Below are 140,870 nucleotides of genomic sequence, written 5' to 3' on the forward strand. Positions count from 1 at the left end.
TCATCTCAAGTGATTGGGCAACAAAATAAAAGAAGCCAGTGAATTCAATGCAGGTGGGGCCAAGAGTTGGGGCACCTTGCCTGCATTCGTACAGCTGCAAAAACTAAAGCGCCTATTAAAAACGGACAGAGGGAGTACCAAAAGTTACAAAGTGATGTCAAATGCCACATAGCCAATTTGACACTCCAATTTGGCACACACTGTGAAGGCCCTAAGTTTTTTTGTTCACCGAACTCCTGGTTTTGATTTATTTTTTTCTAGACTCGAATACACCCAAGAACCTGGTTTTGAATGGTTACATGCACGACCAAGAAGCTACGCTATATACAAGTTTGACTGTTTAATTACCAGGCCTGTACAGTGGCAGTGGCAAAGTGAACGATGGAACAGGGCCCCCAATTTTTTTAGGGCCCCCCAAAGTTTACTTAGTTAATACTAATCGCCTGTTTTTTTTAACGCATGAACCTCTGTATTAGATAGCAACAAATACTAATCGCCTGTTAATAGAAGGAAAGGCCCGTGACAGCAACGAACACGAAAAAAAAAGAAAAGGCCCACGCCGTGGTCAGCCCACCTAGCGTGGAGAAAAAAGAAGCCCGTACGTATGTCCGTCTGATTCTTCGATCGATTGCACGGCTGACAACAATTGAGCACACTTTTCGCTCACGCTCAAGCCTCAAGCTCAAAAGGGTGCCTTTCATAGATATCTTGTGAAAAGAGTTTAATTTTCTTCCAAAACTCAAATTTTAGGGTCTTATTTTGGATTTTGCATAAGGGCCTCAAAATTCCAGGTGCGGCCCTGTTAATTACGCTGTGCTTGCTTAAGCCCCGTACGTAGAAGAGATGGAGGATTTATGTTGACGCGGGGTGCCATCACGGACTGCCCTTCAACGCGGGACATCGCTGCAATGCAAAGTGGATGCATGGGTAGCGTCGTGTCGGGACGCCGCCGTGGAATGGAAAGCATGTCGTGTCGTTGGCTGGGGAAACTGGAAAGGCCGGAGCGCAAGTTCGTACGTCGAGCCAGTCGGGGGAAAGGTTAACCGGCGAGGATCGGAGCGGGTGACCGATATTGATGTTCCAGAGCGCGCTCGGTTTTCAGGTTTTCCTACGCGCGCGAACCGTGGCTGCAGCGCACATGCAGGTACCGATCGATGTTTTCCGAGTTTAGTCCCACACGGAGAGATTACATTGATACCGTCCTGCATTAATAGTTTGTGCCGTCAGTCCTGTTGTCCCTTCGGGGACACCTTCCTTCTTTCATAGGCACAGGCACCGCTGGAGCGCTTTGGCAGTCTTGTGTACGGCGAGTACACGTATAGCAATTCAACATTGATTGATAATATGCTTATATATATAAAGTGTGCGACATGCACGCATGTGCCTTTTGGTACTCACTCATGATGACGTAAATCGCCATGTTTTTTTTATTAACAGATGTATGTATTTGGACGCTATATATGCTTTTTGTATTCTTGGATATATAGTGTTCCCACAATTGGAGGCTATGACAAGCGTCGAGATTTGGTCACATAATTCGCTGATGTATATATTTGGCCGCTATGTTTTTTAACCTCGGAATTTACTTGCTCCGTTCGGCAATAAGTGACTTAGAGTTATATAGATATTCTTATACAAATTTACGTCACTTATTTTCCAACGGTAACAATTTGGTTAGAAAGACCAGCTGCCACGTGACAAGCGCCTCGCGACGGAGCGTCAGCACCGCCTCCTCACCCAGGGCATCTTCACACTCCAGCGCCATCGCCAACGGCGGGTTCGAATTTAATGGATGGAAAATACCTCCAACAAAATCTAATGCTAAAAGTGATACCCTTGCAGAACAACCGCTAAACGACACGCAACAGGTTGCTCCGACTGAAGTGGCCACACACACACATTCTCTCTGCTCACGTGGCAGAAAACACCTTCTCCCGGCCCAGGAAGAGAATGCATGCTAAGGTGGCGGAACGGACAGATCCTCCGGGTATGAATTTCTAGCCCAAAGTCAAAAGAATTTCTTTGCGATGACGATTTTTCTTCTTTCAAAAAGGAAGGCATCCTCCGGCCTCTAGATCGATCTTTGAACACATCCATTCATTATTAAAAGCATTCAAAGTGTAAGTCAGAACGGTACAACTAGATACGCGAAAAGGATGAAAGAAAAAAAAATCAACATCCTTTAGCCTAAGACCGGCGCACACCATCCCGGTTAAAGAACTCCGATAACGGAAGTTTGTCTCCTCAAAACAGAAAACACATGGAAAGCCACTTCAGTCGGAGCAACGAAAACTGACTACATGAATGACTAAGTCTTAGGCCACGTCCATGACGTGAAATGCTCATAAACTTTTCGGTGAAAAGCTAAAGGGGCACTAGAAAAAACTGATTGCATGCATCGATTTGTTTTGAACATGCTGAAAAACAACGGCTTCTCCATTCGCACATGAACATATGATCCACCAAAGTTTTTTTTTTCTTGAACACGTCCGGAATTAGCGTGTCATTTTCGTTAAGAAAAAGAGCGCTAACATAGCGGGGAGGCCCATTGGCACCAGGCCGCCGCCATGATAGGACACCCGGCCATTAGAGAGGTGGAAGGGCCCAAGCCAAAGGGAGGGTGAGATAAGCAAGAATGAGCCGAACCTGAGCAGCCGGTGATGGATAGACCCCCTACTAGGTGCTAGCTCGATTGAGGACGCGCGGGCAAGCGAGCAGGAGGGGATTAAAGGTGGGTCCGAGGCTAGGGTTTGGATATGGCCATCATCCACAAAAGTGATTAGCAGTCTGCAGGTCATTGTTTTCGAACCATGCAAGAGAATTAGCAGTCCGGTCATCAGTAGAATAGTGTGGACTGACGATGCCTATTATGGTTTACCCCATCTTAAAACTCAACCTCGATCGGTATTGTACGGGAATAGTTTAGGATCAATGGCTCTGTGCATTCAATATTGATCCTAATTAATCACCCGACCGTACATCCCCCGTTGACCGCCGGTTGACATGTACGTTGATAGCCATCGCCACGACCTGGACGATCGATCGGCATATGTAATGTACCCATGTTGAACTCAAGGATCGGGCAAGAGCGCTCCGTTGCATTCTCTAAACTCTCTGAGGAAGGAAGGACACGGAAACCAGCTATCCTACCTTTGCACTTAATTTCATGGACTTGGGCGTCAAGCAGGCAGCAAGAACATAAGCAGGATTACCTGGGGCCCTACCCCGGCCGTATTGCTGGTAAAACACCCATCATGCAGACATGTATCATCTTCTTCTCATCAAACACAAAACAAACGAGCAACGAAAGAAGAGTCTCGTGCCATCATCATATACACCCAACCAACGTGAACCATCTCATCCAAAGATCACCCTGTACAGTTTCAACGCAAACAGAGTACCGGGTGGCATGGAACCTTCCCTAACAGAAATGTGGGATTGCCCTTGAGTAGTCGATCCCACACTATTGTTCATTGTTGGAGCTAAAAAGGTGGGGAGGATGTCTTTATGGAGAAAGAGGGGATGCGTCCTGTAAAAGAAAGAAGAGGAAACATGATATGAGATAAATAGAAGCTAAGCCCAGGAGAGGAAAAATTACACAATCCTTTCCGAATCCTGCTTCATTTACTGACCATTTAAAAGAAAGAAAAAAGGTTTCTGGGCTACAAGGGTCCATTTGCTGAAACTAATATTTCCTGTAACTCCGAGACTGCACTCCTAAGGAATAAAGGTGTTTGCGCAGATGCTGAAAATGACCTTGAAGCATGCATCCCAGAGTTAGGTAAGGTAAACATACCTATCTACTTGACGACCTTCAGAAACAAGACTCCAGGGTGGACATCAAGACAACTAGAATTTTGCAAATCCGTCCGGGACGAAAAATCCTGCATGACAGTTTGAAAATTGGGAAATATTCAGATCATCATCCAACTACTCCATCTGCCCAAAAATCTCAGCCTGTTTGGAACACAGGAATTACACAAGAAATAAATTCTGGCAGGAATCAAGTAGAGTGCCGCATTCCAAACACGGCCTCAGATCACCAAATGGTCTAGGATCAAAACTCAAAAGGCTACATGATACACTGATTAAGAGTGCAATTACCTGCAAACCCTCATTATTTTCATAGACAAGCCATTTGTCCCCAGCTCGAGCAAAGGTGACAAGCTGCCCTTCCTGATAGCAGATCAGTAAAAGGATTTATACATAAGCTGGATCATATGCATTTACGGTATCCTATAAGTGTGCAAGGAGATGATGAATGAAGATTGGAACATGTCAACGAACAGGTATGCTTACACAAATCCTGCAGCGAATACATGTCATTATATGAGACCATTTCACGAAAAAAAAAACAGAAACAAGGAAGTAAAACTATGGAGGTTACAAGTTCCGACAAAGATTACCTAGCCATGCGGCACTTCTCCAATGAACACTCGGTGAAACTTTGAAATCAAAAGCTCAGCAATATACCAACATCACTGAAGTTTCAGTTTCTGTTTTAGCCGGTACCACCCATACATATGACCATTTACACCGCAAATTCTTGTCTTGAAAATCATCCAGATATAATTAGATAATGAATTACGAGCGCATCCAAAGTGCCACACATAGACCATCTAACAATTTCCAGGAAACCAAGACTAAAAAATTGCTTCAACACAAGTTGCAGTGAGAAAACTTCCCAAAATATTATGATATGCGACCAACTCAGACGACACTATCTCGGAAAAACTGGTATCCATGTCCTGTAACCTTGCCATAAGAAAAATCAACAAGTATGCTGGGATTCAGACTTCAGAGCAACTGCAATTTTTGGGCAGTGAGATGCTTCTATGAGCTCTCTCAGATTATTAGTACTCAATACCATCCAACAAGTATGCTGGGATTTAACATATTGTGGGTGCATCTTAAACAGCATATCATCCAACACCAGTCAGGAAATAACATCATTGCAAACTGGTACATGTTCTATCTGTAACTCTCAGGGCAATTTATGTTGACCAATAATGCATAATACCTCATTGTTCACCTTCCTCTGAAAACCTTAACACCATCATTTAAGGAGGATAAACATTAACCTTTCGGTTTCATCAACAATCAATTAAGTAAAAAGGAAGGCTTTATGTGCACATACCATTGAGACTATAGTACATTTCATTGTGTCCTCAGTTGGACAATAAAATTCGAAGCTGCCAGGGTTATCAATAATGGAGTCAAACAATTTGCGCAGCATGTCCTGGGTTTCCCTCTCACTAGAGCAGTAACAGACTGCAACATGATGACAGCAAAAAGAAAAAAATTGGATCAATATGATGTAAGCTAGTGGCAAATGAAAAAAGGAAATACATCATCAGCCTCTTGAATAAGCACGGAGGAAAATCTCTTTTTAGCCCAGAATTGTAAAGTGAACAGACAGTTTAAATTGCAATGTATTAATCCTGGTGAACAAATTTACCTAGTGTAGAGAACACTGTCCCGTCCAAAAAAAACAGATCAACATCTTTCAAACCAGATTGCTCGCATTTGTCTTCTGCAAATGACTTGACCTGCACAGGACAAAGAGAACCTTGATATTTGCTATTTGCTGGAAAGGTACATTCAACTTCTTTGACTAGGCAGTAAAGCTACACACCTTTGCTGTTTGAAGTGAATCGGCATCAAGTTTATTGCCACGTGGAGTAGATTCTTTTACGCCCAGACACGTGTGACACCCACGGCTTATTTGCTCAGTGCATATCACCTTTGCTGGGTTCACCGGCTGGCTCCCGGGTTCGCCCGTGTTTCCATCAATAACAATGAACTTGCTAAAATTATGCATAAAAACATTTGGCATATGCAATCGACTAAGGGTGCGTTTGTTTGGGCTCCTAGGAGCCGCTCCAACTGCTTTTAGGCTGTAGAATCTGGAGCCCAAACAAACACCTAATTTTAGACCAGCTCCACGCAGCGGCTCCAAAGAAGCGCTTCCGAATAATACACTGCGCGTGAGAATCTACCAAATCGGTGCTTCTTGCAGCAGCTGCAGCTCCAAACTTCTCTTTTTACCGAATTACCCTCCCACCAAACTACATACAACGGCAGAAATGCCACGTACCGGTTCGTTCTATTCCAATCCCTTGCCCGACCGAACTAGCCCTCGAACGCAGAGAACATCCCCGCTGCCGCCACCTCTGCCCGGGCGCTGCCGCCACCTCCTTCTCCGACCGCTGGCGCTGCTGACCCTATCCCCTGGGCGTCGGCGCCTCTATCTATCTCCTTTCTCCCTTGCTGCCGCCAACCTTCTTCCCTGGACGCCGCCTCCGTTGCCCGATCTGCGGCTGCCGGCGCCGCCATCCTCCTCCGGCCGAGGAATGGAGCCGCCATGGTCCCTGACTCCTAATCCTTCTCCGGCGGCATCCATCTTCGACTCTACACCCCACCTCGAATCCCTGTAAAGACTGTAAAAAGCCCCGACGACCAGCCACTGCTGCAGACCAAGGGCGTCGCCACCTGGTTGATCTCCGGCGGCCGGACCTCCTCTTCTCCCCTTCCCAATTGCCCATCCCGCTCCTCTCCCTCCCTTTCCTCTTCCCTCCACCCCTAACTGACTCCACCACCAGCGGCCTCCCCCACGAACCGCCTCGAGAAGATGGCCGATCTGTTTGTTGTTCTTGGATCCGTCTGAGTTCTGGCAATTGAGTTGAGAAGGTCCTGTCTGAGTTCTTGGATCCGTCGAGAAGATGACCAATGGGTAGCATATACTACGGTATGCTCAAAGACTGAACGTATTGAAGTAACTGAACACTCGCACTAGTTTTAGGTTCAGAAGTTCTATTACTTTATTATTCTAAGAGATCAGCATATTATTCTATGGTCTGTTCAATTTTAACGTACTCTATGTTATGACGTGTTCAAATTTAATGTCGTATGTATAAATTGTCTAATGGACTGAAACATTGATCATCTACAACAAAAACAACACTAAATTTATATTTAAAACGGTAGTAAGCACTTTTACCTGATCTACAAAACTATGTGGTCATTTAGGTCATTTCAGCACATTTCAGTTGCAGTTACAACATACAAGCCGCGGAAACAAACAGACATCAGACAGCTCCGACCATCCAGCCGCAGCTAGCAGCCACAGCTGATTCTGGGAGCTGCAGCTGTAGAATCTGCCGCTAGGAAGTTGCAGCCCAAACAAACACAACCTAAGAATGGTGGCTACGATGTAAGGAGATGTATTTTCTGCAACCTGCAAATGGAATTAATTCACCACTTTTACATTTATCAAGACATATGATGTACATTCAGACTCAAATTAGATAGGAGGATTCGGATGTTAATAGCTTCAGAGGGATCAATCCCACATTCGACACAAGTGAAAAGGAATATGCAATATCATTTAGAAAGGAAAAAACACTGACAGAGCTTACAAAGAAAAGAGCATATCTATGTGTGTTCATTGTAGTGCATATGTCACGCATTACTAATATCTGAGAAAGAAGCATGATTGATTCTAGTACAAAAAAAATAAAACCAAAGGCTTGCATTTTAATGATAGGAAACCTTTTATTCTTGCTTCTTCACAAGTGTAAACATATGACATATATTTTACTAGAAACGGTTGCACACCTCCATAATTAGTTAATTACCAAACAGTAAGGAATGGACAAAGGAAAATAAAACCAAGGAAAGAATGGCCATGCAAAGATATAGGATGGTATTAGAAACATACATTTTGAAACGAATTTCTACAACTTAAAACTTGGCATATTGCGTTCCTCAGGGATATCAGTGGATAAGAAATTTTCTGATAATAATTTTTCTCCCAAGTAGAGAAGATTTTGTATAATATCTGAGCAATGCAAGGGGCATCATGTCATGACGGGGAGCAGACAGGTTGTCTCTTAAGAAAATCATCCCTGAAATGCCTCAAATTCCATAATATCTGCACAGATTCGTAAAAAGTTAGAAACAACCTCACGTCAGAGCACATAGCCATGTGCAACTTTCAGCTACCTGAATGATGGAATGCAAGCTAAAGATGTCCTTTTTCTCTTGGCAGAGAACAAGGGAACTCTCACGATAGTTGAACATGCTTGGTGTTTCCTCAGAGGAACTGCTACAAGATCCTGGTTTATATCCTGTTCATTAAAGAAAATCATCCTGGTTTATGAGATTGTCAGATCAGAATTAGTAACATTTTGCTGCATTACTGAAAAGATTCAAAAGATGATAGAACTAGAGCAGTTTAGTTTGTTCAGTACTGACCACTTGACTTGACTAGACAAATTTGATTAAGTTAACCGATTGGAATATACTCCTCCTATTACTGTAGAACGTGCTTTGCACCGTAGTCCTCTCATAATTGGAGAACATGATTCCTAGTATTTTTCATTTGCTAGTTGTTATACACAGTTATTATAAAGTCAGTACAATATTATAAAATAAGTGACCCCTAGGATATGGGAACTTTCTATTACTAATTCTAGATAATGCCTTAGAACATTATCCTCTCGGTAATGCAGAACTCTCGAGAACCAAGCATAGCTTGGGTGGTCAGGCAGCTAGGTGTGCTGGCAGCCCACCAGAGTTTGATCCTTGAAAAATATTTTGTCGCAAGAATAGTTTTCGTTTTGAAATTTAGGTTTTGGCCTGGTCCAAGCTCAGGCCTAGGCTTTCAAAAGGTTTTCGAGGTCTTGAAATCCAGCCCCAGTAAACAGCAGGTTTACTCCGAGACTCCAACTGAATTTATGCAAAAAGATGTGTGCTCATCAAAATCTGGGAAACCAGACATAGGAACCAAGCATCTGACTTCCTATGGATAGTCGAGTACTCAGCGTCATATATCATCCGTTATGACCAAAACAGAACTTGTGCATAAGAAAGTCATTTTCACATGAGTTCAATGATTCATTGCAGTATCCGCAAAGATTGATGGAATATGAAGTACATAGAGCTACTACAAGAAACCGTTAGACTCAGAAAGGGAGCTCGATCCGTGAGCAATGCATTTATATAACTTATGAAAATATAATTAAGATCCTACTTATGATCGTTCTACAGAGAACCGATTTCCTTTGGCTATTGAATCACAAGGCAGTACCTAGTTCGTTCGAGGCAGTATTTTCATTTGCTTTGGTAGACTGATATTTTCGGCCTGTTGTGACACTTGTGCGGATGGAATATATATCTTTCTCAAATCTTCCGACCTTCTGAGCAAATTTATTTCGATTTTCTGCCAAGTTGATGAATGATCAAAGCTGGCATTTTTTTATTGGGGAAGTATCAGGTGAAAACACCATTTCAGACGCAAATCTGAAAACTTCTGTTTACAGCCGTCAGATCCTAAATAGAGGGCCCAGATGTTATATGGGATGCCCTCCATCCACTTAAAGCACATTTTGCGAAACCTCCCCTGTGTTAGTCTTCTAGTGACTCAAAAGCACCCCTCCTCCTACCTCCCGTTCACCTAGAAGGAAAAGGAAATAAACCCTAGGCGGCTGGGAGCCGCCGCCGCCGTCCGCGGACCTGGCCCTTCACCTTGCACGGTTGCACCATGGCGTTTCCCCTCCTGAACAAGATTGACTCGGTGCATGTCCTACATCCCCTAACCGCCCCCCCCCCCCCTTTTGAATAAACTAGCTGTTTTAATAGTTAGGTAGTTAACATCTTTGCTTTTGCCGTCAGTAGCTTTCTGTTAGCTATTTTCCCGTTTCTGTTGCCTGACGTGGATGCGATCTGTGCGCCCGCCAGCTTGTAGTTCGTTGTGGGCGACGCGCCTCGATCGTGGGATGGCACGATCCAGTCAGAGGTGTGGCGATAGCCACGGCATGCCTTTTGCTTTCGATGAATAAAAGGAGAAGCAGAAAATGCAGCAAGGTTACGCTGCGCCAAAACAAACACTCCACCTCTCTCGTTTTCGTCTGACACTCGAGCTGGTGCTTACACCCCCCCCCCCCCCCCCCCTAAGTTCGCTTCGTCAGGATCACACAACAGCAGATTTGAACTTTTCCCCTTCAGTTCAGACCACCCCTACGTGTTACTTGTGAGAATTTCGATTTGCAGAATTGTTTTCATGGAGACTCCCGTTTAATTGGCTGATGTATTTCTCGTTTCTTTTTCTTGATGGTCTGCAAGTTTGCTTGATGCCTGATGTTAATTTTGGATGTGTGCTTCTGAAATACAACCACTGGACGTGAGGTTGATTCAGTATTTTTTATTTTTGGTTGTTTCTTGTGAGAATTTGTCAAGTTTGGATACTCCTAACTCATGAATCAAGACTTGTAGAAATTTGTTGGAGGGACTTGTAGGTGTGAATAAGAAATACCAGGGTCCTATTTGTAAACCGTAATATTGTAAAAATAAACAGAGAGCAGAACTGTGAGGTGTGTGTGTGTGTGTGTGTGTTCGACAAGCCTCTAGAAACCCCTGTTTCTTCTCCAGCCTCCTCACTTCGATTTCTGATTGTTCTTGTTGGATTGATGAATCTCTGATGGTGGTCTTCATCATGGTATCAGAGCCTGCATGGCCATCCACGTCGGAAGCTGGCCGGTGGTGAATCGAGGGTGATTTGGTGCAGGCGGCGACATTGGAGGCGATTTGGTGGACTTGAAGCTGTGGAGGCGATTCGTTGTCTGAGGGTGGAGACAGTGACTCCGATTTCTGCAGTGGATTCGAGCTTCATCCCGACAACGGCGGTTAGTGCCGGGTTGACTGGTGGCGACGAGGTGTGAGTGGAGACGTCGGGAACTGGTATCTAGGTGTGTTTGGGGAGATTTATTTTTGGTGTTTGTGGTGGTCTGGTAGTGGTGGAGATAGATCAAAAAGATGTAATATCATAGAACAAAGGTCTCAATATTACAACGAATCATCCAGAATTTAAAAGGTACTTACAACTCGCATAACCCCACGGGTTAGCTGGAAATAAAACAACAGTTTAGCAGCAGAAAGCGAAAGGTACAAGGGCACATCAACACCACGGTGAGAGCATGTTGGAATGTAAGCCCGTAACCCAAACAAGCAGAACGTACATTTTACTCGTCGTCGGAGCTTCCTGCATCATTAAACGATGCAGCCACTAGGGTCAATACATTGAATGTATTGGCAAGATTCACTAGGAGTTATAATAGAACCTACCAAGTATATGCAGTATTTGGCAAAGTGGAGTTCAGGCTGTTTGCGTGGAAGCAGAACATAAATTACCCTACTACAAAGGAATGTTATAGTAATGTTAACTAATGGACACGGGGTAGACACACCTATGCTCCTATTAACCTAGAGTACATTGAAGTGGATTCTTCAAGTGCTCCTACCCTGTTCAAACCATTCATTTTATTTAAGAAATCGGAATGAGTGAGACTTTCCTTACAGCTCCACATCTAGTTGCTCAAATTGTCCGTTGCTGGGGACACGGCTAAGTACTTAGTTTTGACGCTCTTGAGAGTTTGTACACATTCCCCACAAGAAACCGACATGTTAATCCCTTGCTGTCCTCAGGGTAGAGTAGCAACGGCATCGATTACGAGATTTTCAGAGGTAATTCCCTAAACCACGAGAGAATCACGCTCCCCCTACATGGCTACCTCAGTACAATTCCTCGGGTCTAGGTTCATACAACTTACTCTTGTCTCGCCAGAGCCCATATAGCATTGTGGTTGTACTAGAAGTTTCTAAATAGGAAACTAGTCCAGTCTCAGTTACCCCAGGTGGCATTCCACATTTGCAACGTAGGCGCTCCCCGAATCTACGGGAGAGGCGTCCATGGACGATCCATTCCCGAATCCACAGGAACTCGACTCAGAGGGACCCATAGAAATGGACCTGACGCCGCTAATCCTCAAAATCTTCAAAGCAGCCCACCCAGGACGGTTCATTGAATTATTTGTTTTACCTTCATTTCATATCGCCAAAGGCATAACAATATCATAATGTAGTTATTTCCCCCACGATACTACCATAGCCTAGCATTCAACTACAACCGATGGCAATTTGATAGCAAGGTAATGGCGAGGGTAAACTATACTACCTGGGATTTATAGCTAGCATAAAAGTACGAGTAATATTCCTGATGCATCTAATAAAACATCTAGTGCATAGTAAAAATATTTAGGAGAATGATCAAAGTGAACTTGCCTTGTCCAAGGTTGTGATAGTTCTCGCACTCTTCGCAACAACAAGGAATCACACTCCACACAATCTAAAATAAAAGAAATATACACACAATAAACACAACATTATATACAAAAGCCATGCCATGATGCATATGCCATGATGACGCACACAAAGGTTACTTCCAAAGTACAAGTTTTGTTTCTCTTTTGAAAAGTTTTTCAAAAGATTTGGACCGATTATACAACATCAAGTGGTAATTAATATGCATGATACATGGATAGGGTTTAAAACAAAAGATTGTGCAGCTTTTGCAACATAGAGCAATATTTAACTTACATGCCATGATTATACACAAAATAATTTTTTTTCTGGTCCTAATGGACAGAGAACAAGTTTAAATAATTTTACAGCAAGATAACATGTTCAAAACTATTTTGAAACAATTCATTTGAAATTTAAACCATATTCAGTCATTCTGTAAATAGCTTTTTTCTAAGTTGTTCAAAACTGAAATTGAACAGTGCCAAAATATTCTACACGTTGTGACGGTTCCAGAAAGGTGTGGATCACAATTTTTGGACAAACGGTTTGAAAGATATGATGCTTTGAAGTTGTAGGGTCTTTTCTGCAAAAGTGCATTTTCTAATTCGGCCGAATTAAAATAAAACAAAATGCTTTGCCACGTGGCAGCGCGGGATTGGCCGGGGCTAGGGTTCCAGCCGGTGGGGCTGGCGCGCCGGCGGCGGCGCGGGCGGGCGGGCGGGCGAGCGGGGCAGCTGCGGGCGGCGCGGGCGGGGGCGCGGTCGGGCGCGCAGGCAGACGGCGGGCGGCGGCGGCGCATGGGCGCGGGCTCGCGGGACGCGGCTCGGGGCGGCGCGGGGCAGCGCGGGCGCAGGCAGGCGGCCGGAGGCGGGGAAGACGGGCGGCGAACAGCGGCGCGTGGACGGCACAAGGGCGCGGGTGCGGTGCGGGGCGCGGGCGACGAGAACGCGGGCGCGGGCGGATCGGCGCGGGCGGCGCGGCGGACAGGCGAAGCACGGGCGGCGGCCGGTGCCGGAGAAGATGGCCGGCGTGGGCGGCCGGAGGCGGGGGCGGCGGCCAATCGCAAAGGCGAGCGCGTCACAGCGTTCGGGACGGGGAGAGGAGACAGGCTAGGGGGTTGGCGCGGGGAGAACCTCGTCGGAACGGCGGAGAAACGCGAAGAACGGAGGTGGCAGCAACGAACCCCGGCGAGCAATTACTTTCTAACCGGTGCGAAATTGGACGTGGAGTTTGGGGGAAGTGGAAGAGGAGTTTGAGGGCTTCGATATGGCGCGCGGGGTTTCGGATTTGGTGGTTCGTGCGCAAAGAAATCGGAGGTGGAGTCGTGGGCAGTTCACGAGCGTGCGTGGCCGGAATTCTCGGACGGAGGTTGAAGATGACGGCGGGGTCCACTGGTCAGTGAGAGCGGGCGGCTCGGCTAGGCTGAGCCGGCCGGTCCGGTCCGGTTCGGCCGGTTTTCCTCGGTTTTTCCTTTTCTTTTATCTATTTTCTGTTTTTGAATCTCAAAATTGATTCGGAGCTCCAAATCACTCTAAATAAAATGCAACAAAATTTGTAAAATCATATTTTCATATGATCTAACTTTTGGAACAAGAATTTTTTCAAAATAAAATATTTAAAAATACATTTGCCTATAAAATGGCTTTTAGGGCCCTTAGGCTATCGAAACAAATTATTTTTCAAAATACTTTCAAAAGCCAATCTATGGGATATCTTTATATATGCATTAAATCCCTTTTTATCACAATACCCTCATGGGTTAAAATGCAAATACTCAAAAGCAAGATCAACAACCAAAATCAAATAAAGGTGTTGAGCGTGTATTAGTTGTTCCGATTGCCATTCGGTAGACTAGCTTGGGAAGTGCCATTCAGATCCTATCCCAGAAAACTGTCCCCGGGGGCAAATGGCCAGTCTACAGAAGGGTTTTCTGGGCAAATTTTAGGGTTTTGAAAGTGATCAAATGCAAGGGCGACATGATGCTTATGATATGCAATGCAGATGAAGAGTTTTGAAAATTGGGATGTTACAATATGCGGGCATATTGTCCTACGCTGATGGGAGCAGGTCGTGGACGTGGCCAGGACTGGGTTGCAAGGGGCCGAGGACGTGGCAGTGGGATTCGTGGTGTAGGCCGTAGGCGTGGAGGCCGGTTTGTGGGCAGGGAAAACAGTTCAACTACTAGTGAAGAGGTGCCTCAAACTGTGAGTATTCAAATGAGCAAGGAGGATCTAGAAAAATGGCGTCAATTCAAGGAAGCTGCCGCAGGCGACAAGTCACACCCTGCTGAAACTTGTGCTGCATCCGCTAATACTAGTGGTAATAATTTTAATTTAAATGCATATGATTGTCCTACTACCCCTTCGTTACTTGATTCTGGAGCCTCCAGGCACATGGCTGGATCACATAAAGATTTTATTAGCTATGCCCCTGGTCTTAGTGAACAATATGTGAAACTTGCTGATGGTTCTGCTCAGCGCATTAAGGGACCAGGAACAGTTTCATGCAGCCCAAATATGATTTTATCATCTGTCCTGCATGTCCCTTCCTTCCCAATTAATCTCTTATCTGTCAGCTGCATCACGAATGAACTTAATTGTGTGGCTCTTTTCTTCCCAACTTGGTGTATGTTTCAGGAGCTTGGGACTGGAAGAAGGCTTGGGAAGGGGACGATGTGTGATGGGTTATACTACTTGGATAAAGATGAGTCACCTGTAGTAGCTGCTACAATGTTCTCTTCTCCTCTAAGTGAGCTTTTGTTGCAGCACCGTCGACTAGGGCATATTCCTTTTGTAGTGTTGAGTAAAATTTATCCTGAACTTTATGGCAGGGTTAGTAAGGAAAAGTTAGTTTGTGATGCTTGTGAGTATGGAAAACATACCAGGAGCTCATTCATGCTATTGGATGTTAGGAGTGCAAAACCCTTCGAAACTATACACTCTGATGTGTGGGGCCCTAGTGGAGTATGTTCGATTAATGGATATCGTTATTTTGTGACGTTTATTGATTGCTGCACTAGAACTACTTGGCTGTACGTGTTGAGAAGTAAAAGTGATGTTTATGAATGCTTCCAAGATTTCCATAATTTGGTCACAACTCAATATGATGCTTGTGTGAAAATATTTCGTACCGACAATGGTACAGAATGTGAATAAGGAATTTGATGAGTATTTGTCAAGTTTTGGTATTATTCATCAAACTACTTGTCCAGGTACTTCAGAGCAAAATGGGCTAGCTGAGAGGAAGAATAGGTATCTACTAGAGGTAACTCGTTGCTTAATGATGGCCATGAATGTCCCAAAATTTTTGTGGAGTGAAGTGGTAATGACGACAGCATATTTGATAAATAGGATGCCGTCAAGAGTCCTCAATTACAAAACACCGGTAGAGTGCTTAACTGGTAAGACATCATATATTGTTCCTCCAAAGGTGTTTGGATGTGTATGTTTTGTAAGAGATCACAGACCTTCAGCTGGAAAACTAGATGCGAGGGCTTTGAAATGTATATTTGTTGGTTATTCTGGAAAACAAAAAGATTATAAGTGCTGGTGTCCCTCCGAAAGGAGAATGTTTGTGAGCATGGATGTAACATTTAGAGAGCATGAATCATTTTACGGGGAAGCACCTGATTTGACTGATGTGTTTCCTGACTTGTACAGTGTGACAGGAAAGGAAGAGGAGGAAAATCAAGACATCAACAAAAGAATGGTGACTGGAGTGATTTCAATGAACAATTCAAATGATACAAAAGATGCGATTGCTGTGGAACTAGAGCAGCATCCTAGACAGGGGGAGGAAGTCATCACGCAGAACAATGACTTAGGTGGCCTAGAGCAATCTCTACAAGAAGAAGTGGAACAACAACATGACTTGATTCCGAACTCTCCAGCACAAGTCTCAGAACTAGCTCCATCAATTTCATCATCTTCGAGCAGTGATAATCCTCCTCCTTATGATGATCTAGATGTACCCATAGCTCTTAGAAAAGCATCTCGGTCCAATGCTGGTAAACTGCGCTCTAAATTGGATCAATATAAAGTTTTTGGCCGTACTTCTTATTCATCTATTGGGCCATTATATAAATCATTTATAGCTGCATTGGATTCCTTTGTTCCTATGCCACGTGTTGGCAAGAAGCATAGAAATATCCAGCATGGAGGGCAGCAATGATAGAGGAGATGACTGCCCTTGATAAAAATGATACATGGAAGTTAAGTACACTTCCTCCAAATAAGAAAATAGTGGGGTGCAAATGGGTGTTCACCATAAAACACACACCTGATGGAAAGGTAGAGAGATACAAGGCTAGATTGGTAGCCAAAGGGTATAGCCAGACATACGGAATAGACTACGATGAGACGTTTGCACCTGTTGCAAAGATGAACACTATCAGGACTTTAATTTTAGTAGCTACAAATCTGAAGTGGAAATTGTTCCAATTGGATGTGAAAAATGCGTTTCTGCATGGGGAACTGGAAGAGGAAGTTTATATGGAGATTCCTCCTGGGTTTAATACTAATGAAACTAAGGATAAAGTATGTAGATTGAAGAAATCATTGTATGGGTTAAAACAGTCGCCGAGGGCCTGGTTTGGTAAACTTCGAAAGGAAATCTGCTGTTGGGATTATCAACAAAGCAATGCAAATCATACTTTATTCTTTAAATATGTTCAAGGGAAAATTGTTATACTTTGTGTATGTTAACAATATTGTGATAACAGGCAATGCTGATGAGGAGATAGCGCGGTTGAAGAAGGCTCTAGCAAGCTCATTTCAAGTCAAGGACTTGGGATATCTCCATTATTTCCTCGGTATTGAGGTAGCCTATGGTGCACAAGGTATCTACCTCTCACAAAGAAAGTATGTACTTGATTTGCTTACAGAAACTGGAATGTTAGATTGCAAAGCTGCCAGCACACCTATTGAGCAGAATCATCACCTAAAGGCTGACTCAGGCGAACCGGTTGATAAACATAGGTATCAAAGATTGGTTGGGTGCCTAATTTATCTATCGCATACTAGGCCTGATATTGCATATGCCGTGAGCGTGGTTAGTAGGTATATGCATGATCCCCGAGCTAGTCATATGGACGCAGTAAGTAGGATACTGCGGTATCTCAAAGGCTGCCCGAGAAAGGAGATTTTATTTTCTAATCATGGAAACTTGGAGATAGAAGGTTTTACTGATGCCGACTGGGTTGGTAATCTAGATGATAGAAAGTCTACATCTGGGTATTGTGTATTTGTTGGGGGCAATCTTGTTAGCTGGAGAAGTAGAAAACAAAATGTGGTTGCAAGATCAACAGCAGAGGCTGAATTTAGATCAATGTCATCAGGCTTGTGTGAATTAATGTGGTTAAGGATACTACTCTCAGAGCTTCAACTATTTAATGGTGCACCTATTCAACTATATTGTGACAATCAAGCTACCATCAACATAGTGAATAATCCCGTTCATCATGATCGGATTAAACATATTGAAATAGACAGACATTTTATTAAAGAGAAATTAGATGAAGGGATGCTCCAAATATCTTATGTCAGGTCATCTGATCAACTTGCTGATATTTTAACTAAGGGTGTCAGCGTTGTGTCCTTTGTAAATGCTTGTGACAAGATGAGGCTTATTGATATCTTTGCCTCATCTTGAGGGAGAGTGTTGGAGGGACTTGTAGGTGTGAGTAAGAAATACCAGGGTTCTATTTGTAAACTATAATATTGTAAAAATAAACAGAGATCAGAACTGTGAGGTGTGTGTGTTCCACAAGCCTCTAGAAACCCCTGTTTCTTCTCCAGCCTCCTCACTTCGATTTTCGATTTCTGATTGTTTTTGTTGGATTGATAAATCTCTGACGGTGGTCTTCATCAAAATTAGACTGAACAGTACATAATATCTTCCTCAATATAAACTGAACAGTAAACACACACTTCGTTGAAATTTTACTGCTAAAAGGGAGTAGCGAGCTCACTCTGTAAATCAATAGCAAAAGTAAAATTCAAACCATGGGCATCCAGAAATATATACACATCCATTGTGCAGAGCCAAAGGAAGGTGGATTCTTTGTGCTTCATTGGCCATCGCTGGATCCATGCTCAGATGATAACGAGGGGCCGCTGTCGCCGAGAAGGACGACTGCAAGGAATCGCGCGGGCAGAGGGGAGCGAGCGGGGAGGACGGGGGAAGCCGGAGGAGAAGGCGCTGTCCTCTCGGCGGAGTCTTCTAGGGATTAGGGATTGCTAGGCAGTAATGGAGGAACTCGGGTCAAAGAGACAGAGTCGGATGGGGTTGGCTGGACTGGAGGTAGGAGGAGGGGTGTGTTTGAGTCACTAGAAGACTAACACAGGGGGGTTTCCGCAAAATGTGCTTTAAGTGGATGGAGGGCATCCTGCCTAACATCTTGGCCCTCTATTTAGGATCCGACGGCTGTGAACGGAAGTTTTCAGATTTGCACTAAAATGGTGTTTTCACCTGATACTTCCCCTTTTTTATTTACCATGGCGCCAGAACTCTTAACTTCAACACGTATCCCACTACAAGAATAATGTAACTTGTGAGCTGTGCATATGATAATCTGAAAGACAAAATATGTTTAAGAAAAAAGGTGTAATTCTACAAACAAAATAGGTTTCGAATTATCCAATGAAAGAAATGCAGTTGTCCAGAGTAAAGAAATCTTCCAAAAAGGAGGACCAGATATTCAGCTGATAGAACTTTGCTCCGTATGCATGGTAGAAATTCAAATTCCATTTGATTCATTGTAACCAGAGTTCGATATGATCAAACATAAAATAACTAAAGGTTTTCTATAATCACAAAATATGGAGATACTTATTGCATAGGTTTGACAAAATTTCACCAAAAGTTTACATTTGAAATGTGAAAAATAAGGAACTTTGCTCAAAGTTTTGAGTACCAAAAGCACAAGTTAACCATGAAGAATTGGTAGTGTAGGCATCATGCTGAATCTATTTGATTATGATACTCTTATGCATTTACTTCTATCAATTTACAAGATACAGGCACGATTTTAGCAACAAAGTCTTCAAAGAGACATTTACAATCATTTGTAACAACTATATTAGCAAACAAAACTGAAATCAGAAATGTCAGCATGCAGTTTTAGAGTTATTATCAGTTTCTTTGTACAGAGTTGAAATTACAGTAAGGAGAAAGGAGCATATGGAAAATAACTAACTAGAACAAAAGTTCAGGTAACCACCAAATGACAGACACCATTCTCCCATACAAAGGAGATGCAATTATAGCAGCCTTTTTTGTTTCAAAAGGAAAAAAAAAGGGATTAGCCTTGAACCAAAATCAGATCCTGACTTTATTCACACTTGAATATGCATTATGGTTTAATGCATGTTCAGCCATAGGGTGACTGGATCACCATATTCTGAAAATTCCAAAATTTACCCTCAGTTTTAAATTAGCTTTGGCATATTTTTATGGAATAGACATCATACATAAATATACATGAATTTCAAACTTTTCATAACAATTATAGTTGATAAATGCAGTCTGCCTTATCATATCACTATTGCAGAAAGAGTTCTATGTAACAGTATAAAACGCACCACTAAATTATGCAGTAGGTTGCAGTCCAAAATCAGAAACAGTGGGGATGAAATACCTGGTTTCTCGACACCTAATTTAGTAAAAGGACCACACTGAGTAAATCCGAAATACAAAGAGAAACTGTTTGTGGACATACCGGACAACAGCAACCTCAGGAAATATCGCATCAATATCAGCATTGTCAATACTCTTACTGGTGGCATTATCTTCACCCAAGGATATAATCAATTTACTCTGCAAAGAAGGTTATAGGCTTATAGGTCAGTGCACAGTAGAAGCAAACAAAATATATAACTAGCACAAGTTTATAAATAAGCAACTGCAGATGTAAACGAACCCATAGGAATGGTTTCATGAGAAACCCATAGATGATTATGCGATAATCCAGTGCAGAAGTCGTGAAGAAATCATGCAACAAGCATTGGATATCTGGACGGGCCTTATCATACTGCAATGTATGTACATACAAACAAGTTGATGATTAGTATGATAAAAGACAGTTGTCAGCTCATTGCACAAGAATGAACCTAAGGATGAAATAGTAACTTGAAACAAGAACATGCAAACTGGAAAATTGTCAGACCTCAGCGCTCAGTTTGTTTGTGGGTAAATTCTTCAATATCTACTTCAGTTTCTGTAGGATCTCCTTTCCTTCTTTGCACTTCTCCTCTTGTATTTCAGCAAATGACTTTGCTTCAGTTATGCTAGGTGTTGAAGAAAATAAACAGTCAAATATATTGTCCGTCTTGTTGAATTGGAACAAGTAATGGTCCTCTGAATCTTTGCAGACAGATATCTCATCCAAAGAATTATCATCCACGGATGTATCAACACTCAGTTTTGGATCTAAGACTGACCGCAGGACTTTCTGTGCCGGGTGCTTGCTGTACATGTGTTCCAAGAGGGAACATGCATCCGGTAACTTTTTGCCAACACAATAGGGGCAAATCCAGAACCTCCATGACCGGTTTTTGTCACAGATTTCAATGCATCGGATATGGTCCTCGTAGCCCAGTGGCCATCTTCATAAGTTTCATCATAGTACTTATGCAGCTCATCGAGTCGCACTGATAGGAATCTATCCTGCTTCTCACTTGTCATTAAGCACCAGTGAACCTTGGCCACCAACAAGAGCCTGTTCTCTAAGCGCGAGAGATCTTGGTAGATAGAAGATAACCTATCATCATACACCCCTCCATTGATTGATCCAGTAGGGACGTCCTCCAACTTGGGGTCAGCAGGTTGCCCCAAGCTAAACGCCCTGAAACACTCACAGAAAGCAGCCTCATAGAAACCCAGGACGAAACAGAGCTTTGCGTGGAACATGGCGAGCACGAGAGCGATCGAAGCGCTTTGCCGCTTCGTATGGGCCTCCTGTCCATGGTCGCGTCAAGGCCGCGCGCAAACTGGAGCTTCATGTATGCGCACAACAACTGCGCGCGGCCGAGTAGGGGCAACGGTTGGCGAGCTCCGTCGCTTTCTCCACCGCCAGGGTCATCCCCTCGCTCTGGTCGGTGTCGAGGTCGAGCACCTCGCGGATGGAGCTGGCAACAATGGATCGGAGCACGTCGCAAGCCGATTCCCAGCATCTCTCCACCCTCTGGTTCTTCCCGCGGGCGTTCAGAGTGTACACGACGTTGTTGTCCGCCGGGTCGGTAGGGTTGCGGATATGGATGGCTCGGATGGCCTCTTTATCCGCCTCGCCCAACTCCCCGCGCTCAAGCAGCACCCTGGCCAGGAGAGCGGAGATGCCGACGCAGTTGGGGACGAGCCGCTTGGCCTCCGCGAGGTAACGCTCCGCGGCGGCGGCGTGGTGCGTTGCGGCCACCTTGTCGCTCGCGGCGGATGCGCGGCTGGCGGCGGCGTGGTGGGTGCGACCGGCGAGGTGGAGCACGAGCGCCGAACCCGCGTGCCTGGCCGCGAGCTCGTCGACGCGCTCGAGCGCGAGCTCGTAGTGGCCCTCCTTCTCGAGAAACCGCACCTCCTCCGCCTCCTTGCGCAGTGCGGCTTCGGCTTTCACCATTGCGGAGGGCGGTGGGGTTGGCGCGGGCGAGGTGTTCGGGGAAATACCTCAACGGCAACGGTAGGGTGAAGCGCGGATGGGTTTGGTTGGCGAGGAGGGGATATATACGAGCTTCTGGAAGCTGCCAGGCTGGTGGTGCGGCGAAGATTTTAATTCCGGGAGATCGATGAGGCGGTTGCAATTGCGGACGTCCTGCAATTGCAGCAGGCTAAGCATGAGAGCACTGTCGTACTACGACGTGCACCAGTGGCTCAAACGCGGGGCAACTTGGTCAGCTGATGTGGTGGTAGAATTTGAGGGCAAACTGCACTAGAAAATTGTTAATTTTGAAGGAACTGTTGAGGAGTACAAAAGGAACTTTGACATGTTAGTCTATATATCAAGTGAAGCTATATGACCCTCGTGTAGGAAGCATGATGTTGGTGTAGAGGTTTATTCTGTTGTTCAAAGAAGAATTAAGAGCTTCTGTTGAGGTATAATTGCCTGGTACTGTAGCCGAGGCAGATCCGTTTGCTCGAGTCCAGGAAAGTGTGCTAGAAAGAAATAAACATTGGACTGACAAGACTTATTAATTAAGGTTGCATTCTTTTCGGCTTTTAGGACTGGCTACTCCAAGAAGCTATCCTCACCACTTCTCCAAATTTGAAGGATTCCAAATTAGTTTAGCCTAATCTATTTTGGAAGCCCAACTAAATTTTCGGGGCGGCCTCTAGTGGAAACTGGGGAGAGGGCAGAAGCCCCCCAAAAGAACTGGCCCTAAAAATACACACACAACGGTGGATACACGGGAATATTCAGTTAATCGGTTCATATTTTAAAAAGCAGAATCGTGGAAGGGCACACATTTAAAGGATTTTAGGAGAGCCAATGGTTTATGTTTTAATTGTGGAGAGAAGTTTGCCCCGAGAAATAGTGTGTGACGGTAGGAGCACATGTCAAGGCCCTAACTTCTGACATCTTGTCAGATGCTTTGGTGAGTAGACAGTATGATGAGGAAAATGATTGCCATGTGTCTCTACATGCTCTGTCTGTAGCTACATATTCAGGCACTATACAATTGAGAGCTTTAATAGTCAATCAAGTCCTGTTGTTACCGGTGGATTCAATAAGTTCTCACAGTTTCTGGATAGCATTTTTGTTTCCAAGATCCAATGCAAGTTATACCTATGAGTAATACTAGAGTCAAAGTGCCTAATGGAGACACTCTTATGCACAAAACAAGAAGTTGGTTTTGAATGGTGGCTCCATGGCCATTACCTTTTCTCATGATATGAGGGTGCTGCAACTAGGAGGATATGATGGTATTCTGGCATGAACTGGATGGGGTACTATGTCTTGTAATTGGGAACAAAAGTGGATTGAGTTCATCTACAACAAGAAATTTATCGGATTTCAAGGAATTAATCTAGTCCCGCAAACCGAGCTGTAGTCCTTAACTTCAGATCAACAAACAATTCAAAGGGAATGATTTGTAGGTAGTTGCAGAGTTATGTGCCATTGACTCCTCTGAGTTCCAGTTCAGTGAAGATTTACCACCGGCTATATCTGCTCTTTTGCAACAATTCAATGAGCTTTTTTAGTAGCCACACCACCTTCCTCCACACAGGGAATTGCCGAATTGGACCATGCCATTAACCTGCTACCCAATTCTCGGCCTATGAATAATAGACCATACATGTGTTTTGGGTCATGTCCGCATATTAGCGAACCCGTAAGGTCGCACTCTTAACGTCCGAAGGTTTGTAGTTGAACTAGAACATGTTTGTGGAATTGAGAAAAGCACGTCAAAAAATGTTCCGATAATTATTGGAAGTACTCCGAATATTACTTAACGTACTTATGTAAGCTTAAAGTCAAAAACCACATTTAAGCCTAACCAAACAGGGCCTAAAGCTATTCTAATAGTCTAATATGCAAGTGTTGCAAGGGGTTTTCGCATGGAAAAAAGTGTTTTTGTGTTGTTGCGAGTACGATATCTCTAGATGCTACACACATCCGTTTTTTATGCCGCATACGTCACATCTCATTTTATATCACTTTCTTTTTGCAATTAATGGGGATTTGTTGCATACAAATAATGTATTGTTGCATTGGTATGAATAAAAGGGTGTGGGCTTTTCTGGTGTATTTTTGCATGGGTGTTGCATATGTACACAGATTCGACTTTTTTAAAAACTATATTGGACGGTGAGGAAGGAGGAGTCCGACCGGGTGAAAATATTAAGGGCTATTTTGTTTGAGCCCACGATTGCCTTGCCAAATATTTGGTTGCCAAAATTTTGGTTGAGGTTTTGCTTGCCCATGATTTGGCCAACTTTGACCAAAAAAATGAACTAGAGTTGGTAGTGAAGAATTGGCTTGCCAAAAAATTGGTTTTGATCCAAACAAGAACCAAATCTTGGTCAATGACCAAACATTTGGTAGGGCATGGTTTGGCCACCACCCAGACATACCCTTATTCTCCGCTTCTTTTTACCAACTTCCAATTGACTTACCATATCGTTCATCCAATTTTTCCACATTGATACCTTGTATTTTCTCCGTTCCATAATTCTTGTCAAAATATTACATGTATCTAACGCATTTTAGGAATAGATACATACATTTTTAGACAAATTTGAAACAAGAATTATGAAACAGATGGAGTATTTTGGAAAGCTAGTTGCATGGCCACAGCAGCCCAAACGACTCATCATCTGAACAAAGTTTGTAACTCGCAAGTGATAATGGTATCTTGCAAAATCGTATTTCCAAGACCGAGGGTAATACACTAATACTCCGTATGCAGTACCTATGTAGCAGTGGCATATTTGTTGGGCAATAGACAAAATGTGCCAATAGACAATTTGTGTCACGGTAGACTAGTTAAGTTAAGTTGTGTCACTGTAGACTAGTTAAGTTAAGTAAATTCACGTTAAACAAGTCCAAGCGGAGTATGTGAAACAACAGCGGAGGCGGCCGATCCTAGCCAAACCTCGTGGTGACGATAACACGATCTAGCCGTACCGTTGTAACCGTCCATCCTTGTGCTGCGGGTGATCGAACGGCCAGGGAAATCCGGGGTTTGGACTAGGCGGTAGCTTTGATGTGACTATTTTTCTATCCCTGTCATGATGTGTCAGTGGACCCCAATTGTGTATTGTCTTGTCAACCGGCCGACCCGTCCGGTCAAGTTTACTGTGCGTTCAGGACAAGGATATTTGTCTCTCTCTCTCTCCTCTCGTCATCCCCACTCTTGCCCAGTCCTCACTGTGCTTCTTCTTCTCCGGCCTCGTTCTGTTCCTCCGCATCCGCTCCAAATCCTATACCTCCAACCTTCGTTCTGTCCTGCCGTCTAGTTCCACGCACAAATGTGTGCCTCTCAGTGATCTTAGTACACGGCAAGTCCACAAGATGAGTGAATCGAAGGTACCAACTATTATTAATTTTTTTTCTGTTCTTCCTTCTACTCAAGTTCTAGTTTAAGTTCACTCATCTTCTTTTTTTTTTCTGTTCTTCCTTCTGCTCAAGTTCAAGTTTAAGTTCACTCATCTTCTGCCTTTATTACTTTTTATTGGTTTTTTCTTGTCTTCAAGTTTATCGCTATCCTTTTAACTTCACTATGAACTTCATAACGTTCACTATGTACCTCCTGTCTTGAATAAGTTTCGGTTCCCATACTTAAGGTACATTGCAATGCAATCTTATATTCATGTCTTTCCCCTTCTATCCTGTACTACCATATCTCCTGTACCTCATGTACCTAAGCTTCCTTGCTTTCATTATGTAGTACCATACTATGTTCACTTATTGATGTACTCAATTAATAGTTCACTGAGTGTACGATTTCAACCTCATTGAATTTGTGCGTACTTACGTCCATATATTTACAGTTCAGAAAGTTGTCTTCCAACAATCGTTCCGAAATTCTTTCACCTTTTACCTGGTACATCATGTACATTGAATTTGTCCGTACTCTTACCTTCATACATAGCATGTAATCAATAACTCTGTTCTACTCCTTCATGTACAGTCCAATGTACATCATGTACTGAATGTTCTTACATTCATGCCTTACCTCCTTGATCTCGTACATCATGTACATTTCTTTTTAAATACTTATGGTCATGCACTGCAACGTCAAAAACACCAATGTACCTGCTTTAACCTTCATACAGAACTAGGCCATCTCATTCTGACAACCTCCCCGTGGTTCCCAGGGCACCGATGATGCCACCAAGTATGATAGCAATGAAGATACTCAAGCCTCTTCCAGCTCTAAGTCAGCAACCTCGAGGACATCAGCCAAGACTTTGTATTGGATTATCAAGAAATTTAATGAAGTAAAGGAGTGTGTACGAGAGATAGGGTTTGGTGGAACACTGGATGTGCCGCTGTGGAACTCGATTAGCAGAATCTTCAGCACTTGGTTACTGAAGAATGTTGATTGTACAAATTGCGCAATAGTTGTTGATGCGATACGTGCTCTTCCATTTGGACCAATCGATGTGAACCGGGCATTTGGTATACCATGCGGAACTCGTGATGTCCTAGGCCCAGAGACCAAGATATCCGAAACAACGTTGGCATACATCCGTGAGCAAGCTGGGATGCTTGCAAACAAGATTAGCCTAAAAGAAGCTGAGAAGATCGTTCTCATGGACCTTACGCCAGAGAGTACCAGATTGCAAAAAGGATTCTTTCAAGATGGCTTATGTCATAATTCTTATAGGTCACATGCTGTCACCATCCACTAAGTACGATCACGTTAACCCTGATTTCCTTGGTGCATTGCGTTGTACAGACGAGATCGGAGAGTACAACTGGTGTGCATATGTCATCAAAGGTATAATTGATGCTGCTAAGAGAGTACAGGATGACATTTCTATGAACAAAGTTGTTTCGAACATTGCTGGTTGTCACATATTTTTGCAGGTATGACCTTGTTATGTCACCACAGAAATCATTCATTCATGATGATTGCCATCGCCTTCTTATTCCTCCAACTCTCACATTCTTACATTTCTTCACTAACCAGATACACTATCTGGATAATCTATTGCTTGGGTCACTTCAACCATCGAAGAATGTATTTCCTCGTTGCAAGGCATTCCCAACTGATGTGTTGAACAAGCTGATACTGGCGGATACTAAGCCTGGAGGCAGCTACGGTTTGAAGCAGGTACAATGGCCTAACCTTTGCTTCTCCTCAACTTTAAAGTAACTTCCTATGTCCTTACATACCAGTTTTCTTGTACAATTCAATGCACGAGGTACATTCCGTGCCTCTTCCGCACCAATTCCTTGTCCTGCAAAGAGTCCTCCCATCACGACAACTGCGACCACACCTCCTGCGAGGCCTCATGCACCAGCAAATTCTTTCGCAAGTCTCCCAATGAGTGCAGCAACACTGCCACGCTTCCTTCGAGAAAAGTACCCAGCTATGGTACTATTAAATTTCATATATATTGCAATGCACCTGTAAATATGCTTTATCCTCTATCACATGTATTTTCTATGTACTACTGCAGAGCAATTCAGTGCTTGCAGCTGCTTTCAAAAAGTATAATGCAAACATGACGAGAGCAATGCATGAGAGGCACATAGCTGAGAAAAACAGCACACTTGAACAGAATTTGTGGCTTGATGATCAGGTCTTTGGTTTCATTCATTCTGGCAACCTTGAAAATTAGTCGTCTGTATCCGGTCCTCCTAGCGAAGGTATGTGTTCTCTAATGCAATGTTCATACCTTGAGCTCAAGCTAACTGCAAGGACCTTGTCTTAGCTTGTGCGCATGGTTCCATCAACAGCCTCAACAATCAACAACATTTGACCTCTCAAAATGAAGGTACTAAACATGTCTCAACATCTAGCAGCTGATTATATGTCTAACCTTTGAGTTTTAACAATCAGGAGACAGCAAAGATTGTGGAGCTCAACCAACAACCAAGAGGTGTTCCACTGGAACCAACGATCCTACCATGAAGAAAGCTAAGCCATGCACGTCAGGTACATGAAGTACCTCCATGATGTACTTACTACTTGCGATTGAATATTTAACAATCATAGCTTCGACTTTAGATACTACAAGATGTACCTTCAACCACATGGATTTTGATCCACCTTCATTTGATCTTGGGATCGACACACCACACAATATCACTGAACGAATGTGACATCAATCGCAGCTTCAAATGATGATGCAACCAGAACTCCACCACCCACTACTCTCACCCCATGTTCTCCGGCTGCTACAAAAATGGTCAATGAAACTGTCATGGCAGATTTGATTTTTAGGACAAACTATTTAGACTGCCCTGAGAGTAGAGTCATGTTTGGCCACTGCTCTGCATCTCCACCAGACAGGCGCCGGACCAAAGTTGGACGGTTTGCCCCATCCCCTTGGTCAGATGGGTACATCCATCCCAAACCAGACATTGATTTAATGGTTGCTCTCATGGACTGGTGTGCCGACGCAGGTCCACAGTACTTGAACATGTAAGGAGTGCATACATTACTTTCCTTTTACTTGTTTCGGTCATGTTATGTACTCTCTAATGAGTATATCTTTGTTCTCAGCACATGGTTGACAGTTGAATTACCTTGTTTCATCACTATCTTGGGTACTCATGTGAGGGATCAACTTGTCCATTCCGAGATGCTCGACTTTGAGATGCGTGACCTGCTTGTAAGACGATTAACTCAGCTAGACACAAACATGATGTACAGCTGCAAGATGCGTTGGCGTCATATGCTAGAAAGTGATTTCTCGGTACATTTTTTAATCCTCTCTTTTCTTACCTGTCCTAACAAAATAACAAATCGAAAATGCATTGATTGTGTCTTACGTACTTGCACCGGTTAGATCTCTGTTCTTGCAGTAGCTGAAGTCACGTCTGCGGTGTCTATCCGACAACAATTCATTGGTGACAGTATTCAGTACAACATGTCATGCACCCGAATGGTACGGATCGCATCCAGTACAAAGGCTCCCCACACGTGTTCCTTCCTCACACTCTTTCTTGTCTTAAATTTGTTTCCAGTTTGCAGTCCCTTCATTTGTTAACAAATATTGGTCAGCCTATATGTTCGACATGAAGGAGGAATTTATCCACGTGCTAGATCCATTCTTGCAGCAGGATTCTACTGGAAAAATGAAAGATCTGCATGTACACACATCAGGTCTCATCCATGAGAAGTTGTTTGATTGTTTGAACACCTGTTTTGAGAACTGGGATCCTACGAAGAAAGACCGGCCCCTAGTTTTCCCTGTGTTGACAGCTGACACATTCGACAAGTAACCTATCCTTTTTCACCCACCGTCATATCAAGTACAAAACAAATTTTCTGTGTACTTATTACATAATAAATCTTACCTGCAGGAAGCAGAGTGGCCTCTGTATGGTGCACTGCATTAGGAATTACAACGGTGATGAGCTAGAACAACCACTGGCATTGGTAAGATGTCCAAAAATTAATCTCATGCAACAACTTCTGTACTCAGGTACAACAATAATAACAGTGTTGCAGTATTGCAGAAAGGTTACACGAGGATGAAGCACACATTCCTGTCTGAACTCCTCAGTATTGAGAAGAACAAGACCCGACTTCCGGTTCCTGTGTTGAAGATCATCGGTGAACCAAAAGAGTTTTGATGCCAATGTCCCTAGGAACCCTGTTTTATCCTGCCCTTCAAGTAGTACCTTGACAATTCCAATATGTTCCTATCATAGTTGTGATGAATGACAGTACTATGTATGCACTTCGTACCACTGTCTCATGGATTTATTTCAACGTATGGTACCATGTATGTCGTATACTCTTCTGGTCCAACCGTTGTGCTCGTATGGTTTCATCCATGAGTCCATCTTCCATATATCTTCATATCTTCCATATATCCATCTGTTGTTCCAAACAACAACCATCGAGCTGCTTCTTCAAATAAGGTACTGCAATATGTACCATCTAACTGATCGAATAGTCAGTACATACAAATCCCCCCTCTAATGTACCTCCATTACATGTACTTGTAAATAAATGGAAGTACAACCATGAGTGCCTGAGGTACTTATTGATCGTTAGATGTTTTCCATGTTGCCTCATATTGAACACAGATGCATCGTATTCATGGTCAAAAAGACTACTCGTCGCAGTCTCTCATAATCATGAGTACGTGCTGTACATTGACATCTCATATACTACATAGCCACGACATAATGACTCATCAAGTTCTTCTCCTCCGTACATTGTGAACGAAGACAAAATATAGTGCATAGCCACAATAACGTGCATAGTACCATCATTCATACAGTTCTTCCAAACCCCCACAAACGGTAATAAAGTCTAAATATTATGTTGCTTCAACGGATCACAAAGTACATGCTCCCTCACTCTTCACTGGTGCTACCATTTCTGCTTGTTTCTTCAGTGCCTTGCTCATGTACATCTTCTTTGAGAACCTCCGCCTTTCATAAACCCTGACACCAAGAATTTCAACTGAAGAATCTACAGGTACAATAACAATAAGCGTTCTCAACATATAACGATAAGCGATCTCGTATTACAGTATGTCAAAATCAGAACCTGATAACTCTATGTTTGGTGCCTCCTCATTATTTTTATCCGCACTGCTGTTCTCAGCAAAATTCTTCCCTTTTTCACGTGGTCCCGCATCATTCCAAAACTTATGTACACGAGTACTGAAATATTGTGCTATTTTTTATGCAAGTACATGGAAACAACTCACATTGTGGCGTCCTGTCAAATATATGTGCTTCTCTTTCGAGTTCCTTCTCTCTACCACCTACATCATCTGTAAATTGAACACATGTTATATTTTTATCTAATTGAAACAATGACCTACAGCTAGCACCAATGTTTCTCCTATCTAAATCACCTGCCACTATTTCATCCGCAGGAGGTGTCATGAAAAAGCTATTGATCAAATCATTGACATTATCAGAGTTGTTACTTCCAGATCCTGCATTCCCACTTGGTGCCTCATATGATCTCCTCTCATTCGCAGCCTTTGTTTGCACACAAATCATCAACGCCTCATGAAATACAATTTTCCCATAATCAAGTCCAAAAAAATATAAGATACCTTCGAATTCTGGTACTTCGTTCCCACGAAACGATGATCCAGCATCAACGGCTTCCATACGACAAGAGCGAATTGTTCCTGCACAGTGACATAAAATCCGATTACATATTGTGTTTCATGCAACTACCATGAATTCATAAGTTAATTGAGTTATGCCAAATCAATACCATCTTCTACTGCAACTACATTTCCAGACACCTCTTCCTCTTCTCCGAACGCACCATGCACACCAGCTTTGATGTCTGCCATGTGCTTCCCAAATTATACTCAAAAAATATAATATCCTCCAAGGTATACTCCATAAATGTATTGTCCTATAAGGTACGGATGAACGTACCTGCCCGACACTCTTTTTCCTTGGCTTCCTCCATGTTACATTCAGTGCGTACATCATCTGCGCGGAACAACCTTTTAGGTACACATAAAAAATGTTTCATCCTAACTACGAAAGTAGTAACCAAACACAATCACGTACTGCCTGTTGCGATGCCATGCATAACATCTTCTCCAGTATTTCCCACTGGGTGGCTACCTTCGTCACCTGACACATCACATACATACTATGTGTTTCAACTACAAGTACGGAAGATTAAGAAGATTGTTCTACTATCATTTACCTTCAATATGAATCCCCACTTCATCAGATGGATTTTCCGAGGCATTCCTACTCGTCTGTGCCCTACATATTTCAATAATTTGTACGGTACGTTCACATAACCATATTTATTAGCATGGAAATTTATTCACCTTCTATGCACTTTACCTTTTAGACGTTTTGCTTCCTTCCGGTCCAATGTATATGCTACCTGAGTTTTATGTATATGTTACATTCAAAAACCATAGCAACAAACACATTCATATCTTACCTTCTCTAGATTGCTTCTCTCCCGCTTGACTCAGGTTGCTGCTCTCTCTGATGTTATCACTCTTGTGCATTCGTCCAACTGTCAACTCATGTTAGTCATATTTCTCAAAAAAAATCCAATGTAAAACCCAAATGCATAATTTCTTAAAACGGTACCTTCACCTGTCTCTCCGCCCACTGCTGCCGGCCTTTCAGTTTCTTCGTCGGTGCATAGTCTATTCACACTCTTCAACGATGGATTAGCTGTATGAATTAGTTTCACCTCCATTACATACATATCTTTTTATCCAGTGTATAAAAAGCTGTGCTAAAAATTGAACCTGATGTCGCCTCATCGTGTATTGATTGCTGCTGTTCTTGAACATCTACTAACAGATAACTTTATTATACTGAAAGATGATACCATTACACCATGTTAGAAGTGCAGATAAATTTCATGTACCTCCCATTCCATGCACATCAGAGGTTGTGCGCTCTTCTGATTCGTCAGATGAAGTCTCGTTCTCCAGAAATCAGTTACCCTTTGCACCAGAGCATTTTTCCTGCTCTCTAGCTTCTTTTTCAAATCTTCAATCAGAAAGACATCTCAGTCATGATGATCTTTTATCACCTTCATCAATTTTGTGTAATGCTAGAGCTTCTTTGCTTGCCTTCCAGTCTTCTCCTTCTTCTTATCGGTACTCTCATTTCTGTAACATCCCAAAATTTCAAATTCTTTCATATGCATTGCATCCATGAGCATCATGCCACAATTGCATATTTGAATTCAAATTTGAATCTCAAAAGGCTTTGAAAAGACTTTATTTCAATTTAAACCCTAGGGTTTACACCCATTTGAGCTTTGGATCTTCAAACCAATAAGGTTTACTTATAAAAGGGGTTTATTGCATAAATAAGCTATCCCATAATTTTTGGATAATTATTTGGAGTTGAAAACCTATTTTATTTAAATAGTTTTATAGCCCTAAAGGCATTTATAGGGCCAATGTATTTTTATATATTTTATTTTGAGGCGAAATTGCTCCCAAAAGTTGAAACATGATAGAACATGATTTTACAAATTTTCTGGAATTTATTTGGACCAATTTGGAGTTCAAAATCAAAATTTATCAAAGAAATGAGAAAAAGGGAAAAAAAAGAAAAAAAAGGGTAAACCGGACCGGTGCGACCACTTGGGCCGAACCGGCCCAGAACCGACAGCGCCCGAACCAAACCAGCCTGCGCGCGCGCCCGCAGACGCTGACAGGTGGGGCCCACCTGTCAAGCTTCGTCTTCGTTAGGAAACGGGCGCCGAGTCCGCGCCGGACTCGCCGCGCACCTTCGCCACCCCGCCGATTTAGGCCTTCCCGAAGCTGCGCGCCCGCGTCCCTATAAAGCCTAGAGCTCCCTCTTCTTTTCCCCTCTGTTTGCCCGCACTCGCACGCACCCACGCTGCCAGATTTCGCCGCCGAAGAGCTCTGCCGCCGCCGCCGTTCTCGCACCGCGCCGACCTCGCGGTGAGCCACTCCGCCCGCACCTTCAAATTTCTGGAGCGTTTTCTCCGTGTGCTTCTTTTGACACCCGCCGTCTTCGCTTTCGTGCACTGCAGCGCCCGACGACCTGAGCCCGAAGCTCACCGGAGCTCCGCCACCCGCCGCCGTCTTCGCGCCGTCCTAGGCAAGGCGTCCGACCGCCCCGAGGAGCGCCGACCCCGTCATCGTCTTCGCCGTGCCACACCGCCTCGTCTCCGCGCTTCCCCGGCCCGAATCCCCACCGGAACTGCCCGCCGCCGCGTCCCCGCGCTCGCCGGAGCTCCGCCGGAACCCTCGCGCCGCCGGTAATCTCCCATGTTCCATCTCAGCCGTCCATCCATCTCCAACGGCTGAGATTAGATCCATTTTTATTCACTTAAACGAACCAGTACCGACGAATGAGAACGTGACACGTGGCACCTATTTTATAAGACGAAAAATCTAATTTTAATTCTTGGAATAATTAGAAATGGCACTTTTGCAAAAAAGCTCCTGTAACTTCAAATGCTCATAACATTTAAACCCTTTGGCCAAATTTGACAAAATTGACCTTTTTGGAAAGTTCTCAACTTGTAGAACCTTTTGGCACTGTCCAATTTTAAATTTGAATTTTTGAATCACATTCAAATTATAGAATAGTGTTTTATGCCATTTAATTCATAACTAATTATTTAGAAGTCATTTTTAATTGAAACCAGTTCCCAAAAATTTGTTTTATTGTCCTCTATCCTATGGAACAGAGAAATAAATATTTTGAGTTAATTTATTTGGCTGATGCCAATAAAACCTCATTTTAGGGTTTAAACCCTAACCTTTGCTATTTGTTTAAAACCATAATTACATGTGCTTAATTATTAATGCCTTGGACCAGTAGATCACCCGAATAAAATGAACCCACTCATGTCACATGTTTTGCATCACATCATGGCATACATATATTCTTTTGTTTGTGTGGTGTGTTTATGTATGCAATGTTTGTATTGTTTAGTTTTCTCGGAGAGCGAACTGTATGATTGTGAAGAGTGCTTGAATACTAACTGCTATCAAGGCAACTTCACTTTGATCATCATCCCATTATTTTATTATGCACTAGATTTCATTAGTTGCATTGTTAGGGTTATCATTGTATCTATGCTAGCTATGATCTCTCCTAGTAGTATAGGATACCCTTACCATGTCCTTACCACCAATTGCCATCGTGGTAGTAAAATGCTATGCTATGATAATATACGAGGGTGGTATTACTACAATGTGATACTATTGAATTACAATATGGTTTTCCTAGTGTATGGCAAAACAAGTAATTCAATGAACCGTCCTGGGTGGGCTGCTTTGAGGAAGTGGAGATGTATGTGACGTCAGGTCCATTTCTATGGGTCCATTTCTATGAGTCGTCTCGCAATTTCTATGGGAGCGCCTGCGTTGCAACTAAGGAATGCCACCCGGGGTAACCAGAGACTAGATTAGTTTCCTGTTTAGTAGCTTCCAGTACAACCACATGGTATTATGGGCTCTGCCAGGATGGATGTAAGAAATATGAACCCGGATCCGAGGTGACATTGGTATGTAGCAGTGTAGGTGGGGGCACGTCCCTCAGGTGGTCTGGGAGATTATGTTCTGAAAATTCCTGTAGTCGATGCCGTTGCTACTCTACCCTGAGGACAGCAAGGGATTAACACGTCGATTTCTTGCGGGTAAAGTGTACCACCTCTCGAGAGTCAAACTAAGTACTTAGCCGTGTCCCCGGTTACGGACAATTATGAGCAACTAGATATTGGGGCTGTAAGGAAGGTCTCATTCCAATTTTCTAATAAAATGAATGGTTTGAACTGGGTAGGAGCATTGATGTTTCTACTCAATGTGCCTAGGTTAATAGGAGCATGGTGTTTCTATCCGCGTCCAATAGATTTTAAAACTATTTGTTTAAAAATGATAGGATTGAACTATGATGCTTTTATGCAAGCAGCCAAACTCCACATAGCCAAATTATACATGTACTTGGTAGGTCCTTTATAACTCTGGTGAACTTGCCAATACATTCAAATGTATTGACCACGTAGTGGCTGCAATTAACAATGCAGGTGGATCCGACGATGAGTGAGGTTCGTCGTTATGTTGTGGGTCATGTGCTTACATTCTAACATGCTCTCACCGTGGAGTAGTTGAGGCCCTTTTATTCTACCCTTTTCCGCGGCAGTTTTGAAACATTGTTTTATGATGATGAAACAATATTTGTTTTATGCTGGCCCAAGAGGTCATGCGGGGTTGTAAGTACTATTTAAATTCTGGATGATGCGATGTAATAAAGTACTTTTGACCTTTGTTTCTGTATATTTCATCGTGAAACTGTGTGTGCTGGTGAGTCGATCTAGGGACTAGCACAGTAAGCACAGAGATCGAACCCTTGTAAGGGGGAGGATCGCTTCAATTTCTTGGTCCGGGTACACCAGAACGTTGTACCTCTGTCTGATCATTCCGGTGCAAAAAATACATGACTATAGTTACATCGAGACATAATAATATAATCTATGACTGTACCTAAACGACACAACTATGTTCATGTACTGACCTTGTAGTACCCATACCAATTCCTAACATCAACACTGTGTGTGTTCTTATCCATGTTGATCAGAAAATCGAGTTTAGCCTTCGTATAATATTTCACTCTTGGGAATGCCAAAGATTGCACTTTGTGTTGTGCAAAATCTATGGTATCCATGTAAAAGATCTGCAAAACGCATGCACGAATCACCGTAAGCTACCATAATTCATTGCAAATACTTAATACCAGAAGTTACATATATCAGTTCTTCACCTCATAAACCTTCCTCGCGGCTACACCAAGGCAGTCAAGTACACACCTTGCATAGTTCAGTTCACAAAGTTCCGAAACGTCTGTAATATAAGGAAATAAGTATTTTGGCATCCTCGGATCATGATCTCTGCAGTCCAGCATAAGAGCAAATGACAGAATGATAACTGAAATCTGGAAAGCATGCTGCTGCTCTTTTGGGCTATTTTCGTCAATGCTTCTTTCAACAATGCTACGCACACTGGCAAGAGTTAGATCTTCCACACCCAGCAACATTCTCACTTCATCAGCAGTTCCTTCTGTCACGCTATCTTTCGTCAGACATATATGTGTACCCTCCGCTCGTAGACCTAAAATGTTTTTCACGTGCTCGGGGTACATTGGAACCCTTGTGCCATTTGAGTACTCAAACTGAATTGGCTCACCATCTGCCTTAGTATGGATCAAAATCCACAGAGAGAATTGCCGGTTCAATAATATTTTCGGCATTTCTGAAAGTCCATGAAAAGATATATCAGCCATCAACTCTAACTTGAACTTGTTGAATTAGAAAAGATGTCATACAAGGTACTGATTTTCTGACACCCAAAAAGCTTGGGAGACCATATTTCTTCCGCACGTACGTGATTTGTACGTCCTCTGCGCCCACGGCCTTGCCTGTTCTAACACTTGAAGATGATTCCATGTCTGTGCATTTATTTAACAGAAACGAAAGATTAATATTACAATTAAAGCAACGATAATGTTCTCAATTAGGTAATGATTTCTTGATTTCGAAAACACAATATCAAACAACTAAAGCAACCATCCCTTGCATTTATTTCACAAGTACATATCTATTGCTTTATTACGCGAAATTAAGTACTATCAAACAATTAGTACACCAGGAGATGGTACGAAAGCAATATGAAACACATGAATTGTGCAAAATGGTTCTACAATTCTTACACTTACCGGCTTCTACATTCCTGAAAGCAGATGTTCTCCACAGCCTTCGGGTAGCAGACGTAACCATCTCTAAGAAACAACAGCCTTCGGGTAGCAGACGTAACCATCTCTAAGAAACAGAAGGCAAAATAACAGGTGTGAACATGCATGTACATGAAGGTACGGAAAGTACTTTTCCGAATTGGTACTTCAAGGTACTGTTAAAAGGGAACAACTTAACAAGTACTTATGAAATAACATTCTGCATTACTAATTCAACAAAACGAAACCTCTATTAACATGAGAAGTAAATTATTACAAGCATACAGATCTGTAATAGACCATACGAAACTGCTAGACCCTAAATGTACTACGTCAGTTCAAAAATACAACAAAACCTTGTAATACGCCTGCAACAAAAAATAACATCTAACAGAAGGGGAAAGCGAGTTACAGTTGAGAACACAAGCAAAGGTCCAGGGGAAAGCGACCGGCCGTGAGGTCCAAAACAAAACATAATAGAAGAGTGAAAGATGAGGTACAGTACCCGACTAGTCGATAGGGTACAGTCCAACGCATAAGATGGACAGATCCGCTCAATACGAAGGGATTAGGGTTCTTGTCGCTAACGGCCGCCGATTTTTCTTCCCCGGTCTCCAGAAAGGACGTATCGGAGAAGGAGAGGAAGATGGAAGATGGCAATGTACCGGCAGTATAGGTCTGTGGAAGTAGATATTATGTTACTACCGGTGGTGGTCCCCACAAATATAATAATACATTCCTGCAAAAGATTCTGTAATGTAATTATTACCGATGAAATTAAGGGTCAAAGAGTTACGTTATTTTCAGAAGCGACTTGATGGCAATAAAAGATAGTTAACACCAACATTCAAATAACCAAATAACCATGAACGTTTTGTTCATTTCACATTGGACACGGCTGTCTAAATGCAAAAATCTGTAAAATTAATCCGTCCAAATAATTGTACCACAACCTAATTGTACTAATATGTACCGCCTCCGTACCATAACTGTACATTTCTCGTATCCACTAGTACAATGCATGTACATACATTTTATCTCTGAGGAAAGACTATGCAATAGGTACACTTGTGCTGTCTGTGTCCACAACCAAGTACATTTAGGTACATATGGACTCGCAGTTACATAGGTTCACTTCTATGAACAAAGTTGTCTGCAATGCTGTTCCTTCCCATTGTTTACGACTTGCATACGTATGTATAGTACCCTCATTCAAGCATAATTTTGCAATGTAAAATACAGTTTCTGCACAGAGTACTCTTTCAGTACCATACATATATGGAAGCTTCACATGACAATCCAGTAGTTCCATCTAGTACTAACAAACAGAAAGTATCACCTCGCAATCACTTACATCTTACAGCAACGTTCAAACTAATACAACCATAACAAGTACCATGCTTCTAATGAGTGCTTGCGCCTTTAGTCATTATGTTGCACCTTTGGTACACCTTCAAATCTTCCGACTTCATAACACCAACTGCACGTGTGATGGGAAAACAAACTAATTAGCATGGTCCGGAACAAATAATTTCTAGCTACACAAAATTTGTATTCTGACCTGGATGATCTTTATCTACCACTGAACCTTCAGGTCCGACGACCGGACTGTCAGCAAGAAATGCGTCTACGGTTGACATCTCTCCATCCTTTTCTTGGGCTAAACAATTGAAAACAAGATTAAGTACGAGAACATACATCCTGCTATCTCATTAAATAAAGGAGAGCTCATATAGTTTTCAACTAATTATTTCGTACTCCAACTACCAGTAAGCGATGAGTCTGCTCCACCCACATTGACACATCGTACAGTCATCGGGTCCTCACATTGTTCTGCGAAAACGGAGACATATCAGGTATCAAATATGCATCGTTCCTTATTCATCAGCAAAATATCATCACCTGCTATGTTCTCGATTAGTTCTGCTCCTTCATGCCTGCTGACTTCAGCACCAGCTTGGATGTCTTGCAGCACGTCATTAATTATGACATCTTCATTCCATTCCGTACCTATCATCCAAAAGGTCAGAGCAAATATCTAGTACATCGAAAGTACTACAACATATGAATCAGAAAATTCCACAGAAAACACACCTGCTTCACATATCTGGTTGTTGCAGCACTCGGCGTTTCGTACTGAAAATACAAAAGTCTATGTTCTTTCAGAACTATGTTTGACGGACATAATAGTATAGTACTCAGCTGTAATGTACTCACTTGATTCAGGTTGAACAACAGTGTGAGAAATTGACCCAACAACGTGATGAGAGACATGTTGTCCATTATGCTCCCTCAATTGTTCTCGACGTCCTGCATGATACTGTGTTCTCACTTACAAGAACTACACAACTTACATTAAACACGTGCAAATGTCACTAACCTCCTCACAATTTTTTTGAACTTCATGGGTCCAGGAACCCGTGGAATTCCTGGAGGTCGAGCACATGAGTCTTTCAGCAGCCCTAGTGCTTGCGCAACCATAATAGTTATTGACGAATGGACATCTAAATTGTTACCTTCATCACCGACTGTACCTGCATCTGTGAACAACACAGTACCGACATTTCATATTTTATTTACGGATGTACCTCAACAACTTTTTTTACCCGTAAATTTAATTCAAATAAGAAATAAGTACCATCCGTTTCAATATTTGCCATGTCATCATTTCCAGCCTCTTGAATAGGTTCTGGACTTGCTGGTACTGAAAATGTACGTACCTCTTGGTAAATTGAAGCTACAGTTATGTATAGTAATTTAACGAATGAAACCGACCTTCCACAATATTTGTTTCAACGGGTGTCGGCGCTTTTCCTTCTACTCCAGTGCTCTTGCGTCTACAGATTAAAGGATTTTGTGTCTCAACAGACGTGTCATAACACAATGAACAACAACCATGTCAAGGTATGGACCATACCTTCTAGAAGATTGACTTCCCGAGTTCGTTTGAACTAACATAAGCCATGAATTATTGATCGTTACATAAATAGTGATATGTGCACGACAAACACATGTTTAACTCCTTACCTTCTGCAACTCTCTTATCTCCAACTCGACTCATGTTGCTGCCCTGTCCAATGTAATCATCATTTCCGAAGAGACGTACTGTACATGGTACATGAGTGTTATTACATTTAAGTACGTTATCTATATTACCGCCTCCATTGTGGAAAAAAATTAATGAAATACCTTCCGATCCTTCTGTTCTAATTTCTTTTGGCCGTTGCCAAACACCAGCAGTTAGCGGTAGTCGATTAGACCTCTTACAGAAATGTTCACCTATGCAAACATGAAATGAAAGAACTAGTTAATCCCAAATAATTAATAAACAAATTGTGTGCTCCTTTAGAAGTGAAATGGAAGACCTGATGTCACATCATCAGGAACTGAATGTGTCGCTCCTGCAGCAACGCAAATTTTTCCCATCAGAACACTTGTGTTCTACAACAAAATTAATACAAGAACGCTCCATCAGAACAAATAGTTTGATACGTACCTTCCATCCCATGTGCTTCATACGTTGTATCTTCATCGGACGAACTCTCATTCTCTATATGTGTTGCTATTCGGTACAGAAGAACGTTCTTCCGTTTCTGAAGTTCTCGTTTCAGGTCGTCAACAAGATATCCATCGGCAGCGTGATGCTCCTCAACAACCTTCATCAAAGCACTGAAACGCCGTTGCCTCCTAGATTGCCTTCGACTCCTATACTTCTTCTTCTTAGCTCTTCTTGAACCAGTAGCTATGCCTTTCTCTTTGTCTTCAATTTTGACCTGATCGTTCCTCTGCAAGAAATATAACATATATTGTAACAGGTTCAAAATGTTTAACATTATGCTGTCAAATAATGGAAACATGACATGTACCTTGTAGTTACCATACCACTGGCTCACATCAACATTATGCTCTTTCCGCTTCATACCGATAAGCATATCTAGTTTTGATTTGTCATAAGCCTTCACTCTTTGGAATACATTTTGTGGTGCTTTGTACGCACCAAAATCGATGATGTCCAAATAAAATATCTGCACCACAGGAACATTGCATTATGTGTGGCACAAAAAACATATTTCGAAACGTACGTACAACTATGTACTATAAAATAATACTTGAGGAACAATGCAGCATCCTCCCACCGTGCATGTTGAGTAACCACCTCTCTTCGCTTCGTGAACCTTCCTTGCAGCAATACCAAGAATTTCAAGTACACACCTTGCATAGTTCACTTATTTAAGCTTCTGCACATTGCTGGCATACGGAAGTAGATATATCGGTATTTTGGGATCACGATCTCTGCAGTCTAGCATGAATGCGAAGGATAAAATGACAACTCCAATTTGGAAAGCTTCTTGTTCCTGCTTCCTGCTGTGTACATCGATCCTCCTCTCAACCACTTCACAAACACTGGAGATTGTTAGTTCCTTAACTCCTACAGCCCTGCATACTTCTTGAGTCACCTCTTCAGGCACATCCTCGTCTTCTACAGAAATATGTACACCATCAGATTTCAGACCGATTATATCATGCACATGAGATGGGTACATGGGTGCTCTGGTACCATCAGTGTACTCAAACTCCGTAGGATCCTCATCCGCATCGGTCTGATTCAGGCAGAAAAGAGAGAATTCCCTGTTCCATTGCACTTTCTGCATTTCTGCTAACCCATCGAATGTAATATATTTCATCAACAATAGCTTCAAAGGATCAAATTTTGAGAACATCTCATGAAGAATCATTGGCTTCTGATAGCCAAAGAGTTTAGGGGTCCAAATCTTGTCAGCAGGGAGCGGAACACTACGTCCTCTACCTCCGCGACCTCGGGCCACAGATCCCACACTTCTTCCACGTCAAACCGTTGAAGATGATGCCATTGCTACCGAAATTTGTAGGAGCAAGTCAGCAACACTAGAATCCAATCACATCATACTAGCCTAAAATTTGTACATTTCTTTTCCATGATACAACGAATGTTTCGAAATAGATGCATGTAATGAGAAATTGAGTTAGTACAACAATAATAACGTACTTCAATATAGTACCTATGAGTACAGTCAGATTAATTTAACCGGATCATTACTGTACTTGCCTACAAACATAAGTACATATGGTACATTGCCTCTGAACTGTACCTTCATGCACACTACCAAAACTAGATCCTCCACCCATGGGCCTTCCTCTCAGGAATGACGTAACCATATCCTAACCAATTAACACGAAATTATAAACATTCATTCTGTTCAATAAGCTAACTAAATTGAAATATACATCACGTAGCACGTGTCCCTTCGCACGAACTAGTACCTACATTGTTAATACATAAAATGTGCTACTTCCATATTAAGTTGTGCTACAGGTAACCCTAATAACCATTAAACTAAAATGTACTAATCAAAAGACATGCTATGACAACTTTGACACTAAACCAGTCAAGTGCGTATGTATGCAAGCAAATAAAATACGAGGACAGTACAGTGCCTCCGTATGGAAGGACAAAAAATATGATTGCACATATGTACTTGACATATCAAATTTAAACCAGGTTGTTTAAAAGTATGAACAAATCTGTACTGCACATATGGAGGAAAGAGATAGAGGTGGTTCACGGAAATAAATGAAATCGCAGAAAGTTAATGGTAGATCCGAAGCTAGTTTATACGTATGTGTTCAGATCGTCGATCGAAAATCACGATAACTGGAAAGCGCACCGGATGAAATCAGAATGGGGGATTGATGTGCAGTACCTATTGCCTGCGGCCCTCCCTCCTCAATCTGACCATGCACGCCATCAATCCCTGGTATTGCGACGACCGGAGCTGCAGCCGTTTTCTTCCAAAAGCTTCTTCGCCGCAAAATCCGCAAACCCTAGCTACAGGAAGCAGAACGACCTGACCTGCTTCTAAGATGGAGGGTCTGGTTATTATAAAGCTCCGGTTGGTGGTCCCCACTCCTAATTGATTGCCTTAACGCAGAAATAACAAATAAAGAACCAAACCTGAACAAAACCATTTTGGATATAAGCAAACATACCACATCACCGAGCTCAGCACACATATTCATACTAATTATTCATTTTCAAAAACACATATAAACGGTGGTACACGTAATCTGGAGTACCCATAGAATATTTGCAACAATCTACCCAAGTATGACGTGCTAAGCTGTACCAAGTACATATGTTCCAATCCTAGGTACATACATTGCTGACAAGAAATCCGCATAAAATGTTACCACCAATCTAACTAGGTACGACGTACATATTTATTGAAAATTCAAAGCAGTTGACTAAGTATTTTAGATTGCAGTTCATAACACAACAAACGGAAAGAGGTACGAGGGTACATATATGTACATCAAGGTACATGGAGGTACTACAGAGTAATTCCAAGTACGTACAAAACACTAGAACAAACCACACCCCATCGCCACACAATACGCTATTCCAACTTCCTCCTTTTACCCTCCTCATCCTTCCCTTCGGTACATCTTTGGGGCTCATTCCCACTAGGTAACTTCATTCCATTATCTGCTACTTCTTCCTCCAGGTTCACAAAATTCGGTGCGCGCGTCCATACGACGAGGAGCATCTGCCTCAAATTCGTACTGCTGCGGATGAAAATAAATATCATGATTGCGCACATATAAATTCATAAGCTCTATGATGTGTATGGAAGCTTACAGAGTCTTATTCCTCCTCAAGGTCGGATTGAAATTCAATCCCGTTATCTGCAACGTCGTGCAGTTCTTCCAAATCTGGAGCATATCCAGCTTCATCCTCTGAGTATTCTCCAGAAATCACCTACAAAATGAGACATTAAATTCCAATTCAAAAATGTACTTACGTACTGTTTCACGCAAGGATGTACCTCTGAATGATCAGGACTACGTCCGTTCACCGAAGAAGATGAAGCAGGACTAAGAATGGATGATTCTGGAGAAGACATCACTGGTGGTGCCCGAGCCTTGATTGTTCTTTGCTAAGGAGAAAAGATCAGCTGAGGAGAGATGTGCTTATATAGGGATGTTCCTTATATAGGGATGTGCTTTCCCTCCCATGTATTTCGAACTTACTAGCTGAGCATAGCCCTCCCCTTTTCAAGTTCCCCCCAAAATAGGATATTTGAAATTTACTTAATGCACTGGCCCAGTCAACTAAGAATGTTTGGTTCTTACTTATGTTTTTTCAACGAAGTACCATACCAAACGGAGCTGTAATGCAGGTATACACTTCAATTTAATTCAACTTGATATATTCGCATCATTTTGCCTCGCTAGTACTTCAGGTACTTAAGGTCCTCTGTTTCCGCGGTACTTCTAATGGAGTACCCTAAGTACTTAGTTAGCACCGTACTAAGCACTATGAAAATATGTACGGTACATTGTTCTACTTCTGTACACACATAAGTATGTATGGTACCAGCTAGTAATAATCCTACGTGCTGGAGGTGTACTGTCTTACAGGTGCATGACAACAACTGCAATTAACATAAATTTATCATAATCAAGTCTGTTGCAACTTAAACGGGTACATCAGAACATATGTAATTGTTCATACAGAAATCTCCATGACATTAACAAGCATAGTACATGCATTAACAAACAATTACATAGGTAACATACATGGACCATATTGCAACACTTGATGCAGAATAACATACTCTGATTAGAGTCCTAATTGAAACTCCACCATCTGCACATCAACACTTGTACCACACACGTTCCTTCGATGACCTGCTACACCACATTTGCCACACTTTGGCTCCGTTCTCTTCCCTGGTACTTTATCTACGTTCGATTTACAGGCTCCTCAGTTATGGCCACTCAGCTTGCAAATCGTGCAGAACTTGGTTCTCTTTCTCGTAACATGGTTTGTCTCTTGTGTTCGTTGGCCTTCCTTCCGGTTGATTACGTACTAGTGCAATCACTCCCACATGAAGTTGCCCTGAATCAGCGGGTGCAGGACTAGGCTGTTCTGTTTGTGCAATAATCTCCTGTAAACTGCATCCATCAGTGTGTTGGTACATCTCATTAAATTTATCCTTCCCATCACTTATATATTTTAGCACCTGATGATAGCACTCATATTCTTATCTCCAATGGTAGCAAGTTCAAGTGCTGCTACGTGCAGGGATGCGTGATGATACAACTGTGAACGTAAGGACCCTCTATCCTTCGGTAGATGTGCCAAATGATGAGGAAGAACATCGTTTGCTTCTTTGGTCCATCGCTTATCAGGTACCTTGTCGATCCCAAGCCGCAGCATAACCTTTGAAAGAGTAATAAAAGTTCAGAACGCAGTAAATATCAAAATATATCAACCTCATCAATCAAATCATTTTCCTTAAATCATACCCGTATAGCATGACAGCACAACATGCCCATATGCTCAGCAAGACCACACTCGCATTGATAGTGCCCTCCATCGTCACTTATAGTGATCCCGTAATGTACTTTAGACCACTTTTGTCTCCTCGACGCGTCGGAATGTACTGTCAGATACTTCTTATTGGGTGCCACTTCAATGACATTGTACGTAGCGCTATCGAATATGTTATCACTAAACATTTCCAGCATAGCACTCATGTAAATTGTTGTTGCGTGTTTCTCGATAGGCCATCCTGTTTTGAGAACAACACCACCCTGCAGAACAAGGAAAACATGTATTAAACATAGTTCAATTGTATGATATAGTACTATTAGAGTAGTACAATATAGTTCCGTACCATTCGAGTTCTTTGATTCTCGGCATCTTCCTTTGAAATTCTATCGGCAATAAGTTTGTTGTACTGTTTTACGAACAAATGCATTGGTGCACCTGGAGGTACATATCCTTTCAACATGTGATTTGGACTCTCACTACGCTGCGTGCTGGTCATTTTGGCACAAAAAAAACCCATTGAAATATGGTTTAGCCCAACGATGACGGCATTCAGAAAATGGTGTTCCTTCAGCTCATATTTCTCAATAAGTTCTTCCCATGCAGACTCAAATTCAACAACAGTGATGCTATAATTGATCAGTTTATGAAACTCTGCTTTAAAATTACTGTACTTGTTGTAAACTGACCCAAGCTTCTCTTTCGCCATTTTTAGAACACGCCACTTAAACCAACTGTGAGTTGTGTTTGGGAAGACTCGTTCAATCGCAACTTCCATTGCTCTACATTAATCTACCATAAGAAATAATCAAAATGGCATACATATTAGGTACTGTTGGGAATATGCCCTAGAGGCAATCATGTATGATGTAATTCCCAATGTATTCATAAATATTATTAAGTTGTCCTTGTTTGAACATCTGATATGTATCATTGAATATGTGATTTGATTGTGGAACTATGTATTCATGTTGTTCATACTAAATTGTCCTTAGTCATTGAGGTTGTGCTGGACACATAACCTAGACTAATGTGAAAGTTGGCTGATGACTCGGTTCCACTTGTCATGGGCATGGTGATGTCATTCCAGTTTACACGGACTCGGCTAAAGAGTTTAGCGAGTCGGACTGACCCATATTGAGATGCAACGAGTAGGTCATCATTTGCATGTCTCAATCAATGTAATCCTTAGACCTGAGGTTATCGCACAATCCGAGTTGTGGATCACCAACTTAGGTTCTGTCAAACGTTGTTCCGTAACAGGGCAGTTATAAAGGCAGAGTTCGGGTTGACTGAGAATCAAGCTGTGTGATGTGGATAACCAAGATGGGATTTTGCCCCTCCGACTGGAGAGATATTCTCTGGGCCCTCTCGAGTGATATGATTCGGGAAGCATGGCCATGCGCAACTTGGTTAACTGTTAACCGGGTCGATCGACTAAGAGTTAGTCGGATGAATCGTATATCACAGATCGAGAAGAGAGTTGAACTATTAAAGGGATGACGATTAATCGCCTATAGTTCGACAAGGTATATCGTGAGGCAAAAGGGACTAAGACGTATGTCATATTGGAAGGTACGTCGTCATGACTCAATGGTACTTGGGAGTCGGCATGTTCTGCTAGGAGCCGCTACCGATTGATCGATTGTGAGTCGGACTCCAATCGTGTCCAAGTCGCCATGAGCCTGCGGGGTCACACACTTAAGAGCGGGAGCAAGTATTTGGTCGGGTTGGACCCGAACTGGAATTGGGCTGACAATGCGAGTTGGACTCGCAGGGTGGATGGGCCACAAGGTTTGGAGCCCACTTCCACTCGGTATATAAGCAGGGGCGTGGGATGCCTAAGGGGCACGGTTTTTCCACTCTCATGCGTTGAGAACCCTAGCCCGATTCAGTTCAACCGTCGCACCGGACCTAGCAGTCCACCGCCGGAGCTCCTCCTCGCACGTGTGGATACCGGCAGAGGTGCTGTACGTTCAGCACTTCGACGATCGCGGGATTGGATCGGCTGGATCGGATCGAGGGACTGCACTGCATCAAGGCGCCGCATCGATAATCCGCAACTGCGCGTCTAGTGGTAATCCTCGTGGCCTTCTACCTCGGCTAGATCTTGGGAGTTCGCGTAGGAAAAGTTTTTGTTTATCTCTACGCGCCCCTTCAGGTACTTGCTATAACAACCGTCATAAAAGATCAAGGTAAGCCGGTACATCTAAGGTACATACCTGTGAGTATAGTTCGAGGAGCTTTTCCACCCATCAATGATGTGAACTCGCGGAAAATCCATTCAAAAGTTTGAATGGTTTCTTGTCTCATCAGGACTCCACTAAATATGATACTCTGGAAATGATTGTTGACTCCAACAAAGAGTCCAAATGGCATCCCATACAAATTTGTTTTGTACGTCGTGTCAAATGTTATAGCGTCTCCAAAATATCTATAATCCAACTTGCTCTTACCATTGACACAAATCAATGTTCTAATTCTACCATCCGAATCGAGATCAGCTGTGTACACAAACGAAGGATCATCATCTCTCATTTTTGTAAATAATTCCATTGTCTTCCATACATCATCGTTAGCTTCTTCTTTTGACAACTGCTTACAAAGGTTCTCCAGGGATCGCTTGTTGAATGGTACATCATCAGTTGAACCGAAGTATGTGCCAAGTATGTTGTAAACCTTTGTGAGCGGTACATTGTTCTGTCTAAGGTTTTGAACTAACTCTCTTGTGTAACGATCTATATGCTTGTGAGATGGCCAACACAACTTCTCCCCAATGTTTCAAGATAACGGATGATTATGTTCAAGCTTGCAATCCTTAATGTACCAACCATGGTCATCACTCCTCAGGAGTCTTATGAATGTTCCGCAGCCACATCTAACAGAGGATGTGTTTTTCTTCGTTGGAAATCCCTGAAATACATCCAGATTTACTAATTAGCATGAAGCAAAGATTCAACTACTTAAGTACGTACTGACAGGAAAATTATTCCTTTCCAAGAAAATATGATATGTTACCTCACAACCACAGACAATGTTCTGCATTGTTTTGTATATGACGTCCTTCTTTGGCCCATATTTACATTTGTAGTTGTGGCTCCTTCCGTAACGAATGCCAAAACCAATTTTCCAAGAATACAAATTGAAGTACTCGTAAGCCTCAGGCAAAGAGTCAAAGCATAGACCAATATCTGGACATAAAATATTATCAGTCGTCCTGTGCGCGAAACCTCTAAGTGAATTTTCAAGAGCGCTAGCTCTGCCAGGTACCGTAGGACGTGCCAAAGGGCCAATTTCAAACTTTTTCCTAAGGTACCAGGTCAAATTTTGAATTAGTACTGCAGTAATATAGAAGAAGGATGTAAACGAGAAAAGTACAAACACAGCAAATTAACAAGTAAAAATGTGTGAACGGCAATCAAGGTACATCCGCCTGTATGCTTTCAGAAACTAAATAGGTACTCCATCACAACCTAAAGTTCTCAATCTTAATATTGAGTACTCAATCCTAATATTAAGTACTCAATCACAATATTGACATGTTCATAGTATTTTGTTGTCTACAAATTGTTGATAACATTACATGGCAGTAAATCATGTGCTGAATATTCGGAGACTCATGCTGTCCACATTTCTATCTGGTACATCATGTACATGTATTTTCTCCATACTGGGCTACAGAATGTCTATAAAAGTACAATGTACATATTACATTCCCCAGCTACTGGCTAGATCAATGGTGAGGCATCAGTACTAATATTAAGTTCCGAATCAAAAATATAAATACTCAAACCCACAGTATGATTTCCCAAAGTAAATAGGTACTCCTATTGACAACTCAAACACATTGTTAACTACTCAATCATAGTGTATGGTTGAAATAAAAACATAGGTACAATAGTACTTCTGACCTGCGTGAACATGCAGAAACCCCACTGTCATCAACTGATGCCCCAATCTCGCTCCACTCTTCGTAAGAACCTTCCATAGATGGTGGGGGATGAATTGCTCCATCTGTACCATTTCTTGGTCCACCGACTATGTTCACGTTCGGAGCAGCGCTACACTCTGAAGAAGATTCGCCCGGCGCTTCCATTAATCTGAAGAAAAACGATTTGTTCCAAAACATCACTATCGAAAGATACAAAGATGTGGATGAGGACATGAGGTTTCCATACATGTACGTGCTGTACCTTCGTCCGTGAACAGAAAGCTCTCATATGGTGGGTTCGCAACTTTGTCGACTGACATGACGAACCAAAGGTACTGGTAAGAACTATGACACTGCGAGGAGGCGGTACTTCGATTTGAGAAAACAGAAACTCAAATGGGCATCGAACCAGGATCGTCGAAGCTTTCTGGGAGGGAAGATGAACAGGACAAGATATTTTCTTTCTCGCTACTCTCTCTCCACTCAGTGAAGTATGTCAGTCTCGGTCAGGACAGGACTTTAGGTGGGCCACCTAGTCTACTCGTGCTGTCCTGTCCACATGTCCTAACAGCTATGAAGTGACATTTTAATTCAGTTATGTTTTCTCAGAATCAATTGTGACCATTTGTTGCACACGTCTCGACGCAGCATCGGACGGTAAAGACGATACGGCTAGGTCGCGTTATTGTTACAGCCTCCGCGTTAGTCGATCCTAGGCTAGTTTCAACCGGCTGACGCGTAGCGCGGCCTTAATTTCATGGACTTAGGCGTCAAGCACGCACGCAAGCACGAACATGAGCAGAATTACTTGGTGCTCAACAACTTCACCAGCAATTACCGAAACTGAGCGGCCGGGGTAAAACACCTATCATGCACACATGTACTCCGTATCATCTTCTTCTCATCAAACGCAAAACAAACGAGCAACGAAAGAAGAGACTCTTGCCATCGTCATATACTTGAACTTGTCTCATCCAAAGATCATCCTATACAGGTTCACCGAGTGGTATATAATCTTCCCTAACAAAAGGGCAGACTTCACATGCTGATCCCACACCGGCACACCATTGTTGGAGCTCAAAAGATGGGGGAGACGCCTCTATGGAGAGAGCAGTTTGGGTTTGTTTAGTACTGACCACTTGACTTGACTAGACACATTTGATTAAGTTAATCGATCAGAGCATAGTCATCCAATTATTGTGGAACCTGCTTCTTAGTGTTTTGCATTTGCTATTTGTTACACTCAGTTATTGTAAAGTCTGTACAATATTATCAAAATAAATGACCTAGAGGATATGCATAGCCCGTTTTTCTAGGGAAACTTTCTCTTACCAATCCTAGATAATGCCTTTAGAACATTGGCCTCTCGGTAATGCAGAACAGACTTATCCATGGGCGGTTCAACCAGTCAGATTATCCAAGGACAGGAACAAAATTTCAGCTCTGACCCACATAATACAAATAAAAGATTTTATTGCAAGAATGATAAAAAATATTGACTGTTCGGATTTTTGCGTGGTCCAGGCTCAGGCCTAGGCTTTCAAAAGGTTTTCCAGATCCAGAAATCCAGCCCAGTAATCAGTAGGCCTACTCCGAGACTCCCAGCTGAATTTATGCAATAAGATTTGTACTCATCAAAATCTGGGAAACCAGACTTAGGAACCAAGCATCTGACTTTCTATGGATAACCGAGTACTCAATGTCATATATCATCCGTTATGACAGAAACAGAACGTGTGCATAAGAAAGTCATTTTCACATGATTTCAATGACTCGTTGCAGTATCCACAAATATTGATGGAATATGAACTACATTGAGCTACTATCACAAACTGTTACAAACTCAGAAAGGGGGCTCGATCTATGAGCAATGCATTTATATAACTTACGAAAATATACTTAAAATCCTATTTATGCTCGTTCTACAGATCACCAATTTGCTTTGACCGTTCGAATCACAAGGCAGTACCTAAGATCGAGGCACTATTTTCCTTTGCTATGCTGGGCTGATATTTTTGGCCTGTTGCACCACTTGCGATGATACAACATATATCCATCTCAAATGTTCCCGGCTTCTGAGCTATTTTATTTCGATTTTCTGACATGTTGATATATGAATCTGAATTGTTTTTATTTCCCATCGCGCCAGAACTCTTATCTTCAATAGGAACCTCACTACAAGAATAATGGAACTTGTGAGCTGTGCATATGATAAATCTCAAAGACAAAAATATGTTTAAGAAAAAAGGTGCGATACTAAAAACAAAATAGGAACTTATTCCAGTTATCCAGAGTAACAAAATTCCAATTGTCCAGAGCAAAGAAATCTTCCAAAAAGGAGGACCATACATGCAGCTAATAGAACTTCCTTCCTTATGCGTAGAAGAACTGCATTTGGTTCTTTGTAACCAGAGTTCGATATGATCAAAACAAAAAATAACAAAAGGCTTTCTATAATCACAAAAGATGGAGATACTTATTGCATATGTTCGACAAAATATCACCAAAAGTTAACATTTGAATTGTGCAAATAAGAAACTCTGCTTAGTTTGCTGAAACAAACATCTCTTGGACAAATTGCCTAACATTAAATCTTGCAATCATCGTTTTCTTGTTTATCATCAGGTTTTCCTAATAAATAGAAATAGATAGCACAAGTCAACCTTGAAAAATTGGTAATGTAGGCATCATGCTAAATCAATTCGAGGGTGATACTCTTATGCATATCAGTTTACAATATACAGGCAGCATTTTAGCTACAAAGTCTTGAAAGAGAAAGTAACAAGCATGAGTAATAAAAACCAGAAATGTCAGCGTGCAGTATTGGAGTTATTGTCAGCTTCTTTCTACAGAGTTGAATTTACAGTAAGGAGAGAAAGGAGCATATGGAAAATCATTAACTAGAACAGAAATTTAGGTAACCACCAAATGACAGACACCATTCTATTATGCAAAGGAGATAAGGAGTACTGAGTGAGATGCCTTTTTTGTTTCAAAAAGAAAAGGAAATAGGATTAGCCTTTGAACCAATATCAAGCGCTGATTTTATCCACACCTGAATATACATTGGTTTCATGCATGCTCAGCCATATATGGTCACTGGATCACCATATGCTGAAAACTCCATTCTACATGTTGCTCTCTCCAAAATTTACACAGAGTTTAAAATTAGTTTTGGCATATTTTCATGGAATAAACATCATACATAAATATACATGAATTTCAAACTTTTCATAAGTATTATAGTTAAGAAATGCAGTCTGCCCTAACATATCACAATTGCAGAAAGTTCTGAGCAACAGTGTAAAACAGACCACTGTGTTATTCAGTAGGTTCCAGTGCAAAAAACAATTTCTTTCAGAAGCAGTGGGGATGAAATATTCAGTTTCACTACACCTAATTTAGTAAAAGAACCACACTAAGTAAATCCAGAAAAAAGAGAGAAACAGTTTGTGGACATACCGGACAACAGCAACCTCAGGAAATATCGAATTAATATCATCATTGTCAATACTCTTACTGGTGGCATCACCGCCACTCGAGGATTTCATCAATTTAGTCTGCAAAGAAGGTTATAGGCTTATAGGTCAGTGCACAGTAGAAGGAAACGAAACAGATAACTAGCCCTAGTTTATGAAAAAACAACTGCAGATGTAAACGAACCAATAGGAATGATTTCACAAGGGTCAAGACGACTATGCGATAATCCAGTGCAGAAGTCGTGAAGAAATCACGCAATAAGCATTGGATTTCTGGACGGGCCTTATCATACTGCAATGTATGTACATACAAACAAGTTGATGATTAGTATGATAAACGACAGTAGTCAGCTCATTGCACAAGCATGAACCTAAAGACGAAATAGTAACTTGAAACAAGAACATGCAAACTGGAAAATTGTCAGACCTCAGCGCTCAGTTTGTTTGTCGGTAAATTCTTCAATATCTGCTTCAATTTCTGTAGGATCTCCTTTCCTTCTTTGCATTTGTCCTCTTGTATTTCAGCAAATGACTTTGCATCAGTTCTGCTAGGTGTTGAACAAAATAAACGCTCAAATATATTGTCCGTCTTGTTGAATTGGAACAAGTAATGGTCCTCTGAATCTTTGCAGACAGATATCTCATCCAAAGAATTATCATCCATGGATGTATCAGTATCATCACTCAGTTTTGGATCTAAGACTGACCGCAGGACTTTCTCTGCCGGGTGCTTGCTGTACATGTGTTCCAAGAGGGAATGTTGCATCCGGAAACTCTTGCCAATACAATAGGGAGAAATCCAGAACCTCCATGACCCGGTTTTCTTCACAGATGTCAATACATCAGATATGGTCCTTGTAGCCCAGTGGCCATCTTCGTAAACTTCATCATAGTACTTATGCAGCTCATCGAGTCCCACTGATAGGAAGCCATCCTGCTTCTCACTTGTCATTAAGCACCAGTGAGCCTTGGCCACCAACAAGAGCCTGTGCTTTAAGCGCGAGAGGTCTTGGTAGATAGAAGATAACCTATCATCATACACCCCTCCATTGACTGACCCAGGAGGGACGTCCTCCAACTTGGGGTCAACAGGCTGCTTCAAGCCAAATGCCCGGAGACACTCAAGGTGCGCAGCCTCATAGAAACCCAGGACGAAACAGAGCTTTGCGTGGAACATGGCGAGCACCAGAGAGCCATCGAAGCGCTTTGCCGCTTCGTTCATGTCGTCGCGAATGCGAACCAGGATGGACCTCCTGCCAGTGGCCTTGACATGGCCGAGCGCAAACTGGAGCTTCACGTGTGCGCAGAACAACTGCGCGCGGCACGAGTTGGGGCGACTGGTGGCGAGATCCTTCGCTTTCTGGCTCGCCAGTTTCATCCTCTCGGGCTGGTCGGTGTCGTGCTTGAGCACCTTGCGGACGATGTCGGTGATGCGCGCTGCATCAATGGATCGGACCACGTCGCGAGCCGATTCCCTGCATCTCTCCACCCTCTGGTTCTTCGCGCGGGCGTCCACAGTGTACACGACGTTGTTCTCCGCCGGGTCGGCAGGGTTGGGGATACCGATGGCTCGGCTGGCCTCTGCATCCGCCTCGTCCAACTCCCCGCGCTCAAACAGCACCCTGGCCAGGAGAGCGGAGATGCCGACGCAGTTGGGGACGAGCCGCTTGGCCTCGGCGAGGTAACTCTTCGCGGTGGCGGCGTGGTGCACTGTGGCCACCTTGTCGCCCGCGGCTGACGGCGGCGTGGTGGGTGCGACCGGCGAGGTGGAGCACGAGCGCCGACCCCGCGTGCCTGGCCGCAAGCTCGTCGACTCGCGCCAGCGCCTCCTCGTAGCTGCGCTTCTTCTCGAGACTCAGCACGGCCACCGCCTTCTTGCGCAGGCCGGCTTCGGGTTTCGCCATTGCGGAGGGCGGTGAGGTGGGGTGGGCGCGGGCGAGGTGTTTGCGGAAATCCCTCAACGGCAATGAAGCGTGGATGGGTTTGGTTGGGGTTCGGCGAGACTGGAGGAGGGGAATATATATGAGCTTCTGGAAGCTGCGAGGGCTGGTGGTGCGGAGAAGATTTTGATTACGGCAGATCGACGAGGCCGTTGCAACCGCAGCACCCGATCTTATCCCACGTCTTCGTCGAACAACGAAACGGATTTGAAGCGTGATTTTCTCAAAATTTGTATCGAAAGTTGCTACGATTATCTCGCATTTGTGGTTGCAATTGCAGCAGGCGATCCGCTGTTATCCCACATGTTCGTAGAACATGGAAAGCGGATTTGTGGCGTAATTTTCTCGCGAAATATGTACCGAAAATTGCTACGTTATCTCGCATTTGGCGGTTGCAATTGCAGCAGGCGATCCGCTGTTATCCCACAGCTTCGTTAAACATGGTAAGCGGACTTGTGACGTGATTTCCTCGCGAAATCTGTACCGAAAGTTGCTACGTTATCTCGCATTTGACGGTTGCAATTGCAGCAGCCGATCCGCTGTTATCGCACATCTTCATTGAACATGGTAAGCGGATTTGTCACGTGATTTTCTCGCAAAATATGTATCGAAAATTGCTACGTTATCTCGCATTTGGCGATTGCAATTGTAGCAGGCGATTCGTTGTTATCCCACATCTTCGTTGAACATGATAAGCGGACTTGTGACGTGATTTCTTTGCAAAATCTGTACCAAAATGCTGCGTTATCTCGCATTTGGCGGTTGCAATTGCAGCAGGCGATCTGTTGTTATCCCACATCTTCGTTGAACATGGTAAGCGGACTTGTGGCATGATTTCCTCGCGAAATAGGCACCGAAAGTTGCTACGTTATCTCACATTTGGCGGTTGCAATTGCAGCAGGCGATCTGTTGTTATCCCACATCTTCGTTGAACATGGTAAGCGGACTTGTGGCATGATTTCCTCGCGAAATAGGCACCGAAAGTTGCTACGTTATCTCACATTTGGTGGTTGCAATTGCAGCTGACCATCAGCTGTTATCACAATTTTCGTTGAACATGGTAAGCGGACTTGTGGCGTGATTTTCTCGCGAAATATGTACCGAAAGTTGCTACGTTATCTCGCATTTTATAGGTGGTTGCAACATGATGAGCTACTGTGGTTATGAGGATAAGAATAGGTCAACTAGTCTTTATAAGTAAATTTGTCACAAAACAGTACTCGCGACAGGTAATTTCGGCTGGAGGGGGTTTCGTTATTTTGAAATAAACTCTATTAGAAAGAAAAAATACACATTGTAATAATGCTACTACTATTATTGCTTCCAGAATTTCATACCTCAAATATAGGACTTACGAACAAATAATATACTCTCTCCATCCGAGAATAATTAATTTGGATTTGTATAAGAATCTATATAAATTCAAGTCACTTGTTTCCGTTTCCGGTCTCCGGACGGAGGAAGTATTAATTCTAAACTACTATGCTTTTCTAGTGTATCTGATGTGACTTTTCGCATGTGTGTATTTGATAGTAGTACTTCCTCTGACCCATATTTTACTTGTCGAAATATTACATGTATCTAGACACTTTTAAACATATACGCGTCCATATTTGGACAAATTTGAGACACGTAATATGGGTCGGAGGGATTATTATTTTTCGTTTTAATACTAAAAGCTATGAGAAACAGTTTCCATGAGAACTGACCCAAATTTAGAGCTAGGATCAGGTAGTGAAGCCACAGTAACAACAACTTAAATGGAATTTATAATTAACGAACGTTCGTTCTTTTGTCTCTTGGATCATATTTCTAGAACCCAAAGTCTGCGGTTTCGTCTGTCTTAGACACTCCAAAAAAGTGATCTGACGGAAACTAGGCAGGGAACGTCATTTTATCTGAGAGGTTGCGAGCCCATTCATGAACATCCAAGAGACAATGTATGCTTCCAGCAAGTAATTCTGGTGGTTTCGATTTCCTTCTAGGAAATTATAAGGTTTCTCGGAAGGCAATGGAACGTTGGATGTTTTAATTTTCATAACTCTTGGATCCCTAGAGATTCGGATACCAACCTGGAAGGTTCCGTAATTGCAAGGAGCGTAGGATCTTTATATGGCCTTTGAGAGTAGAGAGATCCGATTCTAATCTGACATTATCAATTGGTTTTGAAACCTCCGGAGGTCACTTTCTCAATGCAACACTAGAATTTTGGGGTTGCAAGCCAGTGATCTCGTATTTTTGCCTCAAAGGGAAGTTGACATCACTGGATTTTAGACGTCCTTAGAGAATTCGCAATAGTAGAGTTCATTGACTCTTCACATCATTTAGAGTCGATGAAAAAATAAGACATGTAATAGATTGTGTCTTTTAAAACTTATTTATTACTATCTAGCATAATACTCGTGCACTGCTACGGATTTTTAAACCCTTGTTTAAGGAGAATGTTGTACTATTATGTTACATCATATACTATATATTCGTCCATATCTCAATGACTTGTCTAATTCAACAAGTGATGGAAAAAAAAAGACACGGTGTGAAGGTGAGAGATTGGCGTCATCAGTGGAGTCTTTTATAAGGGTAAAGATTTGTTAGCATTAAATGCGATGATGTACAATGGTAAATAGGTTGACTCTTAGCCGACTCTTAGTCGATTTTTTCTTTGAGAATCTCGCTCTTCACTAAGAATCACTTCTCTTCTCTCTCATATTTATCTTTCCTCCACATAGATCTACATAAGTAAATTTTAAACGAGAGTCGGTTAAGAGTCACCTTTTGTGGATGCCCTTAGCAGGCATGAGCTGCCACTTCTCGATGTGTTTGTTGGGATCTTACCTTCATATTGTTCAGGGACGAAGCCAGCATATACGTATTGGATCAAATGAACCAAATAAAATTTCCTAAATCTTCATTAGATTTATCATTGTTTATTACTTTATTAGTGAAAGTTTACAGTAAAGCAAACAGTGTTGAACACAATGGCATTTTTTCTCCGGCTTCGCCACTAATATTGTTGAACATCCATCTCGATACTGAAATATTAGTTGCAATTTATGAAACCTTGTCCTTGTTTTGTAAGTTCACCAAAAACATTAGAAGCAAACTCACTCTTTCAGCTGAATCCGGCAAATCCCCCTGACGGCTCTACGGAGTAACTTCACGGCGCTACAGCCGGTCTATCCCTCGAGCACGTTATTAAGATTAACACAAATTCTCCATTTCTTTATCAATCACCTTTTTTATTGACTCGGTTACAGAAGCACTATGTAGTATCCAAGATCTTCCATATTCACAAGTGGCCAAGATAAAACACGATCCCGTAAGTGTTTTTATCCAAGAGCTTTTCTTCTCTATTCAGAACCAAAGAACAATTTATACCATCTCTGGAGTGTTTTTATGTAACTCGATGTACAAGTGACCTACCCACGAAGAAACATCATCGAGATGGTGACAAGTAAAAAGAACTTAAAATTTGATTCTGATCTTATGAGAGTGGTCCTCATTCGGCAAAGCTATGCATCGATCTACTTGATGACCTCAAAAAACAAAACTTCAGGCTGGAGCTTGCAGTCCTTGAAACTTTCTAGCAAATGATCCCAAGTAAATACTGTCTGCACCCAGTATATTTGCATCAACAAATCAAGAAGTTCAGAATTGAATGGCTACAAGAAAGAACAGAGGGCTCGATCAAGACTGCAGAGTTGCTTACCGTGATTTTGTCGGAGTCAAATATAAGCCAGCTGTCCTCATCACGAGCAAAGCAGAGGTAGCGCTCATCAGCATAGCAGATCTGCAGAGAGTTCAGATTGCAAGCAGGCATAAGATGGAAGCTTGCAAGTGAGTTATATTTTCAAGGAATGAGCTTATATAAGCAGGTAAATTAAGTAGCTGCATCATGCACAAACATTGCAGTAGGCCTGCAGTAACACTTAAAGCACCAAGAGAGTTACGTAATTAAAACATAGAGAGAAAAAGGTGTGCAGAAAAAGGTATCCCGGTTTATGTTCTCGGATTCACGAGACATTTATTATTAGACAGGATATGCAAGATAGAGAATCAGAGGTTAATTATCCCATTTTCAGTTAACGGAACATTCAAAGAAAAAGTTCAGCAACATCAGGATCACACAAGCTATCGATTATCACCAAATTCATGTCTTGAATGATCCATACATTTTATACCAGAGAAGTAGACGGGAGAATATATGTCACAGATAGGACCATTTGACAACTTGGAACTATCACCCCAAGTATTATATGACCACCTCATTTATGATGCATCACAGTTTGAACCCATTATCCACTTCTTTAGAAACAGCAGAAAAATAACTTATCAAGGTAACCTAGCCAATTTAAATCTGGTAACCATGCCATTTATACCGTGCTCCATTTACAAAAACAGGAACCTCGCTCCAGTCTTAGAGTAATACAAACTGGCTCTCAGCTTGTAAGTACAATGGAACATCAATACTGACAGTAAAGGTGCATCATGCAGATCCCAATATTAAGGTAGCAACCAGCACCAGCCAAGGAAGAAGAGACGAATAACTCTCAGGGTAATGTATATCAACCAATACCAAATAGCTCATTGTTTTCTCCTCCTTTTTGGAACCTTAACATCAGAATTAAACGACAGAAGCATTTTTTTTAGTTCTTTTTACAATTGAATTCAGGAAAATACAAAGGTTTGATATGCACATACCATTGAGGTAACAACATACTTGGTTGCAGAATGAGCACTTCTGCAAAAGAAATCAGCGTCAAGGGGAGAAGTAATACCAGCCAGCACTTCAGAGAAAGTGTCCTGGCTTCTGCTGCCACTGGCCCAGTTCAAGACTGCAACATAACAGGAGAAAGAGGCAGCACGATGAACATTTTTGTTCAAATTACTGTCAAGTGAGAAAGATATACAAAACCAACAGAAACACGAAATTTCCCATTGCCCAAAACACATCAAGCAACATATATCTTTTTCTTGGAACATTTTTCTTGAGTGGGACATACATCACTATTAAATAAAAGAAATCACTTTTATGGAATCAAAGTCTATCGCTCATTACTATACACATAGATTGTTGGTGTTAGTAAAATAAGTTGGATTGTAATAACTGTGTGACTAATATATCTCAAGTGTCATTTTTAATTTATGCATAAGGAAAGTCGCAAAATTGCAACTTATTATTGTAGACAGTCATGTTTACCTATTGTAAAGAACTGTGGCATGTTCGAAAGGAAGAGATCGACATTCTCTATAATTCCGCAATTCTTGCAGCTGTGGTCCTCACAGAATTGCTCATCCAATAGAAACTGAAGCTCTGAAAAGGACTTGATCTGCAAAAAAAAATGGACAAAGAGGATCTCCAGTCAACCTTCCATACTTACGAGATTACTCTTGCATCATATATCCACCTATACAAGTTTGGCTAGACAGGAATCTACTGCAAAAGACATACCTTTGTTGTTTGAGCTGAACCAGCATCAAGTATATGGAAAAGCGTAGTATATAGGTATTTGTCTGAACACTTGCCACACCTGCAGCTCATTTGCACATTGAAATTGATCCCAAAAAGATTATGTGTTGGGCATATGCAAGCTCCACATGTGATCGGGTTTACTACATTTCCCCCGATCTCAGTGTTGAAACTAAAACTCGAACAAGTATCTGACATATGCAATCCAATTAGAATTGTGACCACAGTCTCGGAAGCAAAAATTTCACCAACCTGCAACCAGAATTGATTCACCAGATTTACCCTTTTAAAGACCCAAAAATGTGCAGGTATAGTCAAATAGGACAGAAGCAGAATGCATATGTTTGTTGTTTCTGACAGACCATTAATTCAATACTTAACATATAAGTTGAATAAAAAGAAATGAGAAAGCATAAGGACTTACAAATCAAACAACATACCACAATTTTGTAACCGTAGTGTTTATACTTGATATAACATTCAGAGTGCACACAGAACAAATAGCAAGAAAATAATAATTAGTCCTGGTATGTAAATGGGAGTATTCCTTCTACTAAGTGTAAAAATTTCAGATCCATATCTTGTTGGAAAACATTGCAAAGCTCCACAATCACCACAAAGTAAGAAATGGACACATGCAAATGAAATAAATTGAAAGGAAGCATAAGCAGTGAACCACATTTGTAGCTTTTCATAATTTTTGTTTGAACAAAATGCCATGTAAATCTATAAAATTGTATTCAAGGTATACCTTTTCATATATACTGCTGTCATCTGCAAGTCTTAATAGAATGGTCTTCACAGAAGTCAGCACATCGACTGTCGGGTAAGGTTCATATCTTTCCCAAGCAAAGAAGATTTCATAAAGTAAGTCAGCAATGCAGGGGTTGTTGCTAGACGGGTCCCATTTAAGTTCCCCCATTAGGAATTTATCTCTCAAATGCTTCAAATTGCACAATGACTGCACGAATTCATAGGAAATTAGAATCACACACACATGACAGATCAAAATAACCATATGCAAGTTTCCATACCTGTATGATTACACGCAAACTAGACAGGACTTTCTCAGCATTTTTGTGGTTGAAAATATTAACACTTGGTTGATAGAGGAAGTTGCTTGCCATTTTCCCAACAGATTGGCCAGAAGTTCCTGGATTATGAGCTGTTGGTAAGAACAGTATTTGCAACAGTACAGAACATATTTGACAAACAATTTGAAAATTGTGGTAACAATAAAATTGATATGAAAATTGCGGTACGGTGAAAACGAATTCGCGTGTGCAAATAATAACAGAGAGATGTTTATCAGTTGTCAGGATTGTTTAAACTATGCAACAATACTCCTGTGAATAAAGCAACACTTAAAATTTCATGAAACCCGAAAGGTAGTGGCTGCACAATGCAAAAAAATGATGCTTCATTGAAGGTTGTTAACTAGTTAAAGTCCAGTTGACTGTTTGTAGTGATGGTTCAACTAATTTTATGAACTAAACTAGTTGAATGTTTTCAGTGGAACTCCTGTGCGTTGAATCTTGTTAACTAGTTAACATCTAGGTATGTATACAGTACATTTGGGTTGATGGGTGCACAAACCTACGAAAATCTGAAGCAAACAAAGACAGGTTGAGTTGACAATGGATGGCATTACCCTGTTTATTGGAGAAATCAGCATATTGAATAAATTCCAACTACCATGAACTTATTCTCGGATCAAACACTACACAAAGCAACAGCCAACAGGGCTTTGCAATTTAGGTGTTGCAACTCGCAACATCATCATATCATGTCCAAGCCATGGTTTCGGTACGGATAAATACATAATTCAAGCTGGGGACTTGGGAGATAGCTTCTGTAGAAAGATTTGCAAAGAGATTGAGGTCGTCACACAAGCTAAGAGAAGAAGACAAATACAGCGGCTCCCTATGGTTCTTGGCAGCTTAGTTGAATTATATATTTTTTGTCTGTTATTGACACCAAAAGATGAAAACTCCTGGAAGTGTAAATGTCTCACGGGTTTAAGAATTCATCGTCCTATCTACAAAAAGTATATATAGACAGTGCAGTGCGAATACTAGAATATCATGCAATCTCAGAACAGATATGGACAGCATAGTGCGAATATTAGAAAATCATGCAATTCCAGAAGAGGTCTCGACATGCCACTCTCAAATAGTAACAGTAGAATTACTAATCTCCAATTTAATTCATACATGACAGTTTGTAATAAGTACGGATCATTATTTCCTGAGCTTGACTGATGTTTCAGAATTGATGTAATTATGATCCCCGTTTCAGTAAAAGGAAAGAGTCATGGTCACTTATGAGGGTACGAGAAGTTGCAGCTATCACCTTTCTTATTCCGTTCCAGAGTTGCAATTCTTGCAGCTGATTTCCCGCTTCCATCCATGTAAATTGTTGGATCTGATAATTTTTTATCTATCAGCGTCTCAGAATTGCGATCTTCAAGAAGATCCTCACTGCACCTGCACGATTAACGAAACCAGTGACCTCCTTACATAGTTTAGACAAAAAGGAGGACAATTTAACAAACCTGCTTGCATTTTCTACAGTCTATCAACTGAATATTGAGAAGGTCATGCCTAATCTCTTTAGTTAATTATGTTTGAATCTAGTTATGGCCTTTTTTCATAGGGGTCAGAAGACTAGTGTCAACCATGAAATATTGAAGGTTTATTGTATGCATGCACAAATAATCCCATCATAGTATCCAGTCAGTTATACTTTCTACTGACTACAGCATCTAATGTGGGTACGCTGAAAATTAAAAACATCTACTGTTGTCAAGGGTCAAACATACATAAGGGCAGAGCCAGTAAAACGTAAACATAACTACCTTTACTGCCAAATAAGAATAAAAGGATCGTATATTATACCTTTCTTCACCTTTTTCATCATCAACAAGTGTCTTGTCTAAACCTGAAGGCTGTAAAGATTTTTCAAGGTGTTAGTGCTTTGAATTTATAAAGATCAATTAATAAAACATTTAAATGTCATAGGAATTAATTCCACAATCAATACATAGAAATTTGTTCGATAAAGCCAGTGAATATAGACAAATGCAACCTTCATGTTTTCTGTTTCTTGGTCCTCTCCACTTTCATGGTCCTTATTTCCATTCGAAAGCTTATAGGTATGTTCCAGTATGGCATTGCTGCCAGAGGCATAAACAACATTAGGGAACACCGTGTCAATATCAGCATTGTCAATACTCTTGCTGGCAGCATTATCTTCACTCGTGGATTTTATAAATTCATCCTGTAAAGATTTTTATAGTCTTATAATTCCACAATCAACACATAGAAATTTGTTTGATAAAGCCAGTAAATATAGGCGAATGCAACCTTAATGTTTACTGTTTCTTGGTCCTCTCCACTTTCATGGTCCTTGTTTCCATCCGAGAGCTTGTAGGTAAGTTCCAGCATGGCATCCATGTTAGGGGTATAAAGAACACTAGGGAACACCGTATCAATATCAGCATTGCTAATACTTTTACTGGCAGTCTTATCATCACTCGTGAATTTTATCAATTCTTCCTGCAAAGATGGTTACAGTCTTATAAGTCAGTGCACTGTTGGAGTAAACAAACAAATAACTAGTCCTAGTTCAAACATAAGCAACCGAAGATGTAAACGAACCCATAGGAATGATTTCACCAGGGGCAAGATGACTACGCGATAATCCAACAAAGAAATCGCAAGAAAATCATGCCACAAGTCTTGGATTTCAGTACGAGCCTTATAGAACTGCAATGTACAAACAAGATCAAGATTATTGGGATAAAGACAACTATAAGCACAGTTGTATGAGAATGAACCTGAGGAAGAAATAGAAAGTTCAAAGAGGGCATGCAAAAGGGAAAATTGAACAGACCTCAGCACTTAAGTTGTCTGTGGGTAAATTCCTCAACCTCTGCTTAATCTTCTCTAGGATCTCAGTTCCTTCTTTGATTTTCTCCTCTCGTATTTTAGCAAATGACTCTTCATCACTTACTGTAGATGGCTTTAGAAACAAGTGTTCAAATATATAATCCTTCTTTTTGAAATGGAAAAAGTAATGGTCCTCTGAATCTTGACCAACAGTTATCTCATCCAAAGAATTATCATCCACAGATGTACCCTTTGGTTCTAAGACTGTCCGCAGCTTCGGCAGGTCTTTCTCTGCTGGGTGTTTGCTGCACATGTGTCGCAAGAGGGAATCTGTATCTGGTAACTTTTTGCCAACACAATAAGGGCAAATCCAGAACCTCCATGACCTGGTTTTCTTCACAAAGGTCATTGCATCAGATATGGTCCTTGCAGCCCAGTGGTCATCTTCGTAAACATCATCATAGTACTTACGCAGCTCAAAGAGTCTCACTGATAGGAAGCTGTCCTGCTGCGCGCTTGTCATGGAGTCCCAGGAACCCTTGACAACCCACACGACTCTCCGGATTAAGCGTGCGAATTCTGTGTAGATGGAAGATAACCTATCAGCACACTCCTCGCCATCTACAGACCCAGGAGGCACGTCCTCCAACTTGGGGTCAACAGGGTCCCCTGTGTTAAACCCCCGAACGCACTCAAGGTACGCAGCCCCATACAAACCCAGGACGAAACAGAGCTTTGCACGGAATATGGCGAGCACGAGAGAGCTCTCGAAGAGGTTTGCCGCTTCGTTCATGTTGCGGCGGATGCGATCCAGAAAGGGCCTCCTGTCCATGGTCGCGTCAAGGCCGCGCGCGAAATTGAGCTTCATGTATGCGCGGAACAACTGCGCGCGCGACGAGTAAGGGTAACGCTTCGCGAGGTCATTTGCCGACTTGAGCGCCTGTGCCGCCCCCTCGCGATCGTCGGCGTCGAGCTCGACTTCAAGTACCTTGCCGACGACGGCGGGGACATAGTTATTGCAGACCCAGTCCCCGATGACTTTGAAGAACAAGGTAGCCATTTCCCTGGAGTTCTCCACCCGCTGGTCCCTGGTGGTGTTGGCGCACCTCTCCTCGTCGTACACGACGTTGTTCTCGGCCGGGTCGACGGGCCAGGGAATCTCGATGGCTCGGCGGATCTCGGCCTCTGCCTCCTCGTGCTTGGACGCCTCGAACAGCACCCTGGCCAGGAGGGCGGAGATCTCGATGCAGTTGGGGGCGAACCGCTTGGCCAGGGTGACGTAGAGCTCCGCGCTGACGAGGTGCTGCGCCGCGAGATCTTTCTCGTCTTTCGCGCGCCTGGCGGCGGCATGGTGGAAGAGGCCCGCGAGGTGGAGCACGAGGGGCGATCCCGCGTGCCTGTCCACGAGCTCGTCGAGACGCGCGTGTGCCTCGTCGTGGTGGCCGTCGCGGTCCAGCGCGCGCACCGCCTCCGCCTCCTTGCGCAGGGCGGCTACTCCAGCGCTAGCGGCGGGTTCGACCATCCCGGAGCGTGGAGCGTACGCGTGCGGGAAGGTGTTCGCGAGATCCCCGCGGCGGCGCGGAGGAGGAAGCGACGGTGGGGTGAGGCGGGCGCGCGCGAGGTGTTCGGGGAAATGCCGCAACGGCAGTGGGAGGTAGCGGGGTTTGGTTCGGTTTGATTTGTTTTGGGACGGGGACTCGGTGAGACCGGAGGAGACCGAGGGGGCGCGGAGGCGGTATATATAGGACCTCTAGAAGGCGCTGGTGCCGGAGCTTTTTTTGTTTTCTCCCGTGACGAGGAGAAGCAGATTCTGGGGAAGATGGTTTGTTTCGGAGGGATAGTTGCTGCTCAAGTACGGAAAGAAGTCAGGTGTGAATAGGCGTGATCGTGTTGCGAAGTCGACTGGACATTACCGAGCACGTGTTCCTCCCTAATCTTCTTTGGACTGGAACAGCGCGCGACGCCGCGCTATAGCTCTTTGGCGCGACGGTGTGCATGCGAGAAAGAGGCAGCTGGAGGTCCGATGGCTGCATGCGAGCAGGAGAGCACTGCATGCGTGACATGACGGACCCGTGTCAGGTTTTCATGTGACTTTTTTTCTTTTTGTTTCTGGACTCCCCAACTTTTGTACTCACTCCTTCCCAAATTAAGTCGATTTGTACATGTTCTTATATAAATTCACGTCAGTTAATTCGGAACGGAGGGAGTACTAGTTTAAAACACAACAGCAGAAATGTCTGAACATATGGATCACAATACTTTCAGGTTTAAACAAAATCTAAAAGTTTCGTACAATTTGTCACCCCTAATTCGGCTGGACTAGAGCACGACAGTCGCGTGTTAGGGAGCTGACGCGGTGGCCCGCACGGGCCGCGGCAGCGAGCGATAAAAAGAGAACAAAAAAGTTCTAAAAATTCACTTTTAGTCAAAATCTACCACTTGCCATCGCATTCCGCATCTCCAGTACTTCAAATCGAGTTACCGTCTCCATTTTAGAACGACCCGCCACCCCCCCACACACCCTTTATCTCCATGTCACCTCTAATGAACATAATTGCCATCCCGTGATTACTAATTGCCATCTTCCCGCTTAATACAAATTGCCAACTCCAATTTATACAAATTGACACCACTAATTAACACAAATTGCCACACCTATTCAAGTTGTCACACTTAAAGAACGGAACAACAATTGCCACCCTTGATTAAAAATAAATGAGAAAACAAATTGTCACCCATAAATGGATACAAATTGCCACCCTTGAATCTTGATGGATACAAGTTGCCACCATGTAAGAACATAAATTGTCATTCCTTAGTGAACACAATTCTCCATCCTCCTGGTGAATATAAATTGCCACCACCACAAATTGTCATCCCCTAATGAATACAAATTGCCATTCGTAATGAACACAACTAACCACCCCACCCTCATAGTGAATACAAATTTGTATTGCCACCCGTAATGAACAAGAATAATCATATTCATCCATTCCAATAAGAAAATCTACCGCCCACCACCGCATCCCTCATCTCGTCCAATCTGAATTGAACTACCAACTCCGTTCAAAATGACCCAACACACAACACTAACGGAACACAAAATTGCCACCCACATGATCACAAATCGTCACCCCGATGAACACATATTACCATGTATTATACCATTTCGGTCAAAATTACCCACAACACCACCACTGCATCTTGTCCACTCCAATTGAGGTACCATCTATCCACATCCATTCAAAACGACCAACACAAACCCTATTTGCAAGCCGCCGCGCCCCTACTGGGCACAAATTCCTAACTTTACTGGGCACAAATTACCAACTTTACTAGGCACAAATTGTCAACTCTAGTGGACACAAATTGCCGCTGATAACAAACAAAAATAACCATGTTCATCCATGTACATCAAATTGCCACTTGTAATGAACATAATTTGCCACCACTGAAGCGCATGAGTTGCTTGTATCTTGCTGCAGTCCGAAAGCAACACCCATAGGAATGGCCGTGGCCCCCGCGAATGTTAACCTGTGTGCCATCTCGGCCAACTCCTCCCCCGACAACACCCCCAAGCTGGCCCGCGAGGCGTCCACAACGAAGTATGGTTAGCGCGCGTCTAGCCACCAGACAAAGTCCTCCGCCGCACTGATCATGTTGACACGACGTCTCCCTCCTCGAGCTCGACTAGAGGACCCACGGGGATGAGCGGCGACGGCGCTCGGATCACATCTGGGAGCACTTCCACCGCGACCCGCTCCAGCTCGATAAAGGAGTTGATAGGGAGAGAGCGTGTGCGGTGGCGGCGACGAGGACAGCGGTGCGTTTGGTGGCCGGGGTAGCGCACGGCTGCGGAGACAGCGCTCGACGTGGGGCGGCGTGGCGGGGGCGGGGGCAGCGGCGGCGCTCAGCGGCGTGTACCGCGGTTGCTGGCCCGGCGGGCGGCGGCTACAGCGCCCGGCGGGGGCACCACGGAGGCACGCGGCGGCAGCGCCCAGCCCGGGCAGCGCGGAGGCGATGGCAGCGGCCGCTCGGCGCGGGGAGGCAGCAGCGCCCGGCCGGGGCAGCACGGCGGCAGCGGCGGCGGAGGGTAGCACACAGCAGCTGCGGGGGCAGGGCAGCGCTTGGGGGACTGGGGGCGCTCGGGGAGGGTGCAGCGCTCGGGAGAAGAGCGTCGCGCGAGGAGACGGTAGAACGAATGTTTGTTCGTTATAATTTCCGATCTTCTTTTGAGCGCGATCTGGGATCGAATCCAAGCAGCTCCACGGAATCGCTTCTTTTCGGCCTGCAATTCAGAGTCGTGTTAACAGCTAATTTTGGCTTACAAAAGGACGTCGTTAAGATTGGCGAAATTGGTTGTCAACACCTGCCTCCTTATTTTTGGGCAAACTTATGTACCGAAAAATAACTTGAACCACTTTTATCTAAAGATGATGTAAACGCTTCATCGGCCATATATTCTAAGGGCGATTAATATATACCGGCCATATATCTTTGCTCAAATAGGCATGAATATTCCATCCATAAAAGTATGTATACCCGAAATAATCTACAAACCTGATCAAGACTTTAAATATTTCTTCCTTTTGGATTTGCAACAAAATTTGCAACTAATCAAATGAATATAGAATCGGAATACCCTTTTGTGATATAAAGAAGCATGTGGCATCCATGGATCCCAACAATTTTATGAAGTGTTACCGATCATACCCGGTGATGAACTCCAAGACAAAGACATAAATGGTACGTTTGAAGAATATGTGGGATGTGCTAACCGAAGATTTTGGCGGAGTGACACAAACCTTCGGCTAAATTGCTGGTTAGATTTATTGTTTTCTTTCTTCACTTTTCTTTGCTCTCGTTGCAACATCAGCTTGCACATCACTATTGTGTTTGTGTTTATATTTAGGGATCGATGCCATGTTTTTCTTTTTTAGCTCTTTTGCACTAAGCCTTTGCAATTTTCTTTCTTGCCAACTTGATAAGCCGAGTGGGCATCCCGGCTATGATTTTGCTTTGCATAGTGGCAACTTGTTCTTGATGTTGGTCACCTTCTTGATAAGGCGCTGGTGCCGGAGCCAGCTGTTAATTTCGGGGAAGCCGATTTTTTTCTCCCGGGGCGAGGAGAAGCAGATTCTGGAGAAGATGGTTTGTTTCGGGTATTGCTGCACGTGTTCCTTCCTACCTCGGAATAATGTTGTTAGCCGCGCAGAACTAAAGTTGTCACTCTTCCATACTAAAGTTCTCGCCCCTCACAGAACTAAAGTTGTCATCTCACAAACTAGACGTTCGCTCTCTGGCCTCCTAGCGCGACGGGGTAAAGTTGACACCCGTACAGAACTAAAGTTGACATCTTCACAGACTAAAGCTCAACAGAACTAAAGTTGCCACCCCACAAACATAAAGTTGTCACCCCCACAAGACACGTGGCACGATCCCAGCCACAGTCGTTCCGGTCGGATGGCCAATAGAACATTCGCTTCGAGAGACTAAAGAGCGAACGTTCGCTCATTTCAGATTTAAGCGTGATCAGGAATTAAATCGAAGCAGCTCCACGAAATCGCTTATTTTCGTCCTGCGATTCAGAGTCGGTCTCGTTTCCGTTTAGACTGCACAAGGAGATTGAATTCGACTAGTTTCCAGTCTCCGAGCTGGAATCGTAGGCGGAGACGAAGCCTGGGGCCAGGCGGCCACCCAGTAAACCATCAGAGTTTAGAGGAGATCAAGTTCTGAGCCGTCACGTGCCAGATTAGCACCGGCCGACTGTTAGCAATTATTCTCGGGCCTCGGCATATCTTTGGGGGGGAGCATGGGGAGAGGCAATATATATGATAGGCTCAGCAATCTGACTGACGACATTCTTGTCAACATTCTTGACCGGCTCAATGTCCTTGACGCTGTAAGAACCTGTGTCCTCTCCAGAAGGTAGATTCAGCTTTCTGCCATGCTCTCCCTTCTTACAATAAGTGCTCAAGACTTCCTGCCCAAGGGAACTAGTATGTCCGATGGTGAATTGGTTCGGATCAATGCAGCCGTGGTTGAAGCGACAAAGAGCATACTGGCATGCAGAGATCCTTGTGTGCACACCATCCACCTCTTGAGCACCACGTTCTACTTGAGAGATGATTCCCCCACATCTGTTGGGCAAACTGTTGGTGATGCCATGTCGACACACAAGATCAAGAAAGCAGAATTCACAATTTTGACAGAGAAGGAGCGCCTGAAGTGCACTATTGATGATATGGTCTATTATGTACATAGTTTGTGTCATTTTTTAATGATTGTGTGAATGCATTTGGTGGTTTCACACGCCTCTACATCGAGAATTTGAGATTTGGTCAAGTGGACATCGTCCAAAACATCCTCACCACTTGCAGGCAATTAAAATATTTGGGTTTTCTCAATTGCGACACAGAGAGTTCAGACATGCTGCAAGTCGAACATGCCCAGCTCAGTGACCTCAGTATTGTCGATTGTCGTTTTGAAAAGGTCAATCTTACGTGGATCCCAAAATTCACCCGGATAACCTTTGAATATTGGATGTCGTTCTATGAACCACCACTGTCATTTGGTTATGTTCCATTGCTTGAGGTTGCGAACCTTGCGAATGTTGGTCTTAGTTGGCACAAAATGATCAAGTTAAGTACGTTTCTTTCTCAAACCTCTGTACGAGACCTGAAGTTGGGGTTTAAATGCCAAAAGATTTGGGTTCAATAGGAGTGTCTGATCAAAAGGCCGGCATCTGTGTTCCACCGACTAAGGTTGTGTTTGTTTGGGCTAAAACTCCACAGCTGCAGATTCCAGAATCAGCTGTGGCTGCCAGCTGCAACCGGAAGATTGGAGTTGTCTGATGCCTGTTTGTTTGGACGGCTGGTCCGGCTGCAGCTGCAACTGAAATGACTTGAATGACCCTGTAGTTCTATAGATTTGGTATTAATGCTAACCGTACTGCTTTACATGTAAATTAATTTTTTGAGAACACATTAAACCATAGTACACTAATAATATTTTGTCCACGCATCGTTTGCAAAATATAAGATCATCGTGACATTAAAATAGTCTAACCTATTACAATTCTACTCTCAGCATCAACAATTCTATCACGAGTTGTGTCCATTGCGGCATTGCTACTACCCGCATAGCTCCCACCACTTGTGTTGACGACATGGCCGGGAGGCATGTAGTCCTCGTCAGCATCGCATCTAGCAAAGTGGTAATCATACAAATTACTATCTCGTATGAAGTTGTGCAACACCATACAAGCAATGATAATCCTTGCTTGCTTTCTCGGTGGGTAGCTAGGCACGGCTTTCAACATGCGCCATCTTTGCTTCAACACGGCAAAGCATCGTTCTATGACATTTCTGAGTGATGAATGTAGATAGTTGAAGATTTCCTTACTACCACTTGCAGCGGCGCCATGTTGATACTCAGGTAGATGGTACCTCGTGCCTCTAAGCGGTGCTAGATAACCAGTCTGATTGGGGTATCCAGAATCAACAAGATAAAATTTACGTTGCTCATAATATGCAACTCCAAGTTGTCCGGTGGTCCCTTGCGGAATGCTTTAATTTGCTTGTGAATCTGCAAATAATATCATGGCATTACTACTTGTCTATGCGAGACATATCATGGCATTGAATAAATTATCGTTGCATAAGAAAATTATATACCTTGATCAATTCAGCCCACTGCTCTTCATCAGCTATTATGATTTGCGTATCTTCATTCCATCCAAGTCCAGTTGCCTTATTTTTGTAGAACACCCCGCTGAATAAATAGCCTTCAAATCGTGCCAACGATTTTTCAGCTGCCTTCTCTCATAGTTTCTCCCGGTCTGAGCATTGAAATCTGCCACTTAGTTCTTGTATCCGGTAGAACTCAAGAATTTGGTTGGCCTATTTCCAAGCTGAACTTGTTTGGTGGCGCACTCACAAAAAATCCTAGCAGCGGTAGCATCCCACACAGCTTTCACAGTATCTATTTTGACAGGTTCCATCTAAACAAGCAGTGCATATATATACATCAAAGAACATATAAACAGCAAAGTAGTGCCAATCACTAGAAATAATCATCATTTCGCACTAATTTCAGACAAGGCAGCAGCAAAATAATCAGCATCTTGCACAAGCACAAGGAACAGAGGAAAATAGCAGGCAACAGGAGGGGGAGTCTCACCTTGGAGCACCAGTGGTCGGCGTCGAGATGGAGAAGGAGACCGTCGGCGTGAGCTCGAGCAGCGGCAGGTGTGTACTACAGATCTGGCGGTTGCAGACGATGTACGGGGCGGCGGGTGTGGCCTGCAGTGGGTAAGGGACGGCGTCGGGTGGCGGGACGGGCCGGCGGTTGGCGGCGGACGGGCCAGCGGCGGGTGGCGGGACGGGAGGCGGCGGGGTCGGGAGCAAGGGGAGGCGGCGGCGTGGGGAGCAGGGGGAGGCGGCGGCGGCGTGGGGAGCAATGGGAGGCGGCGGCATGGGGGAGCAGCCCCAACCCTAGCAGCGAGTGGCAAGGAGAGAAGCAGGACGCGTCGGGGAGAAAAGATATCGGGCAGAAAATAGTTGAACCGGTACGGGGCAATTTCGCTGTTGTTGCATTTGGTGGGAAGGTATTTCGGTAAAAGGTCCGTTTTGGAATCTGCAGCAGCTGCGCGAAGCATCCTTCCTGTTGATTCTTCTCGCTAGTGTGTTTCTGAGAAGCGCTCCATGCCACCGGATTCAAGAAGCTGGCCGAAAATCTGCTATTTGTTTGGACTTTGGATTCCATGGGATGGAAGCTGTTGGAGCGGATTTTAGAATCCCAAACAAACGAACCCTTAGGGATTGGGCCTCCTTTGTTTAGCATGGAACTGATCCCCACGTGGATCCATGCCCTGCAGGGATTGGGTTGATCCCCTCGTGTCACCCAATCCATGTTTCATCGGTCGGGGAACAAAACCATGAGGTGGGTGATGATTGTTTTCTGCCCGGTCGAACCATGTGGTTTGGGAGGATTTGGGCGGGGATTTCAGCCCATCCGGGAATAACCGGATGCACAATTTGGGTGGGCCGGGTTTTTTTCCCGGACGACGTAATACGGGAGGATCGGGCCGCGAACCCCGTCGGGCTGGGCACGGATTGTTACTCTAGTTAACATTCCTGAAGGGTGTGATCTCACCTAGACAATGTTCATTTTGGAAGCTGCACCCTACCTGGAGGAGCTCTACATGACGGTAATTGATCATCCATGTGAAATGGAAATGGATGGGGAGAGCAGAAGGGCACACTTGTTTAGCAAGAATAAGGGTGTAAAGTGGGTATCATCTACGTCTGGTTTCAAGCACCACCGTCTGGCCAAGCTCGTCATCTTCTGCTCTAAAAATCTGAAGACTACATGGTGAGCCATGTCAGGTCTGTCATGGAAGCAGCAGTGAATGTAGAGAATGTGTTCCTATATAATAGACTGGTATGTGATAAGTGCGAAGGCGTGAAGCCTCTAAAGCCGTTAAGGTTCCCACGGACAAAGAGGCAGAGGCGTTCAATAAAGAAGAGAATCAACCGGGGGGTCAAATCATTTGCCATAATTCACTTCCCGAACGCCGCCGAAAGAAGGGGTGATCATTGTGCAAGGATTCGGTAGTGTTTTATGTTCTGTATAATTGTCACAAGTTTAAAGTAGTTATGGCACCGTTCAAACATTTCTTGAATTGAAGAGTTCAGCATGTAATTTCTGTCCAAAAATAATAATTCATCCTACTCTGATCTCGTGCCCAGTTGCAGTTTTCCAAATCTCCGATATCAAAATGTTTTTACTCATCCTACCTTCCGTAGAGCTGATGGCAAAGAGAAAGTAGTGTCGTGCCATTACAATGTGGCATCATGCCATTATGATGTATCCATCTGTTCCAAAGTCAATTACCACACATCCTTTCTTCCGAATTCAGAACCAAAGAACAATTTACACCATCCCTGAATAGTTTATCTATTATTCGATGTTGATGTTCGAGTGACCAATCCATGGAGAAACAACATCAAAATTGTGACAAGATAAAGATTGAAACCAGTATGACGGAGGTTTGCATTCGGCAAAAGCTATACATCAATCTACTTGATGACCTCGAAAAATAGAACTTCAGGCTGGAGCTTGCAGTCCTTGAAACGTTCTAGCAAATGCTCCCAAGTATCTTCTGTCTGCATCTGTGGTATTTACATGAACAAATCGAGAAGTTGAGTCCAAATGGCTACAAGAAATAATGCAAGGAATAGATCAAGAATCAGTAGTCACAAGTCACTTACCACGACAGCCTCAAAGTCATATATGATCCACTTGTCATTGTCACGAGCAAAGCAGACATAGCGGTCATTAGCGTAGCAGATCTGCAAGAGTTTGGATTGCAAGATGGCATAAGATGAAGCTAAGATGCATTGTATTTCCAAGGAATTACCATTTGAATATAGAAGCAGGAAAATTAGGCAACTAGAGCATCAAACCAACCTTGCAATAAGCCTGTAGTAAAACTGAAAGTAGCAGGACAGTGCCTATTAAAACATATAGAGAGAGACCACTCCATAAAATTTGATGAAACCATTTCCTATTTGATATGAAGGGAAGGGAAATAATGCAGCTATTTGGTGAGAGCAGCAGATGTTACAAGGTCGAACCAGGTTACCAATCCAGTGTTCAATCAATGGAACATTTGAAAGACAAAATGTCAGCAACATAAGGATTACACCAGCATTGTTTCTTGCTGAAATTATTCTGTTGACTCTTCCAAATATTTTGATATCAGTGAAGTAAACGAGAGAACATATTACTCAGATAGGACCATTAAACGACTTGCAAATATCTCCCAAATTACTATATAATATGACCAACTCAGAAACGACGGACCATAATTTGAACCCGTTATCCACTTCAACAGAAATATCCTAGTAATCTGGTCAGTTTAAACCTGGTCACGGTGCCACCTATTACTGTGTTCCATTTTATTCCAGAAAAACAGTAACCTTGCTTCAGTCTTCAGAGTAATACCAACTTGGCCTCTCTCAGCTTGTGAGTATAATACGGCTATGCATATAATTAAGATGCATAACACAGATCTCCAAATTAACATAGCATCCAGCACCAGTCAAGGAAGAAGTAACAAATAGCACCAATACCAAATAACTCATTGCTTTCTCCTCCTTTTTTGATTACCTTAACACGAATTAAATGACAAAAGTATTTGTTCAGTTACATTAACAATTCAGTTTTGCAAATAGAAAGTTTGCTGTGTACATACCATGGAGGTGACAGTATACATAGTTGCAGAATGAGCACTTCTGCAGAAGAATTCGGTCTCAAGGGGAGATGTTAGACCATCCATCACTTCAGAGAGTGTGTCCTGGCTTTCATTGCCACCTAGCCAGTTTAAAACTGCAACACATCGAATGTTTTGGTGTCAAAAACTGCAAGGAAAAAAGATTTAAGAATCCAGCAACAGCCTCTTGAACCCAGCACAGGAGGAAATTTGTAGTTACCTTACCTTAACGCCAAGACATGCATATGATTTGTGTTCTCTCGGGAACATTTTTGTTATGATGGGACATGTTTTTATTGTTAAAATCAATTTTGAGTACAACAAGTCATAGCACACTCATACTGTATACCTGTACCATGTTGTGTTGCAGTAATTGGTTGGCTTATATATCTCGAAGGTCATTTTCTGTATTGGCAGAAAAAGGAACATGGAAATTCCAACTTATTATTTCACACAACAACCTTTACCTATTGTAATGAAGTGTGGCGTGTTTGAAAGAGAGAGCTCAACAGCCTGCAGATTTCCACAATCCTTGCAGTTGTTCTCCTTACAGAATTGTTCATCCAATAGAACCGGAAGATCTGCAAAAGACTTGATCTGCATAAAAGGACAATGAGAATCTCCTTGCAACATTTCTTACTTGCTAGAATACTCTTGCATCAGATATCCACCTATACAATGTTGGCTAGACGGAAAAGCTACTGCATATGACATACCTTTGTTGTTTGAGGTGAACCAGCATCAAGTTTATGGAAAAGTGTGGCATATAGGTATCCATCAGAACACTTCCCACAACCACAGCTCATTTGCGCTTCAAACTTGATCCCAAATAGTTTATGTGTTGGGCATATGCAATCTCCGCACGTGTTTGGGTTTACTACCTGCCTTTCTGTCACCTTGTTGAAACTAAATCGCGAAGAAGTTTCTGACATATGCAATCCAATGAGAACTGTGGCCACAATCTCAGAAGCAAAAATTTTCCCAACCTGTAACTGGAATTGATTCACCAGGTTTATCCTTAGGAAAATACAATAAAGTGCATGCATAGTCAAATAGAACTGAAGCAAGAATGCAGATGTTTTTTATTCAACACTGTACACGTGATGTAAAAAATCAAACAACAAGAAACAATGCCATAGCTTACACATCAAGGAACATAAAAACAACATAACTAAATTTGCCCATTCTAGCCTAGTGCATATACTTTGTATCAATATTAAGCATGCATACAGAACAAGTAGCAAGAAAAAACTAGTTGATTCTAGTAAGAACAAGTATTTCCTTCTGTGAAGTCCAAAAACAACAGGTCCATTCCATATTGAAAACATAACAAAGCTCCACAATCACACCAAGTAAGAAATGAACACATGAAAATGAAATAAATTGAAGGTAACAGTAGGACCGAACCAGATTACAGACTCTGCTTTCAGGTGGCAAATACATTGGATGGTATTGAAGGTATATACCTTTTCATAAAAACTGGTGCAATCTGCAAGTCCACAGAGAAGGGTCTTCATGTAATTCAGTAGAATATTCGTTAGGTAGCGTTCATTTTTTTCCCAGGAAGAGAAGATTTCATAAAATATCTGAGCCATGCAGGGGTTGTCAACAGACGGGGTCCATACAAGTGGCTCCGTTAGAAACTTATCTCTGAAGTGTCTCAGATTGCATAATGACTGCACGGACAAGTGGTAAATTATAAGCAGATAGATGAAATATGACACAACCAAATGCAAGTTTATGTTACCTGTATGATGAAGCTAAAGTTAAACAGGTCTTTGTCAGCACCGTTTTTGTTGAAAACAATAGCACTTTCTTGACAGCTGGAGGTGCTTGCCATTTCATCAAAAGATTGGTCAGAAGTTCCTGTATTATGAGACTGTTGGTAAGAAAGTATTTGTGACGTTGTATATCATATTTTACAATTCTAAAACGGGGGAATATGGAAAAAGGAACATATTGATATTTCGAACAAGTATTTTCCAGGAAGTTAGACTGAATGGAATTTTTTTTTTAACTGAGTGCAAAGTGGCTGATACTCCTAAGGATTGAAATCGTACAAAACTTCCTCAGATTCAAAGAGGCCTAAGTGCCTAAGACAAACAGGCTACCACAGCATCTCTCTATGATTCTTCCAATATTTAGGTGGGTGATATATATATATATATATATATATATATATATATATATATATATATATATATATATATATATATATACTAGTCTGTTATGACAGCAAAGAACAAAGCTCCTGAAAGAGTCAATGCCACATAAGTTCAAGAATTCATTGTGCTATCTGCAAAACGGGAATACATTCAACATAGTTATAATACTAGAAAAACATGCAGTCACTGAACAGATATGTACACCATAGTGGTAATACTAGAAAATTGTGTAACCTTACAATAGATCTCAGGATGCAAGGCATGCATGCTGCCCGCGTTCCTATCGTAATTCTACTCTCACAGAGTAACAATAGGATTACTTTTTTTTCATTTAATGGATATATATGGCAGGTCTGTGATAAGTAGTTAGTGGTATATTTTGAGCTGTATTGATGTTTAATAAGACTTGTAATGTAATTATGACCTCTTGCTTCCGCAGAAAGAAAAAAAAGTTATGTCACTTGTGCTGGGAAAAGAAATTTCCAGTCTAGCTGTCACCTTTTTTGTCTGGTTCCACTTCTGCCATTCTTAAAGCTAGGTCTGTCCCGTTTTCTGGGATGCCAATTGGTGGATCAGACAATCTTTGGTTTACCAAGGTCCCAGAATTGCTATCTTCAACATCAACTTCACTGCACCATTAGTGAAACATGTGAGCTTCCTTGCAATGTAACGAACTAGTTGCATTTTATGCAGTATATCTCGGATCAAAAAGGTTCAAAAGGATATACCTAATCTATTGAATCGCTACTTTTGCCATTCATCAGTTATGGTATGTCCTCATAGGGGACAGAGGACTCAACTCAACCATGAAATACAGATAAAATTATCTAATGTAATGTGTGCAGATGTTCAAAACAAAACATATCTAGTGTTTTTTCATAGAGGAGACATCTAGTATGGTGATCAGTGAAAAGTACATCAGTGCAGAGCTAAGAACAATGGTTTTTTCTCGAACATATGTCATTGTGTATTAGAAGAAGAGTGCCGAGGCGGCGCAAAGAGTGAACGTGCCAGACGATAATAAAAGGAATGTTTCTGTGGAACCTGACAAGTACAATGCAGCTAGAACCATATAGAAAGAGTGAACCTGCAAAACAAATCTAAAATGATTGTATATTTGTACCTTTCTTCACATTTTTCATCAGCCATAAGTGTCTCGTCTGAGCATGAAGGCTGTTAGCAATATCATATGTTAGGAGGTATTCCACAGAAATAGTTTCAGTAAAACTGACAAATGTAGAGGTAAACAAAATAACCTTTAGGTTCTCCACTTGGTGATCAATTTTACTGAATACAGCGTCAATATTGGCATTACTAATAATCGTACGAGGACCTTTTACATTCCGAGAAATACATCTTTTCATCTCTATCTGCAAACATGGTAATGAGCAAGGGCACGGCATGATCAGTTGAGCATGCAAATGGATATAACTAGTAACTAGAGAAACCAAGTATTCCAGATGTTAACAAACCCATTGGAATGATCTCGCGAGGGGCAAGATGACTTCACGATAATCCACAACAGAAATTTCGAGGAACTTAAGCCACAAATTTTGTACTCCAAAACAACACTCCTCAAACTGCAACAAAAACCAAGTCAGTCATTGGAATGATAAACATTATAATGAGCAGCACTGTGAACTAAGGAAGAAATGCTAAACTGAAACCATGTCATGTAAAAGTGCCAGACCTCAGTGCTAAGTGTATCTGCAGGCAACGTCCTCAACTTCTCCTTGATGCTCTCAAGGATCTCAGATCCTTCTCTCCTTTTCCTTTGTCGCATTTCAGCAATGGATTCTGGAGCTATTATTCCAATAGATGGCCAAAGTAGCAAGGATTCAAACATATCTTGCATCCTTGGTAAACTGAAGATGTCACGCTTGCCTGAATCTTGACAGAGAGTTATCCCATCTAATGAGTAATCATCCTCTGATGTAATTTCACAAAGTTCTGGACCTAAGATTGACTGCAAGTTATTCCAGAGCTTATCTCGGTGCTTGGCGCACATGTGTTGCCAGAGCGAATCAGTGTTCATAAACTTCTTGCCATCACAATGGGAATCGGGGGCGGGGCAAATCCAGAAACTCCATGAATCGAACTTCTTGACAAAGCGCTGTGCATCAGATATGGTCTTTGCTGCCGTCTGGTCGGATCTATCATAGTGCTGATGCAGAGTGTCAACGCTCACTGATATGACGCCTTTGCCCTGCTGCGTGCTTTTCATAGAGCACCAGTATATGGCACACGCAACTACGATCTGCTTCAGTAAGACACGGACCTGCTTCTTGACAGAAGATACCCTGGCATCCATATCTTCCCCACTGACGGCTCCAGGAGGTAGGTCATCCAAATTGGGGTCATTCGGCGTCTCGATGCTAAGTGCTCGGCGGCACTCTCTCTCCGCGTCATCAAACTCATTCAGGACGAACAAGAGCTTGGCGTGGAACAAGGCTATCACGAGCGAGTCGTTGAAGATTTTTGCCGCGTCACGAATCAAGCCGAGAGTGCGGCGCAGAAGCAGCTTCTTGTCCTTTGCCGGGTCGAGGGCACGGACTTGTTCCAAGTCGATGTATGCGCGGAGATGATGGGCGCGCGCCAAGTACGGATAGGTCTCCGCGAGAAGACCTGCTGCACTTGCACAATCTTCGCCAAGCTTGGTGCGGTTCAGCAACACCAGGGCCTCTCTGGGGACAACCTCGCCGCAGATCGTTTCCGCCAACTCCTCTGAGACGAGGCTGGCAATGGTCCGGGCGTGTTGCTTCCTCTGCTTCACGGTGGCGCCGTTGAACACGTCGTACCCCACGTTGTGCACCGCCGGGTCGACGAAGTCGGTGTGAGTCAGGGAGAGGGCGCGGAACAGTTCCTGCTGCGCCTCCCCGAACTGCCCGCGGGCGGCCAGCGCCTTGCCGTGGTTGACGGCGGTCACCACGCAGTTGGGGACGGTCTCCGCACAGTAGGAGAAGGCGTCGAGGGAGGCCTGCATGTGATACGCCATCTTGGTTATGGCCTCCTCGTCGTCGGGGGACATGTTGGCGCAGGCTTGCTGGTGGAGGTAGCCTGCGAAGTTGAGCGCGAGCGTGCCGGGGTGCTCGCGGGCGAGTTCGACGGCGCGGTCCAGCGCCTCCGCGTGGTGGCCATCTACGTGGAGCTTGAGCGCCTGCATGGCCGCTGCTTCCGGGGAGCTGTCCATCGCGGGGGTGGGCGGTGCGGCCTCCCGGATCTCGTCGCGGATGGCTGTCGCTTGCGAGGGGGCGCGCGGACAAGGTGTAGCGGCGAGAACTGGGCGGAAGGCGCCCGTGCGGGAGAAGAGGCGCGCAAGGTGTTCGTGGAAATGCCGAGCAGCAGGGGAGGGTTGCGGTGGACAGGAGACCTAGGGTTTGGGCGGAGGAGGAGGGCGATGGTTTGGAGGAAACGGGGGAATTCGGAATCGAAGAGGGGAGGCTTTGGTTCGGCGGAGCTTGCAGGGGAAGGAGGAGAGCAGGTATTTATACAGGTTGTGCACCGCCGTAGGGGAGGAAAGGGGCGGTGGAAGACGAGGAAGAGACGAGGGAACGACTAGCTGCTTCGCTTCAAATTTTGAGAGGATGAGGCGAGAGCCGACAGGCGACCCCTGTTCGAGAGCATGCCAACTGGAGCAGTATTCATCATTGAGCTTGTTGTCAATCTTATCGGTTCAAAGTTCAAACTAGCTATCCAGTCATCCAGGCTATTCTCTAGCTATGCAACATATTCTCGCTTATCTCGGCAACTATCGTGCCCAACGGCTCGACGGCCGCCGCAGCCTCCAGCGCCGTTTCAACCATTTCCCCACAAAATCTCGTTGGGGGAGAGATTTTAGTTTATTTTCTCTTCGACCCCTTCCAATCCCCTCAACCCACGGGAACGTCTTGAAAACGGACGAGCCCGAGAGGGGCACGCCATCCACCCTGCACAGGAGAAATTGGTCTCGATCGGCACATGAAGGGAGGGAGATGGACGTGCTGCGTCGGAGGACGCCATCGGCTCAACCTCGTCGTCAGACGCCTCCGACGGCCAGCTAGAGCAACCTTGTCGGATCAGTCATACTAAGTCAAGATGGCAATGGGCCTTGAAACCCGCTGGTTTTTATCCCATTAGGGGACGGGTTTGGGTTAAATAAATTCCCGCAGATTTGTTCATGGGTCAAAATAAAAACCCAGCGGGTTTCATGGGTCTAGATCAAAGACAGCACTCCCTGAACCCGGTACCCAAAAAACCCGCAAAAATTTCAATATGGCCCATATGATTGGTCCTATAGAGCCCATATGTACACCCAAACCCTACCTATATATTTTTCCTAAACTATATGCTGCCTCTTAAGTGATGTTGTCATGTGTGAATGGTACTACAATTATGTTGTTTTTCTTTCATGTTGCTGCTGCTATTTTTCTCTCAATATGTACATTACCTAATGGGTTTGAGTTCCCCGACGGAAACGAAAAACCCGACGGGGACGGGGCTGAGAATCCGAAACCCGTGACCGGAGATGGGGATGGGGACGGGTCTGGGTTCAGGATCATGAGGATGGGTTTGGGCAGCCACTACCCAGCGGGTTTCGTCCCCGTTGCCCATCCCGATACCTAAGAGCCAAGACATCGTGACGAACCAACCTTGAACCAACGACATCGTCGGAGCCAAACTCTGAAGCCTCAATACAAGCAAAGTAAAATCCGCTCGCTGTGGCGTCTAGCCGGTCACTAGTGTCTGGTTGATTTCACGGAGGTTCACTTCTCCTGGTCACTACATCAATTAGGAATGCACACATTGTTGAATAAGAGTACTAGGACATAATTTTTGAGGTAACTACACCAGCAGAAAAAAAAACTTGAGGCACGCAATCAATTTCATACAACAACTTGCAAAATGGGATCAAATGGTCCAAAACTTGCTACGCAGATTTAGTTTTGGTCAAATGCCTTCAGTTTAAGTTATTACGAAAACTGAACACCCCCCCTCCCCGCCCCCCCGCACTTCTCCTTCATCTCCCCACAATTCCCCGCCGGGCCTAACCCTAAATCAGCTCATCCCTGACCGGCGAGGCAGAGGGCGGCGGGTGGCGAGGGAGAGGGCGGCGGGTGGCGAGAGAGGAGGGCGACGACAGGGTCGACCTAGGTGAGCCGTCAGGTCTCACGGCGGCGGTGGACTCGACCGCCACAGAACGGTCACCGCCGCGCGAGGAGTGGGCAATGGTGACCAGAGAAGTCTACTGGGCGCCGCCGTGGTCATCTGTGAAGGTAAGTAATCCAAGCTTGGTCAATTTTGGTAACTTTTCTTCATCATCTTCTCGGTGCCGTGAATGAAGTATTTTGTTTGTCAATTTTGGTGATGCATGTAGCTGGAAGCTGTTCCGAGGGATGAGACTATCAATCGCCTAGAAGAAGTTGTTTCCATCATCGGATTTGAGGTTCCGGCGGCATCGTCGCCGCCGCTGCGAGGTCTTGCCGCTGTCAACTCCGAGGTACTGGAAATATGAGAGAGAAGAAGGCGAAGTGATCTTGTCGAGAAGAAGCAGATGAAGAGACTTCATGAAGGGGTACCGGAAAGAAAATGAATTTTAGAATGAACGAGGGATTTTTGCATATTCTACATCGCCAATACGTAAGGTGAAGAGAAATTCGGGTGGGGAGGACTAAAACGCAAAATTACCGTCGCATCATTGTCCACTATGGCACCCAAGGTGGCTAATTCGGACTAATCTGGACACTAATCACCCGATTAGCAAGTTTTGGATCACTTGGCCGCATTTTGTAAGTTGTTGCATGAAATTGCTCGCGCGTCTCAATGTACTTTGGTGTAATTACCTCTTAATTTTTTGGCATGGTACACAAAACATTGTCTTCGTAGAAAACAAATGAAAAAAAAACACTATGCAGCATGCCGCAGGAGACTCGGGATCTGACCACTGAGTTGCCGCAGGGTGGTCAAGCTGCTCAATTGTATGTACACCTACGTTGATACTTCAGAAAATGGACTATCTTGGAGAGTTGGAGTATGAAATTTCTTAACCCGACCACTGAGTTATAGCTTTATTTGCAACACAACAAATTTACCAGCTACCAGCGGCTAACCGTGTGTCAAGATTTTCGTTTATTGTTTGCCGCAATGGTTCAGGATTCCTTTCTTGCACCAGATTGTGTTCTTTCTACCTTAGGGCTTATTTGGTTTGTAAGTTTTAGAATCATGGAAATAAGAAAATCAGAAGATTGAGATATCATACACACTTCAACCCTTTTAACAATTTTTCATGAGGTCTCACCTAATATTTAGAATTCTTAGAAATTAGGTCAATTTGGCAACAATCGTTAGGTAGCATATCAATTCTTATGAAATGAATGTTGTGTAAAACGTAACAGAAGCAGAGGCTTGGTTGGAATCGCACAACACTCCACAGGCCGGCTGGTTTGCTTTATATATCGAGAGTAACGTATAAATTACAGATTAGTTCAGATTGGAACTGACTAGGGTGTTAGGTTAGATACTAACAACTCTAGCTCTATCTCTAACTACAGCTCATTAACGCGTGTAGTGCACAACTAACTCTATCTGTACAACATATTCAACATCCTCCCTCAATCGAAACCGGGTAGTGGAGGTTGAGATTGCGTCTGCACCGGACGAAAGGATGCGTCGGTAGGGGCTTGGTGAAGACGTCTGCGACTTGATCTTTTGAGGAAATGAACTTGATCTGCAGTCGCTTTTGAGCTACCCCTTCTCTGACGAAGTGAAAATCAACTTCGATATGTTTGGTTCTGGACTGAAACACAGGATTGGGTGAGAGATATGTGGCTCCAAGGTTATCACACCAAAGTACTGGAGCACGATCTGTCATGAGGCCAAGCTCGGATAGAAGGGATTCAACCCAAACAAGTTCAGCAGTTGCATTTGCCAACGACTTGTATTCTGATTCAGTGCTCGAGTGTGAGACAGTCGCCTGCTTCCTTGCGCTCCATGCAATTAGGTTGCCTCCGAAGAATATCGCGTGACCGCGTGACCTCCTGTTGATCGCCTGTCATCTGCATCTCCCGCCCAATCTGCATCGGAGAATGCTGACAGTAGCTTTGACGATGAGCATGTCAAGACAAGGCCGAGTGAGGTTATGTCCCGAATATACCGCAGAATCCTTTTTACTGCCATCCAATGCACCGAGCTTGGTTCTTGGGGAAATTGACAGACTTTGTTTACTGCGAAGGAGATATCCGGACGTGTGATAGTGAGGTACTGCAAACCTCCTACAATGCTCCTGTAATGTGTGGCTTCTTCGGCTGATAGAGGATCACCATACTCCTTACTAAGTTGATCACTCGATGACATAGGTGTGGATGCCGGTTTGCACTTATCCATCTTAGCTTTGATCAATAGCTCTTTAGCATAGTTCTTCTGAGACAATGTCAAGCTAGAGCCACGTGCATGTACTTCAATGCCCAAGAAATAGTGAAGCTTACCAAGATCCTTCACCGCAAAAGCTTTGCCAAGTTGCTAGATGAGCGCATCTGCCATACTGGATGTTGAGCTAATCATGATGATATTGTCAACATAGACGAGCAAGAACATTGTCACACCTTGCTGGCATCGAAAGAAAAGTGAGTGTCTGCTTTGGAAGCCTTGAATCCTAATTCACATAGGATAGAGCTCAACCGTGCATGCCATGCCCGTGGAGCCTGCTTGAGACCATACAATGCCTTCTCCAAATAACATAAGTGAGAGGGATGGTCTGAGCTTTCAAATCCGGGTGGCTGCTTCATGAAGACTTCTTCTTCAAGGTGCCCATGCAGAAATGCATTTTGGACATCCAATTGACGAAGATGCCAGCCTCGAGACACAGTTATGGACAACAACAACCTAATAGTGGTAGGCTTAACAACCGGACTGAAAGTATCTTCGTAGTCATAGCCATACCGTTTCTTGAAACCTTTCGCGACTAGCCGTGCTTTGTAACGCTCAATAGACGCATCTGCTTTGCGCTTGGTCTTGAACACCCACTTGCAATCAATCACATTCACCCTCGGTTGATGCGGAACGAGACGCCAAGTTTGGTTCAGCATGAGAGCTCCATACTCAGCTTTCATGGCATCGTGCCAATGTGGGGCAACTAGAGCTTCAGCGACAGAAGTTGGTTCGCTTGAAGAGTCACGAACAGCCGCATAGGTGATCGTTCCATCTGTCCGGATATAGGGCTTCTTGATGTTGTTCTGCAGGCGGGTGCGAGCTCGAGGTGGCGGTGCAGGAGGTTGCGACGCTATTGAAGACGCGGCAGAATCTGCCGCGGCAGAGTCGGAAGGCGCGGCAGAGTCTGCCGCGGCAGACTAAGAATCTACCGCCGCGATAGAAGATGCCGCTGGAGAGCTTGGCGGGGCGGAGTCTGCCGCGGCAGAGGATGCGGCAGAATCTTCTTCCCCATTTGGATTAGCCATGAGATCATGGATCCGTGCACCTCTAACTGGATCAGCACCATGGTTAGGAAGAAGTACAGGAGAGTATGCATAATCTGCAAGTTGGTCATGCGATGCAACAAAAGGAACTAAGGAAGAAGATGGAGTAGCTGAAGTGTGAGGCATATTAGCAAAAGGAAAAACATGCTCATCAAAGATGACATCACGTGAAATGTAAACACGACTGGACGGGACATGCAAACACTTATACCCTTTGTGAGAGGGGCTATAACCGAGGAACACACACTTGTGAGACCTAAAGGAAAGCTTGTGAGCATTATAGGGACGAAGATTGGGCCAACAAGCACACCCGAAAACTTTGAAGAAAGAGTAGTCAGGTTTCTGTTCTAGTAATCGCTCAAGTGGTGTTTGCATGGAGATAACTCTACTTGGTGTTCGATTAATAAGAAAACAAGCAGTAGTGAAGGCATCACACCAAAAACGAAGGGGAACCGAGGCATGTGCTAGTAATGTAAGCCCAGTATCGACAACATGTCGATGTTTGCGTTCAGCTGTACCATTTTGTTGGTGTGTGTGAGGACAGGACACCCTATGAGTGATGCCAAGATTGTGAAAAAAGGTGTTGAGTTTGTGATATTCCCCTCCCCAATCTGTGTGAACATGGATTATTTTGCTATGGAGTAGACGCTCAACATGCTTTTGAAACTGAACAAACACAGAGAAGACATAAGATTTGGACTTAAGCAGGTAGAGCCATGTGAATTTACTGTATGCATCAATAAGACTCACATAAAAACGATGTCCACTAACGGAAGTTTGGGCAGGGCCCCACACATCTGAATTTATGAGCTCGAGAGGAGCTTTTATTACATGTTCGGAATTGGAAAAGGGAAGTTGATGACTCTTGCCTTGTTGACATGCATCACACACACGTTGTCTAACATTTTTCTCTAAATCAACTGGAAGTTCCCTAGAATTTAAAACATGTTGCACAATCGGCAACGCTGGATAACCTGAGCGACAATGCCATTGCTCAGAGGAGGTCCGGACGCCGCTGAAAACTGACTTGCAGGAAGAAGTTGTGGTGTTGTCGTTGACTGCATAGAGATCGCCGCAACAGTGACCACTAAGGACCGTGTTTCTTGTGTCCAGATCCTTAACAAGAAGATGATTAGGATAAAATTCCATGGAAACATGGTTATCAGTAGTAAATCTTCTAACGGAAAGGAGATTACGAGTTACAGAAGGGACATGTAACACATTGCGAAGTTTGAAAGTTTTATAACGAGATGCAAGTGCAGCTTGACCAACATGCAGAATTTGAATACCTACTCCATTAGCTGTGTGGACGTTGTCCTTGCCAGTGTAGGGCTGCTTCATGGAGAGCTTGTCGAGCTCTCCGGTCAGGTGGTCCGTCACCCCTATGTCAGCGTATCACGCTGTGTCGATGGAGTAGGAGGGCGTGCTGCCCTGAGGCCTCGCTGTGCAGCAGCAGCAACGCGCCCTTCGTTGCCCTTATACCGGCAAAGTCACGCTTGAACCTCTTGAAGCACCTGGACGCGATGTGACCTACCTTGCCACATAGTTGGCAGATGGGCCGACCTTCACCATTGCCGCCATTACCAGCAGTGGGAAAGGGCGCACCGTCGCCACCAGAATTGTTGGAGTAGCTGGGGTGAGGTGCGACCTGCTTGTACTCCTGCCGCTGTTGAGGTGGGCGGTAGGTGTTCCTGGTGCCGCCGCCATATCTGCCTGCCATGTTCGCCGAAGGAGCGACAGTCATGTCGTCTGCCTCCCGGCTTGCCAGCCGCTGCTCATGATTGAGCATGTGAGAGAAGATCTCTCTCTCGGAGACTGTCCCGCTGATTGTGATGGATGACACAATCGAGTCACAGTCGAAGTCGAGACCAGCGAGGACATAGGCGACGAAGTCGATGGAGGTGAGGGGCTGGCCGATCGATGTAAGTTTGTCGGACAGCGCCTTGATCTTGTTGAAGTAGTCGGTGACGGACGAGTCTCGCTTCTTGATCTGCGAGAGTTGACGACGGATCTGCAAAGTACGAGCAGTGCTTTGCGACGCATAGGAGGCTTCAATCGCCGACCACAGTGCATGGGACGTACCCAAGAACAGCAACTGACCAAGTACACTCTCGGTCATGGAGGGGAGCAACGCCGACAGGATCGCTTGATCCTGCTTCTCCCATGTATGGTGAGCAGGGTTCGGGCATGACTCGGCACCGTTTTCATCGCTCTCGGCCACAGTCTCCGGCGGACAGGTGAAGGTGCCCTGGACGTAGCCATAGAGGCCAAGGCTTTTGAGCAGCAGCACGACCTGTGCCTTCCACTGGAGATGATTCTCCTGACCTAGCTTGATGGTGATAAGGTGCCCGAAGGAGATGGGCGTGGCACCGTTGACGCCGTTGGACATCATGGACCCAATGCTCAGGGTCGCGCCCGTGGAGTTGGAGAGAGAGGCAGCTGGTGTACTCGAGGGAGCCGTGGCAGCGGAGGTTGCCGCCATGGTCGAAGCAGAGCTACCGGAGGAAGTCATAGCCTGGGATCGATAAGCTCTGATACCATGTAAAACATAACAGAAGCAGGGGATTGGTTCGAATCGCATAGCACTCCACAGGCCGGCTAGTTTGCTTTATATATCGAGAGTATCGTACAGATTACAGATAGTTCAGATTGGAACCGACTAGGGTGTTAGGTTAGATACTAACAACTCTATCTCTCATTAACGCGTGTAGTGCACAACTAACTCTAGTACAACATATTTAACATGTTGCACATAATTTTTTTAAGGTTTGAAATCCTATAAGAATCTTTAAAATTCTGACAAACCGAACGAGCCCTTAAGATCACTCCAACAGAGCCACCAAAACACAAAAATCTCCACTAAAATGCAAAATCTCCATTTGTTTGTTCGATTGCAATTTGCAAACCTGAACAAATACCTTTATTGAGTTGGTTATAGAAAAAAAATTATACTCTCTCACCCAATAATACAGAGGCTCTTGTCTGTAATCTCGGATATCAAGACGAAGAGAGTCACTAGTTAAATTCACAATACAATCTCAGATACCAAGACATAGTGCACTTGGATTTTATTTATTTATTTGGAAGTGCACTTGGATATGGAGCATGCACTAAAAAACAAACAGAAAACGGAGTATAAAAACAAGTTAATTCTTCTCTGGAAGGTTGGGGGAGAGAATAATGTGTCCCTGTTTTTTTGTTGAAGCCAAATTTGGCGAGGGAAGTCGTGTCCTAATTAGGACTATCATCCGCGCCTTTTTACTCTGTTGCACTTAATAAACGGTGCTACTCTTTTTCGATCAAATGGCCAAGAGAAAATGGTGCATTAATTGCCACTGCAATATGTGGCGTTACAAATCAATATGTTCTAAACTCCAAAGCCTTTGTTCTGCGTTCAGAACCAAAGAACAATTTATAATTCTGCCGATTATAATTCCGAGTCACCAATCCATGGAGAAACATATCGAAATGGTGACAAATAAGAAAATGGTCAAAATATCGGTATGATCCGGACGACAGAGACTTGCACTCTGCAAAAGCTATACATCAATCTGCTTGATGACCTCAAAAAATAGAACTTCAGGCAGGAGCTTGCAGGCCTTGAAACTTTCTAGCAAATGCTCCCAAGTATCTACTGCCTGCAACCAGGATATTTACATGAACAAATCAAGCAGTTCAGAAATCGAATGGCTACAAGATATAACACATCGATCAAGACTGCTTACCTCAATTGTCTCAGAGTCATATATGAGCCAACTGTCCTTGTCACGAGCAAAGCAGACGTAGCGCTCATCAGCATAACAGATCTGCAGAGAGTAAAATTGCGAGCAGGCATAAGATGGATGTTTTGCAAGGGCATTATGTTTGCAAGGAATAAATGTGCCAATCTAGCAGGAAAGTAGATGGAGCATACAGCCAACGTTTCAATATGCCTGCAGTAACACTTAAAGCAGTAAGAGAGTTATCTCATTAAAACGTGGAGAGAGAAAAAACTGTGCAGAAAAAAGGTACTCTGGTTTATGTTCTCCGATACTTCCTGTGATTTGATGAGACTATTTCCTAACCTGAACGAAAATAATGAAAGATATACTTGGGATAAAAACAGAGGTTACAAGGTCCACTCAGCGCACATACATTTAACATGTATGATTATGCGCAAGCTAAACATGACTTTGTCAGAATTGTTTTTGTTGAAAACATTAAAACTTGGTTGATGGCTGGAGGTGCTTCCCATTTCCCCAACAGATTGGCCAGAACTTCCTGTATTACGAGACTGTCAGTAAGAACAGTATTTGCAACATTACGGGATATATTTTACAATTTGAACATTGTGGTAATGATAAAAATCATATGAAAATTGTGGTAACAATAAAACCGAATTGACATGTGCAAATAATAAGTGGGATGCATTTATCTATTGTAGGGATTGGTTAGACCATAAAACCATACTAGTACATTTTGCATGGCGAATTCTGAAATACCCCTTTGAACAAAACAACGATTACAAGTTCATTAATGAAATCCAAAAAGTAATTGCACAATGCAAGGTGCATACAACCAGAGCAAATTTCTACGAAATGTAAATGACGATGCTGCATTGAACCTTATAAATTAGAAGTTATGAATTAAAATGGTTGACCATTTTCAGTGGAACTCATGTGCGTTAAATCTTGTGAACTACTTAGCAATTGGGTGTCTATGCAGTAAATTTGGGTTGACACAAACCTAAACAAAGGCTGAAGCAAACAAAGACAGGTTGAACTGAAAAAGGATGGCTTACCCTGTTTACTGAAAGATCATCACATCAAACAAAATTACTACTAGCATGAATATATTCTTGGACCAGACCCTAGACGAAGTAACAGGGTCTTGCACTCTAGGTGTTGCAACATCATCATGTGTCCAAGCCATGGTATCCATATGGGTATGGATAAATAAATATATGATTCAAGCCTTGGGACTTTGGAGATAGCTTGTGTACAAATATTTGCTAAGAGATAGTGATCATTACACAGGATAAGAGAAGAAGATTAAGACGACAGCTTTCTACGGTTTTTGCCAGATTAGTTCGATAATGTATATTTTGTCGGTTAGTGAGACCAAAATAACAAAGCTCCTGGAAGTGTAAATGTCACATTGGTTCAAGAATTCATTGTGCTTCCTGCAAAAAGAAATATAGACAGAATAGTGCAATTAATAGAATATTATGCAATCTCAGAACAGAAATATATGGGCAGTATATGTAGAGCCAATATTAGAAAATGATACAATTTCAGAACAGATCTGGATCAACATGCTACTCGCATTTCAGTTGTAGTTCTAGTGTTACAGAGTAAAAGTAAGGTTACTTATCTCCATTTATTTAATGTATATATTCGTATTAAGTCCAGATCATATTTCGAGCCTGGCTGATGTTTCAGACTTCTGATGTAATTATGATATCTTGTATCAGCAAAAAGAAAGATTTATGGTCACTTGTGTACAGCAAAAAAGTTGCAGCCGTCACCTTTCTTACCTAGCTCCACATTTGCGATTCTTGCAGCTAGCTTTGATATCCTACTTTCATCCATGTCAATTGTTGGATCTGATGATTTTTTATCTACCACGTGCACGGTCCCAGAATTCCTATCTTCAACAAGAGGCCCACTGCACCATTAAGGAAACCAGTGACATCCTTGGATAGTTTAGACAAGAGGGCCATTTAACAAACCTACTTGCATTTGATAGTCTATCAACGAAAGATTGAGAAGTTCATGCCTAAACTCTTTAGTCAATTGTGTTACGACAAAGTTACCTATACTTTAATTTTTATTACTCCCTCCGATCCATAATTTAATTTCTAAAATTACGATCCATAATAAGTTAACTTTGTGCCTCTGTACTAAATCCCCGACACTTATTATGGATCGGAGGGAGTATATATATTTGAGACTAGCTATTTCCCATTCATCATTTATGGCCTTTCCTCAAATTAAGGGTGAACAAGACTATGAAATACTGAAGGTTCATTGCACGCACATGTAATTCTATCATAATATCTAGCCAGTGATAGTGATGCTGTCTACAGGCTACAACATCTAACGTCAGTACATTCAAATAAAAGACATCTGATGTGGTGAGCAGGTAAAGGTACATTAGTGCATACTGCGTAGCCAGTAAAACGTAAGCATAGGTATATATGTATAGTAAACCTTCCGAAAAATAATAAAAGGATCGTAATCTACCTTTCTTCACCTTTTTCATCATCCACAAGTGTATTGTCTAAGCTTGAAGGCTGTAAGCAATTTTCAAAGTGTTAGTGCTTCCAATTAATATAGCATCAATTAACAAAGAAATTAAATATCATAGGAATAATTCCACAAGGTATACACAGAAGTGTGTTTGATAAATCCAGTAAATATAGACAAATGAAACCTTCATGTTTTCTGTTTCTTGGTCATCTCCACTTTTATGGTCCTCGTTTCCATCCGAGAGCTTGTAGAAATTTTGCACCAAGGCATTGCTGCCAGGGTCATAAATAACATCAGGAAATACCGTGTCAATATCAGCATTGTCAATACTCTTACTGGCAGCATTATCTCCACTTGTGTCTTTTATCAATTCATTCTGCAAAGATGATCATAGGCTTACAAGTAAGTGCACTGCTGGAGTAAGCAAACAGATAACTAGCCATAGTTTATAAACAAGCAACTGCAGATGTAAACAAACCCATAGGAATGTTTCCACAAGGGGCAAGATGACTGTGCGATAATCCAACATAGAAATCGTGAGGAAATCACACCACAATTCTTGGACTTCACGATGAGCCTTATCAAACTGCAATGCATAAAAAGTTGAAGATTATTGTAATAAACACAACTGCAAACATGGTTGTACGAGAATGAAAAACCAACATGCAAAAGGGAAAATTGTGAGACCTCGGCACTTAATTTGTCTGTGGGTAAATCCTTCAGCCTCTGCTTCATCTTCTCTAGGACCTCAGTTCCCATTTTGCATTTCTCCCCTCGTATTTCAGCAAATGACTCTTCTTCAGTCACGCTAGATGCCGGAAGAAACAAGTGTTCAAATATATGATCTGTGTTCTTGAACTGGAAAAGGTAATGGTCCTCTGAATCCTGACCAACAGTTATCATCTCATCCAAAGAAAAATCATCATCCACACATGTATCATCACTCAGTTTTGGATCTAAGATTAGATGCAGTTTCGGCAGCAGGTCTTTATCCGCTGGGTGCTTGCTGCACAAGTGTCGCAGGACGGAATCTGCATCCGGTAACTTCTTGCCAACACAATAGGGGCAAATCCAGAACCTCCATGACTTGGTTTTCTTCACAAAGCTCAGTGCATCAGATATGGTCCTTGCAGCCCAGTGGTCACTTTCATAAGATTCATGGTAGTACTTATGAACCTCAATTAGTCTAACTGATAGGAAGCTGTCTTGCTTCTCGATTGTCATGGAGTCCCAATAATCCTTGGCCACCCACAAGAGTCTACCGATTAAGCGTGCGAATTCACTGTATATAGAAGATAACCTATCAGCAGACTCTTCGCCCTTCACGGATCCAGGAGGTACGTCCTCCAACTTGGGGTCAACAGGCTTCTCTGTACCAAACGCCACAAGGCACTCAAGGTACGCATCCTCATACGAACCCAGGACGAAACAGAGCTTAGCGCGGAACAGGCTGAGCACGAGCGAGCCATTGGAGAGGTTTACTATTTCAGGCATGTCGTCCTTGATGTGATCCAGAAAGGGCCTCCTGTCGATGGTCGCGTCAAGGCTACGCGCGAAATTGAGCTTCATGTATGAGCGGAACAACTGCGCCCGCGACGATTGAGGGTAACTCTTGGCGAGGTCATTCGCCGTCCTGAGCGCCTGGGCCATCCCCTGACGATCGTTGGCGCCGAGCTCGACTTCGCATGCCTTGCGGACAACGAGGGCGACATCGTTATCGCAGATCCATTCCCTAATGGCTTGGAAGGAAAGGCGAGCTGTTTCCCTGGAATTCTCCACCCGCTGGTCCTTGGTGTACGTCGTGCACGCGTCCCCGCCGTACATATCGACGTTGTTCTCCGCCGGATCGACGGGCGAGTGGATTCCGATGGCTCGGCGGAGCTCGGCCCCCGCCTCCCCGTGCCTCGCCGCCTCGATCAGCACCCTGGACAGGAGCACGGAGATGTCGATGCAGTTGGGAACGAGCCGCTTGGCCTCGGTGAGGTAAACGTGCGCGGTTGTGAGGTGGTGCGCCACGGCCTCCTTCTCGCCCGCCGCTTTAGCGCGCCTGGCTTGGGCATAGTGGACGCGGCCCGCGGCGTAGAGCACGACGGAAGATCCCGCGTGCCCGGCCGCTAGTTCGTCGACGCGCGCGAGCGCTTCGTCGTGGCGGCCGTCGCGGTCGAGCTTCACCGCCGCCTCCGCCTCCTTGCGCAGGTCGGCTCCAGCGCCTGCGCCAGCGGCGGGTTTGACCATCGCGGAGCGTGGAGCGCGCGCGTGCCCGTGCGGAGAAGGGTTTTTGCGGAATCTGGCGCTGAGGAGGAAGCGACGGTAGAGTGGGCGCGCGCGAGGTGTTCGTGGAAACGCCGCAACGGCAGCGGGAGGGACGAGGGGCGGGGTTTGGTTCGGTGACTCGGGGAGACCCGAGAAGACCACGAGGGCGCAGAAGCAGGTATATATAGACCCTTCTGGAAGGTGCTCGGGCCAGCTGTTAATTGCTGAGAAGAGGGGAAAAAACATTTGTAGTACAGTAGTACTCGTAGATGAGATTGATTGATTCACAGAGACGGTTGGGAGGCAGCTGCCGATCTGTGTGAGTCAGGGTCTTATAAAAATCGTGAAATTGAAAACAAATCCGGATGTGCCATATTATCAGTTAATATGGTTTTTTTATCAATAAAATGGTTATCTTTCTTAGGTCATCTTCAACAATATATCTATATTTTGGGTACCAAACCATAAAAAAAAAGGGAGAGAGAGATTGGGTAACTAAAACTTGTCCAACTTTTGTAGCTTACCCAAAATTGGTATCCATATGTACTCATATTTTTCTTCAGTAAGTGTGTCAGTGTTAAGTGACAACTGATCAAAGCGTAATTGCAAATGAATTTTCTATAGTAACCAGCCAATCCCTAGAAATCTCCTCAATTGCTTAGAGTTAGCTAGGATATTGTTGACACGTACACCTGCACCAGTTCAGAATTGACCGAGCATAACTGAATAATTAAAATGCATGCGCTAGTTCCCCTTTGTTGATAAAATTCCAAGCCTGAGATTTGATAGCATGATTTCACATCATCTTTCAGGCCGCCCATGTGATACGCTTCCCTTTATGCCGGCCTGGAGCGCATTGTCTTCATTTGCTAATTCACCCACACGTGGACGCTTGTTTGACACGAAGAAAATGCTTTTTACAGATAAAAAGTATCCCTCATGTCCCGAGGGAAATAGTATGGTTGCCAGCGTGTCAACGTAGCTAAATGCACAAAAAAATAGATAAATATGCATTTGTTGATCTCAGCTAGAGATTTCCTTTTACAAAATCCTTTAACTAAGTGCGCTTTGTGGCCTACGAGCGCCGCCAATATGAGTGTGGGCGATTGTGGTATCTTATTCACGGGGCCTCGAGAAGCTCCCGACTAATTACTCTCGCGGGCCGAGCTGCAAGACACCCCCGATCAAGCTGCCGTAGTGGTCATCGTCTTAAGTCTCGTCTTCTCCGCATGCATGGCGTAGGCTATGCTGATGTGGAGGTGAAGTAAAAGTGCGGAGCGGTGTGTCATCGCTCCAGCAATGTTTAGCCGAAGCCCTCAGCTTGTCGTTGTCCGAGGATGAAGATGCCTAAGCCTCATCGGTTTAGACCGGTGGGTGGTGCCTAGACTGATGCTTTCTGTCTTGTCGGTGTCGGACTTTATGACTTGTTAGCACATCGTCCGTGCAAAACAAGTGCTCTCTCGGACCGAAATTACTTGTCTCATATTCAACCAAAAGTAATTCAGGTCGGAGGGAATAACGAATGTATTTGATCGGAAAATGACAAGCCGACGGTGAACAACTTCGCTCCGTCTCGGAGGCTAGACGATATCGAGAAAGTGTTGGCGTTGATGTATGGAGTAGACGTGGCGTCACGGTGTTTGCGGAGTCAACGGCAGGTTCTGCCGTACGCAGAGCGTACGTAGGCGGTCAGAGCCAACAGCCGGCCGGTGAGATGGCTGAGCGGACGATGTATACGACCGTGCATGTTGGAGTCGACGATGACAGCGTACGTTACGTACACGGCCATGCCGAGACGCACACGTCAGAGCCGCGGGCCACAACACCTGTTTGTGATTGATTTGCCGGTCTCGCTGTCATGGTTTTGAAACGGGGAGAAAGTACTTGCCAATGTGATTTGACGAGCTTAATTTGCATGTTTTTCCTTGCATGAGCAGTGACAGAATTCTTCACGCGCACGTTAAGGCGCGCCATGCAGCTTTCCAAATTCCAAATAGCTCATGGACTAATACGTGCATGCATGTGGTGCTTAATCAATCAGCTCACCACACTTTTGTTTGGGCCAAAACCCAAAAGATTATTGTACACGTACGTGTACGTATCCATACTATACTCTTTTGTTTGGGCCAAGAGATTGTACACGTACATATCCATGCTATACATTGAAATACGATACGTGGGCACGTACATATATTGTCATTTATTTATGAGCATGTGGCACTTCACTACTTTCTTTGATATTTTTTTCAATTCACTAGAAGAGGTTGTGTTACAAAACAACACAATCCTCAAGCCAATGCGTCCCCAATATGATATGGATCGTAGCATGCAAGATCCAAGACCCGCAGGTCATCAATGAATGTATGTCTGTCCTTGGCAAGACTAGACAGCATGCATGAGGAACAACTGTTGTACACACCAAATGGCCGTCTTGTCCCACGTAACCTTCGCAACAGGCACCTGACGAACAATCAACTGCAATGCGTCTACCACTTCAGCACTTATATAGTTGCTCGAACTGCCGGAATCAGCCAATACGATCAGCGAAATCCTCAGATCTACAAGTCCTTGGAGAAGAATGAAAATGAAAGTAGTTAAGCTTAATTAAACTACTCCTTCCGTCTAAATGTTTTAAGGTTGTGAAAATTTCGATCTATCTAGACATGACTTAGTGTATATATTCATTCAAATTTAGTCAAAGTTGAGACTTTTTTTTTGTTGGACGAAAGAAGTATACAAATTCGTTGATCACGAACACAAAGCACAAAACCATTTTCCATTCTTCGCCTTCTCCAGCTTATGTGTTTTCCTTCGTTGCTGGGCCCTGTAGGTCATGTGTGAAAGACACTACTCATTACCCTTTATTAGTATGGTTCGATTGTGTGATATTCGATCTCTGTCACTGTGAACATCAAAAGAGTGATCTTCAATTGACGAGAAAACACAGATGTTGTCCCAATAATTCTGGACCGCACCCACCTGCTCACAGAGCAAGCGCAGCCTCAGATGCATTTTTTTTTAAGAATGCCACCCAGCGGGTGCATCATCGATTAAAGGAGAAGAGTCAGAAGGCCAGTACAACGCCGAAGCGGCGATACAACGCCACCAAGTGGCAAGAAGAGAAAAAAGAACTACATGCTAGCTATCCAACCACTCGCCATCAAGGCCGGACACGACACCCTACCCCTAAAGAGTCCTCCGTGCGCCCACCGGCCAAGCTCCTCCTGGAGGCGAAGCACGACAAGCTGCAAGGACGGCGACGCTCCATTGAAGACCACATCATTTCGATGGTTCCAAATGGTCCAAAGGACAAGTATGATCCCCGTCCGGAAGTCCCTCCGGGCTTGCCGCGGAAAGGGAAAAGAACACCACCATTCCCGCAGAGTAACATCCGCGCTCGGAGTCCACTCCGCATGTCCCCAAGCCGTCCACAAGCGTGCCCAAACCTGCCGTGCAAAGACACACCCCAAGAGTAGATGGAAAATGGTTTCCCTGTCCTGATCGCACAGGAGGCACTTGTCGGGATGAGGAAGCCCACGTCTCGCAAGCCGATCCGCCGTCCAGCATCTATTCCGGACTGCGAGCCAGGCAAAGAAACGGCACCTCTCCGGGGCCCGCGAACCCCAGATCTCAGCCGCCATCGGATCAACCATGTGGCCAGCGAAGAGGTTTGCGTAAGCAGTCTTCGCCGAGTAGCTTCCACCACGAGACCAGTTCCAGAGAAGAGAGTCGGCCCTCCCCTCCTCCAGTTGGACCCCACGAAGCCAGTCCCAGAGAGTGAAGAACTCCCGAAGGACGGCTTCCCCCAGGTCCGGACCCATGTCACCAGTCCACGCCCCATGCAGAGCCTCATGCACAGTGCATGTGCGCAAGAACCTGGGACGAACATGGCTCACGAGAATCGGGAACTCATCCCGAAGATGGACACCATGAAGCCAAAGATCGGAACGTCCTCCGGCCATCGCCCACCACAGAGGAAGTGGCCGCCTGAAAGATAACATAAACCTCTTTGGGCGTCTCAACCATGAAACCGACCCACGGTTTGGAATCGTCCACCCTATCGAGCCACCTCCAACGGACTCTTAAGGCCTTGTTAAGCATGCGAAGATTAGGGATTCCGAGTCCACCGAAAGGCTTCGGCGAACACACCACATCCCAAGCCACCATACAATGCCCCCCTTTAGCGTCCTTCTATCCGCACCAAAGGAAACCACGACAGATCTTCTCCACCCCTTTTATGATCTTATCCGGGAGGTCGAGGGACATCATCGAGTAAACCGGCATCGCAGTCAGGGTGGACTTGACCAGCACCAGCCGTCATCCCTTGGAGAGGAGAGGGGCCTTCCACGAAGCCAGACGACGATCCACCTTGTCCACCAACGATCTCAGCTGGCCCGCCGTCTGCTTTCTCAGGCCTAACGGAAGCCCCAAGTAAGCGCACGGAAATCCTTGGACCTCACACTGCAGCAAATCGCCAACCAGTTGGCTCTGGACATCAGAGCAGCGGATGAGATGGGCGGAGCTCTTGGCGAGATTAGTGCGAAGTCCCGAGGCAGCGCCAAAATCCGAGAGAATCGTCGAGCACTCCACCACCTCCTTCCACGTAGGACGAAGAAAAGTGACCACGTAGTCGGCGAAGATAGAAGTGCGATGGTCCAAGCCACGACTCGCCAACCTCGAGAGCAAGCCCACCTCCGTTGCCTTCTCGATCATGCAATGGAACACATCCATCACAAGGATAAAGAGCATCAGGGACAAAGGGTCACCCTGGCGAAGTCCCCTCCCGTGAGCAATGGAGTCGCCCGGAATGCCATTCAGGAGGACTCGCGTCATGGCCGTGGAGAGGAAGCCACAAATCCACACCCTGAATCTCGGCCCAAAACCACGCCGCACCACTGTCTCCAGAAGGAAGGCCCAATCCACCGTGTCAAAAGCTTTAGTGATGTCCAGCTTGAGAAGAACAGCCTCAATCCTCGCCCGATGAAGCCGCCTAGCCGTGCTCTGGACCAACATGAAATTATCATGGAGACACCGGCTTTGACGAAAGCACTCTGATGCGGGCCCACCAACCGGGGCAGCGTCGGCGCCACCCTAGTCGCCAGCACCTTCGCCACAAGCTTGACGGCACTGTGGATAAGACTAACCGGCCTAAAATCCCGGACCTCCATCGCATCTGGTTTTTTGGTCAGCAAGGCAATAAAGGCCGTGTTAATGGCACCCATACCACGCACGTCTCGTCGTGCCAAAGCCTCAAAGACCGCCACCACATCTCGCTTGATGATATCCCAGCAAGCCACATAGAATCTTCTAGTGAAACCGTCCGGCCCAGGAGCTTTGTCAAGTTCTTGGGCCTTCACCATGGCCCAAATCTCCTCCTCCGAGAAGTCCCGCTCCAGGGCCGCCAGGTCGCAGCCCGGCACCTCAAGGAAGTCCAGATCGAGCGAGCACTCCCGATCCGGTGCCGAGCCCAACAGGCCGGAAAAGAAGTCATCCACCGCGGAGACTTTCTCATCATGCTCCGCCACCATGACACCGTCCACATGGAGATGGGTGATGAAATTTTTCCTTCTCCAATGTCTCGCATGGAGATGGAAAAACTTGGTACACACATCCCCCTCCCGCAACCACAAGGCCCGTGACCTTTGCCGTGCAATGGTTTGCTCCAGCAAAGCAAGACAAAGCAGCTTCCGCTTAAGGGTTCTGCGAAGACCCCTCTCCTCCGGCGAAAGGAGCCTCGAGTCCATCGCCACATCAAGACGGAGTATCACCTCCGTCGCCATGAGAATTTGGAGCCGGATGTTCCCAATGTACCGGTCACTCCAGCTCTGAAGCTTCTGCGCCGTGCACCTAAGCTTGGAATCCAAACGCTTGAACGGGTTGAGAAGGAACTCCCCCATGTCCCAAGCCTCCTTGACCACATCAAGAAATCCCTCTGCCTTGGGCCAAAAGCTCTCAAAATGGAATCGCCTCCCCCGCACGAGCCGAGCCTCCAAAGTCACCAAAAGAGGGCAATGATCGGAAGTCGCTGTGCTCAAGGCCACCATAAAGGCATTTGGGAAAGCGGTCTCCCAGTCCACGAATGAGAAGGCCCGATCAAGCCTCTCAAGGGTCGCAACCTCACGCTCGTTCAACCACGTAAAGCGGCGTCCATTGAGATAGAGCTCCTTCAAGTCAAGATCCCGAATAGCCTGCCGGAATTTACCCATCATCCTACTATTGAAGTTCTCATTGCTTTTGTCCCCCGGATCCACAATAAGGTTAAAATCACCCGCTATGAACCACTCGCAGTAACCGCACAAGTCATGACGTGCGAATTGGCGAGCCGAATGACCGAGATCTTCCACGCCAGCACAACACCCCCACGTGTCCCGACCGCCGGTAGGTGAAAAAAGGAGTCGAAATCGGCCCCCAAGCACTCCTCGAGCAAGTACCGTGAAACCACACTCAATTTAGTTCCCTAAAATCCAACGATACAAGCTCCCGAAGAAGCAACCACTTGACGAATCGCAATTCGTTTGGCCCTGGAATTCAAGCCATGCACATTCCACACTAATAAACTAACATTCGCATCCATTGACAAGCCCACCGAACCACCACACACCAAGATAACCAACGGCTATCCGGACACCGCCACCTCATTCCCCTCCTCTAGCGGAAGAGCCACATTCTCCCACCCGAAGAGCGAGAGAATCGCCGTGATGTGCTCCGCCGAGAGAGGACGCTCGAACAGCTTGATGAAGGCCTGCAGGGCCTCGTCGCCAATGCGATCACCCTCCCTCGCCACGCCCACCCGGTGCATGAGAGCACGCTGTTGCCTAGTAGCGCCTCCCGGAGTGGCCTTCCTCCCGGCAATGTGCTTGCTGCGCCGTGGGGAGTGGTGTTGCACCACCTTCCTCCTCATCCTACGCTGTGTTGACCGGGCAAGCACCGGCGACGAAGTGCGCCGCACCCGCACGCTGAAGGCCTCGACATCTAGGGCCGCAGCCACCACAGGGTCCTCCACCGGAGTGGAGGGAGAAGCAGCCGAAGGCAACGCCTCCGCGGACTCCACCACTAGTGAAGCCTCACCCGACAGGCTCACCGTGAACATGCTCAGCATCGACTGCTCCACTGTAGCCGCCGCCGCCGACGGAGGCGACGGGAAAGCCACCGCCTGAAAATCCACCGGCGGCAGGTCGAGGGAAGGCGCAGGAGCCGAGGAGCGGCTAGACGGTGACAAATAGGTCGCCTCCAGCCGCATGGGATCCCAATCATCGGTGGTCGTGAGCGAGGGAACACACCAATCGAGGGTAGGATCCGGCGACAGCACCTTGCAGGGGCGCACCGGCCTGAACTCCGGCGCCGTCGCCAAAAGGCCCCCGCGCCGCTCGTCAGCCACGCCGCCCATGGCCCGACGCCTGAAACCACCCGGGTGATCGCCAAGATCATCCTCATCCACACGCCCACGAGAACAGCCGAAGAAGTTTTGCCTCGTTCCCCGCGCAGGCCGACGATCCCCGTAGCCCCTCCCAAGGTTATCATTGTGGCCACTGTCCCCGTCATCGGACGGCCAGTCATCCGAAGAAGGACGATCTGTCGAAGCCGTAGTGTCCTCCACTCGCAGGAGATGTACAATCACCCTGTACTCCAGAAGACTGACCTCTGACGGGACCACCATCTCAGGCGGCACCAACAGATCATCGTCCTCCTCGTCCTCGAGCACCGGAGCCTCGGGAATCTGAAGCAGCAGCTCCCTCGGGATAAGACTGGGGTCCGAGGTCCAAGCATAGACCTGGAAGCGCCCAAGATCAGCTCTGTTCTTAGTGTCAGGACACACCCTCTCGACAGCACACGCCAGCCCAAGCAAACCCGCCGTCGTGCCGGAGTTCCACGCGTGAGGCGGCACGCTTTGATCTCCAAGTGTGTACGGAAGAAGGCCGTAAGACCCACCGCCTGTCGGAATCGATTCCAAGCCGAGAACCTCAGGGAAAACCCGCGCCCGTCAATCGACCCGGCGGTCAGAACGGCGTCGCGCGCCCCTCGAGAGTTGAAGACCACCAAAAAATCGTCCGGCCATAAGCTGTGGGGTGTGAAGCTCCCCCTCCAACTCCGGGAAGCGAGAGCAATCACCCGACGCACAGCAGCGAGCGCCAAACGCGGTCTCGTACCAGTGACCGAGACCACCGTGCTCCACTGAAGAGCGACTTCCGCCGTGTCCACCTCCGCCGAACGCGGGATGATGCAGAGCTGCACACGAGGACGGAGGGAAGCCGCCCCCAAAGGCAGTGCCTCCCCAGCCTCCACCAACGGCAGCCGAGGGCCCACAGCCACCGATGCCGGCTGCACCATCACGGGAGGCAACACCGCCACAGGCACAACGGCAGGAGGCTGGGCGGGCACCTCCGGCACCCTCGGCCCCAGGTGAGCCAGCAGGGCAGGACCCGGCTTGGGGTTAGCCGGCCCAGCACCAGCCCCCGCCACCGCCCGCGAAGCCGCACGGCGGGCCAGAGCGCGAGGAGCCGGAGCCACCCAGCGGTCCTGAGCCGGAGCGCTCTGGGAACCCGCAGCTGCCGCCCGCGGAGCGCCATCACCATGAGGGCCCAAACAGGCGGCCATCGGCACTTGCCCCGCCGCCGTCGGAGAAGAGCCCCCCGAAGGGCTGCGCCTCGAATGGCACAGGCTCTCCATGTGGCCCTCGCTGCCACAACGGAGACACTTCGTCGGATTAGGGTAGAGAGCCACGACGTGGTCATCGCCCAAATAGTTGAAAAGCAGCGGCCCGCCAGGTCGGCCAACTCTAGCCGGACCACCAGCGCAGGGAGAGGCGCTTGCGAGGCCGAGGCGCGCGCATCCACCCCGCCCCATCAGCCTCAGGATGACCAACCACAGCCGCCGCCTCCGCCGGAATCACCACAGAGGCCAACCGTCGAACACCTTGCGCGCGTGAAGGAGATGGGGGCACCTCCTCCAGCGAATCCACCGAAGGGCTCCCGCTGTGTAGCACCTCGCAGTAGGAGCGCACGGACGCCATGCTGGCGGATTCCGGCGACGTCTCCCTCCAACGCCTCTCCATGGTGGAAGGCTGGGAGGACCCAGCCGGCGTGGCCGCCATGGCTAGTCCAACGAGCAGGGGAAGGGAAACCGCTAAGAGAGGGAGAAAACGAGATGGCCATGGTGGGTGGCCGCCGGAGCCGAAGCGGCCACCGGCGGGAGGGGGACGCCGACGCCGGAGTGGCGGCAGCGGTGGCCGGAACCCTACTCGCCAGAGAGAGAGCTTTTCTCCCAAATTCCCTCAGATGCATTTGATGGGAGACATTTGATGGAGCATAGCACTTCAGCACCAAATTGTGCAATACTCCCTCCGTCTCATATTAAGTGACCCAAATTTGTCCAAATATGAATGTATCTATATCTAAAATGTGTCTAGATATATGTAATAGAAAGTCACTTGATATGGGACGAAGGGAGTACAATCTTGCGAGGCTCTGATGGAGCATAGAGGAGCCATATTAGATCGAGTCTGTCGGTTTTTTACGTACACCTGACCAAAACATATCTAGGTTGAAATCTAGGCATCAAAGTTTTCTTTTTTACTTGTGTTGATCACATAATGGATAGATGGCAAGGGAAAATGGAGCGGTGGTGCCTCTGGGTAGCACTCCATCCCTGACATGCATCCATACGTTATATCCAAAGTCAATCACCACATTCCTTGAAAACAAAAGTCAATCGCCACAAAGCTTTTCTTCTCTGTTCAGAATCAAAGAACAATTTATACAATCCCTGAAGCGTTTTTCTGAAATTCGATGTCAGAGTGACCTATCTATGGAAAAACAACATCGAGATGGTAACACGTCAAAAGTACTAAAAATTTGTTTCTGATCTTATGATGGTAATCTTCAGTCTGGTGAGCTATACACTGATCTACTTGATGACCTCAAAAAACAGAACTTCAGGCTGGAGCTTGCAGTCCTTGAAACTTTCTAGCAAATGCTCCCAAGTATCTATTTTCTGCATACAGGATATTTTACATCATCAATAATTTCAGAATCGAATGGCCACAAGAAAGAAGACAACACCTTCACCAAGACTCAGAGGTTGCTTACCTCAACTGTCTCAGAGTCGTATATGAGCCAATTGCTTTCGTCACGAGCAAAGCAGACGTAGCGCTCATCGGCATAGCAGATCTACAACGTTTAGATTGCAAGCAGGCATAAGATGGAATCTTGCAAGTACATTATATTTGCAAGGCATGACTATGGCATATGCATATGCAGGAAATTATGTAGCTGGAGCATTCGACCAACATTGCGATAGGCCTGCAGGCTGCAGTAACACTTAAAACAGCTATAGAGTTACTTCATTAAAACATGGGATCCCATAAAACATATAGAGAAAAAGGTGTGCAGAATTTACTCCAGTTTATGATCTCCAACCTCACCATGTGATACCCTATTAGATAAGATCATATGACAGGAAGAGAATATCGCAAAAAGTTATAGTTGAGAGAGAATCAGAGGTTACAAGGTCCGCCCAGGTTACCTACCTATCATATTTTTCCCATTTTCAGTCAACGGAACATTTGAAGAAAAAGTTCAGCAACACCAGGATCACACAAGCTATCGATTATCTCCAGAATTCTTCAATCCTCCATGCATTTTATACCAGTGAAGTAGACAGGACAACATATGTCACAGATAGGACCATTTGACAACTCGCAAATATCTCCCCAAGTATTATATGACCAACTCAGATATTACCGTATTCCATTTTTATTCTAGAAAAACAGGAGCCTCCCTTCAGTCTAACAGTAATACCAACTGGCTGTCAGCTTGCGAGTATAATCCAACATCTATGCTGATAATTAAGATGCATCACACGCGTCTCAAAATTAAGGTAGCATCCAGCACCAGCCCAGGAAGAAGTGACAAATAGCATCGAACATATAAACTCTGAGGACAATGTATATCAACCAATACCAAATTAGCTCATTGTTTTCTCCTCCTTTTGGGATTACATTAACATCAGAATTAAACGATCGAAATATTTTGTCCAGTTCTTTTAGTAACTGAATTCTGGAGAAAAGAAAGATTTGTTGTGCACATACCATTGAGGCCACAATATACTTAGTTGCAGAATGACTACTTCTGCAAAAGAATTCAGCGTCGAGCGGAGAACTAATACCAGCCAGCACTTCGGAGAGAGTGTCCTGGCTTTCACTGCCACTCGCCCAGTTCAAAACTGCAACATAACAGGAAAACGAGGCAGCATAATGAATATTTTGGTTTAAATTATGGCAAGAAAAAGATTTACGAATCCAGTAACAGCCACCACAAGCACGAAATTTCTCATCGCCGAACCATATTTTGGTTTAAATCATAGTTCTTTTGCTTGGAACATTTGTCTTGAGTGGGACATGCATCATTATTAAATAAAACAAACCAATTTTATGGAAAACACTTGGATTTACGAATCCAGTAAGTTGGATTGCTGTAATTAGTTGAACAATAACTGTCAAATGTAATTTTTCATTTATGCATAAACAAGGCCACAGAAATTGCAATTTACTATTGTAGACAGTCGTATTTACCTATTGTAAAGCAATGTGGCGTGTTTAAAAGAAAGAGACCAACATTCTCTATAGTTCCACAATGCTTGCAGGTGTTGCCCACAGAGAATTGAACATCCAATATATACTGAAGCTCTGCAAACGACTTGATCTGCAGAAAATGGTCAAAGAGGATCTCCAGTCAACCGTTCCTACTTGCATGAATACTCTTGGGCAAAGAGTATCTCCAGTCAACCGTTCCTACTTGCATGAATACTCTTTCATCGTATATCAACCTATACAAGTTCATCTAGACAAGAAATCAACTGCATAAGACATACCTTTGTTGTTTGAGGTGAACCAGCATCAAGCATATGGAAAAGCGTTGTATACAGATAATTGTCAGAACGCTCCCCACAACTGCAGCTCATTTGCGCATCGAAATTGATCCCGAAAAGACTATGTGTTGGGCATATACAATCTCCACACGTGATCGGGTTTACTACATTTCGCTCACTCCCAGTGTTGGAACTAAAACTCAAAGAAGTTTCTAACATATGCAACTCAATTAGAATTGTTATGACAGTCTTGGAAGCAAAACTTTCACCAACCTGCAACCAGAATTGATTCAGCAGGTTTACCCCTTATACTCAACAATGTCCAGGCATATGTTTGTAGTCTCGAACAGATTAGTTCAACAATTAACACATAAGTTAAAAGAAATAAAGAAAGAATAAAGGCATGCAGAAGTACAAATCAAACAACATAAACAAACCTAAAATTTTCAATTCGAGTGTATATACTTGATATAGCATTAGAGTGCAGACGGAAGAAATGGCAAGAAAAAACAAATTAGTCCTCCCATCCTAGTATAAAAAGAGGATTATTCCTGTTACTAAGTTTAAAAGTACCAGACCCAAATTTTGTTGGAAAACATCACAAATCTCCACAATCACCACAGAGCAAATGAAATGAATTGAAGAATGCATAAGCAGTTAACCAAATTATACTCCCTTTTCACGCGGTAACCTAGCTTTTCATAATTTTTGTTTCAACAAAATTCCCAAGCAAATCTAAACGATGGTATTGACGGTATACCTTTTCGTATATACTGCTGTCATTTGCAAGTCTGCATAGAATGTTCTTCACAGAAGTCAGAATATCGAATGTCGGGTAAGGTTCATATCGTTCCCAAGCAAAGAAGATTCCACAAAGTATGTCAGCAATGCAAGGGTTCTCACTATATGGATTCCATTTAAGTTCCTCGGTTAGAAGTTTATCTCTGAAATTCTTCAAATTGCACAATGACTGCACGAATTCATAGGAAATTAGAAGCGTACACATGAAAGATCACATAATCCATACAAGTGTCTATTACCTGTATGATTACACGCAAGCTAAACAGGACTTTGTTAGCATTGTTATTTTCGTAAATTTTAACGCTTGGCTGACAGCTGGAGCTGCTTGCCATTTCCCCAGAAGATTGCCCAGAAGTTCCTGTATTATGAGACTGTCGGTAAGAACAATATTTGCAGCATTACACAACATATTACGATTACCCAGTTTACTGAAGAGACCATCACGTTGAAAAAAAAAACTAGTAATATCATGAATATATTCTTGGACCAAACCCCAGATTATTAAAGCAACAGAGTCTTGCACTCTATGTGTTGCAACATCATCATATCGTGTCCTAGCCATGGTATAGAACTATGCATATGGATAAATACATGATTAAAGCCTTGGGACTTGGGAGATAAGCTTGTGTAGAAATATTTGCAAAGAAACTGGGATCATCCCACAAGCTAAGAAAACAAGACTAAGACAACGCCTTTCTGTCGTTCTGGCAATTGTATTTTTTGTCTGCTATTGACTCAAAAGGAACAATGCTCCTGGAGGTGAAATTGTCACACGGGTTCGAATTCATTGTCCTATCTACAAAATTAAAATATAGATAGTATAGTGCAAATACTAAAATGTCATGCAACCACAGGACAGATATGGACAGCATAGTGCTAATATTAGAAAATCATGTAATTTCAGAACAGATCTCGACATGTCAGTCTTACAAAGTAACAGGTAATGTTGCATATCTCCAATTAGATCATACATGGAAGTTCTTAATAAGTCTGGATAATTATTTCTTGATCTGGACTGATGTTTCAGACTTGTAATGTAATCACGACCACCCGTTTCAGTAAAAAGAAAGTCATGGTCACTTGTGCAGGGACAAGAAGTTGCAGCTGTCACCTTTCTTATCTATTTCCACATTTGCGATTCTTGCAGCTAGCTTCGATACATCAATTTCTTCCGTGTCAACTATTGGATCTGATGATTTTTTATCTAGCATGGTCCCGGAATTCCCATCTTCAACAAGAGCCTCACTGCACCATTCACGGAACAGAGGACAATTAATTTAACAAACAATATTGCATTATCTACAGCATATGCCTAATCTCTTTTGTTAATTATGTTATAATCTACTCCCTCCATTCGTAAATATGAGATGTTCGAGCTCTGTCCTAACTCAAACTTCTTAAACTTTGACCAAATTTATAGGCAAATTACCAATATCTACAACTCCAAATTAGTTTTATTAAATCTGTCATGATATATATCTTCCTCGTATGCTTATTTGATATTGTAAATTCAAGTACGTGTTTCTATAAATTTGGTCAGTTAAGAAAAATCTAGAACATCTTAGAAACGGAGGCAGTAGTTACGTACAGTTACTATTTATTACATATCTGAGACTCGTTATTTTCTCATTCATCAGTTACAGACTTCCTCATAGAGGGGCAGAAGGATAGTGTCAACCATGAAGTACTGAAGGTTTTTTGCATGCACACATAATCCAATCATAATATCCAGTCAGTGATTCTTTATGCTGGCTACAACATCTAATGTGGGTACATTCAAAATAAAAGACATTGATTGTGGTGAGAGGTCAAACATACACCAGTGCAGAACCAGTAAAACATAAGCATAACTATATAGGTAGAGTAAGCATGCAAAATAATAAGACAAGGATCGAATAGTACCTTTCTTCAGTTTTTTCATCATCCACAATTGTCTTGTCAAAGCCTGCAGGCTGTAAGCAATTTTAAAAGTGTTACTGTGTTAGTGCTTCAAATTCCTATAGATTGATTAACAAAACAATTAAATGTTGGAGAAGTTATTCCACAATCAATGCATGAAAATCAGTTTGATAAAACCAGTAAATATAGAAAATGCAACCTTCATGTCTTCTGTATCTTGGTCATCGCCACATTCATGGTTTTTGTTTCCATCCAGGTATTTGCACATGTATTCCAGCATCATTTCGCTGCCAGGGGCATGAACAACATCCGGGAACACGGTGTCAATATCAGAATTGTCAATACTCTTACTGGAAGCTTTATCTTCACTTGTGTATTTTATCAGTTTAGTCTGCAAAGACGATTATAGGCTTAAAAAGTCAGTGCACTGTTGGAGTAAACAAACACATAACTAGCCATAGTTTATAAACAAGCAACTGTAGATGTAAACGAACCCATATGAATGATTCCGCAAGGGGCAACATGACTGCGTGATAATCCAATACAGAAGTTGAAAGGAAATCACACCACAAGTCTTGGATTTTACAACGAGCCTTATCAAACTGCAATGTACAAACAAGTTAGAGATTACTGTGATAAAGACAATCATAAGCACAGTAGTGCAGGAATGAATCTAACTAAGAATTGTAAGTCCAAACAAGGGAATACAATAGGGACATTGTCAGACCTCGGCGCTTATTTTGTCTGTGGGTAAATTCTTCAACTTCTGCTTCATCTTTTCAAGGATCTCGGATCCTTCTTTGCATTTCTTCTCTCGTATTTCAGCAAATGGTACAGCTTGAGTTACTGTAGATGGTGGAATAAACAAGAGTTCAAATATCTGATCCGTCTTCTTGAAACAGAAGAAGTAATTGTCCTCAGAGTCTTGACAAACTGTTATAAAATCAGAAGAATTATCATTCACAGATGTATCGTGATTCTGGTTTGGATCTAAGACTGTCTGCAGCATCAGTAGGTCTTTCTCTGCTGGGTGCTTGCTACACATGTGTCGCCAGAGGGAACCTGTATCTGGTAACTTCTTTCCAACACAATAGGGGCAAATCCAGAACCTCCATGACCTGGTTTTGTTCACAAAGCTTAGTGCATCAGATATGGTCCTTGCAGCCCAGTGGCTATTTTCAGAAACGTCATCACAGTACTTTTGCAGCTCAACAAGTCTCACTGATAGGAAGCCGTCCTGCTCCTCGCTTGTCATGGAGTCCCAGCAAACCTTGGCCACCCACAAGAGTCTCCGTATTAGGTTTGCGAATTCTTTGTTGATAGAAGATAACCTATCAGCACGCTCCTGGCCAATGACAGATCCAGGAGGCACGTCCTCCAACTTGGGGTCAACAGGCTGCTCTATAGTAAAAACCGCCCGAAGGAACTCAAGGTACGCATCCTCATAGAAACCCAGGACGAAACAGAGCTTGGCACGGAACATGCTGAGCACGATCGAGGCACTGAAGCGGTTTACCGCTTCGGTCACCTCGCCGCGGATGCAATCCAGAAAGGGCCTCCTGTCCATGGTCGCGTCAAGGCCACGCACGAAATTGAGCTTCATGTATGCCCGGAACAACTGCGCGCGTGCCGAGTAATGGCAACGCTTTGCGAGATCATTTGCCGTCTTGAGCGCCTGTGCCGCCCCCTTGCGATCGTCGGCGTCGAGCTCGACTTCGAGTACCTTGTTGATGACGAGCGGGACATGGCGATCGCACATCCATTGCCGCATGGCTCGGAAGCTCTGGCGAGCCATTTCCCTTGAATTCTCCACCCGCTGGTCATTGGTGGTGTTCGCGCGCGCGTCCTCGTCGATCATGACGTTGTTCTCAGCCGGGTCGATGGGCGAGGGTATTTCGATGGCTCGCTGGATCGCAGCGTCCGCCTCATCGTGCTTCGACTCCTCGAACAGCACCCTGGCCAGGAGGGCGGAGATATCGATGCAGTTGGGGACGAGCCGCTTGGCCTCGGTGACGTAAAGCTCCGCGCTGACGAGGTGGTGCACCGCGGCCTCCTTATCGGCCGCCCTTTTAGCACGCTGAGCGTTGGCTTGGTGGACGAGGGCCGCGGCGAAGAGCACGACGGAAGATCCGGGGTGCCCGGCCGCGAGCTCGTGGACGTGCGCGAGCGCCTCGTCGTGGTGGCCGTCGCGGTCGAGCATCACCGCCGCCTTCGCCTCCGTCCGCATGTCGGCTGCAGCGCCAGCGCCAGCGGCGGGTTTGACCATCGCGGAGCGTGGCGGGGAAGTTGTTCTAGGAATCCGACGCGGAGGAGGAGGCGACGGCAGGGTGGTCGCACGTGAGGTGTTTGGGGAAATGCCGCAACGGCAGCGGGAGGGCCGAGGAGCGGAGTTTGGTTTCGTTTGGTTTGATTTGGTTTGGGAGGCCAGGAGGGCGCGGAAGCAGCACATATATGACCTTCTGGAAGGTGCTCTGCCAGCTGTTAATTGCCGTGAAGAGGGAAAAAACATCTAGATGTTGAAAATCATATTCCGGGGAAGATGTATCGACTCGGAGAGACGGTTGCTAAGCACAAGCACACGAAAACAAAAACCGGATTAACTATATGATCAGTTAGTGCGGTTTTTTGTTAATATAAAATATTTTTTAAAGGGTCTGTATTAATCTGTACCTATCTAAAAAGTACGGACCGTTTCCTTCACCACGCGTTCAAACCTTCCCCTCCCCCACCCGTGCCCCTTCATTCTAGTTGTACATTGCGTATCTTTTTCTCGTTCCCCACCGTACGATTCTTTGTCACTGTACCGAGTCCATCCCCTCCATCTCTCCCGGTGCTCCCGCTCCTCCCCGCCGCCCCCGATCTGGATGGCGCCCGGGGCTCTTCCCCACCGCCGTCCTCCCCGAGATGGCGCCCCCCTCCTCACCGTGATCTCTCTCTCCGATCCGCGCACGCTGCTGCATAGTGGAGAGAAGGCGCCTATAAAAACAAAATCATTCTCTTAAAAACTAATCTAGGTCTTGCTCTCTGACGAGTGCCTAGACGGGAGGTCCTATACTTCCACTCTGATGACTAGGTGCGCAGGAGTTCCTCTATTTCCTCTGCAACAATGTGAGCCGTCGTCGTCGCAAATCATCAAGCTTTCTGATGAGAGAGACAGAGATGGCGAAGCCTCGCTGGACCTCGCCGTGGTCCACCAATTGACCCCCGTCCTTCCTGCTCTAGCGCTGCACGCGCAGCCAGGGGGATTTAAGGGATGCTAATCAGATGTGTCTCAGATCCTTGGATTTTTGGATACGAGGAATTGATTCGATTTGGGCATAGACAGGAGGAGAGAGATGGATGTGGCCATGAACCAGCTTTTTGTGCATCGTAGACTTTAACGACTAACGAGTGTTATGAGTAGACGGGTTTCAGCTTGCAAGAATCCAGATGCGACTGGGTCTCCATGTGAGGATCATTGAGTGATTTCGCCACCTCCTATAGATGCACGCTCAAGCTGACGATGAGCTTAGCAAATTTTGTTTTTTCTTGTTCCTCGTGTTCGTGTACGACTTCCTTTCCCTTGCATTGATTTCTGGGAGATTACTTGTCGGCCTCCATGGGCCACGGTGGTTGACGGGAAGGCTCGAGACATCACAACGAATATCCAAGCAAACTAAGTAATAAGCGGAGGTTTTTCCTTCTAATGGACCATCTACTCCATCTACTGAGTAAGTGTCAGTATCGTGGTCGCTGTGCTCGAATCCATGGGCGAAAAAAGCACGCAGGCGTGTGGGCATGTTGCAGTGGACATTGATTGAATTTTCTGTCAAGAATTGTCGAAAATACGTGTGGAGTGCAACGCACGGGCAAGCAACAAAAATCATTACAAGGATCGACCGGTCCAGTCGAACAACAACAGGACTGAACCAGTCAACACACCCGAACTCACACAAAGACGAGCATAGGCCGTGATGTCGTGGGCAGCTCCATTCGCGGATCTTGGCGTTTTGCTGATGGAATAATCCTGCGGCATGACGATTGCATTCTTCTCCTCTTCCGTGTCATGATCCAGCATGAGATCCTTGCCCTTGCGTAGGCAAATGGCGCCCTCCACTTCCTTCGAAGCGGAGGCGCCCAGGACCTGGGGGGTCGCTCTGGCACCGCGGAGCAGCAAGGGCAGAGTTTTTCCTGCGCTGGCCGGCTCCTTTGCGACCGACAACTTGTCCATGTCGTTCTCTCCGAGCGCCGAAGCCATGGGGCAAAAGGTCGAACAGGTGGTGGGTGCACAGGAGCAGGTCGAGTAGCAAATGTTGGGAGAGGCGTCGAATATAAAGGACGCCTGCCGGAGCCGCTCCCGGAGAAGGCGTCCCTCATCAACGGTAGTAACTCGGGAATAAAGCACAGGAAACGGCCGAGGACGTGGGGGCGTGGTAATGGAGGGGGTAAATGTTGCAGGTTGGGGGAATTTGGCGAGGAAAACAGCGGTCGGAGCCTTGAAGGCGGGGATCAAGGTGGTAAATGCAGGTTCAGGGGTGGGAATTAAGGGCTTCCAGGCGATGGGGCTGGTGATCCCAGTCCTCGAGGAAGGCGTTGGCCTTGGATTGGAAAATATGGAGGGGGCGGTGGGGGTCAGGGGAGCGTAGGATGAGTTTCTTCAGACGATTGAAGGCCGTGAGCATGGGGATGTCGAGTTCGTCCGTGTGTGGGAGCGGAGGGTTTGGGAATCCTTGGTGGACAGGATCTCTCTCTAGTTCTGGTTCCGGTGGGGATCATGCACAGCGGTGGTTCCGAGTGGATTGCCTTCGGCGTCGCCGGGGAGACGAAGCGCCATCTTTTCTCTCCGGTTCCACTTGTATCTAAAAAAAGGGCCTTCATTCTTATTTAAAGGTTTTTCTTTCTTGTGAACGGTAATAAAAGGGTCTTCATTCTTATTAACTAAACACAATCTCGGTTTCTTTGGTTTTATAATCTAATTTGCTGAATAATACGGCCCGCATGCTGAGGAGGAGTACCTGGGGAGTCAGGTTTAATCTACCTTGGAGATGCCCTTAGGTAGCCTATCACAAGCCACCACCAGATTTTCATGAAAGATGGCTGAGGTCAGGCTCTAGCTCCTCTAACCATTTTCTCCTTCTTCTCATATAGTTCCAAACTCCAATTGCACAAGTAGAAGGTGTGTATAGATAGGCGAGCAATCTGATGTCGCGAGTCTACGCGGACCTGATGAACTTGAGCCACTCTTCGACGATGGAGGGTGGCGTGGCGTCCCTGGCACATCCCAATTTTCTAGGTAGTTTCTTTTTATCCGAATGTTAATTAGAATTCAAATCCACGCTAACTTCGGACTTGTTATTTCTTGCTCTACCACCAAGGTGTTTTGACTAATGTCCGCAATTGCCTAGGCTGAAAAGTGATTGATCGATGAAGGAAATGAATCATGCATGCGACTCGCCGGGCATAATGTACGAATCTCGTTAGCCCTGTCCGATGGATGGCTTCAGATCAAGCTAGCTTGTCCAGAGCATAGACATGTATCTTCTTTTTTTGACCAAGCGGTACGTGCGTTTAGGCTCAAAAAACGCTTGCTACTTGACACGCGTGCATGAAAGGCACAGAGAACGATCGCATCGACTACCACTGGCAGAGCAATGTCGCACTCGATCAGGCCTTGCCTTGTTGGCCTCGGCCATGTACGGTGTGACACAACACAACTGGTGTTACGAAGGAAGACGATCGAATGCACATGCGTTCTATACTTCTAGTTAATGCCCCCCTCCCCAAGTCACACCAAGCCCCGCACTGCACCTTTCTCACCCCTATCTACTCCTCACATCGAACAATGAATTGGCAAGAGAAGGCATTCCTAACTCCGATGACCAGTCCCAGAGAGGTTGCTCGGAAGAAAACAAGGGACAAACCGTGCTATTTCTCAATTCTTTGGCTAGTAGTTTCCCCTCCACCCATCCAGCTCATGTGATCTAAGCACCAATTTGCAGCCATGAGAATTATAAGCATCATCGAGCTCACCATCGCTGTCATCAGTCATGCGGAAGAAGAATAGCTTGCCAGCAACCGTTGGAAATATGTGCTAGAGGCAATAATAAATTTGTTATTATCATATTTTTTTGTTCTTGATAAAGGTTTATTATCCATGCTATAATTGTATTAACAGGAAACTAAATACATGAGTGGATAAATAAAAAAATACCGTGTCCCTAATACGCCTCTACTATATTAGCTCGTTGATTAAAAGATGGTTAAGTTTTCCTAACCATAGACATTTGTTGTCATTTAATAACGAGGTCATATCATTAGGAGAATGATGTGATTGACAGACCCAAACCTAAGCATAACTTTTGATCGTGTCATTTAAGTTTAAATTGCTAATGCTTTTATTATGTCAAGTATCAATTTCTTAGACCAAGAGATCATGTCACTCCCTAGTACCGGAAGAATACTTTGTGGACATCAACCGTCATCTCGTAATTGGGTGACCATAAAGGTGTTCTTCAGGTATCTCGGAAGGTGCTTGTTGGGTTGTATGGATCAAGACTGAGATTTGTCACTCCATGTGACGGAGAGATATCTCTGAGCCCTCTCGGTAATATAACATCCTAATGAGCTTGCAAGCATGTGACTAATGTGTTTAGTCACAGGATATTATATTGCAGTATGAGTAAAGAGAACTTGCCGGTGACGAGATTGAACTAGGTATGGTGATACCGACGGTCAAATCTCGGGCAAGTAATATATCGCGAGACAAAGAGAATTGAATACATGATTAATTGAATCCTCGACATCGTGGTTCAACCGATGAGATCTTCGTGGAATATGTGGGAACCATTATGGACATCCAGGTCCCGCTATTGGTTATTGATCGGAGAGGTGTCTCGGTCATGTCCATATATTCTCGAACCCGTAGGGTCACACACTTAATGCTTAATGTTGCTAGTGTTCGATGAGATAATAGATGGTGATATCGAATATTGATTCGGAGTCTCGGATGGGATCCAGGACATCACGAGGAGCTTCGGAATGGTCCGGAGATAAAGATTTATATATGGAAAAGCTGTTTCAGGGTTTCGAAAAAGTTCGGGGTATTTTTGGTATTGACCGGGAATATTCTAGAAGGTTCCGGAAGTTCTCAAAAGATTCTGAAATGTTCCGGAATATTCATGAGAATTTAATTGGGCCTTTATATGAATTAATTGAAGTAATCTAATTAATTATCCTCTAATGGGCCTATCCCATTAGGGGAGAGGGAATCGTTGGGGACTCCACCACGAGGTGGAAACCACGTACGTGGGGAGCCCTCACGTGGAAAGGAGTCCCGGGACTCCTTTCCCTCCCCAGGCCGGCCCTAGATCCTTCTTGGAGGAGGGGCAAACCCTAGCCACCACCCCTTATATAAATAGAGGTGAGGGGCAGGGGGAGAGGACACACCAAGCTCTCAGCTGGATCTCTCTCCCTTGAGCCCCTCTCCTCCTCCTCTCTCGCGCGCAGCAAAGCCCTGCCCGCGGAGCTCTCCACCATAGCCACCACCACGCCGTCGTGCTGCTGGAATCTCATCGACATCTTCCCCTCGCTTGCTGGATCAGGAAGGAGGAGACGACGTGAAGCTGAACGTGTGGATACCAAGGAGGTGCCGTCGGTTCTGCACTGAGATTGATCTCATCGAAAGTTCCACTACGCCAACAACGATCCCGTGATCGTAACGCTTTGTGATCTACGAGGGTATGATGCTCATAATTCCTCTCGTTACTTACATCTAGTAGATATGATCTTGGTTTCTTCCGCACTTCTCGTAGGAATTTTTTTTTTCAATGCAACGAAGTCATCAACAACATCGTCTTCATCCAAAATGTTATCCTAGAGGTGCAGACCGTGCCCCATCGCGAGATCGTAGGAGCAACTCTAGGGTATGACCTGAATGCACCTTTGAACCTAACAAGTGCAAACCACCAGTGAGTGTTTTAGTATTTTCCAAAATGCTTGGTTGTTGTCTTACGCTTACCGAAAGAACAAACATATTTTTAGAATTTACGCTTTCAACGTGGTAATTTTTTTAGTTTCTCTTAAGCAATAATTGTGCACTCTTTGGTGTTAAACTTCGCACAGCCATATCTCTCTTATTTTATATCCAAATGATCGATTTTTTTGCCAATATTCAAGTGTTGAAAATATCTATCCAATTGTATGATTTTCATATCATTTAAAAAATATGTAAATTGGGATTTTGTATTGATTTAGTACCCAATTGTTTTCTCCCGATCAAGGCAAGCTTTCCATATCATTTGTGCCCATTTTTCATGGTTGTTTGAATACTTGTGATATATGTTGCTTGCTCACCGTATTCATGCCTACTACAACATTGTTGCCTGACCTATTAATGCTTGGGTCTTGTTATACCAATTTGGACCATGTTCTAATGCTTATGACATGTTATTGTTACAAGGGGTACATTATATCATGCTTGTTATATTCATGCCATAATATGTTACCAGTCGTTTGTCATAATTGTTGAGTACTTACAGTGCCTAGACCTGTACCGATGGAAGTGTTAAGAAGACTTGCTAAATCTGTGATACTAGAGTGAACCTTGAGAGTTACTTTCTCCGATTCTAAATTCTTGTAGTGGTTCTAGTTTAACTTGACAAGAATTTAGGATCAGAGAGAGTACTTCGTAACTGCGACAGATGAACATTAATTAAATTGCTCCTTCATCGGTTAGATCGACTCTTAGTACCACCTATCCACAATATATATCGTGTGTGCAACCACACGACCTTTTAGGAAGGTCCTGGCCAAGTAAGTTGTAGGTATATATATGATATACTTTACTACTTTTGCGTGCTTCTTCTGTTTCATTGCCATGATACATGCCCTACTATACTTTGGTTGAGTCACGAGTACATTTCAAGTGCTCACTTGCATTTTCATGTGGCCAAGTAGCAATAACGAATCACCCTCAAGTAGCGGCGAAGTGAGCACATTTTCTGCTACGGAATTTGTTACCCATCACACGTTGAACTCTATAACCTAAGAGATGGTGATATTCAATATGGTTCGACTGATATTTCACTGTGAGCACCAGAAGAGTCACTAGACTCACTACGGGAGATAGTTGATACGCCGATCGAGCACCAGAAGAGTCGCTACGGGAGTCACTAGTGATCTTGGATTGATGCTAGAAAACACAGATGTGGCCGAATCATTCTGGACCGCGTCGCCACACACTCCCAGGGCACAGTTCAGCACCAAGTTGGCATCCATACGTTATAAACTCTAAAGTCAATCACCACGACTTCTCTGTTCAGAATGGAAGAACAGTTTATACTATCGCTGAAGTGTTTTTCTGTACTTCGATGTCCAAGTGACCTATCCATGGAGAAACAACATCGAGATGGTGACACCTCAAAAGAACTCAAATTTGATTCTGATCTTATGACAGTGGTCTTCATTCTGTAAGCTATACATTGATCTACTTGATGACCTCAAAAAACAGAACTTCAGGCTGGAGCTTGCAGTCCTTGAAACTTTCTAGCAAATGCTCCCAAGTATCTACTGTCTGCACCCAGGACATTTTACATCAACAAATCAAGAATTTCAGAATCAGATGGCCACAAGAAACAACACATCGCATCAACCAAGACTCAGGGGTTGCTTACCACGACTGTGTCAGAGTCGTATATGAGCCAATTGTCCTCGTCACGAGCAAAGCAGACATAGCGCTCATCAGCATAGCAGATCTGCAGAGTTTAGATTGCAAGCAGGCATAAGATGGATGCTTGCAAGTACATTATATTTGCATGGAATGACTATGGCATATACATAAGCAGGAAAATTTAAGTAGCTGGAGAATTCAACCAACATTGCGATGGGCCTGCAGTAACACTTAAACCAGCAACAGAGTTACTTCACTAAAACATATATAGAGAAAAAGTTGTGCAGAAAAAATGTAGTCCAGTTTATGTTCTCCAACCACGCCATGTGATTTCCTATTAGATATGACGGGAAAGAGAATATTGCAAAAAAATTATAATTGAATCAGAGGTTACGAGGTCCACCCTGGTTACCTACATATACTCTTTTTCCCCAATTTCACTCAACGGAGCATTTGAAGAAAAAGTTCAGCAACACCAGGATCACACAAGCTATCGATTATCTCCAGAATTCTTCAATCCTCCATGCATTTTATACCAGTGAAGTAGACAGGACAACATATGCCGCAGATAGGACCATTTGACAACTTGTAAATATCTCCCCAAGTATTATATGACCAAAGCAGATATTACCGTGCTCCATTTTTTATTCTAGAAAAACAGGAGCCTCCCTTCAGTCTAAGAGTAATACCAACTGGCTCTCAGCTTGCGAGTATAATCCAACATCTATGCTTAATTAACATGCACACAAGCATCTCAAAATTAGGGTAGCATCCAGCACCAGCGCAGGAAGAAGAGACAAATAGCATCGAACATATAAACTCTCAGGACAATGTATATCAACCAATACCAAATTAGCTCATTGTTTTCTCCTCCTTATGGGATTACCTTAACATCAGAATTAAACAATAGAAATATTTTCTTCAGTTTTTTTAGTAATTAAATTCTGGAGAAAAGAAAGATTTGATGTGCACATACCATTGAGGCCACAATATACTTGGTTGCAGAATGACTACTTCTGCAAAAGAATTCAGCGTCAAGGAGAGAAGTAATACCAGCCAACACTTCAGAGAGTGTGTCCTGGCTTTCACTGCCACTAGCCCAGTTCAAAACTGCAACATAATAACAGGAAAAAGAGGCAGCATAATGAATACTTTGGTGTAAATTATCGCAGGCAAAAAGATTTATTAATCCAGTAACAACCACCACAAGCACAAAATTTCTCATTGCCAAACCACATCAAGCATCATAGATCTTTTGCTTGGAACATTTGTCTTGAGTGAGACATGCATCATTAGTAAATAAAACAAAATTTTTTTACGGAAACAAGTCTATCGCTCATTATTATACACTTAGGTTGTTGGAGATAGTATTAAAAGTAAGTTGGATTGCAGTAATTGGTTGACCAATAACTGTCAAATGTCATTTTTCATTTATGCATAAAAAAGGAACAGAAATTGCAATTTACTATTGTAGACAGTCGTGCTTACCTATTGTAAAGCAATGTGGCGTGTTTGAAAGAAAGAGACCAACATTCTCTATAGTTCCACAATGCTTGCAGGTGTTGCCCTGAGAGAATTGATTATCCAATATATATTGAAGCTCTGCAAACGACTTGATCTGCAGAAAATGGTCAAAGAGGATCTCCAGTCAACCGTTCCTATTTGCATGAATACTCTCGCAACCTATACAGGTTCGGCTAGAGAGGAAATCAACTGCATAAGACATACCTTTGTTGTTTGAGCTGAACCAGCATCAAGTATATGGAAAAGTGTTATATATAGATATTTGTCAGAACACTTCCCACAACTGCAGCTCATTTGCGCATCGAAATTGATCCCGAAAAGACTATGTGTTGGGCATATGCAATCTCCACTCGTGATCAGGTTTACTACCTCTCGCTCACTCCCAGTGTTGGAACTAAAACTCAAAGAAGTTTCTAACATATGCAATTCAATTAGAATTGTAATGACAGTCTTGGAAGCAAAACTTTCACCAACCTGCAACCAGAATTGATTAACCAGGTTTACCCCTTATACCCAACAATGTCCAGGCATATGTTTGTAGTCTCGAACAGATTAGTTCAACAATTAACATGTAAGTTAAAAGAAATAAAGAAAGAAGAAAGGCTTGCAGACATACAAATCAAACAACATAAACATACTAATTTTTCAATTCCAGTGCATATACTTGATATAGCATTTTGAGTGCACACGGAAGAAATAGCAAGTAAAAACAAATTAGTCCTCCCATCCAAGTATGAAAAGAGGAGTATTCCTTCTACTACGTGTAAAAGTTCCAAATCAAAAATTTGTTGGAAAACAATCACAAAGCTCCACAATCACCACAAAGTAAGAAATTAACACATACAAATGAAATAAATCGAAGAACGCATAAACAGTTAACCACATTATACTCTCTTTTAACGTGGTAACCTAGCTTTTCATATTTTTTGTTTCAACAAAATTCCCAAGGAAATGTATATGATGGTATTGACGGATACCTTTTCGTATATACTGCTGTCATCTGCAAGTCTGCACAGAATGTTCTTCACAGAAGTCAGTACATCGAATGCCGGGTATGGTTCATATCGTTCCCAAGCAAAGAAGATTCCACAAAGTATGTCAGCAATGCAAGGGTTCTCACTATATGGGTTCCATTTAAGTGCCTCGGTTAGAAGTTTATCTCTGAAATTCTTCAAATTGCACAATGACTGCATGAATTCATAGGAAATTAGAAGCGTACACATGAAAGATCACATAATCCATACAAGTGTCTATTACCTGTATGATTACACGCAAGCTAAACAGGACTTTATCAGCATTGTTATTTTCGTAAATATCAACGCTTGGCTGACAGCTGGAGCTGCTTGCCATGTCCCCAGCAGATTGCCCAGAAGTTCCTGCATTATGAGAGTGTCGGTAAGAACAGTATTTGCAGCATTACACAACATATTTCACAATTTGAAAATTTAGGTGACGGTTACCCTGTTTACTGAAAATACCATCACGTTGAACAAAACTACTAATAGCATGAATATATTCTTGGGACAAACCCTTAATTATTAAAGCAACAGGGTATTGCACTCTATGTGTTGCAACCTCATCATATCGTGTCCTAGCTATGGTATGCAGCGATGCGTATGGATAAACACATGATTACAGCCTTGGGACTTGGGAGATAGCTTGTGTAGAAAGATTTGCAAAGAAACTGTGATCATCCCACAAGCTAAGAGAGGAAGACCTAGACAAAGGCTTCCTATGGTTATTGGCAGCTTAGTTAAATAATATATATTTTGCCTGTTATTGACACCAAAAGAACAATGCTCCTGGAGGTGAAAATTTCAGACAGGTTCAAGAATTCATTGTCCTATCTACAAAAATAAAATATAGACAGTACAGTGCAAATAGTAAATGTCATGCAAGCTCAGGACAGATATGGACAACATAGTGCTAATATTAGAAAATCATGTAATTTCCGAACAGATCTCGACATGCCAATCTTACATAGTAACAGTAAGGTTATGTATCTCCATTTAGATCATACATGGCAGTTGACAATAAGTCAGGATGATTATTTCTTGATCTGGCCTGATGTTTCAAACTTGTAATGTAATTACGATCACCCGTTTCAGTAGAAAGTCATGGTCACTTGTGCCGGGACAAGAAGTTGCAGCTGTAACCTTTCTTATCTAGTTCCACATTTGCGAGTCTTGCAGCTATCTTCGATACATCAATTTCGTCCATGTCAACAATTGGATCTGATGATTTTTTATCTAGTATGGTCCCAGAATTCCCATCTTCAACAAGAGCCTCACTGCACCATGCACGGAACAGTGGAAAATTAATTTAACAAACCTACTTGCATTTTCTACAGTCTACCAACAAAAGATTGAGAAGGTCATGCCTTATCTCTTTTCTAAATTATTTTATAATCTAGTTATCTATACTTATTGTTTATTACTCCCTCCATTCCTAAATTCCTGTCCTTGTTCTAGTACAAATTTGAACTAAAACAACGACAAGAATTTAGGAACGGAGGAGTACATATCTGAAACTCGCTATTTTCTCATTCATCAGTTACAGCCTTTCCTTATGTGTGTGTGTGTGGGGGGGGGGATGGGGGGGGGGGGGAGGGGCAGAAGGCTATTGTCAACCATGAAATACTGATAATCCAATCATAATATCCAGTCAGTGATACTTTTTACTGGCTACAACATCTAACATGGGTACATTCAAAATAGAAGACATCTAATGTGGTGAGGAGTCAAACTTACATCAGTGGGGAACTAGTAAAACATAAACATAATTATATAGGTAGAGTAAGCCTGCCAAGTGCCAAACAATATGAAAAGGATGGTATATTGTACCTTTCTTCATTTTTTTTATCATCCACAATTGTCTTGTCTAAGCCTGAAGGTTGCAAGCAATTTTAAAAGTGTTACTGTGTTAGTGCTTCAAATTCATATAGATCAATAAACCAAACAATTAAATATCATAGGAATTATTCCACAATCAAGACATAGCAAATTTGTTCAATAAAGCCAGTAAATATAGAAAATGCAACCGTCATGTTTTCTGTTTCTTCGTCATCTCCAGATTCATGGTTTTTGTTTCCTTCCAGGTATTTCAACATGTATTCCCGCACCATTTCGCTGCCAGGGGCATGAACAACATCCGGGAACATGGTGTCAATATCAGAATTGTCAATACTCTTACTGGAAGCTTTATCTTCACTTGTGTATTTTATCAGTTTAGTCTGCAAAGACGATTATAGGTTTACAAGTGAGTGCACTGCTGGAGTAAACAAACACATAACTAGCCATAGTTTATAAACAAGCAACTGCAGATGCAAACGAACCCATATGAATGATTCTGCAAGGGGCAACATGACTACGCGATAATCCAACACAGAAGTTGAAAGGAAATCACACCACAAGCCTTGGATTTCTCAACGAGCCTCATCAAACTGCAATGTACAAACAAGCTAGTTAGAGATTACTGTGATAAAGACAATCATAAGCACAATAGTGCAGGATGAACCTAAGTAAGAAATTGTAAGTCAAAACAAGGAAATACAATAGGGACATTGTCAGACCTCGCCATTTAATTTGTCTGTGGGTAAATTCTTCAACTTCTGCTTCATCTTTTCTAGGATCTCGGTTCCTTCTTTGCATTTCTTCTCTCGTATTTTAGCAAATGGCTCAGTATGAGTTACCGTAGATGGCGGAATAAACAAGCGTTCAAATATCTGATCCGTCTTCTTGAAACAGAAGAAGTAATTGTCCTCAGAGTCTTGACCAACTGTTATATAATCAGAAGAATTATCATCCACAGATGTATCGTGATTTTGGTTTGGATCTAAGACTGTCTGCAGCATCAGTAGGTCTTTCTCTGCTGGGTGCTTGCTGCACATGTGTCGCAAGAGGGAACCTGTATCTGGTAACTTCTTTCCAACACAAAAGGGGCAAATCCAGAACCTCCATGACCTGGTTTTCTTCACAAAACTTAGTGCATCAGATATGGTCCTTGCAGCCCAGTGGCTATTTTCAGAAACGTCATCGCAGTACTTCTGCAGCTCAACGAGTCTCACTGATAGGAAGCAGTCCTGCTCCTCGCTTGTCATGGAGGTCCCAGCAAACCTTGGCCACCCACAAGAGTCTCTTGATTAGTCTTCCGAATTCTTTGTCGATAGAAAGTAACCTATCAGCACGCTCTTGGCCAATGACAGATCCAGGAGGCACGTCCTCGAACTTGGGGTCAACAGCCTTCTTTATAGTAAACGCCCGCCCGCACTCAAGGTACGCATCGTCATAGAAACCCAGGACGAAACAGAGCTTGGCACGGAATATGCTGAGCACGAACGAGCGATTGAAGAGGTTTACCGCTTCGGTCATGTCGCCGCGGATGCGATCCAGAAAGGGCCTCCTGTGCATGGTCGTGTCAAGGCCGCGCGCGAAATTGAGCTTCATGTATGCGCGGAACAACTGCGCGCGCGACGAGTAATGGCAACGCTTCGCGAGGTCATTTGCCGTCCTGAGCGCCTGTGCCGCCCCCTTGCGGTCGTCGGGGTCGAGCTCGACCTCGAGTACCTTGCGGACGACGAGGGGGACATGGTTATTGCACATCCATTCCCGCATAGCTTGGTAGGCCGTGAGAGCCGTTTCCCTTGAATTCTCCACTCGCTGGTCCTTGGTGGTGCTCGCGCACGTGTCCTCGTCGTACATGACGTTGTTCTCAGCAGGGTCGACGGGGAAGGGGATTCCGACGGCTCGGAGGATCTCGGCCTCCCCGTCGTCGTGCTTCGACGCATCGAACAGAACCTTGGCCAGGGGGGCGGAGATATCGATGCAGTTAGGGACGAGCCGCCTGGCCTCGGTGAGGTAAACCTCCGCGTTGGTGAAGTGGTGCGCCGCGACCTCCTTATCGGCCACCCCCTTAGCGCGCCTAGCGTGGTCATGGTGGAGGAGACCCGCGGTGTAGAGCACGAGGGAAGATCCCGTGTGCGCGGCCGCGAGCTCGTCGACGCGCGCGAGCGCCTCTTCGTGGCGGCCGTCGCGGAAGAGCATCACCGCCGCCTCCGCCTCCTTGCGCAGGGTGGCTCCAGCGCCAGCCCCAGCCCCAGCGGCGGCGGGTATGACCATCGCGGAGCGTGGAGCGTGCGCGTGCAGAGAATGTTCTCGAGGAATCCAGCGACGAGGAGGAAGCGACGGTAGGGTGGGCGCGCGCGAAGTGTTCGGGGAAATGCCGCAACGGCAGCAGGAGAGAGGTGGCGCGGGGGCTCGCTTTGGTTCGGAATGGTGACTCGGGGAGACCGGAGGAGACCAAGCGAGGAAGAAGTATATAAAGCTGGGGGGCTTCTGGAAGGTGCTTGGGCCAGCTGTTAATTACTGAGAAGAAGATTAGATGCGGAAAAGCAGACTGGGAGAGGCGGTTGCTAACTTGCTAGGGATTTGGGTTTTATTGGCTTACGAATATGTCATAGCCCTTTGAAATTTGGCCTACGCATAGGAAGTTGGATTCTGAGGAAGTTTGAAGATGCAATGAGATTTGCAAAAACGTGACATGCATGTCAGTACATGGCGACTTCATACACCAGCCCCATGAGCCTCTTCCTACGAACATGTCATGGCCTTTTGAAATGTGGTGAATAGATATAGTAGTAGGACTAATTCAACCTCCATCAACAAAACGGTATAAGTTCATTCTTGTCACCAGGGAAGAACTTTCAGTGTCAACATGTACGAGAGTTTAGACGATTTGAGAAACCTGATGGAAGTAGGCAACAGATAGACATGAAGAAATTTGGGAGGAGGTGTCAATGATATAGGGGGAGACAAAGCAGATATAACTTGCTACAGATGTCTGAAGATTGGGCATATGTCTGAAATCTATCGCATTAAAAAGGATGGCCGTAAGTGTGATGCTACAGATTCGATCTCAAATAATGAAGAGCCGGTCCGGTGCAAACGGTGAGTTATTTGTGACTGATGCACGTCAACCAAATAACGATACTTATAGCTGCACCTCCCTCACGACCTTCCTCTTAAAACCCTAGCGCCGCCACACTCCCTTCCCGCCGCCTGAGCGCGCCGCCGGGCAACGGCGGGGCCCTGGCTCTTGTTCGCTCGGTGGAAGCTGGCCGGATTCATGGCGGCCTTGGCTGCGTCCTGGCGCGGCGGCTTCACTGGCCGCGTCGCATGGCGGCACCGGCAGCGCTGGGGCAGATCTTGGCGTGGAGGCGGCTCCCTGTCCCGCAACTTGCCCCTAGGGCTGCGGCGGGCTGGATCCCGCTGCTCTGGTTCGATCAGGGCTGGCGATGACGGCGTCCGCGAGCGTCGTTACCTTGTTAAAGGCATCGTCGCTGCGCTTCTCCCATCTCCCGTCCAGTTGTTCCGGGAGAAACCCTAGATCTATTTCTCCCAAATCGAACGATGTCGACATTTTTGATGTTGTTTTCCTCTTGGGGACATCGTTTTGGAACACACGCTGGCTAGAGGGTATATATGGTCCCGCTCGTCGTTGCCAAGATGGGTTGGTGTAAGAAGGTGGCGGATGATTCTGGAGTGTGAGCAGACGGCACACGCTGCAGGTTTGCCTGACCGTTTGCGCCTAGTGCGGCCTTCAGATTTCGATGTTGGGCGGTGGTATGCGGTCAGGGCATATGGCCCCGATAATGGTCACCCCCTTCGTCAGGCTTGTAGGTATAGTTTGGTGGCTTTGAGATTGTTTGATTGATATATTCATTTTGTCAGGCTAGTTAATAAATCAACAAATATGGTTGTGTGCATCTTTTTGATGCAGAGGCTGGGGGTTCAACCTCCTTTAAAAAAAAAGTTTACCTTGGCTACTAAAGGCGAAGAGATGAAAAATCAAATTGCCAAATATGAAAGAACAAAAAATGTACCCAAGATCAAGAAAGAGTTGCCACTATGCAAACGAAAATCACAGCCAGGAACCACTCGGCTTATCAAGTTGGCAAAAAAGAAAATTGCAAAGGCTTAGTGCAGAAGAGCTGAAAAGGAAGAACATGGCATGGGTCCCTAAGGATAAACACAAGGACAATAGTGATGTGCAAGCTGTTGTTTCAAGGAGAGCAACAAAAGTGAAGAAAGAAAACAATAAATCTAACAAGCAATTTAGCCGAATGTTTGTGTCACTTTGCCAAGATCTTCGGTTAGCACATCCTCCATATTCATCAAACATACCATTGATATCTTTGTCATGGATTTCATCCCCAAGTATGATTAGTAACCCTTCATGGATTTATTGGGATCCATGGATGCATCATAATTCTTTATATCACAAAAGAAGAAATCTTTCTTGTTTCTCACAGGGCCAAGAGAAAATCCTATGCTGCTTTCGAGCCCTGGATTGATACATTTAGATAGATCTTTTTTCCGGCTCCCTTGTATATATTGCAACACCTTTTTAGTAATATATTGCAGTAAGTAGTTTGCCTACTGTATGTTCCTCAAAAAAAAAACAAGCCGTGGGCATCCTCAATTCTAGACAATGCTTCAGCAATAAATCCATCTGTTGGTAAGTCAATCACCACATGGAGTTTCTTTTGAGTTCAGAACAAATAACAATTTATACATCCCTGAAGAGCTTATCGGTTACTCAATGTCCGAGTGATCAATCCATGGAGAAATAACATCTCCAACGGGATCATTCGGATTGAAAAGTCGTAAAAATGAAAGTTTTTTGGTTTTTCGAGGCGAACAACTTTTGTTTTGGAATCATCTTGATCCAATATAGTTTACTAACTCAAAACGGATCCGGAATGTAGAGCCAGTTTTTTGATCGAACAGTTTTGAAAGTTCGGACCAAATCATCCGAATTGGAACCAAATTAGGGTTTTGGACGTGAATCCAAACCTCTTTCTTGCACTGGAAGTCCAGACATCCTTTACATACATGAGGGGTGACGGTCGAATGTGTTGTTGTTCTCAACAACAATTAGAGTAAGGCGTACCAATACTCGATGGCACAAGTGCGGGTATAAAAGTAGGACGTGTACGCCGGCGTTATAGCGAAGGTCACCGTACACTTGGACAAGTTGACACGTCGATATTTTTTGAATAGGTTAGATCGACCCTGTGGGTGTGACTTAATCCTATGTTAGCAAAGGCTTCGAGGGGGTTGTTAGCCAAGTGCTTGGGCCGAGCGGATCTTCTCAAGACACCTTTAGCGAGAGATTCGTCGTGGCCGCCTCGTACTTGGACCGAGCGCGTCTTTCCAAGTATCGAGGTTAGGATACCCTCGGAACTCTAACCCAACCCCTTCTCCTTCGAGCCCGTGCCAACCAAGGTTTGCTCGGAGCCTCGAAACTAGAGTCCCCTAGAAGGCTTCCTCGAGGCCGGTCGACTTTCAGTCGAGAGCGGCGCGCGAGAGCGAACCTTAGAGGGAGCACTCTAGCCCTCTCCCCTTGAGATTTTTCAAGTTGAGAGTGAATGATACATGCCCCCATGGGGGGTATTTATAGCCTACGGGTTCATGACAAAAGACCATGGCTACCTTTGAGGGAGAGACAAAAGTGAGGGCAAAATGGTAAAAATAGTTCTTTGGTCCATAGCTTTTGTGTGCACCAAGTGGGAAAAGTGGGTGTTGGTCCATGGTCCACCATGGACCAAAAGCCTCATCCCAACACCTTTCTTGCCCTCTACTCTAGCTCATTCCACCCTTTGACCATGGCATGAGAGGCTTGACTTGTTGACTTGTCTTCCTTTGCCACGTAGGATTGGCTTCGCCACGTGGGCATCTTGACTCATGCTTGGGAAATGTTGACTTAGTCGTCGCCACGTAGGATTTACGGCTCGGCCCATATAAGGGTTTTATTTTACTACAACAGTAGCCACCTTGAGTTGGAGGCATTGAGAATGCCTTCGGGTCAACCTTCGATGCGAGACTCTTGAGTCCTTTTCTTGTATTTACAATGGTGTCTTTGATGAATCCCCTGGCGAGCTTCCTTATGAGAAACAGAGATACTTGGTGGTTTTCGTGCAAAGAATAGGAGCCTTGGAGGCGTTTCGGGAAAATTCCATGCCTACAGCGATTTTCTCTGCGAGAAATCGAGTTTCGGGGGGTATTTTAGCAAAAACCGGGACCCCAGGGGCCTCTCTGCGAGAAATCCGGTGTCCCGGAGGACCTTTTTGCAAAAATCAGGGCCCTGCGTGCCTCCCTGAAATTTCCGAGGTCTTATTGGTAATTTCCCCAAAATCTTGGGCTTTTTTTGCAAAGTTTTCGAACCCTGCTGGCCGCGTGGGCCTGCTGGGCCGGCTTCGCGCGCGCGGAGGCGAGTTGGGCCGGAGCTTGGGACGCCTTCGGGCGCGCCATTTTTTTTCATGGGCCGGCTTCTTGGGCCACAGTTGGGCCACGGCCCAGCTAGGCCTGATATCGGTTCGGGAGTAAGTGAGGGGATCCGATGGCCACGGGTGAGGGCACACCCTAGATCGGACGACCCTGCGCTGTCTTCTTCCTTCGTACGGGAGGGGACCGAACAGCCCTTTTCCCCGAGCTTTTGCAGGCGACGCTCGTCACCGAGGGTGACGCCGACGCGGCGAGGACACGGGGCCCACGAGCAGGGCGCCCTCCTTTGGCCAGGCCAGCCTCCTTTGGGGAAAAGGGGGTGCTTCCCCTTCCCATTTCTTCCCTCCTCTTGTCTTCTTCCTAGGCGAGAACGACGGCAAGGTGTCGTCGCCCCATTGGCCCGGCCCGGATGCCTAGGAGCTCCGGTGGCCTATAAAATGGAGACCTTGGGCACTGTGGAGCTTCACACCATACTCGTTTGGCTTGCCCGGTGCCGAAGACGCGTTCGGCGGCACCCGGCATTTCTTCGAGAGCTTGGTGTAGTAGGGAGCTCCGCAAGGGCATTAGCTAACTCCTCACAACGACGGCGGTCGTGCTGGTGGCCAAGGAACCGCAGCGGAAGCTTCTCCTCGTCGAGCTTTCGTGGGGACGTGGAACACGCCCGAGGCCACTCGGAGCGAGGTGTCGGTCGTGCCTCCAAGTTCTTCCAGGAGATCCTTGTCGCCGGCCACGTCCTTGCTACTCTTGTGAAGGTGAGGGGATCTTCGCGGTGTTGGCTTGGGTGCCCTTGGGGCCGGCGAGCCTTGCGCGCATTTGGTCGAGCACCTTCAATGCGCCCAAGGTGGCACGGCGCGGGCTTCAACGCGGTCGGGCGTGGCGCGGCGCGAGCGAAGGCGCGGGCGTGAGCAAGGACTTGGTAGGGAACGGTGTGGTGCAGACGCGGGCATGGCGGGACGCGGCGTGGGGCCGCGGCGCGGTGGACGCGGGTGCGGCAGGGTGCTTGCGGCGCGGCCGCGGCTTGGCGCGCGCAGTGTGGACGCAGGCACGGGCGTGGTCCGTCGCGGACGGGGGCACGCGGCGAGGACGCGGTCCATCGCGGCATTATGCCGAGCATCCTGTGCGCGCAGGAGGGGGAGGCGGTCTCCACCGCTTTCTCCCTTGGTTGGGTCGGTCGGGGGGGGGGGGGGCTGGGCCTTTCTTCTTCTTTTCTCTTTTTTTTGCAGCGACGCAGGCCGGAGGTTTCGGCCTAGGAGCTTGGCTCCCCCTTTTTTTTTTGCAGTGACGCGGGCCGGAGGCTTTGGCCCTGGAGCTTGGCTCCCTCTTCTTTTTTTCTTGCAGCGACGCGGGCTGGAGGCTTCAGCCTAGGAGCTTGGCTCCCTTTTTTTTCCCGTGCTTTGCTAATTCTTGGCGGACTCTTCTTTTTTTGCAGGTGAGATGGCGGGACCCGATGTCGAGCGTCCGACCGATGAGCCGTCGAGGGGGTCTTCCAAGGGGTCCGCGGCGCAGCTTGCGGCGAACCGACCGTCGCGGAAGAAGAAGGTCTCCTTCCGTCGTCGTCGTGGTCCTCCCTCGGTCCCGACGGCGCCGGTGGACGGTGGAGGTTGGGCAAACGACCACCTTCTTCCTTCTTCGATGAGCCCCGAGGATCTTGCCCAGCTGGAGGAGGCGGGATACTTCCCCAAGGGGGACGGTATCCTGCCCCATGGGGAGGAGGTTAGGCTCGACCAGCGGCGGCGTCTGGGATGCATCATGGCATTCTTGGCTTGGTTTCACGCCGGCCTGTGTGTGCCTGTTCACCCCTTCTTGCCGGAGTTCTTGGAGACGTACGTCATCGAGTGGGCCTAGCTTCACCCGTCGACGATCGTGAGGTTAAACGTTTTCAGGTGGCTGTATGAGACGGCGCTTCACGAGAAGCCTTCGATGAAGCTTCTTTTGTTCTACTTCACCGTGGAGGTGAGGGAGTTGCTCACTCCGGATGGCTTTGCTCTGAGCGCCTTTGGTCCGGTGAACCTGAGACTTCGTTCCGGCTTTTGGAGCTTCAGAACAAACAAAGAGGCTCTCAGTCTCTGCCTGCTTCAGTTTATCCCCGCTTTTCTTTTCTTCTTCGTTCTGACCCCTTTTTTAGGGTCTTTTTGTAACTCAACTCAACTTTAAGTCTTTTGGAATGCATATAGTAGACAATTGTCGGTCTTCTTATAAAAAAAAAAAATCTCCGGTTGAAAATATATGCTCTTGGGTTACCTTCTAAAAAGAGGTAGAGAAAAGAAAATAGTTAGAAATACTCTGCATGTTATATGACAGTATTTGACGAACAAATCTTGATTGCTTATTCAGAAAAGGTGTCATCAAAACATTACATCTGGACCAAGGAAGGTGTTGTTACACAAAGGAGCTCCCACCAACAATGGTGTTATTATTCAAACAAGAGCTTCAACTACTACATAGAGAGAACATTATTAAAATGGGAGCTATGAACTAATATCTCATCCCTCTGCATAACTAACAAAGGGTTGGTGTTATCCAAATTGGAGATGGAAAATTGAGCCATGGATGCACAGCTTGCACATCACCAAGGCTCTCAACTGTCTTAGTTTCAAAATTCCAGATGCCTATGTCTCGAGTGTTATATTTACTGAGACATATATCTTCATAAGAATCATCCGTGAAATAAGCGCAATTTGGCTTTAACGTAGGATAATCCTTGGTCGAAACGAGTAAAATCGAGTTGAAACCAATGAAGAGAGCATAGTTATCCAAGTGGTTCTTCTTCATCGTCGCGTGCTCATCAATATCAACCTTGTATAGTTCCATGTCATCGGTATACATTTCACTGTATGGATCAAAGACCTCATGAGCAAGCTCCGGAGGAACAACGGATACGTCTACAATCCGATCAGAAATATATCTCCACAACTGCATGATATCACCTTGCGGCGTTAGAACGACATACTTGGTAGGCTGATCCCATCGTGTGGCTTTTGGGAACACCTTCATTGTCACGGGTGAAGGCCCATTCAGATCCAACGTAAGGATGCTGCCATCAGCATGTACGACGTAGAACAAGCCATCATTCTTGTTATAGGTGGCATTGCGGATGCCATCGTTCCACAATCGGCATTCGATGTCTTGGATGCGTGTCCACCGGTCGTCGCCGACCCGGGCGAAGGATAGCTGCCCGTCTGGCCTGTGCAAGAGCAGGACGATGCACCGGCTGCCGGCGGAAGGGCTACAGGACAGGAACACCCGGTAGTACAGTAAGAGCCGTAGTTTCTGCGGACGATATGCAGAGGGGCTTCGGTAGTTCAACTCGTCGTAGTAGTGGTTGTACATTGGGGCCCCTTGCTCGTCGGAGAAGCTCTCGATGTGGTAGAGCCCCGTGACCGGCGGGAGATCGACCTGGGCGCCCGTGAGCGGATTGAGCGCCTGGAGGTTGGACATCTTGGACATCTCGTCGGCGGCGACGACCCAGCCGTGGGCCGAGCCAACCACGTGGCGGCTGCGAAACGGGGATCGGGCAGGCGGAGCTTGAACGCCACGCCGCTCGAGGGGCTGTAGACCGTGGCGGTGGCGGGGTCGTCGGCGGCGCAGGAGTAGAGCAGGCAAGGGGACGCATCGGTGATCGGGATCCGGACGCGGCGGACGGCGGAGCAGGCGGAGCGCCACGAGGAGCAGACGGACCCGGCGCTGAAGAGATCGGGGATCTCCAGCGCCTGCATCACGAGGAAAAGCATGTCGTCGGGGAGGCTGGACCAATCTGGGTCCTCCTTAGTGGCGGTGGCCATGGCGCTGCCGGTCGGCGGCAACGGCCTTGTTCCCTAGCCCTGGCAACCAAATGGGAATAGCAAAAGTGCGTGCTTTTTTTCCCTGCTCGTCTGGTATCGCTGTGTTTTGGACTTGCGTTTCGCACTGGACCACGCGAGCCAGAATTAATTTAAAGAAGCCCACGAATAAGCGGGCAACACCGAAACTTATACGAATTCCACTCCAGCCGGGATTCGGAGGTGATTGGAACTCGGAAGAGCAGGGAATCGGGACGTATAGTCCGTATCAAGTCAAACAGAGAAGCATGCTGGCAAGAGCCGTGCTTCTATATCCGTGTTGATCTCAATTGTAGAAACATCTGGCAAGAGCCGTGTCCAGAAACGAGGCAAAGGACGATTTGTCACCCTGCAATGCAAAACACGAATGTGGAATTGCTTGAGACAACTATTACGTGGATATAGTTACACATCTAACAGTGCTGGTATCCACAAAAAATGAAAAGTAAACAGTGCAGTTGGGTGTTAAACAAACCTGCTTCATCTTCTTTAGACATCCTTCTGCATCTGCTATCTTTTGTGAACTGCTTTCTCGAGTTCAGACAGAGTAGCCTTCTCCTGCTTCCCTGTTTAAAAGAGTTTTGAGTCAGCAAACATCTTCCGCGCGAGGACAAGTCAGCTTTTGTGTGCACCAAGTGAAAAAAGTGAGTGTTGGTCCATGGTCCACTATGGACCAAAAGCCTCATCCCAACATCTTTCTTTTCCCCTATTCTAGCTCATTCCACACTTTGACCATGACATGAGAGGCTTAATTTGTTGACTTGTCTTTCTTTACCACGTAGAATTGACTTTGCCACGTGGGCATCTTCACTCATGCTTGGAAAATGTTGACTTAGTCGTCGCCACGTAGGATTTACGGCCCGGCCCATATAAGAGTTTTATTTTACTACAACAGTAGTCCCCTTGAGTTGGAGCCATTGAGAATGCCTTCGGATCAACCTTCGATGCGAGACTCTTGAGTCCTTTTCTTGTATTTACAATGGTGTCTTTGATGAATCCCCTGGCGAGCTTCCTTATGAGAAACAGAGATACTTGGTGGTATTCCTACAAAGAATAGGAGCCTTGGAGACGTTTCGGGGAAATTCCATGCCTACAGCGATTTTCTTTGCGAGAAATCGAGTTTCGGGGGGTACTTTAGCAAAAACCGGGACCCCAGGGGCCTCTCTGCGAGAAATCCGGTGTCCCGGAGGACCTTTTTGCAAAAATCAGGGCCCTGCGGGCCTCCCTGAAATTTCCGAGGTCTTATTGGTAATTTCCCCAAAATCTTGGGCTTTTTTTTGCAAAGTTTTCGAACCCTGCTGCCGCGTGGGCCTGCTGGGCCGGCTTCGCGTGCGCGGACGAGAGTTGGGCCGGAGCTTGGGACGCCTTCGGGCGCGCCATTTTTTTTCATGGGCCGGCTTCTTGGGCCACAGTTGGGCCACGGCCCAGCTAGGCCCGATACCTGTTCGGGAGTAAGTGAGGGGATCCGACGCCCACGGGCGAGGGCACGCCCTAGATCGGACCGCCCTGGGCTGTCTTCTTCCTTCGTACGGGAGGGGACCGAACAACCCTTTTCCCCTAGCTTTTGCAGGCGACGCTCGTCACCGGGGGTGACGCCGGCACGGCGAGGACACGGGGCCCATGAGCAGGGTGCCCTCCTTTGGCCAGGCTGGCCTCCTTTAAGGAAAAGGGGGTGCTTCCCCTTCCCATTTCTTCCCTCCTCTTGTCTTCTTCCTTGGTGAGAAGGACGGCGAGGTGTCGCCGCCCCATTGGCCCGGCCCGGACGCCTAGGAGCTCCGGTGGCCTATAAAATGGATACCTTGGGCACTGTGGAGCTTCACACCATACTCGTTTGGCTTGCCCGGTGCCGAAGACGCGTTCGGCGGCACCCGGCATTTCTTCGAGAGCTTGGTGTAGTAGGGAGCTCCGCAGGGGCATTAGCTAACTCCTCACAACGACGGCGGTCGTGCTGGTTGCCAAGGAACCGCAACGGAAGCTTCTCCTCGTCGAGCATCATCGCCGGAGCGAGGTGTCGGAGCGAGGTGTCGGTCGTGCCTCCAAGTTCTTCCAGGAGATCCTCGTCGCCGGCCACGTCCTTGCTGCTCTTGTGAAGGTGAGGGGATCTTCGCGGTGTTGGCTTGGGTGCCCTTGGGGCCGACGAGCCTTGCGCGCATTTGGTCGAGCACCTTCAATGTGCCCAAGGTGGCACGACGTGGGCTTCGACGCGGTCGGGCGTGGCACGGCGCGGGCATGCCAAGTCGCGGGCGTGAGCAAGCACTTGGTAGGGGACGGTGGGGTGCAGACGCGGGCGCGGCGGGACGCGACGTGGGGCCGCGGTGCGGGGGACGCGGGCGCGGGGGGGGGGGGGCTGCAGCTCGGGCGTGGGCGCGGTCGAGGCTTGGCGCGCGCAGCGGGGACGCAGGCAAGGGCGGGGTCCGGTGCGGACGGACCGCGGCGCGCGCGGCGTGGACGCGGGAACGGGCGCGGTCCGTCGCGGCATTATGCTGAGCATCCTATGCGCGCAGGAGGGGGAGGCGGCCTCCACCGCTTTCTCCCTTGGTTGGGTCGGTTGGGGGGGGGGGCGCGGGACGGGACGGCCCAAGAGGCCTGGGCCTTTCTTCTTCTTTTCTTTGTTTTTTTTGCAGCAACGCAGGCCGGAGATTTCGGCCCAGGAGCTTGGCTCCCCCCTTTTTTTTTGCAGCGACGCGGGGCGGAGGCTTCGGCCCAGGAGCTTGGCTCCCTCTTCTTTTTTTCTTGTAGCGACGCGGGCTGGAGGCTTCAGCCTAGGAGCTTGGCTCCCTTTTTTTTCCCGTGCTTTGCTAATTCTTGGCGGACTCTTCTTTTTTTCCAGGTGAGATGGCGGGACCCGATGTCAAGCGTCCGACCGGTGAGCCGTCAAGGGGGTCTTCCAAGGGGTCCACGGCGCAGCTTGCGGCGAACCGACCGTCACGGAAGAAGAAGGCCTCCTTCCGCCGTCATGGTGGTCCTCCCTCGGTCCCGACGGTGCCGGTGGACGGTGGAGGTTGGGCACACGACCACCTTCTTCCTTCTTCGATGAGCCCCGAGGATCTTGCCCAGCTGGCGGAGGCGGGATACTTCCCCAAGTGGGACGGTATCCTGCCCGATGGGGAGGAGGTTAGGCTCGACCAGCGGCGGCGTCCGGGATGCATCGGGGCATGGTCGGCTTGGTTTCACACCGGCCTGTGTGTGCCCGTTCACCCCTTTTTGCTGGAGTTCTTGGAGACGTGCGGCATCGAGTTGGCCCAGCTTCACCCGTCGACGATCGTGAGGTTAAACGTTTTCAGGTGGCTGTGTGAGACGGCGCTTCACGAGAAGCCTTCGATGAAGCTTCTGTTGTTCTACTTCACCGTGGAGGTGAGGGAGTTGCTCACTCCGGACGGCTTTGCTCTGAGCGCCTTTGGTTCGGTGAACCTGAGGCTTCGTTCCGGCTTTGGGGACGACTTCCTGCTGATGCCGAGGAAGAGCGTGGAGAGGTTGTTTGTCAAGTGGAAGTCGAAGTGGTTTCTCCTTCGAGCCTCGATGACCCGTCTTCGGCACTCGGGTGACCTTCCGCGGCACTCGTGGGCAGGAGGCCTCAGGGAGGTGCCTCACCCGGGCGAGCCTCAGTCGGCCGACCTCTGGAAGGTGGCCAAGATCAAGAAGGTGTCCGCCGAGAGGAGCTTTCGTGACCTCATGGAGGAGAATGTGATGGCGGGGCGCTTTATGATGAGGAGTTGTCCGAGGTCGGAGATTGGGATCCCTCGATCTTTCGTACTCCACAGCTTGTCACCGCACGTGAGTGTCACTCCTCTTCCCTTCGCGCTTTGATTGTTTTCCCTTGTGAAGGTACTTAACAATTTTCGCTTGTCTTTTTCAGTGACGTTTTCCGAGGAGAGGGCGGCGTTGTGGGCTGCACAGCTGATAGGTCCGTATGGCGGACCGGAGCACCGCGACTACGAGACCAAGATCAGCGAGGGGGGATGCCACAACATCATCGCGAAGTGCTTCGGGAAGATTGTGCCGATGCGACAGGACCCGAAGCTTGGTCGCCTTCTCCAAGTGGGCGATCGCTACTCCCGCTTGGCTACACCGTCGATATTGGCGGTGGGGTCCAAGTTGCAGGACTCTTGCGGGAAGGCGAAGATGGGAATGGCGGTGTTGGTCCTGGCGGTGCCTGTCGCGCCGGTCCCCAAGATACCTCGTCCGTCGAGTGGATGCAAGAGGAAAGCTCCCCCGACTCCTTCTCCTTCTCTTGACTATGCCCCAGCGGATTCGGCGGATCCTGTTGTAGGCGAGTTGATGTCCCCCCCTGAGAGTGACCTTGGACCTGCACATGAAGGGGAATATTGGACTTGATCAAGTTCTTCCTCCTTCAAGCCACGAGGTTGAGGCGCTTCGGCTTTGGAGCGACTCGGTGGTGGAGTTGTCGACCGGAGCCAACGGTGCGGGCGTCCAGGTGTTCTCCATTGGTCGCGAGCGTCCCGAGGAGGATGCTCCTACCTCGGGTGAGTGCCCTTCTCCTTGGTCATGTCATTCCTTTTCTGAAGATTTTGACATGATCTCTTTGGTTTGTTTTCAGGTGTGAGGGTCGCGGAGCCCGGGGTTCTTGAGGGCGAGCCCCTGACTCAAGCGAGGGATGGAGCACTTCCAACGACCGAGGATGGAGCGAGAGACCCTTTTGTGACACTGGAGTTGGTGAGCATCCGTGACACATTTCCCTTGGTCCTTCGGGTTTACTTTGTACTAACTCCCTCTTCTTTGTAGGTGAGGGGTTTGGTCGAGGCCGTGGGTGCCCTTCTTGCCCTCAGGACTCAGGTGGGGGCGCTTTCCGCTGCTTTGGACGTGGAGATGTCGAAGTTTACCCTTACCTTGAGCGAGTTGGCTTCGGAGAGGGTGCGGCGCGAGGCCGTGGAGGCTGAGCTTTCCCGCGTTTCGGCGGAGCTTGCGGCCGTGGAGACCAGGGGTCGACTTGCTGAGGAGCGCCAGAAGGACGAGATCACGAGGACCCGTCGAGTTGAGGAGGACTCGGTGGTGGCCAACCTTGATAGGGAGCACGCCCGTGCGGAGGCTGCTTCCCTCAAGGTGGAGTTGGCCGCAGCGGGTGACGGCCCGATTGTGAGACCCCGAGACTGAATTTATGCAATTTAGCCCCAAATGCTAACTCACGCATAAATCAAGTCCCAGTGCCTCCCGACGCTGAACACTTCACAACATACACGCAATGTGTCCACCGCAGGTTGGAATTGAGTCAAGCTCATACAAGGAGCGAAATACCAAGTTATTACAACTCACGGACGCCTGTCCCCAATCATCATTAGACCAGCGGAAGCAAATTAGGCCCGAGTACGGACAATTACAAATATTGCCTAAGAGGCTGAAACTGAAAAGGAGAGCACGCCACAAGTTCATAGAACCCTGCTCTGGAATCTTCTGGCTAAACGTCGAAGTTGTCATCGTCAAACTCCACGAAGTAACCACTCACCTGCTCCTCCGGAAACTCTGGAGAAAACAACATTGTAAAGCAACTGAGTACAAAGTACTCGCAAGACTTACGGGAGATCTAAACTAGATATGCAACAAGTCTCAAAGGATGGATAAACAGGTGGGTTATGCAGCAGTGATATATCTGGAGAGACACACTAATGACATCGTCTAATTGGAGGATAAGGAGCGTCTACCAAGTGAGGTGATTTTCTAATAACTAACACCAAACAAAACACAACCTCTTATCACCCCCTCAACCCCTCATGAGGAAATGATCCAAAGGCACTCACACTTAAGCAGTTTTAAGCATATCCATGATTAAGGCTAATTACTACTCAAATTTAAGAGATTAAGTTAATTAGAATGATTGAGTTCTCTATGATCAAGTAATGACCAACCAAGTCGTCCATGACCGCGGACACGGCTTTCTGAAAGATTTATCCTTGCAAGGTGTGCCAATTTACCCGTATCTATGATCAAGTAATGACCAACCAAGTCGTCCATGACCGCGGACACGGCTTTCTGAAAGATTTATCCCTGCAAGGTGTGCCAATTTACCCGTATACGTTCGTCCAACTCTTGACGCCACTAGCATGGAACACACACAAAAGCATGTGCCGGCAGGATTGAGCGACACGATGTTTCCAAGCCCCACAACTAATCCAGGGAACCACCCAAATGAGTCTAATCCGAAACGAGAGCCCGGCCGAAGCGTCGTACGGACTCAAGAGTTGCGGGAACAGCTGGTACTGGTTCAGTGTCCGCATCATAGCCACTCCAGACATGTGCCGCAGTCCTATATGTATGCAAAGTACCAACCAGTCTTCGAACACAACACCAGTGTATATGCGATATGCCAAATGGAACGCCCGAACTATGTGGCTCCTAGAAGAGCTATGAAACGAGTACTAAGCCGAGGGGGAACCCATATATTCTCCCACGAACGGTTAGCGCGAAGTTTCTTGGGTCGGCACAAACGAGAACTCAGTTCTTAGGTCGGCGCCAATGGAACAAAACACCAATGCGTTAGCACGGCCTCCCATCGTTGCCTTGTGCAGGTATTAACAGGTCACAGTTTAATAATTACAATTCAATACTAAAAGTAGCATGTGGATGTAGCAATTGTATAACCCCAAGTAAGGACACTAGACTAACCATCTAAGCAAGACTTCTAATGACCAACTAGGGCAATAACAAACATGTGACATGGTAATAGGACAAGGAACAAGACAACAGGCATTTGAGTAGAGCTGATTAAGCTATGCAATCCTAGAGGCATCATGACAAGAACTGAGAACGTAACCTAATGCAAGAATGAGAGAGAGGCATTGGGTATAATCAACATGTTCAAGGAATGGCTGCTTGCCTGGATTCTCGGTCGCTGGGCACCGAGAGAGGGGATCCGAAGAAGTGTGGGAACCCAGATCGTCGACGGAGTAAGTCGGAGTCGCTATCGTAAAGAACCAAATCACACAATACGCAAATAAGTAACCATTCATAGGTGCAATGCTCGATACAACATGAGATGGCATGCGACAACATGATGCATCAATATGCAAGTGAAGTGATTCCATTTAGCAACAAGGTTAACCATTAGGTGATTGGCACATGGTAAACAGCAGCTTTAAAATACACAAATGGCCTAACCAAGTATGCTACTGTGTTCTACAAGTTACAGTGATCAACTTTGATGTTTACACTAATCACAGAAGGGTTACCAATTTTAAATTAGAGACTAAACAAGTTGATACTTTTGAATTTCAAATCTAGGACAGATTTGAAATTTGAAACCTCAAAAATGTCATTCTAATTGCACAGTTAAATTCCTTGCATTTTTCTGATTCCAAAACATATATGGTTTGCTCAAATTGGATATAGCATGCAATTTCTAGGATCTAAACAAGATAACACAATTTTCATGCAACTAAACAAAAACCGAAAAGAAATCCACACAGATCCGGCGCATGGACTCGGTCCACCGGGCGCATCAGTGCACCAGGCGACTGGACCCACCTGTCAGTGGCCGGTTAAAACACAAAAATGGGGGTTTTTACCCTTGCGCCCACGGGAAATCGAACCCGGGTCGGTTTGACCGAGCGAACAGACGAGCGAGGTTGCCAGTGGGGTC

The 140,870-nt window shown here is 45.1% G+C and overlaps 9 protein-coding genes, 1 long non-coding RNA gene and 1 pseudogene across 41 annotated transcripts; 1 reads left to right on the forward strand and 10 right to left on the reverse strand.

The window, feature by feature from the left end:
• Positions 1–3,186: 3,186 nt before the first annotated feature.
• Positions 3,187–22,184, reverse strand: LOC104584499. 21 transcript variants are annotated; one of them, XR_002966501.1, is made up of 14 exons: positions 20,306–22,144; positions 20,060–20,170; positions 19,722–19,956; positions 18,610–18,671; positions 9,092–9,223; positions 8,005–8,129; positions 7,721–7,933; positions 5,636–7,237; positions 5,459–5,549; positions 5,138–5,271; positions 4,407–5,046; positions 4,105–4,306; positions 3,797–3,884; positions 3,187–3,529 (listed from the first exon to the last, which is right to left on the reverse strand). XR_002966501.1 is itself a non-coding variant. In XM_014902042.2 (4 exons), exon 1 carries the CDS (start codon positions 21,743–21,745, stop codon positions 21,137–21,139), a length of 609 nt encoding a protein of 202 aa, XP_014757528.1. In that variant the 5' UTR covers positions 21,746–22,184; the 3' UTR covers positions 12,131–12,184; positions 19,859–19,956; positions 20,060–20,170; positions 20,306–21,136. The 21 variants fall into 21 exon arrangements, 2 of the variants coding, with proteins under 2 accessions (XP_014757528.1, XP_024319375.1); XR_002966503.1 differs by having other exon boundaries at positions 19,859–19,956; positions 20,306–22,141; XR_002966508.1 differs by lacking the exon at positions 9,092–9,223 and having other exon boundaries at positions 4,105–4,176; positions 4,300–4,306; positions 16,420–19,956; positions 20,306–22,155.
• A 25,661-nt stretch (positions 22,185–47,845) lies between these two features.
• Positions 47,846–49,757, reverse strand: LOC104584500 (protein FAR1-RELATED SEQUENCE 7-like). 2 transcript variants are annotated; one of them, XM_024463610.1, is made up of 4 exons: positions 49,553–49,757; positions 49,271–49,459; positions 48,378–48,666; positions 47,846–48,272 (listed from the first exon to the last, which is right to left on the reverse strand). In XM_024463610.1, the coding sequence occupies exons 2-4, from the start codon at positions 49,453–49,455 to the stop codon at positions 48,141–48,143; spliced, it is 606 nt and encodes a 201-aa protein (XP_024319378.1). In that variant the 5' UTR covers positions 49,456–49,459; positions 49,553–49,757; the 3' UTR covers positions 47,846–48,140. The 2 variants fall into 2 exon arrangements, with proteins under 2 accessions (XP_024319378.1, XP_024319379.1); XM_024463611.1 differs by having other exon boundaries at positions 49,538–49,757.
• A 1,212-nt stretch (positions 49,758–50,969) lies between these two features.
• LOC104581305 lies at positions 50,970–54,830 on the reverse strand. 4 transcript variants are annotated; one of them, XM_024463609.1, is made up of 5 exons: positions 53,197–54,830; positions 52,954–53,061; positions 52,753–52,850; positions 52,346–52,418; positions 51,337–51,465 (listed from the first exon to the last, which is right to left on the reverse strand). In XM_024463609.1, exons 1-4 carry the CDS (start codon positions 54,145–54,147, stop codon positions 52,373–52,375), a joined length of 1,203 nt encoding a protein of 400 aa, XP_024319377.1. In that variant the 5' UTR covers positions 54,148–54,830; the 3' UTR covers positions 51,337–51,465; positions 52,346–52,372. The 4 variants fall into 4 exon arrangements, 3 of the variants coding, with proteins under 3 accessions (XP_010237574.1, XP_024319377.1, XP_024319376.1); XM_010239272.3 differs by lacking the exon at positions 52,346–52,418 and having other exon boundaries at positions 50,970–51,465; positions 53,197–54,824; XR_002966509.1 differs by having other exon boundaries at positions 51,391–51,465; positions 52,346–52,850; positions 53,197–54,828.
• A 3,191-nt stretch (positions 54,831–58,021) lies between these two features.
• On the reverse strand, positions 58,022–65,995 carry LOC100845321. Of its 3 annotated transcripts, XR_002966510.1 has the most exons (14): positions 64,074–65,991; positions 63,839–63,946; positions 63,545–63,736; positions 63,267–63,458; positions 63,077–63,126; positions 62,532–62,665; positions 61,214–61,332; positions 60,931–61,140; positions 60,162–60,431; positions 59,910–60,039; positions 59,411–59,544; positions 59,089–59,320; positions 58,419–58,499; positions 58,269–58,320 (listed from the first exon to the last, which is right to left on the reverse strand). XR_002966510.1 is itself a non-coding variant. In XM_014903323.2 (13 exons), the coding sequence occupies exons 1-13, from the start codon at positions 65,589–65,591 to the stop codon at positions 58,234–58,236; spliced, it is 3,225 nt and encodes a 1,074-aa protein (XP_014758809.1). In that variant the 5' UTR covers positions 65,592–65,995; the 3' UTR covers positions 58,022–58,233. The 3 variants fall into 3 exon arrangements, 2 of the variants coding, with proteins under 2 accessions (XP_014758809.1, XP_014758810.1); XM_014903323.2 differs by lacking the exon at positions 59,089–59,320 and having other exon boundaries at positions 58,022–58,320; positions 64,074–65,995; XM_014903324.2 differs by lacking the exons at positions 58,269–58,320; positions 58,419–58,499 and having other exon boundaries at positions 58,816–59,320.
• Positions 65,996–69,881: 3,886 nt separating this feature from the next.
• LOC100845618 lies at positions 69,882–73,687 on the forward strand (annotated as a pseudogene).
• On the reverse strand, positions 71,006–72,616 carry LOC104584502. Its single transcript, XR_732228.2, has 3 exons — positions 72,251–72,616; positions 71,746–72,071; positions 71,006–71,656 (listed from the first exon to the last, which is right to left on the reverse strand). It is a non-coding gene; the product is annotated as an uncharacterized LOC104584502 (long non-coding RNA).
• A 211-nt stretch (positions 73,688–73,898) lies between the features above and the next one.
• LOC104584501 lies at positions 73,899–81,231 on the reverse strand. Of its 2 annotated transcripts, XM_010239273.3 has the most exons (12): positions 79,203–81,231; positions 78,985–79,092; positions 78,769–78,882; positions 78,636–78,685; positions 78,011–78,141; positions 77,095–77,213; positions 76,814–77,023; positions 76,064–76,339; positions 75,815–75,944; positions 75,330–75,463; positions 74,344–74,424; positions 73,899–74,244 (listed from the first exon to the last, which is right to left on the reverse strand). In XM_010239273.3, the coding sequence occupies exons 1-12, from the start codon at positions 80,700–80,702 to the stop codon at positions 74,152–74,154; spliced, it is 2,946 nt and encodes a 981-aa protein (XP_010237575.1). In that variant the 5' UTR covers positions 80,703–81,231; the 3' UTR covers positions 73,899–74,151. The 2 variants fall into 2 exon arrangements, with proteins under 2 accessions (XP_010237575.1, XP_010237576.1); XM_010239274.3 differs by lacking the exons at positions 73,899–74,244; positions 74,344–74,424 and adding an exon at positions 74,623–75,244 and having other exon boundaries at positions 79,203–81,226.
• A 9,625-nt stretch (positions 81,232–90,856) lies between these two features.
• On the reverse strand, positions 90,857–94,424 carry LOC112268643. The gene is made up of 6 exons (XM_024454554.1): positions 92,877–94,424; positions 92,668–92,775; positions 92,374–92,565; positions 92,184–92,233; positions 91,475–91,605; positions 90,857–91,120 (listed from the first exon to the last, which is right to left on the reverse strand). Exons 1-6 carry the CDS (start codon positions 94,422–94,424, stop codon positions 91,101–91,103), a joined length of 2,049 nt encoding a protein of 682 aa, XP_024310322.1. The 3' UTR covers positions 90,857–91,100.
• A 9,709-nt stretch (positions 94,425–104,133) lies between these two features.
• On the reverse strand, positions 104,134–111,408 carry LOC100846530. Of its 4 annotated transcripts, none has more exons than XM_014902174.2 (12): positions 109,735–111,408; positions 109,502–109,609; positions 109,207–109,398; positions 109,011–109,060; positions 108,220–108,353; positions 107,348–107,466; positions 107,068–107,277; positions 106,311–106,580; positions 106,012–106,141; positions 105,529–105,662; positions 104,528–104,608; positions 104,134–104,432 (listed from the first exon to the last, which is right to left on the reverse strand). In XM_014902174.2, the coding sequence occupies exons 1-12, from the start codon at positions 111,271–111,273 to the stop codon at positions 104,346–104,348; spliced, it is 3,054 nt and encodes a 1,017-aa protein (XP_014757660.1). In that variant the 5' UTR covers positions 111,274–111,408; the 3' UTR covers positions 104,134–104,345. The 4 variants fall into 4 exon arrangements, 1 of the variants encoding a protein (XP_014757660.1); XR_732230.3 differs by having other exon boundaries at positions 104,365–104,432; positions 104,528–105,373; XR_002966511.1 differs by having other exon boundaries at positions 104,365–104,432; positions 104,528–105,662.
• A 6,995-nt stretch (positions 111,409–118,403) lies between these two features.
• Positions 118,404–125,543, reverse strand: LOC112272523. Of its 2 annotated transcripts, XM_024463612.1 has the most exons (11): positions 123,749–125,540; positions 123,512–123,619; positions 123,021–123,409; positions 122,334–122,467; positions 121,435–121,553; positions 121,155–121,364; positions 120,382–120,651; positions 120,142–120,271; positions 119,630–119,763; positions 118,658–118,738; positions 118,404–118,557 (listed from the first exon to the last, which is right to left on the reverse strand). In XM_024463612.1, the coding sequence occupies exons 4-11, from the start codon at positions 122,395–122,397 to the stop codon at positions 118,471–118,473; spliced, it is 1,095 nt and encodes a 364-aa protein (XP_024319380.1). In that variant the 5' UTR covers positions 122,398–122,467; positions 123,021–123,409; positions 123,512–123,619; positions 123,749–125,540; the 3' UTR covers positions 118,404–118,470. The 2 variants fall into 2 exon arrangements, 1 of the variants encoding a protein (XP_024319380.1); XR_002966513.1 differs by lacking the exons at positions 118,404–118,557; positions 118,658–118,738; positions 119,630–119,763; ... (2 more) ...; positions 121,155–121,364; positions 121,435–121,553 and having other exon boundaries at positions 122,163–122,467; positions 123,021–123,063; positions 123,218–123,409; positions 123,749–125,543.
• Positions 125,544–131,791: 6,248 nt separating this feature from the next.
• Positions 131,792–133,243, reverse strand: LOC100821033. Its single transcript, XM_024454555.1, has 2 exons — positions 133,071–133,243; positions 131,792–132,957 (listed from the first exon to the last, which is right to left on the reverse strand). The coding sequence occupies exons 1-2, from the start codon at positions 133,241–133,243 to the stop codon at positions 131,961–131,963; spliced, it is 1,170 nt and encodes a 389-aa protein (XP_024310323.1). The 3' UTR covers positions 131,792–131,960.
• Between the last annotated feature and the right edge of the window lie 7,627 nt (positions 133,244–140,870).

Source organism: Brachypodium distachyon, chromosome 4, assembly GCF_000005505.3.
Source record: "Brachypodium distachyon strain Bd21 chromosome 4, Brachypodium_distachyon_v3.0, whole genome shotgun sequence".
In the NCBI taxonomy this organism is placed as follows: Eukaryota; Viridiplantae; Streptophyta; class Magnoliopsida; order Poales; family Poaceae; genus Brachypodium; species Brachypodium distachyon.

Bases quoted from the DNA above. Each gene is read 5' to 3' on its own strand.
- LOC104581305 (XM_010239272.3), bottom strand. From the start codon at position 54,147: ATGAAACTGGCGAGCCAGAAAGCGAAGGATCTCGCCACCAGTCGCCCC. The intron at 53,062-53,196 runs GTCTGACAATTT...CATACATTGCAG, and splicing joins CAAACAAACTGAGCGCTGAG to TATGATAAGGCCCGTCCAGA. The intron at 52,851-52,953 runs GTTCGTTTACAT...CCTTCTTTGCAG, and splicing joins TTGTGAAATCATTCCTATTG to ACTAAATTGATGAAATCCTC.
- LOC104584501 (XM_010239273.3), bottom strand. From the start codon at position 80,702: ATGGACAGCTCCCCGGAAGCAGCGGCCATGCAGGCGCTCAAGCTCCAC. The intron at 78,883-78,984 runs GTTTGTTAACAT...CCATGTTTGCAG, and splicing joins TCGCGAGATCATTCCAATGG to ATAGAGATGAAAAGATGTAT. The intron at 75,945-76,063 runs GTATGTCATATG...CCTTTTATGCAG, and splicing joins GTTCACCTCAAACAACAAAG to ATCAAGTCTTTTGCAGATCT.
- LOC100821033 (XM_024454555.1), bottom strand. From the start codon at position 133,243: ATGGCCACCGCCACTAAGGAGGACCCAGATTGGTCCAGCCTCCCCGAC. The intron at 132,958-133,070 runs GTCCCCTTGCCT...CCCGTTTCGCAG, and splicing joins CGGATCCCGATCACCGATGC to CCGCCACGTGGTTGGCTCGG.
- LOC100846530 (XM_014902174.2), bottom strand. From the start codon at position 111,273: ATGGTCAAACCCGCCGCTGGCGCTGGCGCTGCAGCCGACATGCGGACG. The intron at 107,467-108,219 runs GTGACAGCTGCA...CTCATAATACAG, and splicing joins TGTGGAAATAGATAAGAAAG to GAACTTCTGGGCAATCTTCT. The intron at 105,663-106,011 runs GTAAATACGACT...GTTATGTTGCAG, and splicing joins GCCACATTGCTTTACAATAG to TTTTGAACTGGGCGAGTGGC.
- LOC112272523 (XM_024463612.1), bottom strand. From the start codon at position 122,397: ATGGACGAAATTGATGTATCGAAGATAGCTGCAAGACTCGCAAATGTG. The intron at 121,554-122,333 runs GTTACAGCTGCA...CTCATAATGCAG, and splicing joins TGTGGAACTAGATAAGAAAG to GAACTTCTGGGCAATCTGCT. The intron at 120,652-121,154 runs GTATCCGTCAAT...TTCTGGTTGCAG, and splicing joins ACAGCAGTATATACGAAAAG to GTTGGTGAAAGTTTTGCTTC.
- LOC104584499 (XM_014902042.2), bottom strand. From the start codon at position 21,745: ATGGTGAAAGCCGAAGCCGCACTGCGCAAGGAGGCGGAGGAGGTGCGG.
- LOC104584500 (XM_024463610.1), bottom strand. From the start codon at position 49,455: ATGGAAGCGCCGGGCGAATCTTCTTCAGAGTGTAGCGCTGCTCCGAAC. The intron at 48,667-49,270 runs GTCAGAAGTACT...CTGGTACCTTAG, and splicing joins GTTTCTGCATGTTCACGCAG to GAAAAAGTTTGAAATTGGCC. The intron at 48,273-48,377 runs GTAACATATCAT...GATGTATTTCAG, and splicing joins ACATTGTCTGTGGTTGTGAG to GGATTTCCAACGAAGAAAAA.
- LOC112268643 (XM_024454554.1), bottom strand. From the start codon at position 94,424: ATGGTCAAACCCGCCGCTGGCGCAGGCGCTGGAGCCGACCTGCGCAAG. The intron at 92,776-92,876 runs GTCTCACAATTT...TATGCATTGCAG, and splicing joins CAGACAAATTAAGTGCCGAG to TTTGATAAGGCTCATCGTGA. The intron at 91,121-91,474 runs GTAAGAAAGGTG...TTCTTTTTGCAG, and splicing joins AATCGCAAATGTGGAGCTAG to GAAGCACAATGAATTCTTGA.
- LOC100845321 (XM_014903323.2), bottom strand. From the start codon at position 65,591: ATGGTCGAACCCGCCGCTAGCGCTGGAGTAGCCGCCCTGCGCAAGGAG. The intron at 63,737-63,838 runs GTTCGTTTACAT...CCATCTTTGCAG, and splicing joins TGGTGAAATCATTCCTATGG to GAAGAATTGATAAAATTCAC. The intron at 59,545-59,909 runs GTAAACATGACT...GTTATGTTGCAG, and splicing joins GCCACAGTTCTTTACAATAG to TCTTGAACTGGGCCAGTGGC.